The sequence below is a fragment of the Quercus robur genome, chromosome 3 (assembly GCF_932294415.1).
Source record: "Quercus robur chromosome 3, dhQueRobu3.1, whole genome shotgun sequence".
Lineage (NCBI taxonomy): Eukaryota > Viridiplantae > Streptophyta > Magnoliopsida > Fagales > Fagaceae > Quercus > Quercus robur.
In genome coordinates, this window is record NC_065536.1 from 10,900,177 (window position 1) to 11,044,355 (window position 144,179).

A 144,179-nucleotide genomic window follows, 5' to 3' on the forward strand; every position below is an offset into this window, starting at 1 on the left:
TCAGTGGGAGAACTAAATTATATTAATACAATTTTATGGATAATAAGTTGGTACCACCATATCTCCACTTTAATAAGTTGGCATCACCATTTCTCTGCCGATCTATTAATATATTTCAAGAATAATGAGTTCAAGGCTAGATTGTAAGTTGCACCCTTAATCCTTGGGGTAATTTCGGTTTTACTCATTATGTCATTCCGTCAATGCGCTGTGATGAGATTCTTGTTAAGTGCCAACTAAGATCAAAATGATGTTTGTTCATTCAAAAGTAAAAAAATAACTACGTGTGTTGAACTCTATTAAAGTCATCTCATATATTATTTGGTTTAAATTGTGACTTACACCCTTAAAGTTGGATAATTATGATATTAATCCCTAAATTTTCAAATTTTGGATCCATAAAACTTCATGGTTTTTAGTTGAGGTGGTACTTAACAAACGCTTTATCAAAGCGCATGGGTGGAAAGACTTAATTTCAAATGATATATATATATGCATGGATCCAATTATAAAATTTTGAGGGGCAAAAGTAAAATTACCCTAAATTTTAAGGGTGTATATTGAAATTTTGTCTAAGTTGAACTTGAATTTGACATGGTGTTTCCTTTCAACTAGATTTGTAAATAAAGATTTAAGTTGAAGCCCAACAATAATATCATATTTTTGAGGTGTTCTATTTGTTTGTTTTTTTTTATTTTTTTTATTTTTTATTTTTTTTAAGAGTGACCTATGTTTGTGATTTAAATAGATATTAAATGGATGATAGTTAATGTTTCTTTCAATTTTAACAATGAAGTATATACTTTTTTTTCTAAGATTGAAACTTTATACTTTATTAAGAAAAAGACAGTCATATCGGCTAAGATTACAATATTAATGTATGAAGAAACATCATCCATCCACACAAAAAAACCTGTAATTGTATTTGTGTGACACATTTAGCATGTCTAGTAAGATTGTGAGTTACATAATTACTTTATTGTCATACATATGAAGAGTTGATGTTTTTGAAGGTTTTCGTAAAGATTTTTGCATCTCCAATCAAGTGGCTGAATGATACAAAAGATTTTTCTTTATTTTGTAATGAGTTGATGATCACCTTTGAATCTCCCATTCTCCCTCAAGAAATACCTATGTAAGATCAATCTCTTGAGCGAAAATCATAGCTCTTACTGGAGGAATTATCTAATTAGATTTTCATGTTGTTGATAGTGATTTTGTTGTGGTTATATAATCTGTTTGGGCTAAATACTATTATTTTTATTGAATTAGTTAGTGCTAAATACGGAACCCTCCAATCTGCGATGTAATAGTGACTATGTGTGCCTACCAACAGATTCTACTATCAATTCTAAGTGTTTAAACTAAATAAATCATAAAAATTTCTACCCCGCCAAAGAAGCCAAAGATAACACACACACACACACACACACACACACACACACACATATATATATATATATATATATATATCAAAAGTAAATTTGTAACGTGAATAACACTTATCAATTGTAAGACACATGGTCGTTACTAAGATTTTGACAAATTTTCTCTTCAAACTAGACTTTCAAACTTCTTTATATATATTTTTTTATTAGATGTGAATTTTGAAAAATCAACTATTAGATTGAATTTTATTATTATATCTTCCATTGTTTCAAATTTCAAGAAGATTAATGATCAGATATTTAAATTTTAAGTTTTTATAATCTTAATATTTATGGATAAAAAATTCGTTTAAGGATCAAATAGTAATTAACATCCGATTTGAATAAAATTTAACGTACATATTAAAAAAAAAATAACAGTTAGATTTAAAAAAATATATAGCTATGTTAACTTTTTAGTGGGAATTTGAAGGAAGAGAAGTGTTATGTTCATATCATTTTCACGACACTTTTACAACAAATAATAGGTAATAAGTTGTTATTGATTCTAGTTTAAACCTAACAATCACTGAAATTACTTTTTTTGCCACCAATAACACCCATAACAACTAGTCACTTATGATTTTGTTATGACAGACTAGAAGTGTTGTGAAATTGGTTGAAGAAAAACTAGTCCTTAAGAATCTTTATAGATTTTTTACATGTGATTTCACAATGTAATTTCTAAAATTTTATTTATCCATTATGAAATAATGGAGTTAAATTATATATATGGGCAAAGTTTAGCTACAAAATTAGTTGTAACCTAATACTACAACCTTACTCAATATCATTAACATTATTATATATTTCAAAAATTTAATCGTTGGATTGCATGTTCTTTACACTCTTAATACACATATCAAATTTTGTGCCAATTAAATATTATTTACTATATAATCTGTGGGGTCCAATAATGGACGGGCCAGGCCCATTTGCTGATGAAGGGTCCAAAGGCCTAAGCCGAAAAAGGTCATGGCCAGAGCTCAAGAATAGTATGGCCCAATTGGCCCGGAGAAGCGGCCGAGGACAGTGCAGTCCTCGGCTGACCCAAGAACAAGGGCAGAAAGGTAAAGGGACGTGCTTGAAGGGAAATCTAAAATATCTAAGAAAGGCTTCCTTTGCCACCTTCCCCATGCATATCTCTGCGCCTAACAGAGCCTTATCCATTAACTTTATCAACAACTCTCAACGACTTAGGTCTGGGACTGATGGGACAAGTATCAGTCTTGGAAAGGTCGACCCTACACGTGGACGAAAGAAATTGAATGCATGCTAGTATAAAAGAAAAAATATGTAACCTAAAGGAGGGGTTCCGGAGGTGGATACACCTGAACCATATAGGAGCTCCTTAACAAAACCACCGCCGGGTAAACACGACTTAGCCTTTCGATCCCACTCTCTACAAATGATATTGTATGGGCCCATTTATGTGCGAACCCAACTCTGCTGCGGTTTAACACAAATCGTGTCCCTACATAATCTATAAGATTATATTTTACGCATAATTTTAAACTACAAAAACTTGCAATTCAAATAATTTATTGATGATATATCTATTGATCTTTAATTTTCTAGAAGTTTTGCAAGTATGAAGGATAGAAAATTGGTTGTAACCTAATACTACAACCTTACTCAATATCATTAACATTATTATATATTTCAAAAATTTAATTGTTGGATTGCATGTTCTTTACACTCTTAATACACATATCAAATTTTGTGCCAATTAAATATTATTTACTATATAATCTATAAGATTATATTTTACACATAATTTTAAACTACAAAAACTTGCAATTCAAACAATTTATTGATGATATATCTATTGATCTTTAATTTTCTAGAAGTTTTGCAAGTATGAAGGATAGAAATTTATTGATGATATATTTATTGATCTTTAATTTTCTAGAAGTTTTGCAAGTATGAAGGATAGAAGAAGAAAATGTAATTTAATGGTGGATTTTTCAAAATTCACTTCCAATAAAAAGATATTGAGTATGGTTGTAACCTAAAACTACAACCAATTTGATGACTAAACTTTATCATATATATATATATATATATGTGTGTGTGTGTGTGTGTGTGTGTGTGCATGTGTGCGTATGCGTATGCGCATGTATATATGTGAAAATGATAAAAATCAAAATTTAGTTATGCCTTGATAACGTAATAAATTGTAATATATTCATTCAAAAATTGATAAATAAAACTATATTCTTAGAATTTTAGAAGACCAAGCTCCATAGACTTGCCTTTCTAAAAAGTCTAGTAAACAAAAGTTTTAAAATAGACTACTTGAATCAATACCAATGAATACGGCGATAATGGTTACATTTTATAGTCAACTATTAGTGATTAGTCCATCCAAATCAACTACCAACAGGTCCCATTAACCAATTTTAATCAATGGACTAATAGCTCCAGGAAAAAATAAAAACGTTTTTCTCGTTGGCCAATCCACGTCACTTTGTACTGAAAATTCCAATAAGAAATCAATTGAGGGTATTTGAAAGCACACCATCATATCTCCATTCATCTATTTTTTTTTTCTTTTTTTTTGAGAGAAATTCAATTTATGGCATCTACTTCCAATTTATTCTTAAAAATATTCATAGAGTTTTTAGAAGTGATTTCACAATGTAATTTTTAAAATATTATTATCCATTACGAAATAACTGTTCATAATGAGTTAAATTTTATATATATATATATATATATTTATTTATTTATTTCAAAAGAGTATATATATTCATTTAGTCATGCCAATAAAATGTAATATATTCATTTCAAAAATTGATAAATAAAACTATTTATTTAGAATTTTAGATGACCAAGCTCCATTGACTTGCTTCTCTAAAAAGTCTAGTAAACAAAAGTTTTAAAATAGTCTACTTTTTTCTTTTTTTGGTTGAATAAAGAGTTAAAATAGTCTACTTGAATCAATACCAATGAATACGGCGATAATGGTCACATTTTATAGTCAACTATGAGTGTTTAGTCCATTCAAATCAACTACCGACAAGTCCCATTAACCAATTTTACTCAATGGACTAATAATTCCAGCAGAAAAAAAAAAAAAAAAAAAAAAAAAAAAGTTTTTCTCGAATTGGCCAATCCACCTTTTTTTTTTTTTTTTTTTTTTGACAAAAAAGCGGTAAATCCACTTTTGACTTTGTACTGAAAATTCCAATAAGAATAAATCAATCATTAGGATATGTGAAGCGCAATTGCTTGTTATTTAAGTTGGTACCACAATATCTCCACCGTTAATAAGTTGGCACCACCATATCTCCACTCATCTATGTATAAATTAATATTTTTTCATGAATAATAAGTTGAAGATTAGATTGTAATTTGCACCCTTAATATTTGGGGTAATATCAATTTTACTCATTTAAGTCATTTCGTCAATGTACTGTGATGCAGTGCTTGTTAAGTGCCAACTAAGCCCAAAATGATGTTTGTTCATTCAAACTTCAAAATCGCACTGTTTCTCTATTAAAGTCATCTCATATATTATTTTGCCTAAATTGCAATTTACACTATTAAAGTTTGAGATAATTTTAATTTTGTTTCCTAAATTTTCAAAATGCAGATCCAAAACTACATGGTTTTGAGTTAAGGTGGTGCTTAGTAGACACCTCATCATGATGCATGGATGGGAGGATCTAAATTATCAAATTTTAAAGGAAAAATTAAAATTACCATTGTAGGGTCCTTGGGCCCAGAAGTACATTATTTATTCATATGTTGGGCCTATGGCCCAAGCTGAGGACAAAGATCCGCCCGAGGATGAGATGTCTTCGTCAGAAGAAATTATACTGATGAATAAATGGTGGGGTTTAGTCCTAAAGGCTCCAGAAAGTTTGCCGAGGATGAAAACTTCCTCGGCCGAGCTTGGCCGAGGTCTTGGGAAATGGATTGACAGCAAAGATGGCAATCCCTGAAATTCGTTTGGGGTGGACAAGCACGGCAAAGATATGAGATAAGGATGAACTCCAAAATATCTGGGGAGAAAGCTGCTGCCTCCGCATTAAATGCACTGCAGCTAATCCCCTGGCCGCATTAATGTGAAAGTGATGCCTGAACAATGTATTTCAGCCTTACAGCTACTACTTAAAGACTTATGAGAAGGACTGATGGGACAAGTATCAACCCTAACCATCTAACATACAGGTGGTCGGTTGAGGTGAAGGGAGAAGAGAGTATAAAAGAAGAGGAGAAAGAACAAAAAAGGGGGATCGGAAATTAGAGAGAAAAAATACTGTAGCAATCCACAATCAAATCTGTAACACTTCTTCAGAACAATATATTAGAACTATTGTCCTCAAATTTCGCCGAGGACGTTTTTTCTTCATTTTATAATAGTCCATGTTTATCTTTTTGTCAACAAGCCTATCTATAACGCTGTTTGATTAACTAAAGCCAAGTGTTTTAACCCATTCCTCTACAAATTCATTGTTGTGGGCCTCTTGGGCCAAAGTCCGTCCAGGTGCTGGGCTAGGAACTCAAGTTCGGGTCCTTACAACCATAAATTTTAAGGGTTCATTTTGAATTTTACACTCTTAAAACTTGGGGTAATTTCAACTAGACTTCCAAATAAAGATTTAAGTAATAGGCTAATAGCTCAACAATAATACCATCTTTTTGTGGTGTTCCATGTCTATGATTTAAATAAATATTAAATTAATGATTGTCAATGTTTCTTTAAATATTAACTATGAAGTATATACTAATAATTCACTCATTTCAAAATGTATTGGATAAGATTTTAATCATAATAATAGAGTTACTCCAATAACTCTAGACTAGAAGATTTTAATCCTTATAACAACCTCCTTTTATATAATGGTATTCTTATGTATGCTTACTGTGGGGGTCAAAAAACAAACACTGTAGCTGAGTACAATGACTAAGTAATTGACATACACAATTTATTTATAAGAAATACAAGGTAGAATTTCCACAATGGGAGATCTAAACAACTGTTAAGAAGAAAGGAAGGATGACAAGATTATCCTTTGATATATAAACTACTCTCCTGAGATACAAAGAGTTGCATAGAAAGCTAAAAAAATATTATCTCTCTTCAACTGGAGCAATATTTTCTCTCTTGTTCTTTCCTAGACTTTTCTCTTAATATCTCTCTACCTCTTCTCTGTTGCACCCTCCTCCCCTTTTATAGACATTTTTCCTTCCCCTATCTCCCCAGCTGGCTTGCTTCTAGCTGGATTTTCAAGATACTTGTCACATTACTCCTCTATTCTGTTCCATTCCATCATGAAATAGGACTTTTGAGGGTGTCTGCATTGGTCAGGCTAATCTATATGTATTTAATGTGGAAATGACTAAGTAAAGAACCTTTCATTAATTCGGAGGTAACTGCCTTTATGATTCTTATCTTTTTAGGGTGTTTCCCAAGGCAAATATGATGGTGGTGGCATCTCAGTTCAAAAAAGGGAATCGGTTGCCTGTGGTCCCCTATGTATCCACCAAAGGACAAACTGTGCTTGTTACCTCGGGTAAGAGTTTCGGTAATGGTGGCTAACTTGGATCTCCATGGGACCTGTTTTGAGGAATTGCCCTTTATTCCTCAGGCGTTCTTGCTCCTGAAAGGATTGTGTAGAATAATTTCTCCCACAAACCCACTAGGCCACTACTAGTATTCATTCCTCCTCCATATAGACCCAAAGGAAGTGATACCTCATTCAATTGTTCCATCTCTCTTTGATTAAGTGAGATTCATAGGTGCGTATCTAACATCTACAACGTTAAGAGAGGAATATTGGACGTAATAAATTCATATAATAATTCCTTATACCAGTTCTTTTTTTTTTTTTTTTTTTTTAATTATAAATTTTCTTATAAATAAAATAGCCTATACGTAATTTTTTGTTTAAATTTCTAAGAACCTTTCTCATGTTGAACAAGAAGATAAGTGATTCCAAATTAAATGTCTTATATTCAAGAATAATCAACTACTTTTCTTGTTAAACTTGGCTAACATCTAATGAATTTTAATTTTGAAAGGTTTTGTAAAACATATAATACAATATGCATTACGTAAAAAGATAATGTGCTACATTCAAATCCTACAATACTCCATGCACCACAATGAATACGTAGGTATAATCACGTTATCTACAATATCCCCAAGTCAGGCTCGTTTTGCTAATAAAAACAAATATTCAGGAAAATCACACACCCAAAAATAAACGTGTAAATATATAAGCAAATTTACGTTAATCACACTCCAACGAACAAAGAGCCCAATAAAAATACAGAATAAAAAGCAAATAGTGGGTGCCAATTTGGAAGGACCAAGGTAATTGGATGTTTATCTTAAATTTTAGTTTTATTTATTGTGGTTTGCAAATAATTGGATTTCAATTCAGGGGCTGGCAATATATTATTTGGAATTGGAAGGAGTGATATAATTTGATCGTAGGAGCTATCAGTAGTATTGACTTGAATTTCTTTCCATACACAGTTGTGAAGGTGTTCATCTATTTCCTACTATATGGTGTCAATTTACTGAATTGAAAAAGGTTTTTTTTTTTTCTTTAAAATTTTTTTTTTCCTACATATCAATTATTTTCAGACGTGTTCTCTATGTCTAAGGAGCTTGATTAAATTGAAGGTCTCGAATCTAGCTTTTGTTCTCTATGTCTGTCTATGTCTATGGAGCTTGATTAAATCGGACAACTAACGCTCAAGATGGATGTATAAAAAATATAAAAGAAAAAGAATGATTATGTGGCCAATGACATAGCGGATTAAGTGGCACAACATGAGTATAACAATAATAAATGTTACGCTTCTGATTTTAGATATATATAGATATAGATATAGACATAGATTAGCATTTACTAGTTAAAAACTTGAAAATGTGTTGATTGATTCTAAATTCTATAATGCCCTCTAGGTGAGCAAAAAACCACTCATTATTCATTTCTTAATGAGAATTAGTAAGATAGAAAATTCCCTCTCAAACTCTAATACGTGGCATTCTAATGCCCATGGTTCCATGTCAACACCACATCTCATCTTGGTTTTCCTACTAAATCTTAAAAAAAAAAGAAAAAAGAAAAAAAGGAACTCTACATCATATTAAGGACTAATTATCAAAGAGAGCATAAAATAAGAAAATATAAATCATGTTATGAACTTATGATTGCTAGGTGGTGTTGAATTGACTAGCTTATTTTGTAAGTCTCACTAACAAACACTTCCAATAAATTGATGAAAATGTCATGTTTACTAGATTTTATACTAATATCTGCTTGACAAAAGTTAAGAGGAAGTATTTCTAGCCCTAATTTCTTTTCTTTGACAAGTTGTTAACCCATCAATTCTCATCCCCCTAATTTCAAGAAAAATTAGTGGTTATCACCCAAAATGATGATAACAACTAATTTTTCTTTAAGGGACGGCTCAAGTATAAAATTGGAGTCTAGTACTAAAGCTACAAATTTTTTAAATGCAGACTGATTCCTTCTGGCCATAAATAATCACGCTTTCTTTAGTCTCTTTATTCTCTCTAGGGCACCAAGGTGGTTGTCGCTATCCTTCTCTTTAGTAGCTGTGGCATCTTGTGCTTCTGCATCATTGTCGGCCTCATCTCTCTTACGAACCAAGCCTCCAAAAACAGCTGAAGGAACGTCTTTTTGGGCTATTTCAACCTTGTCATCATTATCTGAATCACTTTCTTCTGGTAGCTCAATGTCTTCATGATTTGCAGTAACTTTTATACCTCCTTCGGATTGTGATTCCACACCTGCACTGACAAGGCCAACTCTTCTGTTCTTATCTTTAGCAGCACCATTGTCAACCACAGGAGCTAACTGCCTTTCGAGAGCAGCCATTTCATCTTCAGCAACCCCAGCCTGTTTCAATTTGTCTCTTGCATCATCAAGGTTCAATCTCTGATCCTTTTGCATCAGATACTCCGGCAAGATAAAGTGTCTGCAAAAACGATCAAAGTGAGAATTAAAAATGATGAGTGTTTTTGTGTGTAAATTGAACATGTCCCTTGCCTCCCATCCTCTCTGTCCCCTTTCAACTTCCTCTTTAAACTAATAAGAATGTTTCAGTAAAAAGAAAAGAGGACTCTGGATGAATTAATTAAACCAAAGAAATGATGAGCTAAATCAGAAGATCTATCCATTTCCTAACACAATGCAGTAACTACCCCATTGAAAAGCTACTCCTAAGTCCACTGACATTAGTTATAGATTGTTGCTAGGAATTTCATCCAATTTATGACAAGTGGTAAGTGTGTCTCTAGAGAAAAATTCATTTTGTGGTATTGTTTGTGAATAGAAATATTAGTAAAACTAACACTATTTGAAGCCACTACTAGTGCAGGTAAAATGGGGTGGGGTGAAGGGAATTAACAATAATTGAATTAACTGGCAATAGCTTGCAGAAACACTTCTTTTAATTTGAAGCATTTCTCTGAAAGTGTCTTCATTTCCATGTTGAACCTCAAACTCATGCCACTTATTCCAGAAATCCACATCAGATCGTGGATCTGCAAATTGAGACGCAAATACATATATTGCACAAGCATGATCAATTTCTCCTAGACTCTTCTCAAGCTCAGCATACTTCAAGCACATGGTCTTCATCATCTTTAAAAACAAACAAGCTCAAATATTAGTTAGGTTCCACAATACCCTGCAACTACAATTGTTTTCTTTTCTTTCCTTTTCTCTTGAAGTGCGAACTTTAAAAGTGTTGGATGAAATCACCAGTATAGAATATTAGCATGGTTGTTAAAATTGGGATCATAAAATCTAAAATCCTTTTTCTTGATAGGTAGATAGTGGGGAAGACTGGAAGAGAGGGTTTGAACTTCGAACCACAGACATGGGGCACAACAAAGAATGCCATTATGATTGGGCTATCACTTGGAACCCCTACAAGCTAAAATCATTTATAAGATTCAAACCATCACAAAAATGGTATGTTTATAGGATCGTAAAATCAGGAGAATCAAGAATCATCAAGATTTTATGGACTAAAAATATGGGCCCAAAATAACCACACCAATGTTTAAATTGGTCCAAACTTAACTCTAAATGCCCAATAAACTTAAATAGACCCAAAGCAATAATATATAAGCCCAAAAACAATTGCCTGCTCTATCAATAACTACAAAACATGAAATATACAGTAACAAAAGGAACGAAACATTAAATGAGGAAGGGTTAGAATCACCTCTTCGTTTGACCTCCACTGACGGCTCTGCTGTGGCTCGCCTCATCAACTCTAATGCTCCTTTGAAATTTTGATGCCTCAATTCCATCTCTGCCCACTCACACCAAACACTAGCCAGATGATCCACAGCCTTGTAGTTGACTTGAACTGCTTTATCGAATATAACTCTGGCATTGACAAGATCACTGTGCTTCTCATAAAGCCTAGCAAAGTTAACCCACAATGTATGAGGTTTCCCCACAGCTTTCATAGGATCAATTGTCCTCACTGCCTCAGTGTAAGTCAAAATCTGCTTCTTGGGATCACCCTTCAATGCCACTGCTCCACATTATGAGGATCTGTCGTAACAACACACTATTAGCCAACTCCGGTCTCCTATTTCTAAGACAATCCCATCGAGCAATCCTCAAATCCACATCCTTATGATCATGTAACCAAAACCCATTAAGAATCTTCTTCTCAAGCTTAGCCATCGATAAATTCACATCTAACCGAACATCTTCATCCTCATCTTCATCATCCATTCTCTTCTCCTCAACACCGTTTTCTTTGCCACCCTCTCCCTCCTCCTCATCACTCGAACTCATACTCTCTATCTTAAATGTTAACATACTCTCTTCAACACTGAAGCTAATCTTTCCGATGCCTCTTGCCAAAGACTAGAATTAACTAAAAACTCAATGAATTCTTCAATATGAGAAGGGTCGTATTTCAAATACCTGCGATAAACCCTGAGCGAGGTTTCGATTGGGACGCCCTTCTGGCACTACGGTAATTTCCATCCAATAAAGGCATATTGTCGTAACTGCGTCTAAGAAATTGTAACTATCATTTTTCAATGGGGTGTATTTATTTTTAATTTAAAAAAATTCCAACACATAAATTTATTTCCATGATAATTATTCTTTATCACTTTATCAATAAGGTAAGATGCCAATTGGTTTTTTGGTGCAGCCGAAGTATAAATCTCATATCTCTTATTTGTTCACAACAAACCTTACAACTAATTGGAACCCAAACTATATAATTAGATGTAGGAACTACAATAGCTAAAATTCTAATTTGAAGAATCCGATGTGAATGCTCCTATCAAAACCCACGGAGTATAGGCCAAGCCCTAATGATCCTCCTTCCTCCCTCTAAGATTATGGGTCTGTTTGGGCTAGTTGTAAACATATAAAACAATTTATCTCATGCATTTTATTACATCATTGTTTTCAAACTAATCAACCACATGGATCAAACCCTATTTTTCAAGATACATATCTCAATCATTAAAAACTTAATGTGGCTTAATATTTTGATACAGTGTTATGATTTCTCCACTTAGGCTTACCATATTGTTTTGATCATTATGAGCATGTGTTTTACAATTAAGCATTTGTTCATCTAATAGTTCGAATTATGTTTCTACCCTTTAATGGTTAAAACTATCATTTTATCCTTAATTGGCGAACTGACTCCTTGTTGCAAATGAGGTGTATATAGGCTTAGGCTAGCTTTTGTTAGAAGAACTTATGTGAGAGGATTGAGATCAGGTGCAAGACTTAGGGTATTGCACTTGATGCAATTATTTTTAATACTTGAGATTGAAAGTTGTTTTCTGAAACTTTCAATCTCAACCATTGATTAAAAAAAAGTTAAGAAAAACTTTATGAAAGGTAAAAAGTAAAAGTTGAAAAAGTAAAAAATAAAAATAAAAATTTGTGAGACAAATGAGGTAAATTTCACTTGGTGCAATACCCTAAGTATTGTATCGGATCCTAATCCTATGGGGGAAACCTTGCTATCCTAGGATTAAGGAAGTAGCATGTCTAGCTACTGGCCAGAATTTATAAGAATATGGCATTCACCCAAAATGGTCCCCAATTCTTTTCCTAAAATATCATTAAATGTTAATGAAAAATATAAGAATTAAAGTAAATCACTCAATAAAAAAGCAATCTTGATGGTTTATGTTTAATCTAATAAATATTTAATTAAATCCTTTCCCCTAGATCTCTAAGAACTTTGTGTATGGGAAGATGTCAATTAAGTTATAAGGCCTTTGACTGCATATATTCTCCTAAATGTAATAAAAAGAACTAGCAAACTAGAAAGTCCAAACAAAATATTATCAGATGACGGTATTGCTTTCAAAATTGCAATATTTATCAAAAAATGAGCATTTTTTAACATGAAGGATACAATCTAGCATCACAAGCCCATTTAAATAGATTATCTACTCAAACAAGATTCAAGTCAATAAAGTTTTATATAAAATTTAACTCCCAAACTAGCATCACATGATTTGTTTTGTTGGAATGCCTCAATCCAAGTAGCTTTAAGACTTAAATACAAATATATAATTAGGTATACAACATCCTTGAATTACACAACTTTGGGGGGGAGGGGGGGGGTTGAATTGAAAAAAAAAAAAAACAAATAGCAAACCTTGCTCTTGCACTAACCTTGAGATTCCTTCAATTGAATCTGAAATTATAACAAATAAAAATGTGAAACATAACTTAATGAATGATGTGGATTATGATGGCTGTAAAAGAAAATGCATCTCTTAAAAATGTGTTGGCTCCTTGGAGATATATTTCTCATGCATATATGTATTTTTATCCAGAAAGAGGTTAAAAACTACTTACCCAATATGCTATTGAAGACAACTCTTTGGATTCGATATTGCCATGTTTAACTGGAATCTTAGTGCTTTTTAATATTTTGATGCCAATTAAACAAACATTTTGCAACATGAAAATCAAAATTATACTTTTTTAAGCAACATTGATATTCAAGCTTTACTATCTCCAATATTGGGTCGTCTTTATTCTTCTCCCCCATGCAAGCTCTTTACAACTCGTTAAAATACAAGTTGTAAAGAGCACATCATGCCCTCCTTTTAGCTTTTCTTCACAAATTGCAAAATTTTCTTCAAGGCAATTATAAATTGTTCCTTGATCGCTATCAAGTTCTGTGAAAGGAAGCGAGATTGGAAGTGAAGAGTGATGGAAAAAGGTAGAGGAAAGTTCATTGCCTTGCACTTCAACAAGAATACAGATAATTACATCCATTATCACCACCAAAAATTTTCTCATATTTTTCCTAGTCTTCAAATTTTCCCCTATAGAAATTTTCTATTTTAAATTTATGATTAGAATTATAACCATTTCTCAAACTCTAATGCCTTATGTTAGTTATATACAATTGAATTATTAGACACATTTGGAATAATGGTAATTTAATATATAACATGACTCACTGTTGAAATATTTTTGAACAAATAAATGTTATTATGTTAAGTGACTTCTTAAGCATTCTTAAGCTAAGTGACTTCCAGCTCAAATAATGCCTATTGGCTATAGTCATAAACTTCATAATAGTTATTATGTTAACACACGGTTTTTGACAAAAGTCAAGTAGGCTCATAAGAGTACAATTAGTTTCAAATGAACATGTGAGATGCAAAGGTAAAACGGTCATAATATATTAGATAAAACGCACCTTTTAGAGGAAAATATTGGCTTGAGAAGTGTGATAAGCAAGTGATACTTGAGTTTTTAGATTTCAATTCATCCTACTACTTATTAATGAAAAGACAACATATATGGTTAGAGTCATATGCATAATTTTCTACCCAAAACTTGCAATTGTAGAAAAGGGGAAAAAAAACTTATAAAAAATGGATTGCTGCAATTTATGATGAGACAATTAGCTTTAGGCCACTAGAATAAATAAACTTGGTTAAGTTAAAATATGTGACTTTGAATGAAAGTAAAGGCATTGATTTAATCTTTATGTAAGACAAAATGCAATATAGTACAATATTTTCCTAAACAAGGTCATCTCAAGTCTCAACTTGTAAGGCTGTCCACGTGAATATGAGCAGAGTAATCGCAACGTTTTTTATATTATGATAATTAAAATTGATCACTCAAACCAAAAATACTTGAAGTTCCACTTGTGAGAGATTGTGAAATTGGGTGAACTTTGAGTTTGGTTTGAGTCAAGATCCGGTACTTTCTCATGAACAACCCTTTTAACACCCACCAACCCTTTTAAGACCAAGCTGGTTGACTCCTGAACTTTCTTCCTAAACCCACCAATCTCCCTCTCTTTCTCATCAATCTTTTCCCTAAACCCACCAAGCTGGTGTGCCCTAAATTTCTATTCAAATTAAACACAGAACTTAAAACCCTAAATTCAAAAATTGAAAACAAAAAATATAAATATAATTACCTCTACCATTTTCCATCTCTTTCTCTTTGGCTCTCTGCATTTCGCTCTCTCTCTCTTTCTGTGTGAAACAACCAAAGATTTGAAATGTCAAGAGGTTGGAGACGAAAGGTTTGGAAGTGGAGGGTAAGGGCTAGCTTGAGATTGGAGAGATGGAGGGTGAGGCCTTGAGAGATGGAGGCTTGGAGGGTGAGGGCTGAGATCGGGCTTGATAGATGAAGGCTGATGTGCGATGGGAGAGGCTAGGGCTGAAAATGGTTTTAGCTTACTATTTATACAAAGCCTAAACCCGTGTTTTTAACCTGCGGCTATAGGCAAAATCTAAGGCCTTGTTTAAAAAACACGGCCACAGTTAAGGAAAAGAAAAAAAAAAAAAATACGGAGGTCCTTAGGCCGCGTTTTTTGCTCAAAAAAACGCAGCCTAAGAACCCGTCTATGGCCCCGTTTTCATAAAACGCGGCTTCCGTCTATCTTGGGCCGTGTTTTTAAAATGCGGCCACAGTTAAGGAAAAGAAAAAAAAAAAAAAAAAGTTTGCCAAAAAATAAAATACAGAGGTCCTTACTCCTTAGGCCGCGTTTTTTGCTCAAAAAAACGCGGCCTAAGAACCCGTCTATGGCCCCGCTTAAAAAACGCAGCCTAAGAACCCGTCTATGGCCCCGTTTTCATAAAACGCGGCTTCAGTCTATCTCGGGCCGCGTTTTTAAAATGCGGCCACAGTTAAGGAAAAAAAAAAAAAAAAAAAAGAAGTTTGCCAAAAAATAAAATACGGAGGTCCTTAGGCCGCGTTTTTTGCTCAAAAAAACGCGGCCTAAGAACCCGTCTATGGCTCCGCTTAAAAAACGCGGCCTAAGACCCCGTCTATGGCCCCGTTTTTATGAAACGCGGCTTCAGTCTATCTTGGGCCGCGTTTTTTATAGCCACGGCTTAAAAAACGCGGCCCAAGGCCCCCGCGTTTTGTAGTGTCCATGTGAATGGGTGAGATCGTGTTAAATATATCTTAAAATGCATAGTTCAACTATAGTCATTTGTCCCCTTAGATCAAGAGTTTTACATAGAGTAGCCACTTATTTTATTTAATTTGAAAAAAAAAAATGATAAAAGAAATGCCTCATTCCATTAATTGAATTGAATAATTACAACCGATCAAAAATAAAAAGAAAATTGCAAAGCTTCAATTCCTAGATACTGTTTAAAATTTACACGGATTTGACTTCCTAAAAAATTAAAATTATAAGGCCCAATCTAAGAACCATCATTAGAAATTAAGTTACAAAAAGAGAAAGGTGTTAGACACCCACCCACTCCAACCGATAAGTTTGTCTTTTAGATTACGGAGGTCATGGTCATGTCATGCAATCATTGTCCAAACATTTTAAAAACAAAAACAAAAGTTTAAATACGATAAAATATACTGAACGGTTAGAGTTAATTTTTTTTTTTATTTGAACATTTTATAAACACTAATTTTAATATATCATCACATCTCATATCATCCAATACAAACATGTAGTCATCATTAATGAACAAAGACTTAGATATAGTCTAGGGAAATTTTATAAACACTGCTTCAAGGTTCAGAATTCAGATCAACAAGACATGGACAACAACTCCTTAGCTCATACTAGTGGAACTCAAGGGTGAGAAGATAAGAATGCAAGATGGAACTAATGACTATTATTCACTGTGTTAATAAATGGCAGAATTTTTTTATTGGGACGGAAATTTCATATTTGAATAGATTATCGCAACTTGATGTATCTCTTACAGCAGCGGATCTCTATATTGGATCAACAGCCGGGGATAGTGAAGTTTGATGGGCTTTGATTACAAAGACTCAACAAAGATCGAGACGAAAAAATAAGGTGGTCGATGCACTTTTGAGGTTACACGGGAATTGGGCTGCAATTTCTAAGTTGAGATGAACACGGTTAGAAGAGATTCACAATGAAGCCCAAAATGAAAACAATCCAAGTGGTAGAAGTGCAATTCGAAAATCAAATCAAATTTGAGGAATGGAAATGAAAATGTTCAAACTTTTAAGCGAACCAAAATGAAAACAATCCTCCCTATAATAATCTGGTGTGTGTGGATAACCCTTGTTTGTTAAAAAAAATGAAAACAATCCAAGTGGTAGAAGTGTAATTTGAAAATAAAATCAAATTTGAGGAATAGAAATGAAAATGTTCAAACTTTTAAGCAAACCAAAAATTCTCCTGTAATAACATGGTGTTTACACACTTTTGTTAGTTTTTTTTTTTTTTTTTTTAAAATGAAAACAATCCAAGTAGTAGAAATGTAATTTCACCAAAAATTTGTTACCTGTACTTTAGACTATTTTGATTGACATGAATGTAGCATGGAGTTAGTCGAACCACATTAAATATTGTTGTCTCATGTGAATGTTCTATTTTATTGTTCTCGTGGATGCACTTCTGTTAACCACAAATCACAATAATTGATGTTAGAATTTCAGCATAACATTATTATATATTCTTAATACACTATTACAAATGATCAAGTGAACCTTTAGACATTTGTCATTTTTTTTTTTAATTGCCACATAATCTTATATGAAGCAAAACTTTTCCCATATTTTTAAGAAACAAGTACATGTGCTATTTATTTTATTTTATTTTATTGTTCTTGTGGATGCACTTTTGTTAACCCCAAATCACAGTAATTGACATTAGAATTTCCGTCCTTGCACAATATTATTATATTCTCTTAATACACTATTACATATGTGCTTTAAAAAAAAAAAAACAAAACAAAACAAAAACAAAAACAAAAACCAATGGATTTGGATGTGACCACGCAGGACCATGAAACTCAATGTGCCGACAGTACAGTTTAGATAAACCGAAAAAGGCCGCATTTTGCAAACTTAAGAGTTATAGAAATATTAGGATAAAATGGCGTCATTCCCCATCAAGTTGTTCACCCATCAATTCTCATCCCCCTCGTCTGGCCTCTTTTGTATCCTTCAATGATGTTATATCTCTAACAAATGGTGTCCTTCCCAAGCAAGGGGAGATTCTTTTACTATCTTGAAGTAATGGCCACCAAGGACAATTTGTTGTACGTATTGAATTACCAAAAAAAAAAAAAAAAAAAGTTCCTAAGTGTAATGACAATTTTTTTATGGCGTATTATATCTATGACTTGAATTCCATCTCTCCACTCCCACACTATTTACCTTAAAATAAATAAATAAATAACACGGATGTAATATGAAAAAAAAACAAGTAAACCAATATACATCCATTGTTTTTTGCGAATGTGTTTACTAGAAAATACTAGAAATAAGCATTAAGTATTATAATTTAAAATTTTTTTGTTACTACTATTTTATTATTCAAAAGCTGTCTTTATCTAGAATTTAAGTACCTTAATAATCTTGGCAGGCAATATATTGACTAGCTTTTTGTAAAGCCCACTTGACAAAAGTTTTGAACAATTCCACCTCTGATGGTTTTCCAAGGCAACATGTTGATTTAGGAAATGGTATATTTTATATCCTAGTAAACTACTCCGTACACCATATTATTACTTAAATCACCTTATCTATCAAAAATCCCATCTAGGACAGGTTTCCCCACACACACACAAAACACAAAATGTTGAGAAACATCATATATATATATATATATATATATAGGCTATTATTTTTTTTTTTTATAAGTATATATAAGCTATATTTATGAAAATCACAGTCTAGCAATAATAGAAAGAATGAGTCAAATTCTATCTCTATCCACAATTTTCAGTAATCTTGACAGATAATGTACGTTAAAGACCATATTAACTAACTTTTCTACAAGTCCACTTGACAAAATTTATTGTGAATGTAATGAAACCCCCGCTCAATTTTCATCCTCCCTCTTGGACTTATATCCATACCATCCAATGACAAGCTCTTTTCTATTTAGGAGATTCTTCCCTGTCCTCATCGGTGACCCTAAATGAGCTGAAATTTGTTAAGTATAGGAGATGGAAAATTGAGTTATGGGTACTTATATTGGTAATCAATATCCAAATTATTGATAGCATATAATTTCATGAGAAGCAGAGTTTTCTAGGGAAATTAGGCCTCTCATTTAAAGAGAGGACCTAATCAAAACAATTTGGTACTAATTTGCAGAATTGTTTCAGTTCCAATACAAAATCATAGAAACTCAAAAAATGTAAAACTTGATACGATATTAAGGTGCTTTAATGCCTGTGAGAGATAAAACGTCCATTTTTTTTACCACTATCTATAGCTAAATTGTAGTAAAAAGTTGCAGTACTAATAGCAAATTCTTCACAAGACCCTGACTTAGATGAATGACTAATTACTAATTAAATAAGCATTGTGGGGGCCGTTTTTGTTGTGGAGTAGGAAACTCTTGTACTCCCACTTCACTTTTTTACGTGCATCCCACATCGAAGAAATCTCCTTCCCCTCTCCGCCTTAATAACTGATAGTACTCATTTCTCTTCAGCTCACGCTTGTAAGGCAGAGGGGGGAAGGAGATTTCTTCGATGTGGGACGCACGTAAAAAAGTGAAGTGGGAGTACAAGAGTTTCCCACTCCACAACAAAAAGGGCCCCCACAAGCATACTTAGCAAAATGGATTGTTGATTTGTTTCACATGATTTATCGGCTAAAAACTCCACAACTGCACCAAAATGCTTGGGAGTGTAAATGCTCCCAAAGGAAAAACATGTGAACCCATGATAATCTTTGGATCTAATGCTCCAAATAATGGTATACTTGTATCCCTCCCTTCAGTGGGGTATAGGACCATCTTCCTTTTCACATATTGAAAATTGTGGTAGCAAAGATCCAGTTGTTTCTCTTTTCTATAGAATACTTCAAAGGTTCTCCATCTATTTTGTTGAGCCTTTTAGGTCCAAGCCCATATGGGCTCTGTAAGTGTTTATTTGGCCCATGTTCTTAAGCCTTTTTAGAGAGAGCACGTCGGAGAGAGCACAGCAGCAAAAACTTTTACCTTTCTCCTACCATGGCCATCAAAACCTATTGAAGCAAGTGTCTCAAAAGTGTTTGGGGTTTCTTTCAACTAGTTGTTTGGAATATTTCATTGTGGTGGATTTGGGTTTGTAAAGCTCCTAAAGACATAACCTTATATTTCTCCAAGTTTGTTGTGTAGAATCAAGTCATGCTATAAAAGTAAAAGAACATTGGAACTTCTTGTTTATAGTAGATTATTAGGAGCATGACCTGCAGATGTATGCTTAGTGCCGAACCACGTAATTCTTGAGTGTGCATTGTGTAGGCCTTCTAAGTGTTTGATAATTTGTCTTTTGGATTCCATTTTGCATATCTTGCTAGCTTAGGCTTAGTATTTGTTGTGTCTAACCTCCATTACCTTTGTGTTGGTAAATTCACACTTAGTTGACGATATTGGGAGAGACTTTGGTCTCACCATGAAGTGGGTAGTTTTTTCCAACAGTTAGGGTGAATGTGTCCAAGTCCTAATAAATTTCCACTATCAGCTGATCATGTCATGGACTACTTTAACTTTACATTTTTCTCAAATGGAGTCAAGAGTTAAAGATTTTTTTGCTTCCCCACACAATTCTGTATCTTTATTCTCCAATTTAAGACCTAGTGAGAGATTTTAGAACATCTTCTAGAAGTGCCTTGCAAAATCAAGAGGCACTGCCACCTCACGCATTTTAGTCGTTTCATACTCCTCCTAGACACTTGATGTTTACTGCAATAAACATCATAATGCAAGGAAGCCTCGAATTCAAAAGCAGATTGCCATATCCAATGAGCCTATTGGAAATATCGAAGATATCAAAATTGGTGAACTTTAAGATGCATCACAACTTGGGTCTGCCTAGTGGTATAATTCACGCATCATTAGTGATTTCACATAATTAAGACCACCAGTGAAACATTTAAGCCCATCCCAAAAGCATTTGGCACAGAAAGGAGAGGAAAAGATAACCTGGAAATCAGTTGGCATGCAAGTCAACTCATCCATATGCTGACTAATATGATCAAATTTCCTTGGTGAGAAAGTGTCCGGTACTGGATGACAGAACTTCATCTTTGATAAATGCATATGGCCCATCCCGTACAAGTTACAATCAATTTGACAAAAAGAAAAGCTTAGATCTTATAAAATGTAAATCAATAAAAAAATGAATTGAAGGTTGCATTTGCCATTAGCTTAAAAAGTCAGCTTTTTTTTACTATTAAGCTTATTTTTGTTATTTATGGGCCCCATTGCACTTTTTGGTACTATTTATAGGCCTCATGGTACTATTTCAGCTACCTTTTAACTTTATCTACAGTACTTTCAATAAAAAGTTTTCACTTTCAGCTAAATAAGTTGTTTCCAAACGGACTTGAAATATTAAAATATTGTACAATAATGAATCTCAATCGGGAGTCAGCCACAGCCCACAAGCATCACAATGGAACTCACCTAATACATGTCTAGTGAGGAACACAAAACCAAGATTCATTTGGGAACCACAATTTTATTTTTTATTGGACATCTCCCAAAAAAAAAAAAATCCTCAATGATTCAATCATAGGGATGCATTTACCCGAAACTGGAGAATAAAGGGAATATGCAATTCATGGGGCTGTAAACTTCTATCAAGAACAACACAAAAATTTTTACAAACAATACTTTTCTTAATCTAACTTGCAAAAGTCACAGCAAATACCAACCAATTGGTTGCAACTTTTGAAAGGAGGGCAGTGATTAATATACATCACTCTTAAAAGTCTACAACACAAACCTTAAGTGTACAACTATGCATTTTAAGTAAAGAATCTTTGTATTGTACAGAAGATGAAAATGCCATGAAAGAGCAGTGGCAAAGGAAAAAAGCTCCACTAAGTGAGCAAGAATCAATAAAGGGGTTGATGAAAAAAAAAAAAAGATTTCAAAAAACAACTGAGCATCAGTCAAAGGTTCAGGAAGTGTACCAAAAGAAGATTGGCAGCATGGGAGACAACATGTGGATAATAGCTATATCTTTGTCAAGGTGTTCAATAAACGTACTCTTAACTATTATATGAATATAAGAGAACTCTAAGAGAGATGGTATAATGTTTGGATACAGATCTATTTTCACAAAAAGCTCTTCAGATGAATGGTAAACATAAAATATCCTTGCTCAGACAAGGCTGCAACCACATTCATGATGTTGCTTTGAACCAGCATTACCTTTAAGCTGTAAGAGTTCAGACCAAAGCAAAAACATACAATTGATACCTACAGGATTGGCAATGAATTCCAGAAAGACCAATTACAAACAGCACAGAGGTTAGAACAAAACCTGTTGCAACCAAGCATGCCTTCAAAGCTTTCTCAAGAGCAAGAGATACAGCATGTGTATGCATCACCTATACAAATTAACAAGAAAAAGGATAAACTCAGAAATTTAAAATAGGAATCTTATCTAAAGCATAGATAAAGCAGAAAACCAGGTAACAAAAAGCACTGCACATTTTAACATTAGGACAGACAAACTTAATTTCACATTAGGATGGAAGAGGACATCACATGCAAAATGAAATTAAGAGATAAATAAAAAAAATATAGCACAAATTCACAATATCAACTATTAAAAAAAAAAAAAAATACACTTTATCCTGACTGATTAGGACCAGCTACATAAATCCAATTTTTATTCCATTGGCTAAATACAAAAAATGTTATCTACCATCCTAGTGTGGTTGAAGCGATATATCTGCCCCCAAGGCACATATAAATAGGGTAAAACCTCCAAAAAAATATGGGTAATTTAGTCAAGAATAATGATGTAGTAATAAAGAAAGAATGGAAGAGTAAATTTCAAACACTTTTCATATGCTTAACATACTACTATTTGCTATGCATGAATTATTGTGCTTTACATAACATGTGATCTCTGTTATTTCAAACTTTTTTTTTCTTGACAACGTAGGGACCCTTTCTAAAGAAGAACCCTTTGCACTCCCCTCTAGCACAATGCTGATTCACCACTAGAAAATGGAAAAGAATATAATTTTTTAGAAATATATTTTTCCAGTGTGCAATTGAAAAGAGAGAAAAATGAAAGATGGATTTGGAAAAGTAGGTGGGACTTAAATTTTGAGATTAAAGAAGAAAACGTGTGCCTTAATTTTCCGTCCATTTTCTCAACATAACCAAAAGGAGAAGAATATAACTTCATAAACTTTGTTATGCCTACTTCAACTACTGTATTCAAGGAACACTGACGAATCCAAGCTTTTGATATCATTCAATAAGATGCCAGAAAAACAGGAATGATTTTACCCCATGGACGTGCAAGCAAGTCTTCTGACCAGCCGGTGTAGAAACATATATTCTTATAACAGGAACCTCACTCACTTTCCCACCTTCAATAATTCAAGAATCCACTTAGAGAAGCAAATTAACACATTTTGTACATTTCTATGAATACCATTTTCCTAGCCCTATGTTTGGTTCCTTGGAAAAATGAATAACCACATTTTAACTTAAACAATTTTTCACCACAGCAAAGTGTGCAAGAGTCTTCAGGGGTTCTTAAATACTTTTTTTTAATTAAAAAAATTAAATAAAATTCTATTACCTAGTTATTATAAGCATTAGGAATTATTAAATTCTTCCCTACAATCTGTGCAGTTATAAATAGTTTAATATTACCCTCACCCAGTCCATACCATCTTTAACTTTTTCTCATAATTCTAAGTTCATATACTTTTTCTTTTTTAAATCTTTTTACTTCGACAATTTTAGAGTTATATACTAGAGAACCCAATTTTAATTTAACCCTAGACTAACCTAGAATTAGTATGCTTGCTCTGCAGGTAAGTGTGGGGACAACAAGTTTAAACCTTTTTTTTCCATAACATCTCTAACAATAAGTGTAAAATTCATCTTAAAAACAGAAGGGTAAAAATACAATTACACCACTAAAATTATAAAAATGAGCATTTGTAAAAAACACTACAAGGAGTTGTTATGGGTTCAAAATGAGCATTTGTAAAAAAACGCTATGAAGAGTTGCTAATGCAAAACAATGTCTTGAGTTTTAAAAACACAATGTTAACTCTTAAAATGACACTGTTTTGCATTTGTAACATTAGAAGTCGTTAACAGTTAACAATGGCCAGAACAGAAGAACTAAAATGATAAAATTTCAACTTGTTGATTGTATTTTTGCCCCCAAAAAAAAAAGAATATTCATAATATATATATATAGCAACTACGATGAAATCAAAATCAATATATCAGATTCTAAGAACCCAAAATTGTGAAATGAGTTTCACTTTCTTTTCAATTGAGAATTCCAGTCCTAATATCAAACAATAAAAAAAATTACAAAAAAGAAGAAGAAGAATTAAACGGCATCGTTGAGAGTGAAAGTAGAGTACCTTGGAAGGTACTATAAGAGATATGAAGGCCATGGATCGGCGGAGCCATGTAGTGGTCGATGGTGACGATCCTTACGCTGAAGGCATTTATATCTAACTCTGAATCTGCCATTGATTCTCTTTGAATTTACAGGAATGCCATGAGAACTTGCTTCCGGGAATGGAATAGAAGCCTAGAAGGAGGAAGGTTGGTTTTGAATTTGGGGGCTATCGAGGGAAAATGAAAATTCATTTCCATTTGTTAGGTCATAGGTGCAAGTTAGAGAGACAGGCAGTTATGATATTAACTTGAAAGCTTCTCTGGCAGTTATGTAGAGTTGTAACCCAGAGAATGTGAATAAAACAATTTTGTCCCCACTTCTTTTGTTAAATTCTCCATAGTCCACCTGTGGAGTGACCATCGTACCAAGGGTGTTAGTGTAATCTATCTTGTATAAAAAAAAAAAAAAAAAAATGTTAAAAACCCTTCTATATTTGAAAATGACAATTTAACCTCCTTTGATTGTTATTCTTTTTATATATATATATATATATATGGGATTATTATTCTTATTTTATTTCATTAAAAAAAAAAATTCTTATCATGTTATCCATGGAGAGAATTGCTATTTACCCAAATGGTTTGAACTGTATCACATGTTGTCCATGGAGGTTCAAACTTAAAACTTAACATATGCAAAGATTCTAACAATGGTCACGACCCTAGATTATCCCTTGTGGTTTACTTCCTTATTTGTAAAAGTGATTTAGTGAGGATAAACTGCTTAGCTCGTCAAGGGTGAAAAGCCCCTGGATTACCCAGTAATTGGTTTTGACGGGTGGAGTCAGTTACTTGTAGGAGTTTGATTAACAGTGAGGACACGTTTGATATACTGTAATGATTATTTTATAAGAATAGGAATAAGTATTACAAGGAATACATTAAATTGGAATATAATAAATATTACTATTCATTAGTTTGATGACCATTTAGAAATAGAATCCTGAATATGCATCCACAATTTAGTAGAGTATAAAAAGAAGAGGTAATTAAATCATTTTTAAGTTAAATTTCCTAAAATACACTTAATTTAGTGTGTTCAAAATAGAGCTAATAGTTAACAATAAGGAAAATTTATTTTCTTTTCTTTTGAAGATGTGGCAACTAATGACTTTTTAGGAATTTTTTTTAAAAAAAGTTATTACATAAGGTGAAGGAATAGATATTCAGTACTTTTGATAAGGAATAGTTATTTCTCATTTTGAAGAATAGCTATTCATAAGAAATAACTATTCATTGTAATAAAAATATAACCAAATTACCGAATAGTTATGCCATAGGAATATTTATTATATTATAGTGTTTATTACAGTCTACCAAACGTGCCCTGAGAATTGTTGTACAGTATGCTATGCGACATGCAACTAATTTGAGTGAAGTTCTCTTATGTCATAAAAAAAAAAAAGAAAAAAAAAAGTGATTTAGTGATTTGTATTATACTATGGTGATGGACATCAATGCAATATTAATAGAAGAGTGCATGCGTTATTTATTGTACACTTAAATATAATTGTATCAATCACTATAATTATTTCATTAAACTCAATAAAACTTGTATTATTACACACATAGATAAAATTATTACAATCACTATAAATCTAGAGCAAATGCCTCTACTTGTCTTCGTCTTCATAGATAAAATTTTCTGTCTCAGCACTTGCAAAGCAAAGTAGTATTAATTTCATTATTGTTATCCATCACATGCATTAATAGAGTCCTAGAAAATAAATTGGGCACTTAAGTGGGTTCAGTACCTCAGTCTAACACTAATCAACTACAAGGGGCATATCATCCTTTTACTTTTCCTTCAAATTGGTTGTAGAAAAAATAAAGTAAGAATTTTTTCTTTGGTCCCATTCGAAGGATCATTAGGTCTGTGAGGCACACAACAGGTGGTAGAACTCTTCCTTCCCTTAACCCTCACCCCTCGTGAAAGCGGGATTCAATCTCAAGTCTAATGTGTGATGACTGATGACAGGAAACTTTATCAACTGAAGTAGCGGACACTCACTTTGATTTATATGATTTAAGTTGTTTTATTTCATGAACAACATTAAACTTCTAAGACTCAAAAGCTGGAATTGTCTCTTTTCCTACATTCACTGCTACAAAAAACAGCATGGTTACTTTTAGCGACAGCAAGCATGGAATGGATCAAATCAACCTAAAGGACACATATTAGCATCATGATCATTTCCCTAAAAGGTGATCACAGTATAAAGCCATTCGATATGATTCATAAAAACGTAATCAACCAATCAATAAATAAAATTCCATAAACCAAAAACCCACAAAAGCATTTCCACAGAACACTCAAAACGCAAAATTTCAAAACCGAAGAAAACCTGAACTCCATACCAAATCCATTTCTGCACAATTCAACAATCCCATAGACTAAACCAATGCTATTCATAATCCAAATGCTCACTTAGTCAATAATAACCTTATCATTCTAATAATTTCTTCAAAATTATATCATAATCATCATCATCAACATCCACATTTCCCACAGCACACACACACGCACAATCATCATTTTCAAACCAAACACCAAAAAAATTCAAAATTTCATATTCCAAATAAAAACATTCGAACCCACAAGCCTCAAAATATCAAACCGGTCCTTCCCGAAATTGATGCACGCTGTGTGCACTGCCTTGAAATCCTTAAAATCAATCCCTAAATCCTCATCTTCAAGTGTAACCGTCTCTGAAGCATCGAGGCCCAGCTCTTTAACCATTCTGTCCTCATCCTTCCTCCTATGATCAAAGTAGTTCTGCCCCACCAACCTTTCCATGAGCTCAATCCACTCAGGCCATGGATGCACCACCTCCACCACCATCCCCTCCTTCTTCTTCACCTTCTCATTCGCAACCTCCAATCTCAAATCGGCATTACCACTGCCGCTATCAATCCCCAACCCTAGTTGCGATTGGGGATGAGGTGGGTGGTCAATTTGGGGGTTTCTGGATTGGCGCCAAGCGCGGATGCGTTGGAGGGTTTGGTCCTTTTGGGATAGGAGGGACTGCTGCTGTTTTTTGATCGTGTCAATTTGGTCGAAGACGAAGCTAAGGCGGGCGGAGAGAGAGGAGGGTTTTGGAGGAGGAGGAAGGTCTGAAGAAGAAGAAGAAGAAGAAGAAGAAGAAGAAAAGGGTTTAAGGAGAGAGAAAGGGAGAGGGGGTTTGGGGTTTTGGGAGGAGAGAGAAAGGCCTCTTAGGAGAAGGAGAGAAAATGGGGTTTGTGCCATTTTTGAGAGAGAGAGAGAGAGAGAGAGAGAGAGAGAGAGAGAGCAGAAATGAGGTTTAAGGGTTTTTGAGCTAAAGAGCTAAAACCCTCTGCATGAGCGAGAAAGAGGGAAGTGATGAGCAATGAGAAAAAAGCTTAAACCCTGTAGCTGTGGAGATAAATGATGCTGTATAACAGGTGCATGAGATATCTCACCTTTGTAACCCAAAATAATAATAATAATAAATCTTAACATATTTTTCTCATGTATCAACTTATGACATCTATATAAACGGATGAACTAGAAAGGATGGAGAGAGAAAGGAGCTCTGAAGAAAGTGACGCACTGGAGAGAAGCACCAAGAAATTCAAAGATAACCATTGTGAAGGGGACTACCAATCTGGGAACTCTGATTCAAATGCAAATGCAGGTAGGAGCTATAAAGACAAGCTGGTGGGGGATATTCCTGGGGCGTACGAACAAGCATTTGGTTTTGATGCTTTCATGGAGGATGAAGCAGACTCAGACTGTGAGGAGTCGAGCCTATGTGAAGGTATGGTTGCGATTTCTCTGTCTAAAGAAGAAAAGGTCAGAATCCGTGAGCCTTGGGGAAATGCTATCATTGTCAAAACGTTTGGGCGGAAAGTGGGTTTTCTTTTCCTGTCTACCAAACTGAGGACTATGTGGATGCTGACTGTAGAATGGATATCATTGATTTAGGCAATGATTTTTTTCTTATTAAGTTTGAGCTGCAGATGGACCTTAAGGTGGTATTGAAAAGGGGCCCTTGGTTTGTTGGCCAACAGTTTCTGGCCATTAGGAAATGGGAGCCGGAGTTTAAAGCTGAGGAAGCTTCTCTTTCCTCCGTAGCTGTTTGGATAAGGCTGCCTGGGCTACCTATTGAGTTTTACGAACCCACCATGCTAAAGAAAATTGGTCGAGCCATTGGACCGATTCTGCGTATAGACTCCTATACTGCAAATGGTGTTAGAGGCCGTTTTGCTAGACTCTGTGTACAGGTCAATATTGAACAACCTCTCATCAACACTGTTAAAATTGGTAAAATGGTTCAGCTTGTCCAGTATGAAGGGATCAACATGCTGTGCTTTGCATGCGGCCGTTTAGGTCATTGTAAGGAGTACTGTCCTGCGTTGATTCGAAACTCGAGTGAGACTACCATGAACTCCTCTCCGCAATCCCCACCGAGGAACCAAAGCTCCTCTGTTCCGCTGGAAAGTGATGATACTGGTGAACTACTGAAGGAACGTTCGGATCCAAGTGCTAGTTTGACGTCAGATCAAGTGGGCAAGATGTATGGTGAGTGGATGGTTGTGTCACGTAGGAAAAAACCTAACGGGAAGTACAACACCCATTCAAGCGGAACTAGAGTTGTTGAGACTAGGGGACAAGATGTTCCACCAAAATCAAGAGATCCCCAGGCAATCCCTCGAGACGTGGTCCCTGACAATAGAAAAGATATGAAGCGTAAGGCTTCTAAGTCTAGTGCTGGGATTGATAGACACAACGGAGGAAAAAACCAAGAAAACCAAGAAAAGACTAGTGCTAGTCAAGGTCTTCCCAAGGGCAAAAAGGGTTTTTCCTATAAAGCAGCTAATGCTTTAACTAAACCCAACCAGAGGAAAATAGTTGCTGACCGCATGAATAACCGTGGTTTGGGTTGGGAACAAAATGCTTGGCTTCCTAAGACCCCACTCAACACAAACAATATCTTTAACTTTAGTGCTGGGTCCTCTGAAAATGATGTCTCAAGACTTCCACTGGGCGAGATTTCTAAATGGGAAGATATTTCCAGTGGGGAAATCAACAATTGCAGGAATTCAACGGGACCCAACGGAGATCATGGGATGGTTCGACGCAGAGGAAATGGAGGCGTGGAAGAATATCTTCCCTTTAACGGAGGTCAGTGCACGGTTGGGCTACCTTCCGATGACGGACGAGGCATGGTTCACCACTCCGAACCCATATTGGCACTTCCTGACGGACCAGCCAAAGTTTCCTCCATTGATGTCCCAGTAGCAAGAGCATCTATTCGAGCAACCCCTCTGCGAAAAATCTCTGAGTGCCTTGGAGGAAATATTTCTGGAACCAGTGATAACGCAGAGGAAAATTCTGCTAGAGAGACCCATCGAAATGATCATCATGGGAAATTTGTTCAAGGTGAAACTTCTGCAGTTCTCAGTCCCTTCAATAGCACTCACCCTCAATATTTGCAGCAATCTGGATCCGTTGGGTATACTGAAGCATGCGGTGAATCTTTTCCCGAAAATTATTCGGGAGAAGAGAGAGTTGAAACAAACATGGAAGTTGAGGGAGACGGGTGAGGACCCTTCCCCGACTTATTTTGATGCCCGATCCAATCCAAATCCCATTATGGACATCTTAATATAGAACTGCAAAGGGACTATGAAGCCCAACTTTAAGAAGACTGCTCTTGACCTTATTGAATGGCATCAACCAACTATCTTTGTCATTACGGAAACCAGAATTGATGGGCCGAGAGCGGACTTCATTATCAAGGGCCTGCCTTTTGATGGGGCTTACTCGACTGAAACTATTGGTTTTGCTGGGGGTATATGGCTTCTTTGGCGCTCTGATCTTGTGGAAATGGACATCCTCTCTGCTACAGAACAGGAGATTCATGCCATTGTCCAGGTTAGATCCCTTTCTCAGTCTTGGCTTCTTAGTGCTGTTTATGGTAGCCCCCGGTTTCGGGAGCGTAGTTTGTTATGGAACAATTTAAAAATTCTTTCAGTTAGACATAATCTCCCGTGGGCGGTAATGGGGGACTTTAATGATGTTACTAGAAAGGAAGAAAAATCAGGGGGAAATGGGATCAATAGTAGAAGGGTTTTTGCTTATAATGAGTGTATGGATTTTTGCAATCTTATTGATTTAGGCTTCTCTGGTCCTAAATTCACCTGGTCAAATTGCCGAGATGTATCTGATTTAATTCAACAAAGGCTTGACAGAGTTTGGGTTAATTCTGGCTGGAAGTTATTATATCCGGATGCCATTGTGTCTCACTTGGCCCGTATCAGTTCGGACCATTGTCCTCTTCTCTTATCATTGCAGTCAAACCTTGGCCACAGGGGCCTTCGCCCGTTCCGCTTTCAACCTATATGGTTAAGTCATGATGGTTTTCCTGATATTGTGAGGGAAGCCTGGGAAGGGCATAGTCAAGACATTTGCAGTGCAGTTGCAAATTTTACTCTAAAAGCTAAGAATTGGAATAAAGAAGTTTTTGGAGATATTTTTTGGAGGAAAAGGAAGTTGACTGCAAGACTCCTTGGTGCAGAGAAAGCTCTTGCAAATAATCCTTCGCAAAGGTTGATTGACCTTCATAAGCATCTCTCTGGGGAAATGGAGAAGATTCTTGACTTGGAGGAGGAGCTATGGGGGATGAAAGCTAGGATTAACTGGCTGATTCAGGGTGAGCGGAACACCACCTTTTTCCATATTACTGCCCTGAATAGAAGAAGCCGGAATCGCATTGCAGGCATCAATGATCCTAATGGAAATTGGATTGTAGACATTGATAGAGTTAAGGAGATTTTCTTTATGGGATTCAAAAAACTATATTCTTCTGAACAGGTCTGGTGTGAGAGAACTTTACAGACTCCCTTACCTTTTGAAAATTCCCTTTCGGACTCTGAGGCTCTTAACTTGTCCTTGCCGCTCTCAGATGCTGAAATCCTGTTTGCCCTCAATTCTATGAAGGCTTTTAAAGCCCCTGGACCAGATGGCCTTCATGCTGGGTTCTTCCAGCGTTTTTGGTTAGTTGTGGGGAACTCTGTTAAACTAGAAGTGAAGAAAATTTTTCAGACTAAGAAAGTTCCTCCTTGGCTCAACAGAACTCTTATTGCCTTGATTCCTAAAAAACTGGGGCCTGAAACAATCAGTCACTTTAGACCCATTAGCCTCTGCAATACTTTGTATAAAGTGGTGTCCAAAATTCTTGTCCTGAGATTGAAGCATCTCATGCCTAGGCTAGTTTCTCCCTCACAATCTGCCTTTGTTGCGGGTAGAAGAGGTACAAATAACGTCATTGTGGCCCAAGAACTTATATTTGCAATGGAAAGGATGAAAGGGCAAACTGGCAACATGATTATCAAGATTGATCTTGAAAAAGCCTACAATCGTTTGGAATGGGGCTTTGTGAGAAAAATGCTTACTAGTCTTAATTTTCATATGGACATGGTGGAGTTGATTTTGAGTTGCATTTCCAGTACTTCTGTTTCTCTTCTTTTTAATGGTGAACAACTTGATGAATTCCAGCCTTCGCGTGGGCTGCGGCAAGGGGATCCTTTATCTCCCTACATATTTATACTTTGCATGGAATTTTTAAGCTCTTTGATTAATAGAAAGTGTGATGATGGTGTTTGGGGTAGGGTTAAAGCCTCAAGGAATGGACCGGGTTTCTCGCATATATTTTTTGCGGACGATCTTCTGTTATTTGCCAAAGCTACTCAAGAAAATTGTGAAGCCATCTCTGAGGTTTTGGAAGAGTTTTGCTCGGAAACAGGCCTTAAAATCAGCTGTGAGAAGTCGAAAGTTTTTTTCTCTCCAGCTGTGTCAGATGAGGAAAGGGTGGAGTTTACGAACCAGCTGGGTATCAATCAGACAAATAACCTGGGTAACTATCTTGGGTTTCCCCTTAGACACAAAAGCAGGAATAGGAATGAGTTCCAATTTGTTATTGATAAAGTTCAAGCTAAACTGGCTGGTTGGAAATCTAATTGTCTTTCACCTGCTGGTAGACTTGTTCTCCTTAAGGCTGCGGTCACCCCCATTGTTGAACACTACATGCAATGTTGCAAATTACCTGCCAGAGTTAGTGAAAGAGTTGATAAGCTCACCCGAGACTTCCTCTAGGGCTCAAATGATGAACGACAGAAACTTCATATGGTGGGGTGGGATAAAGTGACCAATCCTACTTGTTTTGGGGGTCTTGGCTTATTCCAAGTCAAAGCTAGAAATGATGCCATCCTCGCAAAACTTTGCTGGCGTATTGCTTCAAATCCGGATGAGGCATGGTCTCAAATGCTTTGTAGAAAATATTTAACTCCAGCTAGATTGTGTGGAAGGGGTAGAAAGTATCCTGCTTCTCGTACTTGGAAGGCTTGCAAGGTTGGGGGTGTAATCTTTAATAAAGGCTTGAAATGGGCTATCTCTAACGGTGAAGGGGTGAATGGTTGGCACGATTTCTGGCTGCCGTCGGGCCCTCTAAGATGTCAGATCCAAGGACCATTGACTGAAGGGGAAGAAAATTGTACTGTGAAGGAATTTCTAGCTGATGAGAGAAGCTTTTCTTTTGTCCTCCCTGAGCGGATTATCCAGGAAATAAGAGGCATTCCCAGTGCTTTAAATGCTTCCCGTGATGACATTCTGATTTGGGCTTACTCCAAAGACGGTAATTTTTCCTTAAGCTCAGCTTATTTAATTACAAAAGATCTAAACCCTCTGAATTTTGGTACTTCTAAACTTTGGGTTTGGAAAGCAAAAACCACTCCTCGCATCAAACTTTTCTTGTGGCTGTGCTATCATGGCAACATCCCTACTAAAGGGGTCCTAGGTTCAAGAGGCTTTAATATTGACACTACCTGTGAACTGTGTGGTTGTAACTCTGAAACTATTATCCATCTTTTACGTGATTGTGGTGTAGCGAGAAATATTTGGAGGAAATTGGGTATCAATGATACAGACCAGGAGTTTTATAATACTCCTCTTGTTGAGTGGTTGAGGGGAAATTGTGAATCATCTATTTCTTTTGATCAATATCGGGTTCCTTGGAGGTTCTTATTTCCTCAAGCTATTTGGATCATCTGGCTACACCGCAACAACTTTGTTTTCAGGAATAAGAGAATCAATGAGCATTTACATTTGCAGTGTATTAAGAAAGGTGTTGAGTTTTATGCTATTGTTCCCGATAATTCAAACAAGCCGCCCAGAACTCAAATTCAAGTCAAATGGACCAAGCCCAATCCGGGTTGGGTGAAACTTAATACTGATGGGGCTGCTGGAGGAATCCCCGGTAAGGCTAGTGGGGGTGGGGTGCTACGCTGTAGTAGAGGGAATTGGATTGCTGGTTTTTCTAGAAATCTTGGTGCAGTATCCAGCACTATGGCGGAGCTTTGGGCTCTTAAAGATGGTCTTTTACTAGTTAAACAACTTAATCTAGGGAATATTAACATTGAGCTGGATGCTGAATTTATTGTTCATTTACTTTCTAACCTAAACATTGTGAATCTGATGCTTGAACCCCTCCTAAATGACTGCAGGACCCTGATCAACTTGATGCCTAACTGCACTGTGACCCATATTTTTCGGGAAGCTAATAGATGTGCAGATATTATGGCTAAAATGGGAGCTGAGTTAGTTTCTGACTTCCAAATTTTGTATAAACCACCGCCTGTGGTGGATAATGCGCTAGCTTTTGATAAAGCTGAGCTATTTTGTAATAGATTGATTGTGTAATGCTATTTCCCTTCTGTTGTTTACCAAAAAAAAAAAAAAAAAACTTATGACATCTATTACTTTCTTAAAAAAAAAAAAAAAAAAAAAAAAAAAAAAAAAAAAAAACTTATGATGTCTATTTTTGATAATTGTGTTCATTATTATCAGACCAAGACACCAATTAATTTTTAGTGTAGGCAGAGATTGAATCACAGATCTTTTATTCAACTATCTTTATTTTATCAGTTCAGTTAATTGGAACTCACAAAACCTTATCATTTTGTTTGGTTGGAAACGAGGAAAAAGAAAAGAAAATGCTTTTCTTGTATGTGTTTGGAAATAGGGAGGGAAAAAGAAAATAAAAAAGAAGAATTACTTTTTTTGGTTTGCAAGTAAGAGATATGGAAAGAAAAATATTTGTTTTTTATTTATTTAACTTTTTATACGCTTATGAAGTAAAAATAAGAATACAAACTAATGGGAAAAATTTTAATTTTGAAGCACTTATAAGTCAAACTTTGTTGCTGCAAATTTTTTTTTTTTTTTTTTTTTTTTAAATGGTGTTTCTCTCAATTTTCACCCAAATTAGGCGGAAACAGGAAACCAAAGTGTGGGCCCAAGTGATTCAATTTCTTCCTTATTTTTCTTCTCTCTTGCCAGCAAAACAAAGGAAATGTTTCTCTTTCCTTCATTTCTCTTCTCTTCCCTTCTATTCTCCCTTTTCCAAACAAAGTGTAAAAGCTTCTAAGGGGATGATTGGGGTGACAATCTTCTAGAGTTTTTAGAGTAAATATGCCATAAAATGTTTTAAATCATATCCATCTATTTTGAAATAAATGGTTGTGTAAGGACCAAATTTGAATCCCTAGCCCAACAGATAGATGGACTGAGGCCCAAAAAGCCCAAAACAATGAATTTGTAGAAAGTGGGTTGGAAAGACCGGGCTCTAATGAATTAGATAGACACAAAAGTAGATTTAGATGACATGGAGATGTAAATAGACTGATTTATAATAAAGAAAATCGTCCTCGGCAAAGTCCGAGAAGATCTGTTCTTATATATTTCTTTCAGGTTTGATTAAAAAGTCTGTTCTTGATAATACAATAATTTTCTCTTTCTTTTCCGATCCCTTTGTCTCATTGCCTCCCTCTTCTTTTATACTGTCTCCCCATCTCATCTCCACCTTCCACATGCATGCCCAATGGTTGGTGTTGATATTTGTCTCATTAGCACCACCCATAAGTCTTCATGTAGCAGCTGTAAGGCTGATAATCATTGTTCAAGTATCACCTCCACATTAATGCAGCTAAAGAGTTAGCTGCAGTGCATTTAATGCGGTGGTAGGAGCTTTCTCTTTAGATATTTTAGGACTTCTCCCTTTCCTATGTCTTTACCATGCCTATCTATACCGACCGAACTTCCTGGAATGTTCTCCTGAACAATGGATCACTCCTCTTGACCTCGGCCTTTATTTGCCGAGAAGGCATTCATCCTCGGACCATCCTCCTGGGCCATTATGACCAAAACCAACTTCTTTATTTACTAACACAGTCTCCTCTGTCAAAGATTTTTCCTTCTCGGACATCTCTTAGTCCTCAACTTGGGCCATAGTCTCAATATACAAATAGATAATGGACCCCTGGGCCCAATGTCCCTACAGGTTGAATTTTGCCCAGTTAATAATTTACAGAAATATTAAAGTGGTGATAGTTAATATTTCTTTGAATTTTGATGATAAGATAGATATTAATCCACTCATTTCAATATGTAATGAATAAGATTTTAATCGTCATACTAGAGTTACTATAAGAATTTTAAAGAATTATAGTTTCTCTCCAAACCCTTCAAACTCTCCCCATATTTTTTATTGGATGTGAATTTTAGCAAATCCATCAATAGCTATATCATCAATCAAGTGTTTAAATTTCAAGTTTTTATAGTCCTAAATTATGCATAAAAAAATATGTTTACTAATTGAATAGTAATTAATATAATAGCAAAAAAAAAAAAAAATAGTAATTAATGTCTAATTTGAACAAAATTTGACATGCATGTAAACATGTAATCAAATAGCTATATTTTCAATTTATATAATCATGTTAATTTTTTTTAGTCGGACTTTGGAGAGAAACTTCGTTCTTTATAGAATCTTAATATGGATTACAACATCTTGTCATATAATGGTATTGGTAGTTTGGTACCTATGTGCACTCATGTGAGACTGTGAGAGGATTGTGTAGAATAGTTTGTCCTACATACCCAATAAAATTCATATCTTCTCCATCTACACCCAAAGGAGGTGATATCTCATTCAATTGTCATATTTCTTTTAGACTAAGTGAGATTCATTGGTGTGTATCACACATCTTGATGTTGAGAGGAATGTTGGATTTAATAAATTCATAATTTTCATTCTGTATACCGGTCCTATTTTTCAAATTAGAATTCTTATATATCAAAGCCCAAATGTAATTTTTTTTTTTTTTTTGGTAAATATTTCTAAGAGCCTTTTACTTGTTGAACAAGATGATAAATGATTCCAGTTTCCAACTCATAAAAGTCTTATATTCAAGAATAATTAACTGAGTTTTCTTGTTAAGCTTAACTAACATTTTAGTGAATTTAAAATTTGAAGGTTTTGGTTCGTTTCTAACAAGAATAATGACTTTAATTTTAGGTCTCAAATTTTGTCAAGGCTAGGCTTGTTTGTACTAAGAGAGAGAGAGTGACCTACATGAACAGAGCTTAAACCGTCTCTAGGGCCATACTAGACAAGCTAAATGATAGGGCCTCATGGCATACTTGTTTTTCGACCCGCACTTTCTTTCTAATGATTGTTGTGTTCACTTTGAAATACTTTACTATTTAGTCCCAAAAAAACCACGAACTACTTGAAAATAAGAATGCAAAGCTGCAAACCACTACATAAATCCCATCAAAATTACAAAAATGAGTCATTTTTCAAAAAATATTTTCTATAAAACCATTTCATCAGAAAGACTTTGGTTAACACAACTGAAGCTCTAACCAGGCTAGGGCATGACAAATACACCTCTATCATGACAACAAAGCATAACTCAACCGACAAAGTTTGGTATCCTACCATATCAAGTTGGTTCATTATCTCAAGGTTCAATCTTGCTCTTTCTATAAAATACTCTATACACCTAAATCTTCCTTGTCCAGGACCACAGGAAAACCATTTTGTTAGTACTTTGTGACGAGATGAAGGAATTTTTCGCCTCAGCACAGCTTCGGCTACTGCTTCAATTGTGTACATATTAAGCTTAACTTCACCATGCATCAATCGCCATACATTCAAGACAATTCTACCACTAACATGAACACCTGGCATGAGTTCGACCCCATTCATCCTTGATAATGGCATCTTCTAGTATGACAGGATCAGTATTTAACTGTTCAGGAATTAAGTTATCAAAAATTCCTTTCTCAGGAATATCTAAATCTCCAGCAGCTATCTTGGTTTCAGATGGTGTTCGAGATATGTTATTGAGTAAACCTATACCAAGATGTGAAGCCCTTTCTGCCAAAAAACCAAGAGAACCACCTTGAATATCCCAATATCTGGGTCAGATGAGCAGACAATCTTCATAAAGTGACTCAATAAGTACTTCTCAGAGAAAACCAACATCTTGCAGGCAGATATTCCATCTACAGTCCTGCAAATAAATGAAGATTATAAAAAGCAATTAAAAAATAGCCATCTTCCATAAAAGAGAAAATAATGAAGGCATCAAACAATGTTTATGGCATAGGCCACAAAGTAGCCCAAACAAATGTAACATTCCAAGAGGCAGCAACATACATAGTCAGGTGCACAACACAACATTTAAACAGGTTATTCCAATTTTATGCTATAAAATGAATATAAGGAAAAAAATATGTAAAAATAGTCCACCTAAATTTAACTCAAAAACCAAAAGCAATCAACTAGTAAAAATTACAAGTGTGTACACACACATAGCACCATCCATGTTATTTAAGGAACATTCAAGCAGGGTGATACATAAGAAAGTAACAATAGCTGTGATGGCTGTATGGGTTCTCCTCATTCTTATTGATTGCCCACTTTTCTGCTTCTTTTACAGATGGATGATAATTTTATTAGGCCAGAGAAAAAGAATTAAAAGGAGAGGAAGGAAAAAAGATCTTCATCAAAGTAATAGGACGGAAGATACAAAACGGAAGCAGCCCCCTAGACTTCAAAATAAAGAGAAGCAACAAACAAAACACACTTTATCGTGGTGCTAGAAGTTATCTTCTTATCTTATTCCAACATTAAAAAATAATAATAATAACAATCTTCTTTCGCTATATTTCAGTCCATTGCAATAAACATGAAGATGTTTGGCTAAAATGCACCAACACCCATCCAACTTTCACCAATATTTAGGGAAAACTTTTATTTTTGTCAAGGGTATGGGCATGGGTATTACCCTTAAGTGCCTTTAGTGGCCCTGTGACATTCACATGGTCACCCCCCATTCTCAATTTGACTTGAGTGCAACAAAATAAAACTCTCTATTTGCACCTCAGTCAGCTTTTGGGTAAAATTGACTGAAAATTTAGTTCAGTGAGCTTAATTTTATTCTTTAATTATTAAGTTAGCTATACACCCAGTATACTGTAAACCCACGATCTTACCCTTCACCCATTCTTACACGAGAAGGGAGTGACATTGAGCTAGAGTTCATTGGCACTAGTGAAAATTTGAGGGCTATAAATGCATTTTAATCAAAAGGTTTGTTATTATTCCATTCTCTTGTGTTCACATTTCCAGCACAATAGATAGAACATATGAGTTGATTTTTCAACTTGCAGACCAGACCTATCAACAAATGTCCACATTACAAAAATTTAAAACATCAAGTCACACACAACACACACACACACACACACACACACACACACACACACACACACACACACACACAAAAAAAAAAATCAACGGACAGAAAAATTACATGAAATCTCAATTTGATTATCAGCAACCATACCTCTTAAAAGCTTCAGTTTTACTACGCAAAAGCACATAAACTTTAGGAATGGAATCCGTATCATTCTGAATAGCGAGAGCTATGACATTGATGGCATCAAATCGAGGATCAGGTCTGAGATCTCTAGATTCTGCTTGAACCTATTCCCATTATAAAACTGTAAGGGAGAATTTATAGACAAATGATTTTATCCAAAAGTAATAACAAGCATAAATAAAGCTCTAATTATCTGGTTATAGAAAGCAACAAAAGTGGGAAAAAATGATTCTTAATCATATGAATGAACGCACAATATAAGTCTCAGGATATACCAAGACATACCACAATGGATTCATAATCCAATACGTTTCCTAAGGAAAGAGAGAGACCGTGACTAATTTTTCAAGCAGATATTAAAAATTTCCTTATTCCAGTGATACACACAAGTTATACCAATTAAGATAGCGTTTGGATAGCCGAGTGTTTATGCGTTTCGGCATTTTTTTTTTTTTTAAAAGACCAGAGCCTCCCATGAACAGTGCAAAATAGGCAAATGAACAGTAACTTTTTATTATTTTTTTATTGTTTTCAATTTTTAGTTTTCAGCAAAATAAGCAGTATCCAAACACACCCTAAAAAAAAAAAAAAAAAAAAAACTAATTTATAAATTTTTGACAATACATAATTTGGTGTCTATTTGGGAACAACTTATCTAACTTTTTTCTGATTTTTTTTTGCTGAAAGTGTGTACTTCAAAAAAGTGAAAAAATTAAGGTTTAAAAAAAGCTAAACCTGATATGAAATTACAAATTTTATTTTTTTTATTTTTTTTATAGGTAATAAGACTTTTATTGAAAAAATTGAACACCATGTTCATGATGGTGAACACTCTGAACAAAAAATAGATACAATATAATCAAGAACTAAAGGAAATATAGACTAAAAAATCAGATAAAGAAATACAATTCATACACCCCCAAATACGAGCCCAAAGAAATAGAGTACCAAAGAGGAGAGATTTTAGATGATCTAATGTTCTCTCCTTGTCTTCAAACGTGCGGGTATTGCGTTCTTGCCAAACTAACCACATTAAATTTGAAACTACAAATTTAAAATTAGAGGTAGTGAATTCATCACTAAACAACTTCAAAAGGAAAAGGAAATGTACTATTATAATCCTAAAAAAGACCAAGAGCCAAAGCTTTTCTCTCTAACTCTCCCTAATCTTGAAATACTATCAAGTTGACTTGATAGTATTGATATTGGCAAAGGTAAGATGGTGCTATACTTTCGTACCAAAACTAAACTGATTTAGGATAATGTCATATTATTGTTTGAATGACCAATTTCCAAGTGCTAAGAGCATGAGAAAGTATGAACTCCCTACTTAAAAAGAACACCCTTCAAATGCAAAGTATATCATAATCGAATTGTAAATATTTGTGTACAGAAATATGGAAGAGTATTTTGAATAATAATGTAAAACATTAAGCATACAAACCGATGGGAATGTACACCAAAAAACATAAAACAAAAAAAACCATGGGAATTTAGGTTTGAGATAACATATCTTTTGAATATAGGGGCCATTTGGTACGTGTTTTGAGCAACAATTTTTAGTTTTTAAACAACATTACACGTATTTCCACGCACTTTTTCATCCACATATATTTCTAAAAAATACAAACTACTAGAACAACATTACCAAACACCCCCTAATTTAGAAAAGTACATCTAGTTTTGCAAAAATATCAAACATAAACTAAAAATAAAAAAGTAGCCTAATACCTCTATACTTAACAATGTCAATTGTTGTCCACCACCAACGCTTGCAGGGTCTTGAAACCCACTTTGACTAAGAGGAGTAGGCTTTGTTTTCCCATCCGGTCCTGAAATCTGAGACATGTCGTGCAAGGAATCAGAGCATGATTTTTCTTTTGCAATACCTCCTCCCCCCTGGATTATTGCCGTCACCCCATCACCAAATGCACTCCTTTCTGCATTAAGGTTTCTGGGGTTTTCATGATACAAACGATCCAAAATAGGCTCCACAAGAGATCCAGAACTAGATTCAGGCATATCCTTGTCGAAACTATCAAGGAAAAAGCTTTGTGCCTTCTCACAATCATTAGGCAAAGAACATTGAGAACCAATCAAACTGCTAGCTGAACCAGCAAAGTGTCATAGAATTGATAAGAAGTTTCTCATTTGCAAATGCAAATATTATTCTTCCCACAAATTAACATGAGTAGCTTGCAAACATCCACCATAAACTATAACCTGAGTTACAATATCTTCCTAAAGTTTAAATCGAGCAAGCAACCCCCTAATCTTACTCAAACTTCGAAAAGCGCCTTACAATTCCATTTATCATCGAATTAAGAGCAATTTAATGAACCTAAGAAAGAGAAAAAGCTGAAGAGAGCTTTGGTTGTATCTTGTATCTTTTTCTTTTCTCTTTTTTTGTGGGGGAGGGGAGGGGTTGATACATTTGTTCAATAATCTGCTCCTACTTTGATGACAACTATAACAACAACTGGCTATTTGGAATTTTGAGTGATGTCAGGAGGTTGGTTGCTGAGTTCTAAATTTTAGGGAGGACAAATGAAACTCAAGATGATAGTTTAGGAATCATAGAAATTACACAAATAATACTAAAGCAAATTACCTTTCAGAGGTGATGGCTCCATTGATTCTACATTGCTCCCTCGAGAAGAACCTAAAAATCCAAAACCAAAAGATAGCAAATCGGGAATTTCAAATAAATAATAACAGAAAGCCAATGCATTTACTTAAAGTCTTAAATGGATAAACAAATAAAAAATCAATAAATTTACTAGCTCTAAAGCACCTTTGTCATCATAGGATAGCCATCTATATACACTATCTATAGGAGGAGGTGATAATACTAGTGTTAAGAGGTACAAGTAAGAGCCATCATTTTGACAATGAGTAGGGATGCCCATGACAAATTGATTAGAATCAGAGCCACTAATTCTAGCATGACTGTCCATGACTTCTTTCGCTTCTCGACAATTTCCCTCAAAGAAAGGGGAAATATCATCCATAACTGTCCCTATTAAGAATATATAAGTTGGCCAAATATACTATAAAACATGCACTACAAGATGAGGTAAATCACCATCAACCCCCCCCCCTCCCCCCCCCCCCCCCCCCCCTCTCACCCCCCAAAAAAAAACACAAAAAATAGAACTAAATTAAGTCGTGTTTATAGAAACAAAATTAACAAATGGAGCTTTGTTCTAAACCTAAGGGCCAGTAAAAAAAATTGGAGGATATTGCATGCTATCAAGAAACTTTGCAACCTGATGATCCATCAAAATTATCCTCCGCCGGATTAGAGATGACAAGTGTAAATGAAGCATTTTCAAATGCCATATCTGTCCAATCTGCAATGGGGGGTTTCTTGCAAAAGGTCATGCCAGTTAGTTCAGTACATTTTGCCTGAGTGTTGACAACTACAGATTCTGAGCTGCCAAACCCAGATAAAACAAAATCCCCTAATTGTTTTCCACCACGGCAATTCTGATTTTGCAGATCCATTGAGTCAGTTATGGCATTTGTGCCTGCAAGATTCTCAAAAGATTTATCATGTACCCACCCCAAAGATGGTTCATCTTTATGGCCACTTCCATACATGGAACAATCTGCACCAGATATTCAACCAGACCCGTTTGCAAACAGCTTGAAGCAGCAGCATCTATTTGTCGAAATCTCTCAATAGCCATGGCAGTTACACCAGACTCTTTAACATTGTAAATTTGAGAATGGCCCATGGAAGTTGCAGAATCTATAGTCTTGGGCTTAGAAATCCATTCTTGTGTATGCACTTGAGGACCTGTTGCTGTGAAATCCACAGGAGTGGTGTTGGCTCCTATTCTGACCTCATCACCAACTTTTTCATGAGAACCAAAATGGCCGTCTTTGAACCTACTAGCCTGTGACAACAACTCACTGCTGTACAAAAGAGGCAGTTTTCCATACAAGGAAGAATTGGAATGTGCTGCTTTAACCTCATAAGTCTCACAGAAATTTGTTTGTCGGCCTGCAAGAGATTTCTTCAAATTGAGAGACTCAATAGGGATTTTGTCAAGTTCATCATTAAATCTTCTTGGGCAGAGAAAAAAACCTTCTCTTTGCTCCCCTTCCAAAAGCATCTTTTTAGTTCTTCCAGACCCACCTTTATGTGGTTCGACTAGGTGGTATCTCTTTCTCCTCATCAAATCTCGCACAGAGCATCCAATCAAAGTGCTTGATTCCTTTAGATCATTAACATCTGTATCAACATTTTTCATAGAACTATCTGCACAATCTTCTGCCTCATTTCCAGCCAAAAAACTTGTACCTACAGGATCTTTAGTTTCACAAACACAGGCATCAATCACGTGGAGACCAACAGGCTCCAAATCATTCTTCTCCTTTTGCACCTTGGAAAATGGTAATGAACCCCATTTAGATTGCTTTCTTTTGTGCTTAATGGTGAGCCTAGCACCAAAATCCTGCAACGACTGGCACTCTGAAGACCCTTCAATTTCATTCTTCATCTCTGTTTTGAATGAATTTCCTGTTGATTCAGCACAAGGAATTGAGATTAGATCATCCGCAGAGCCATCTACTTGTGGAATCATTTTCTCTGATGAACTAATAGAAGAATGATTCTGATTAGAGCAATGAGAGGCTCTCTCCTTTAGGCCGTCAAAGTCAATCAAGTCATCAATTGAATCAAGAATGTCTTGACACTCCTTCTGAGACTCGCTCTCATAATCCATATTAACCTTCTCCAGTACCTTATCAATGGTTGTTGCAGGCAACAAAGGACTCAGAATGGTTTCACGAACAAGTTCATCATCAGAATTTATATCTTCAGCAGCCTGAGATGTGGCAAGCCACCGTAGAAGACTGAGGGCTTCCTTATCTGCAACCTGAATGCAACACATGGATTTTAAGAACACATGAGAGATGTCTAGTAAATAATGTACACCATTGAGGTACAATTACATGAGTTCTAAATATCTCAGTTTGAGAGAGAGAGAGAGAGAGAGATGGTTTAAGAAAACACTTAGAAGAAACCAAAAGGCATTCAAGACAATATTGCAGCTTCCATGTCCAATACCATAAAATAGCAAAGGAACCCATCATGTCACATGGTCAAAAGAAAACTTATGCTTAAAAGTGAAAACACCCAACATCCAGGAGGATAAACATGCAACCTCATGATGAATTACCTTTGGATCTAATGATTCAATAATTGCTGATGACCTCATTTCATCAATAGATAATGGCTTAATACTTGTATCCCTCCCTTCAGTGAGTATCGGGCCATCTTCTTCACATATTGAAACTTGTGGTGACAAAGATCCAATTATTTCTTTTTCTTTAGTATTCTTCCAAGGTTCTCCATCTATGTTGTCAGGGTTAACATGTCCAAGTCCAATCAAACTTCCTTCATCAGTTGATGATGTCATTGACTGCATTAACTTCACATTTTTCCCAAATGGAGTCAAAGTAAAAGAGTTTTCTGCTTCACCACACAATTCAATAAGTTTGTTCTCAAATTCAAGACCTAGTGAGAAAGTTTTAAGAACATCTTGTGGAGGTGGTTTGCCAGGATGAGGAGGCATTATCACCTCATGCATTCCAGTCCTTTCATACTCCTAGAACACCAAGGAGAAATTCATCAAATGACCAAACAATATAAAATGTCAAAAGACTCTTAAAAGGCAGAAAATGGATATGACTAAAACAGACCTCCCATATTGGCACAAGTGATTGAACCATTTTCACTTTTGAACGGGTTTGTGAGAGGGATGAATAATTTTTAAACTGCTGGTTAAGAACGTCTGCAAAACCCAAAAGAACAATTCTCACATTAACCTATAAAGAGAATCATAAAAAGCTTATGTGATATAACTACAAAGTCAAACAAACCATCTATGGAAGCATCCCCCTCAAGTTCACAGACACTTTGACGTTTATTGCAATAAATATCATAGTGTGAGGAAGCCTCAAACTCACTAGGAAATTGCCATATCCAATCAGCTGGAATTGTCGATGATATCCAAATCGGTGAAATTAAAGATGCATCACAACTTGGGTCTGCCTAATGGTAAATTCACACATCATTAATGATTATCACATAATTATGGCAGACAAACATTTACGTTCATGCCAAAAGCATTTGACACGGAAAAGAGAGGAAAAGATAACTTGGAAATCAGTAGGCATGCAGGTCAACTTATCCATATGCTGTTTATGCAGACCAATATGATCAAATTTCCTTGGTGAGAAAGTGTCTGGTATGGGATGACGGAACTTCATCTTTGATAAATCCATATGGCCCATCCCGTACAAGTTATAATCAATCTGACCAAAAGAAAATCTTAGATCTCAGAAAATGTAAAACAATAAAGAAATTGAATTGAAGTATGCAAACATTGCACAAGAATGAATATTAGTTGAGTCAGAAAAATGCATCACAATGGGACCCACCTTATAAATGTCTTATGAGTAGCACAAAAATAGTGGGTCCCAAGAGTGCACATGTTGCCAACCCACTGGCACCTCATTGCCAATTGCCTAGTGGGTGACTATGTTGCATTCCTCATCATAAAATAACCATATTATAAGTATCTTACAAACTAAGAATCATTTGGGAACCACAGTTTTCAATTTTATTGGACACCCCCCAAAAACAAAATAAATCAATGATTCAAACATAGGGAAGCATTTACCAGAAACTGGAGAATAAAGGGAATATGCGATTCATAGGGCTGTAAACTTCCATCAAGAACTGTACCACCCTGAAAAGCAAGTATTACTATTTTAAAAAGCAGGCATTCTAACACATCTGCAAAAAGAAAATAAAACGATGAATCTAAATAAAATTCACCTTTAATCAAAATTTAGAGGCCATAAAAAAAAAAGCTCAATCAAACATAGGTGACATTGTCCGTGCAATGTCTACAAACAGTAAAATAAGTGATGCATTTGTATGCTGAACGCTGAACACTGAACAGATATATTGTCAGAGATTGCCTAACTAAAAAACGTGGACGCTTGGGTGACAAAAACTTCTACAAACAATACTTTCTCTTAATCTAACTTGCAAAAGTCATAGCAAATTCCAACCAATTGGTCGCAACATTTGAAAGGAGGGCAATGATTAATATACATCACTCTTAAAATTCTAGGAGAGAGAGAAATTATTTTTGAAAGTACTCCAAATCATGCACATTGACCGTAAAGGATTGCATCCTATATGCTTGATGAAAAATCATCTACAACACAAACCTTAAATGTATAAAAAAAACTTCATTTTCCCATGTTTAGTAGCAACTTTAAATGAGTTGAAAAAGAATCTCCTAATTTCTTTTATTTAGCTTGCTGTGAGATACAGTTGTTTTCCAAAAAAATTTAGTTGAAACAATTTCTAAAAATAAGTCATACATTTTTGTTGACCAAAGATAGTTTTCCTTTTACTCATTTTTTCTAATGCTACCAAACATTGAAAAACAAGGAAAAATGTCTTTATACAAAGTTTTTCATCGAAACAAACTGAGCTTATAAGTAAAGGAATCTTATAAAGTACATAAGAAGAAAATATCATGATAGAACTTATCAAAAAAAGAAATTGACAAGAAATACCCGTGGCAAAGGAAAAAAGCTCCACTAAGTGAGCAAGCATAGATAAAGTAGTTATTCAAAAAAAAAAAACCATACAAACCACAAAAGGATTCCAAAAAACAACTGAGCATCAGTCAAAGGTTCAAGAAGTGTACCAAAAGAAGTTTGGCAGCACGGGAGACGTCATGCGGATAATAGCTATATCTTTATCAAGGTGTTCAATAAACATACTCTTAGATTATTATATGAATATAAGAGAACTCTAAGAAAGATAGTATAATGTTTGGATACAGATGTATTTTCACAAAAAGCTCTTCAGATGAACGGTAACCATAAAATTTCCTTGCTCGTACAAGGCTGCAACCATGTACATGCTGTCACTTTGAACCAGCATTACCTTTAAGCTGTAAGAGTTCAAAACAAAGCAAAAACATATGATACCTGCAGGATCAGCAACGCAAAGGAAAAATTGCAGAAACACCAATTAACAAACAACACAGAGGTTAGAACAAAACCTGTTGCAACCAAGCATACCTTCAAAGCTTTCTCAAGCGCAAGAGATACAGCATGTGTGTATGCATCACCTATGCATATTAACAAGAAAAAGGATAAATTCAGAAATTTAAAATAGGAATCATATCTAAAGCATATATAGAGCAGAAAACCAGACAGCAAAAATCACAGCACATCTTAACACCAGGACAGACAAACTTAATTTCACATTAGGATGGAAGAAGATATCGCATCCAAAATGAAATTAAGAGATAAATAAAAAAATATAGCACAAATTCACAGTATCAACTAAAAAAAAAAGTGATCCTGACTAACTAGGAGCGGCTAGATAAATCCAATTTTTATTCCATTGGCTTAATTCAAAAATATTATCTACCTTCCTCGTGTGGTTGAAGTGATATATCGCACAAGGCACATATAAATAGAGTAAAACCTGCAAAAAATATGGATAATTTAGTCAAGGATAAGAATGTACTAATAAAGAAAGAAAGGAAGAGTAAATTTCAAACACTTTTCATATGCTTAAAGTACTTTATACATGAAATATTGCTTTACATAGCATGCAATATCTGTTATTTCAAACATTTTTTTCTTGATAATGTAGGGAACCTTTCTAAAGAAGAACCCTTTGGACTCGCCTTTAGCACAATGTTGATTCACCACCAGAAAATGGAAAAGAAGATAATTTTTTAGAAATATATTTTTCCAGTGTGCAATTGAAAAGAGATAGAAAAATGAAGGATGGATTTGGAATACCCTTTTAAGTCCCACTAAATTTCACTTCAAAGTAGGCGGGACTTAAATTTTAATATTAAAGAAGAAAACGAGAGTCCTAATTTTCCCTCCATTTTCTCAACATAACCAAAAGGAGAAAAATATAGCTTCATAAACTTTGATATGCCTGATTATACGACTGCGTTCAAGGAAAATTGACGAATCCAAGCTTTTGATAACATTCAATAAAAAGCCAGAAAAACAGGAATGATCTTACCCCATGGATGTGCAAGCAAGTCTTCTGACCAGCCGGCGTAGAACCATATATTCTTATAACAGGAACCTCATTCACTTTGCCACCTTCAAGAATTCAAAAAACCACTTAACACATAATGTACATTTCTATGAATACCATTTTCCTAGCTCTATGTTTGGTTCCCTGGAAAAATGAATAACTACATTTTAACTTAAAACATTTTTTCACCACAGCAAAGTGTACAAGAGACATCACAGATTCTCAGACTCTTTTTTTTTAATATATAAAAATAATTAAGAGAAATTCTATCATATCTAGTAATTATAAGCATCGGGACTGATTAAATTCTTCCCTACAATCTGTGCAATTATAAATAGTTTAATATTACCCTTACCTAGTCCTCACTATCCTTAATTTTTCCTCATAATCCTAAATTCATGAACTTTTTTCTTTTTTAAATCTTTTTACTTCGACAATTTTAGAGTTATCATATTTTCTATTTTGTCCGTTTGTTTCTAACTATTTAACAAGGACTTTTTATAATAGTAAGTGTTAAAGTTGTTGAGTGATTGGAAGAAAGAAAAGGGAAAGGTGGAGGCAAGAATTTAACTTAGTTTGGCCTCACCCTTGACGACTACATCTTGTTTAATATAAATTTCAAAATTTTGGGGGGCTATAGGCCCCCCTCCCCACCCTATTATATAGCTTCGCCCTTGTATAAAGCTAATAATTGAGGGGCGAACAAAATTTTAATATTGATCTCGCTTGTAATTCTGAGACATATAGTCTCGTTCTCCTTGAGTAAACAATGCTTGAAAAACAACCTATCTCTCATGCACTTCTCTAGACCCTAAACTATAGTGTAGTCTTCTTTTGCATCTTTGACCTATTCACCTAACTCCTAAATCTCCTCTCCTTAATGTTTCTTATGATACCCTCATTTCTTGCCTCCATGCTAACACCTTCCTCATTTTGACTATTGTCCACATTAGCATTTTTTATCCATAACTTAATAGTAGGGACCATTTTGACACAAAGCTAAAGGTTAGGATCCAAATTCGTAATTTACCCTAATTATTATTAATTTTTTGAGTTATGTTTACTAATCACGGTTTGACATTCAGTTCATTCTTTTCCACTTCAGTCTATTTTGGTATAATTTGGTCCATGTTGGTCCATTTCGATCCATTTGGTCCACTTTGGTCTATTCAATCCAATTCGGTCTAATTTAGTCCATTTCGGTCTACTTTGGTCCAATTTAGTCAATTTCAATTCACTTTGGTCCATTTTGATCAACTTTAGTCTATTTCAACTGACTTTGGTCCATTTTGGTTTACTTAAGAATACTATTTTTAGATTTATTCTAGAAGTTATTGTAATTTACCTATCTTCTTGGAATTGAATAACAAGGATAAGGTTAGGAAGACAAAACTTGATGGGATAAAAAAAAGAGGGAATGGGTGCTTCACCAAATGGTCTAAAATGTGTCACTTGTTGTCCATGGAGATTCAAATTGATGGCTTAGCATATACAGTATGCTAAGATTCTAACAACATTCACCACTCAAGATTGTTCCTTGTAGCTTATTTCCTTATTTTGTAGAAGTGATATAGTGATTTGTATTATACTATGGGGACAGACTTGAATGCTATATTAATAATAGTGTGCATGCTTATGTTATTTCTTGTACACTTAAATACAATTGTATATTTGTATTAATCACTATAAATATTTCATTACACTTAATAAGGCTTGTATTATTACACAAATCTATATATCTATATCTATATATATATATAATAATAATAATAATAATAATAATAATAATAATAGGTGAAGCTGAGAGAAACTCAAACTAGAATTCCAAATTAGAGTTCCAATTTTGTGCTATGTGTCCTAAATTGTTTATTCTTAAAGAGTTTTATTTCTTAATTTTAGAATCAAATGTGAGACCACATCATAAATATTCATCCAAGTAAGTTATTAATTACAAAAATCAAAGAGTCTAGAATAAATGAATCTTAAAAAAAAAAAAGTGTTTCATAATAATTAAAAAAAAATGGACAATTTACATTTTATACCAAATAATATCCTTACAAAATTTTTTAAAGAGTTAACAAAATATAAAAATGACTATCAATAGTATTTAAATTATACACATAGAAATTATATTATGCATCTTATTATATATTTTTAAGTGTATCCATACATATGCATGAGATTACAAGTTAGTAGATATAATTATTACAATCACTATAAATAAATCTAGAATAAGTGCCTCCAATTGTGCTCATCATCACTTGCATAAGTGCACTCCAAATTTCTCACAAACCAATTCGTCCTTCTTGAGGTGGCGAAATACCCAATAACTAGTCCAATTATCAATCCACAAGCATATCCTATCACAACCACTTTCCAATCAAATCCTTCTGCTATTAATGATTCTTGCCTTGTTTCATAAGTTGGTGGCTCAATATTTCCACATTTCTTTGACTACGGGAGTCACATAATCCCAAGTTTCCCTAAAAAGTGGAAACTGAAGCCTTTTCTGCCAAAAAACAATAGAGCAGTCTTGAAAATCCCAACCCATTATTATATCTGGGTTAGATGAACAGACAATCTTCATAAAGTGACTTAACAAGTACTTCTCCTTAGAGAAAACCAACATCTTGCAGCCAGACATTCCATCTAAAGTCCTATAAATAAATGAAGATTATGAAAAGCAATTAGAAATAGTGATCTTCCTAACAGAGAAAATAATGAAGGCATTAAACAATGTTTATGGCATAGGCCTCAAAGTTGTCCAAACCAACTGTAACATTCCAAGAGCCAGCAACATACATAGTCAGGTTCACAACACAACATTTGAACAAGTTTTTCCAATTTTATATTGCAAAATGCTATGAATATAAGGGATTAAAAAATGTGTAAGAATAGCTCGCCCCCCTAAATGTAACTCAAAAACCAAAAGCGACCAACTAGTAAAAATCACAAGCATACACACACACAGACACACACAGTACCATGCATGTTATATAAGCAACATTCAAGCAGGGTGATACATAAGAAAATATCATTGCCCACTTTTTCAAATAGATAATAATTTTAATAAGCCAAAGAAAAGGAATTGAAAGGAGAGGAAGAAAATAGATCTTCATCAAAAGAACAAGAGGGCAGATACCAAATTGTAGCAACCCCCTAGCCTTCAAATTAAAGAGAAGCAACAAACAAAACACACTTTGTTGTGGTGTTAGAAGTTATCTTCTTATCTCTTTCTAACATTCATAAAAAAAAAAAAAAATAAAAAATAAAAAAAAAATTCTTCTTTCACCAATATTTAAGGAAAACTTTTATTTTCCTCATGGGCAAGGGCATGGGTATGGGCATTACCTTTAAGTGCCTTTAGTGGCCATGTGACATTCACATGGTCACCCCCCATTCTCAATTTCACCTGATAGTAACAAAATAAAAGTGACATTCACATATGAGTAGATTTTTCCACTTCTAGGCTAGACCCCTCAGCAATTGCGCCCACATTACAAAATATTTTAGAACTTCCAGTCATACTCAACACAAAACTAGCAGTGGAAAGCAAAATTACATGAAATCTAAATCTGATTATCAGCAACCATACCTCTTAAAAGCTCCAATTTTACTACACAAAAGCACATAAACTTCAAGAATGGAATCCATATCATTCTGAATAGCTAGAGCTATGACATTGGTAGCATCAAATTGAGGACCAAGTTTGAGATCTCCTCTAGATTCTGCTTGAATTATAAAATTGTAAGAGAGAATTTATTGACAGATCATTTGATCCAAAAGTAATGACAAGCATAAATAAAGTTCGAATTCTAATTATCTAATTCTAGAAAGCAACAAAAGTGGGAAAAAATGATTTTTAATCATATGAATAATCACTAATCTTCTCCTACAATATAAGTCTCAGTATACCAAGACATACCACAATGGATTCATAATCCAATGCATTCCCCAAGGAAAGAGAGAGACCTTGATTAATTTTATAAGCAGGTATTGAAAATTTTCTTATCCCAGTGATATACATCAGTTAACCAATTATAAAAAATAAAAAATAAAAACAACTAATTCTTAAATATTTGACAGTACATAATTTGATAAGAAACTACTAGTTTAAATTAGAGGTAGTGAATTCATCACCAAACAACTTCAGGAGGAAAAGAAAATTTACTGCCATATTCCTAGAAAAGACCAAGAAGCCAAAGATTTTCTCTTTAATTCTCCTTGATCTTGAAATACTATCAAGTTGACTTGACAGTATTGACATTGGCAAAGGTAAGATGGTGCTATACCTATACAAACTAAACTGATTCCAGATAAACTCAAATATTTATTGTCATAACAACTGAATTTCCAAGTGCTAAGTATGAGAAAGTACAAATTCCTTACTTAAAAAGAACAACCTTCAAATGCAAAGTATATCAAAATCATATTGTAAATATTTATGGGTACAGAAATATGGAAGAGTATTTTGAATAATCATGGAAAACATTATGCATACAAACCCGTAGGAATGTTCTCCAAAAAACATAAAGCAAAAAACAAAAATAGCCATGGGAATTTAGGTTTGAGATAACATATCTTTTGAAAATAATTTTAAAAGTATATCTAATTTTACAAAAATATCGAACATAAAAAAAAGTAGTTTGATACCTTTATACTTAACCATGTCAATTGTTGTCCACCACAAATGCTTGCAAGGTCCTGTAACCCACTTTGACTAAGTGGAGTAGGCTTTGATTTCTTGTGAGGTCCTGAAATCTGAGACATGTCTTGTGAGGAATCAGTGCAATACCTCCTGCCATCATCACCAAATGCACTCCTTTTTGCATTAAGGTTTCTGTGGTTTTCATGATACAAATGCTCCAAAATAGGCTTTACATGAGATCCAGAAACAGATTCGGGCATATCATTGTTGGAATCATCAGGAAAAAGCTTTGTGTCTTCTCACAATGATCAAGCAAAGAACTTTGTGAACTAATCAAACTTCTAGCTGAACCAGCAAAGTGTCATAGAATAGATAAGAAGTTTCTCATTTGCAAATGCAAATGTTATTCTTCCCAAAAAATAATATGGGTAGCTTGCAAACATTCACCCTAAGTTACAATATCTTCCTAAAGTTTAGAACTGAGCAAGCAAACCCCTAATCTCACTGAAACTTTGGAAAGCGCCTTACCATTTATAATTATCATTGAATTTACAGCAAATTAATGAACCTGAGAAGGAGAAAAAGCTGGAGAGTGAAGAGAGCTTTGGTTGTATCTTTTTTTTTTTGGCCCCGACGGGTGGGGAGTGGTACATAATTTGCTCCTACTTTGATGAAAATTAGAATAACAAGTGGATATTTGGAATTTTGAGTGATGTTAGAAGGTTGGTTGCTTAGTTTACAGGGGACATATGAAACTCAATAGATAGTTTAGAAATCATATAAATCACATAAATAATACATCCTTTCAAAAGTTATGGCTTCACTAATGCTAAATTGTTCCCCCGAGAAGCACCTGAAAATCCAAAACCAAAAGGTAACACATTGGAAATTTTGAAGAATTAAATAATAGGAAGTGAATGCATTTAATTAAAGTCTTTAATAGATAGATTAAAAAAAAATACTAGTTCTAGGAAACCTTTGTCATCACAGGATAGTCATCTGTTACACTATCTATAGAAGGAGGTGATAATATTGGTGTTAAGAGGTACAAGTAGGTGCCATCATTTTAACAGTGAATAAGAATGCCCAAGACAAAATGATCAGAATCAGAGCCACTAATTCTAGCATGGCTGTCCATGACTTTCACTTCTTGACAATCCCCATCAAAGAATGGGAGAATATCATCCATAACTGTCCCTAATAAGAAAAAGAAAAAAGTTGGTTAGACATATTATAAAACATGCACTACAAGATGAGATCAATCAGCACCAACCCTACCCCCTCCCCCCAAAAAAAAACATAAAAAGTAGAAAATCTTCTTCTTCTTCTTCTTTTTTTCCTTTCTACCAAAGCATTAGTAAGAAAAGAATTTGGAGAAATTGCATGCAATCCAAAATTAAAAGGTACAACTTGATGATCTGTCAAAATTAAAATGGTAAGTGTAACTGAAGCAATTTCAGATGCCCCATCTGTCTAGTTTGCAATGGGGGGTTCCTTGCAAAAGGTTATGCCAATTAGTTTTGTACATTTTTCTTGAGTGTTGGCAACTACGGATTCTGAGCTGCCAAGCCCAGATAAAACAAAATCCCCTACTTGTTTTCCACAAACACAATTCTGATTTTGCAGATCCATTGAGTCAGTTTTGGAATTTGTGCCCACAAGATTCTCAGGCCATCAAAGTCAATCAAGTCAGTAATTGAATCAAGAAAGTCTTGATGCTCCTTCTGAGCCTTGCTCTCATAATCCATATTAGCCTTCCCTAGCACCTTCTCAATGGTAGGCAACAAAGGACTTATAATTTATATCTTCAACAACTTGAGATGTGGCTAGCAACCATAGAAGATTGAGGGCTTTCCTATTTGCAGCCTCAATACAACACATGGATTATAAGAACACATGACAGATGTCTAGCAAATTAGCGAAGGATCCATCATATTGCATGATCAAAAGAAAACTTATGCTTAAAAGTGAAAAGACCCAACATCCAAGAGGATAAACATGCAACCTCATGATAAATTACCTTTGGATCTAATGTTTCAATAATTGCTGATGACCGCATTTACTCAACCTCAAGACAATGGTTCAATACTTGTATTTCTCCCTTCAGTGAGTATTGGACCATCTTCTTCACATATTGAAACTTGTGGTGACAAAGATTTAATTATTTCTTTTCCTTTAGCATTCTTCAAAGGTTCTCCATCTATATTATTAGGGGTAACATGTCCAAGTCCAAACAAATTTCCCTTCTCAGTTGATGATGTCATTGACTGCTTTAACTTTACATTTTTTTCTCAAATGGAGTCCAAGTCAAAGAGTTTTCTGCTTCACCACAAAATTCAATAAGTTTGTTCTCAAATTCAAGACATAGTGAGAGAGTTTTAAGAACATCCTGTGGAGGTGGTTGCCAGGCTTAGGAGGCATTATCGCCTCATGCATTCGAGTCCTTTCATATTCCTAGAACACCAAGGAGAAATTCATCAAATGAATAACTAGCAAGATAAAATGTCAACACACTCATAAGCAGTGAATGGATGTGACCAAAACAAACCTCCCATATTGGCACAATTGATTGAACTATTTTTACTTTTGAATGGGTTTGTGAGCAAGGTTATCAAAATCGGGATCCTACGTAGGATCGTTGAAGGTAGGTGGGATCATAGATCGTAGGATCAGGATCTATAAAAATCTCTGCAAATCGTAATGGAACAATTGTCACATTGAGCTATAAAAATCTTAAAAATTTATGTCATATAACTGCAAAGTCAAACAAATCATCTAAGGAACATCCCCTCAAGTTCATAGACACTTTGACATTTATTGCAATAAACATCCTGATGTGAGGAAACCTCAAATTCACTAGGAAATTACTATATCAAAACAGCTAGAATTGTCTACAATATCCAAATTAGTGAACTTAAAGACGCATTACAACTTGGGTCTACCAAATGGTAAATTAACACATCATTGATGATTATCACATAATTATGAGCATCAAAAAAATATTTACGACCATCCCAAAAGCATTTGGCATAGAAAAGAGAGAAAAGATAACTTGGAAGTCAGTAGGCATGCAAATCAACTTATCCATATAGTATTTATGTGTGGACCAATATGATCAAATTTCCTTGGTGTGAAATTGTCTAGTACTGGCCATAATAGTAAGCAAATAAGCTAGTGTCAGAGTTCGAGTCCTAGTAACAATATATTTCAGTATTTTTTTTTTCTTCAAAAAACTTTTTTTTTTTAAATTTCAACTAACCAAATATGTTTTTTGATTTAAAAAATACAAGAAAATTGTTTTTTATTTCTATTCCTAAAAACAAAATTTTGAAAATAGAAAACAAAAACTATTACCAAATATATCCTAACATTAGAAAAATCAACGTGGATAACATTGCCTAATTGAGCGCTACTTACTACGCATGGAAGATTACTCATCATGCTCTTTTGTTTGTGTTTAATGATATTGAAGTTTAGCAAAAAAGGCAAAATTTAGATACAGTACCTTAGGTACAGTACTTCAAGTACCCCTTTTAAAATTAGAATAGCTATCCACTTACTTAACAGTGATAATGTCGTTTGCTTCTCCGTTTATTTCTTTTCCTTTTTTTTTTTTTTTGGCGAAACTACACTGTTGGTCCCCCAAGTTTACTCTGTGTGCGCAATTGGTCCCTTAAGTTTCAAGTGAGCAGTCTCTTAAGTTTTCAAAATGAGCCATGTAAGTCCTTTTGTTAACTTCTGTTAGTAATGTTACTTATGTGTTTAACAGAATAATGACATGTCATCTATACTATTATTTAAGGGGCTTCCCCTGTTTGGATTCCTCATTTTTTTAGTTCAAAAATGCCCTTAGACCCCTATGTTTAAGTAGAGATAAAACTACAGGACAATATGGTAAAAATGCAACTCTAACTCCCACCAAAACATTGTCTAAAAAATAGGACCACTTTCCTGTTAATTTTCAAATTACTTTATCCACTTATAAATTATATTTTCAAAATAAAAATTATATATATATAAAATAAATAAATAAAACAGTTTTTTTTTCTACAAAATATGACCACTAAAAAAAAAGCCTCATCGCACGCACTTTGCGCGTGTGGTGAAGCTAGTTTTTTTTTAATGATGCGGTACTTTTTTATTAAAAAATTACAAAAATGTATTTACAAGTAAAAAAAAAATGACCCGTTCTAATTCAAGTAAAACCCACGATAGCGATATTGAACCGTTCCAAGCCGGTCATTATCTTTCAAAGCAAAGACAAAGAGCTCGATATCGATCATGGAGGAGATGAAGAAGAAGATGAGAATGACTACAGTGTTTGCAACAACTGAATGATACAATTGTTTTCGGTGGCCGGAGACAGAGGAGTTTTCGACTTGGCGGGTTGGTTGGATCTCACTTTGACTTTCGGCAAAGCTGCGGAGTAGAGGTGTCGTGGCGGTGGTGGCGGTAGTGACTGGATTCTATGGATAGCAATATGGTTCTTGTGCTGTTATGCTTTTCAGAGACTTTTTGAAGATTGTTGGAGTTTCAAAGGGCATATGTATGCATAAGAGAGAAAGCAGGGGTTTAGATATGGAGGCTGGGACACAAAGAAAATGAAGAGAATAAAAGTTGCAGAGAGAAAGAATGTGTTACGTCAGAGGCTATATGTGTCTGTGGCAAAGATCAATGGAAGCTCTTGGTGTCTTTGAGAAGTTGAGAAGTCAGGGTCTCAAGGATAACGATTGTTGAGTTTGATAGGTTCTTTTGAATGGTATAGGAATATGTTAATTTCTAGTATTGTTTAGATATCTGATTAGCTAAGCTGTTTAAATTCAGTTGTTTTGGCAATTTCTACCAGTGGTATTGGGGCCATTTTTGCATATAAACTTTAGTAATACCTTGTCTTGTTCTAATTGTATTTAGACGAAGAGAGTGTAATTATAGAATTAATTGGAACGGGTCAGATTTCTTTTATGTGTAAATTTATTTTTTTAATTTTTTAATAAAAAGAAATGTCATGTCATTAAAAAAAATGACAAATCATTATTCTCTTAGCCATATAAGCAATATTACTAACGGAAGTTAACAGAAGGACTTATATGGTTGATTTTGAAAACTTAAGGAACCAATTATGCTCATTTGAAACTTGAGGGAACAATTGCGCACACAGGGTAAAATTGAAGGACCAATAGTGTAGTTTCGCATTTTTTTTTTTCCCTGTTTCAAACTAAAGCATTCTGACTCTTGGACTCCCGCCAGACACTCTTTGCTCCTACCGTTCTCTCTCTCCCTCTCTGTTTTTCTCTTTCTCTCTTTCTTTCCTTCTTTCTCACTCAGTTTAGATGAAATAGGCGAATCCAGCTCTCTGAATTCTCTATCTTGCTCTGTTTTCACAGATTGGTTGGCTAGCACTAAGAAAATTCGTTGGTATGTATTGGCTGAATCTCATTATAGGTTTTCAATTCTAGTTGCTGGGTTTGTGTTATTTTAAGGTTTGGTATAGTTTTTCTTTGTTGATTATGATCTATGTATCAATTTTTGTTATTTGGTTTGTGTTATTATTGCTTTGGTTTGTTTTGATTTGGGTTTTCAATTATAGTTGCTGAGTTTGAGTTATTTTGAGGTTTGGAATAGTTTTCCTTTGGCTATTTCTTATGAAGGTTTCAATTTTGGTTAATGGGTTTGTCTTAGTATTGCTTTGGTTAATTTTAATTTGGGGTTTCAATTATAGTTTCTGGGTAAGAGCAACCTTAAACAATTTACATTGACCAGAATTTTTTATATATACAGTGAGGTAAACCAGAGGAACATAGCTTTAGCAATATTGCCACACTTTGGTCCAAACATGATATACCTGTTAATGTAAAATTCAAGATTCCAGAGTGATATTCTGTATCAACTAACGAAGGGAATATAATATATATAAGCCGCAAAGGATTTCTGCACTCTGCACTGGTTTCTCTACACTGGGTATTGCTGGATTTCTGCACTGGATAGCTGCTGCCTGCAGCGTGTGGGCTGCTGTTTTCTTAATGCAATTGCATCAATTGCACTCATTGAATAGGCTTGCTTGTGTATTTGATGGTGAAAGTGGTAATAAATACATGTGTATATAATATTACAGATTGCGTCATTCATTTCTTTTGAGCTGAATATTGCCAATTGTTGTACGTGTACAATTTTTGTGTGTGGATTATTTAATTAGTGTACTTGAAAATCTTAGGGTCTTCTTGGTTTTGGATGAGGGCTGTACTTATTGGATCATAAATGAATGTAGCCAATTGCTTTACTAGTTATATGCTTTGCCTTCAAGATCATATCTCCACTTCATGCAAGACCCGCTTGGAAAAATAGTACCTACTTTGGTATTTTGGATGTTAGAAACTTGAAAGAAAGCATTGATTTTTTCATTCATCAAGTAAAATTTGCACCGATATATTTCTTAGCTTAACAACATGTCCAGCCAATACTAAACTAACAATATCATTTCACATCACAGAAAATTATTCTCACATACACAAATATGCACTTCCACACAAATGTACTGCACATCTATACACAATAGCTCTTAGTTCCCACTATTTTCTTTAAGTGCAGGCAAATGAAGACTGGTGGACTCTTTTTATAAAGGATGAGGCAACCTGTGGTACACATAGAGCCAAAACTCACAATAAATTCAAATAAAATGGTGTAAATGCCCCACTTATAACTCAAAAAAAAGAAAAAAGAAAAAAGAAAAAAAAAGAACTTAGTTTTGATAATAAAATGAAGTAAACAGTGTTTTATTAAATTGTGAACTCACATTACAAATATCACATGGCATATTGCAAAAGAGAGTACACTAAAGTAAACATAGAATTCACTAATTAAATACAATGCTTATCGTGCAATTTTTAAATAACTTGCAATTGAACAAAATAATTTGAATGTATTCAACATCTTAAGTCCTACTGCCTATTCAATCTAACACGTCTTTCTGCATTTTGAAATGGTTGAGCTGCAAATCACTTTATGTCTCAAGACGCTTGAAATGGTTGAGCTGCAAATCACTTTATGTCTCCATGTTGTATACATCTTTCGTCCAAACAATGCATATATTTTTGGATATTATAATTGTTTCTTTCAGTTCTCCTACTGGGCTTAACACTGATGCATCTTGATACTAAGATATTCTTTCCAATCAGTGAGGAGATATAACAAGATCAGTCCGATTAATAAACTCGATCAACTCATTTTGGTGAATGAGAATAGATTTTCTGGGCAGGCTTTAATAGACCAGGAATGAATGGTCAATCCTTGAGATGCATCCCTCATAAATCCTGAAGTGGCAAACTTTGCCAATCTGTCTGCCTATGCACAAGTTAGAACCAAGGCAAAATGAGAAATATTAACAAAAATAGTCAAAAGATGGTAAAATTTCATTTCTAAATAATCAAACAAAGTGAATAACTATACACACAATATTTCAAGAATAATAAGTGCCAACAAAAATTTTGAACCATGTTTTGAACTTTAGCTTGTAAACAATTAAACCTCCAGATGGAAAAGAACATATAATTGTGAATCTTGAGATCCATTGTCGTTCTTTAATTTTTGGTCAGAGGATGAATTAGATTTATTCAGCCAACTCAATTGGAGATTTCATACAAAACCAAAAGAGGCAGGAGGTTTGGGTTTGCAATCTACTAAAGGTAGAAACACTGCTCTCCTAGCCAAGCTCAATTGGAGATTTCATACAAAGAGGAATGCACCATGGGCTAAGGTTCTCAAGTTTAAATATTGCACTAGACAAAGAATTAATTCTAGGAATGAAGCGAAACTCCCTATGTCTCTGGTTTGGAAAGGGATGAAAAGGGGTGAGGAAGTCTTCAAAAAAGGAGTAAAATGGATTCCATGCCTTGAAAGCTGTCTAAATTTCTAGTCTGATTGTTGGTCTAACATTGGTCCTATGAGGCCTCATATCCAAGGCCCACTTCCGCAAGACTCTAACTTGCAAGTCAAAGATGTGCTCTCCCCAGTCAGATGGGATTGGTCTAATATTCCTTTTGAGCTACCCCCTGAAGTTAAAGCTGACATTCAAGCTGTCCCCATTCCTATTGTGACTAGGTGCAATGATAAAATGGCTTGGAAGTTCTCCCATAGAGAGGATTTTGATATGAGGAGTGCCTATAGCCTTGCCATTAACTCTTCTGGCAATGAGTCTTTCTCTGGTTCTTGGATTTGGAAGCTTCCATCCCTGCCTAGAATTCAAATGTTTATTTGGAAGTGCATGCAAAAGAGCATAGGTGTGAAGGAATGCTTAGCAAACAGAGGTATCCCTCTAGAAACCACCTACCCTCTATGCCACTCAGAAGCTGAATCTATCTTACATGCCCTTCGGGATTGTAGCTTGGTTAAACCCATATGGTACCAGATGGGAACACACTGCTTGTACTCCAATTTTTTCACCCAAGACATCAGAGAATGGTTAATCACTAATTGTAGGCTCAAGTCTTCCTAGAATGGCATGGGCATCCCCTGGTATGTGCTCTTTTCTTTTACTCTCTGGTTGGTTTGGAAGCAACGAAACCATATTGTCTTTACTAACAAGGGAGTAAACCCGAATTTATGCAAATCTATTGCCTTACATGCCTCGGAATTTTTCTTGTGTGCTTCTCAACTGAGGCGGCACAATCGGATGGTTATTAAACAAATCAGATGGGAGAAGCCAGATCAGGGGTGGTGGAAACTCAACACTGATGGGTCTTGGGTTGCAACTTTGGGATCGGCAGCAGGGGGTGGTTTGATTAGATATAGCAGGAGCAATTAGGTGACCTACTTTACAAGAAAACTAGGGAATGCTAATAGCTTCACTGCGGAAGTTTGGGCTCTCCGTCATGGCTTGATGTTGTGCGTTCAAAAGAAGATTCCAGTTGTTATTGTCGAGATGGATGCAAAGGCTTTGGTTGATGCGTTGAACAATCCTTCTTACCAAAACTCAGTGATCTCTCCTATCTTTGAAGACTGCAAAAATCTGATTATGCAAATCCCTCAAGTTCGTATTAAACATGTATATCGTGAGGCAAATAAATGCGTCGACTGTCTAGCTAATTCTAGCCATTCTCAATCTTTAGATTTTATTATTCACTCTATTCCTCCCGTGAGCTTAATCCCCTCTATTGAGGCTGATTGTCATGGTACTTGGTGTAACAGGCGTCCTGAATTTTCCTTTCCTTGTTAGTTGAATATTACTTCCAGCTTACCAAAAAAAAAAAAAAAAAGCAAGTGGACAGGTGTTTTAATTTTAAAACGAGTAGCTTAGGGCTTGTTTGGATGCTTTTTTTTATCACTCAATTTCCGTTATTCATCACTTTAAAATACCTTACCTGTTTGGCACTATCACTCACTTGCCATCACTCAATATTTTTCACTCAATACACTATTTGTGGGCCTCATATTTGTACTCGGTGTAGCTTTTTTTTTTCCCCAATACTCAAACTCATCGAACCTAGTAAAAAAAAAAAAAAAAACCCAAACTCACTGAACCCAGTGGAAGAAGAAGAAAAAGAAAAAAAAAACCCCAAAAACCCTTACCCAGTGAAAGAAGAAGGAAAAAAAAAACCAAGAAACCCGAACCTCGTGAAAGAAGAAGAAGAAAAAGAAAGAAAGAACTAAAGACCGAAAATTAGAGGTGATGAAGAACAAAAAAAAAAAACCCAGAAACCTAAACCCAGTGAAAAAAAAAAAAAAAAAAAAAAAAAAACGGAGACCAATGAAAAGAAAGAAAGAAAGAACCCAGCCAAAGGAGACTGGTGAAAGAAGAAGAAAAAAAAGAAAAAAGAAAAAGAAAGAAAGAACCCAGCCAATGGAGATAGTGGAGAAGAAAGAAAAAAAAATGGTCAAAAGTTGTAGTTGACCCTGACAGTGGGTCCCTCCATGTGTGTTTAATTACAAAAATGTTATTGAAAATAGAGTTATGGAAATTGAAAATAGCTAAAATGTGTTTTCAGTTTCCATAACTCAAAAATCAGAGAATTGAGTGATGAAAACAAAAAACTGGAAACAGAGTTATGTGGTGCCAAACGGACTTCTCAGCTATAGGTCCCACCATTTTTGAGTTATGAGTTATGGAAACAGGGTTATGAGTTATGAAAATCACTCATCCAAACAGCCTCTTAATTACTGTATTTAAGTTTTGCCTTGGCAAAAAATACTACACATTTTTCTTCTATTTTCTATCTACAAGTTTCAATACATTCATTGTGGCAGACAATGGAATGAACACTGTTGAAAACCATTTATTTTATTTGAAATTACACATCCATAGCTAGTGGTCAAAAAACACATCACCTCATCTTCTATCTCTTTTACACGAGTGACGAGCCTCACAAGGAAGAGTATCATAATACTTTTTTTTTTTGGTTCTCGCACAGTGTATCCTCAAGGCTTTCAACTAGAGACTAATCACTGTTCGCGCTGGGTGGACCCACGAAAGGGTAAAGTGTTGGCCCAAGAAATTCTTTTCAAAGTGCAGGTAGCAGGACTCTTTCAATCCCATAACTAAATATAAGAGTAGTTCTAGTACTATAAAAATTACCACAATTTTTGTCATATCTTACTTGTTAGAGCAAGAACGAAACCGGAAATCAAATCTTGGGGGAACAGTTTAATGTAACTCATCTACTTTCATTATATTCATTATCCTACAATGAAGTAATTAATACCGATTTCACTAAAGTAAAACCATTAATTAATTATTTATTTATTTTTAAGATGCTTTGTTATTTTCATATGTCACAAATATACTTTACTAGAAATTAATCCATAACAAAAAAAAAAAAAAACCAAATAAATATGCCCCACGAACCAAAACAAAAAATATAAATAAAGTTTAAAGTAAACAAATATTTCTTAAAGAAAAGGTTAACAAACAAAAAATAGTGAAAAAAACATGTTATTTACAGTTAGTGGATTACAACCATTACCCATTATCTTGGTTTTAGAAAAAAATTATTTTTATTATACAACCTTTGCAAAACTTATCACGTGCTATCTCAGTTATAAATCAAATCACAATTAAAAAATTTTCTTATTTCTTATTTGAGCCTACTTGAAGTCTAGAAATCAAATCAAATCACAATTAAACCATCTGTTGTTGCGTCCCTTACTCCCTTAGCTGTTGGATCGAAGAAGTTCACCGTTGTTGCATCCATACACTGCTCGATCTTGGTAGCCCAACAAGTTCGACACTCATTGTCAGGAGCTCAAGTCTCAACACTCAAGCTTACAGCTGCTGCATCTTTCACTATCTATCTCTCACGTTTAGTTTAGTTTTTTCTTTTTTTTTTTTGGAATTTGATGGAATGATTTGGTATGTAAGATTCATATTGATTTTGTTTCAAATATTTTTAAGGGCTAGGCTAATTTTTTGGTAAAATTTGTTGATTGGGCTAAGTTTTCTTTAACTTTTTATTATTGATTTTGTTGTTGAGTTAACATTTTTGGGCTTTCTAATTTGTTTTTTGAATTTTAGATCAGTAATTTTCTTATGGGCCTTTTCTTTTCTTTTTTCATGAGCCTTTTCTTTGGTTTAAAGGGACAAGTTTTTTTTTTTTTTTTTTTTGAAGGGACGGGGCAAGTTTAATTTTATTGAGTCAAATTGCTAAAAATTAGGTGGCTATATATATACTATTGATTTTTTTTTTCAAAATTTAGGGAGGCCATTGCCCCCAAGCCAATGAATGGCTTTGTTCCTACGTTAGAATGTGATTGGTTGCTTGTCAGCCCCACAATTTTTTCTCCACTATTCACAGTTTGCGTCTGCCATTTGATCAGTTGTGGCACAAATTGTGCCAGTTTACGTGGTCTTAGAATTTTTCAAAAATGTAAACCCACTTTTCTTTGATAAATTCTCCTCCCAAATATCAATCCCATATAGATAAGGCAAATATGTAATTCAACCACCATGGTAACTCACCCAAAAACAAGATAATGGAAACATAAAAAGACAAAAATTTGGTGATGAAGTTGAAAATCAACGAAGAACCTTTTCGAATGGGAAAAAAACCACTCTTAAGAATCCAAACTTAGAAAAAAGAGTTAAAATTAGTCGGGGCATACAAAATTTTGGTAACTCTTTATGCAAATTCAACAAATGCTCTGCTTACCTATTTACCTTCCCATCATAGTAGGCACATAACTTTGAAATTCTTCTACATGAACATTCTCCAGCTTGTTCGATCTCGTTAAGTACAGAATTCAACAGGTGCTCCGATGCATCTAAGAAATGGACCTCAATTACTCTTGGGGAAAAAAAAATTATTCGTGATAGTTAACTCGTCGTCGTAAAATCTATTTTAAAAATAAAATATTAGTAATTAAATATACTTAAACATCATGTACTAATGTTGTTTACAATTATATAAAGAATGTGGCCCAATTGTGCCTGATTTAAAAATGAAACTATATTTTAGTTTCATCGGGGTCTTTGCTAACTACATTAAAATCAATGATTTATATATGCTCCTTAAAAGTCATTTAAAATGACCCACACAAAGATATACTTTGTCCACTGGGACCATTGGAGTGTGAAGCGAAAGCAATGGAAGGAGTAACTTTTGCTTTGGATATGGGCTTTCGTGACGTCATGTTTGAGTGTGACTCGAAGGTTGTCTCCGATTCTATAAATAGGTATTGTGAGTCACCAGCTACTATCGGCAATATTATTGATGGGATCAGGCACAAGCTCAAGGATTTTCGGCAGGTCTTGGTATCTCAAGTGAGAAGACAGGGCAATTGCCCCACACACCTCTTAGCTTAGCATGCTAGGAGTGTTGTTAGTTTTGTAACTTGGATAGAGGAAAATCCTACTTTCATTGAGTTAACTTCGATTCAAGATGTAATATTTTTATCTTCTTCTTAATAAAAGTTACACATTTCTTATATTAAAAAAAAGAAAAAAGAAAGAAAGAAACAAGTTATGTATGGACCAAACCATAATTAGTCATTAGAGATAAGCTTATATGCGTTGGTGTAAACACTGCCATCTAATTAGTCATTAGATAAGATTAGAGATTCTATGGATTCCAATTAGCTCAATTGGTAAAAACTCATTTTAAGGACTTAAGACTCTTGAAAAAGAAAACCATGGACAATATGTACAGGGTAAAAGAAGGAAGAGGCTTAAGTCCAATGCGTCTTGTGCATTGACCCAATAAGATGCTGGCATGTGGTAATTGTTGGATATATAGAAGCATCCTATCAAGTCCAGTGCAGAGAACACTGAATTCAGCCGAACCCATTAAAAAAAAAAACATAAAGTATATAGTTATTTGTTAGATCGAAACGATCATAATTTGGCCACTATGCAACTACAATCATTATAATCGCAAAAAAATTGATAATTCCCTCAAATAGTCTACTTCAATTCATCTAAACATCTTCAAAAATAAATAAATAAATAAATAAAAATCATCTAAAACTGTGCAAACTCAACACAAAAGTTCTTCCAAAAATAAGAATCTGACCTTCTAGAAACAGATGTTTGTTATTATGAGAATATAACAAAGTGCAAAAATATAACAAAACTACCATAAGAGTTATTTTATTACATTCAACCAAGCTTATCTTTCTGGGGGGAAATAAAGCTTATCTTATTGCAGAAATACAGCTAATACAGAAAATATAAATCCACATTACGTGCCTCTAGGCCCTCTAAGAGTCTACTCAAATTATCTTTGCCTTCGCAGGTTCACTCTAAAAGTTCTCACAAACCAATTTGGCCTCTTCGATATGATGACATGCCCGGTAACCAGTCCAATTACAAACCCACAAGCATATCCTATCACTACCACTTTCCAATTGAACCACTCTCCAAAAGATGACTCCTTGCTTGGTTCAAAAGTTGGAATTTCACTATGTCCACATTTCTTTGACAACGGAGGGCCACACAATCCCAAGTTCCCCTCAAAAGAGGAATTATCAAATGTCCAAAATTGTTCACCTTGGGGAATCAGACCCATAAGTTGGTTATTAGAGAGGTTCAAATATGCAAGAAATGTGAGACTCAAAAGTTGATGAGGGATTTCCCCTGAGAGCTTGTTTCGAGAGAGATCTAATGACTCAAGCTTGGTTAGATTTCCCCAGGATGATGGGATATGACCAGTGAAACTGTTGCTTGATAAGTTGAGTACAATTAAATCCTTGAGCATTCCCATTGTATCCGGGATTTCTCCATTAAAGCTATTATTGGAGAGATCAATAGCTGTGAAGATGGTCAAGATCTTTACCAAAAATATTTCTAACCCCTTATTCACCATTGTTATTGAGTCTTCATAATAATTTGATTGACTTCCCATGTATTCTGGTTTTGCTTTATCTTTGGCAGGAACCATTTGCATTGCATTCCAAGTTCTAAAGTATTCTGAAGGTAGCCTACCAGAGAAATTGTTATGAGAGAGGTCGATGACATGCAACTTGGAAAAGCCAAACCTGGTATGAGGATTCCATATAGGGCCATGGAATCGATTTGCATGCAAGACAAGAATCCGTAATTCTGGCAAAGACTGTAACCAAAAGGGGAATGCATCATTCATGTTGTTATTTCCAAGATTTAGGACCTCCAGCATTTGACATTGCACTAAGGATCGTGGAATCTTCCCCTGTATTTGGTTTTGACTGAAGTCCAATGTCATCAAGCTGCATCCTTTTATGAATGATTTAGGCATGCTACCTTGAAAGCAATTTTTCCTCATATTCAATACTGAAAGAGAGCTGCTTAAGTGACCTAAACATTGTGGAATGTGACCATTCAACTGGTTGTTAGATATATCAAGGACTTGGAGGGAACTCACGTTGCAAATCATTTGAGGGATTTTTCCGGTTAGATTATTGTTTGAGGCAAAAAAATAGACAAGAGATTCAGGAAGAGCTTTTAGTGGCTGTTCAAAACTGCTAAGATGGTTAAAAGAGAGATTCAGGAATTGCAATGTCCCTTTTCCAACATTCCAAAACCATTCGGGTATTTTACCTTCAATTTTGTTGTTGGAAAGGTCTAATCTATTCAGTTCATTTTGGGCTTTTAGGAAATCAGGGAATTCACGCAAATTGCAAGAAGACAAATACAAATATGAAATTTTGGGGTGGGTTGAATTGATATTTTCTTTTGAAACCAACAAATTGTTACCTGAAAGATCGAGATATTGAAGCTCTTTAACCTGGAAGAATATGTTTAACTCCATCTTGTCCTTTAGGTTGATCGAAGAAAGATATAGGTCTCGTAGCTTAGTGAAATTGGAAATTGACCTTGGAACCGGTCCATCCAATTTGTTTCCACTCAATGCCAGGGCATTTAATTGTGATGAAGAGATATTTTGGAATTGGAGAGGGCCAGTAAGCTGATTTTGATCTAGATATAGTACAGACAATGAAGGCATTGTATACAAAACAGAGGGGATAGCTCCTGTGAGTGAGTTTTGAGACAAGTCAAGGGAAGACAAATGAGTAAGTCTACTTATTTCCGATGGGATTGACCCTTTCAATTGATTTCCTGATATATCTATTCTAGTGAGTTTGGAAATATTTGTTAGTGAAACTGGGAACCTGCCTTCAAAATTGTTATTTGAAAGGAGTAATTCTTCTAGTTGTGTAAGATTTCCCAGTGAATATGGTACTTTCCCAGAGAAAAGGCTAGAGCGAAGATCTAGAGAAGTGAGTTTTGCAAGATTTCCTAATGTGGATGGAAGCTGGCCATGAAAATTGCTCCCATAGAGAGAAAGAGAAGTAAGTTGTGATAGGTTCCCAATAAAAGGGGGAATTTCCCCTGAAAATTTACTTGAATCAAGTTCCAAATAATTCAAGGAGTTGAGATTGCCGATTGAATCGGGCAGTTTCCCAGAAAAAATTGTTGAGCCAAGATATAAAGCATTCAAGGACTCAAGCTTTCCGATTGAACTGGGTAATTCCCCAAGAAAATTTGCCCCAAAAAGATCCAAATGACTCAAGGATTTAAGGTTGCCGATTGAATTGGGCAATTCCCCAGAAAAATTTGCCCAAGAAAGATCCAAATGACTCAAGGATTTAAGGTTGCCGATTGAATTGGGCAATTCCCCAGAAAAATTTGCCCTAGAAAGACCCAAATGACTCAAGGATTTAAGGTTGCCGATTGAATTGGGCAATTCCCCAGAAAAAATTGCCCCAGAAAGATCCAAATGGCTCAAGGATTTAAGGTTGCTGATTGAATTAAGCAATTCCCCAGAAAAATTTGCCCCAGAAAGATCCAAATAGCTCAAGGATTTAAGGTTGCCGATTGAATTGGGCAATACCCCAAGAAAAATTGCCCTAGAAAGATCCAAATGGTTCAACTGTTCTAGGTTGCCAATTGAATTGGGTAATTCCCTGGAAAAATAGGTTTCAGAAAGATCCAAAAAGTTCAAGGACTTAAGGTTCCCGATTGCATCGAGCAATTCCCCAGAAAAATTCGTGTAGGAAAGATGCAACTGCTTTAGGGAACTACCAGATCGAAAATTGGGAAGAAAACCAGTGAGAATGAAGTTATCTGACACATCAATGGCTTGTATCTTGGGCAGTAGGAAAATATCTGAGGGAAATTCGCCAAGCAAAATGCAGTCAGACAGAGAAAGAGATGTCAAGGAAGACAAATTTGCAAGGGATTGAGGCAGTGACGATGAGATGTTCACATCGTCTAGATGAAGTTCTCTCAAATATGTCATGTTCTGGACAAGTGCTTCTAGATCATTTCTTCTGAGCTTCAAATATTTATAATCATAATCAGCAAAATGATTGAAAGAGAGATCAAGTGAAACCAAATTGGAGAGCCATGAAACTTCCGACGGGATTCGGCCATGTAAGAAGGAACGAGAGAGATTAAGATGGGTCAACCTCACAAGCTGCCCAAACTCAGATGGGATTGTGGTGAAGGAAGAGAAGTTGTTGCGGGCAAGGTTGAGTTTTCGAAGATGACGCAACCTGAAGAGGCTGCTGTTAGACTTGAGAGGCCCACAAAGCCAGCTGTTGCTGAGGTCTAAGCCAATGACGTGGCCGTTGTGTGCATCGCATGTGACCCCATCCCAGCTGGAACAACAATCACTGTCTGCCTTCCAAGACTTCATCTTTGGATATGAACCATCATAGTAAGACTTCATCTCTGCATATGAACCATTAAGGTATTCATAGTAATCATCAGGATAGGTTCTCTTCTCAACAAATTCTTTCCTCAGTTGCAGCAAAGCAGAGCTCTGTTCAGGGAGGCAACGATGGTGAGAGGAAGTATTAGAAATAGTTTGAGAACGTGAAGTGAAGAACAAACAAGAGGCAATAAGGAATAAGGGCAGGTATTGATTCATTTTCCACATGTTTTCAGCAGAGGAAGTAAATGGAAAATTGGGTGGCTTAAGTGTTATGAGCAGATAAAGAACTAAGTGAGGATATTTATAAACTAGGTTTCATTTATAGACACACAACAATTTGAAAGGACTAAAGGTAATTGGATATTTTTATTATTTTTTGTGGTCTAAATCGAATTGGATTTTTAGGGCTTTAAATATATTGATTTGAAAGGTCTGAAATAATTGAATCTATGAGTCATCAGTATTGACTAGAATTGCTTTCCATACACAGTTGTGATAACATATTAAAAGGTTCTTTATATTTAGAAGGCTTTCGATTGAAAAGTTCCTTTTTGTAACCATAAAAATATAAAGAGTACAATCCTTTTTATAAACAGAAAAACGAATTCCCTCTAACATTTAATATTTAGTTGATTTTTTGTAACTAAATTCCTTCCTTTGTGTTACATTCCGGTCACTAAATTATAATTTTAAACTAATAAATTTTGATTTTTAAAAATTCTACTATCTATGATTCTATATAGCCTTTTGATCTCGATTTTTGCTTGTTAGCTTCTTGCAATCCGACTATGATTTTAAATTATAATGCTACATAAACAAACAAACAAAAATTTCTTTCAATGGCCAGACTTTGTAATTTGGTTATAGTTCTCTTACTCAAATAAAATTATATCTTTTATCTCAAAAAAAAAAAAAATTTCTTTCAATGGCATTCCAAATCAATGCCCATGATTTCATGTGCAACCACATCTCAGAATGGTTATTCTACCAAATAAGAAAAATTAAAGGAACTGTACATCATACTAAGATTATGACGTGTGAGACACGGGATAAATATCAAAGAGTCTGTAAAATAAGAAAATATAGAACACGTCATGAATCATGATAGCTAGATTCTATTGACTTGACTAGCTTTTCTTCTGCGTTTAAAATACAATAATGTCTCCTAACAAACAAGACAAAAATGTCCCTGACAAACAAATATTATAAATTTGTAAAGGATAACGTTAACAAGTGCTTTTTAGGTAAATTGTAAATAAATTATATGAAAAAAAATTTGAAAATTTTTTTTATTGAAAATATAAAAAATTTTCAACAAAATTAATTGGGCAAATTATAATTTATCCACCTGTAATTTGGTTGAAATTTAAGTCGCCTAACTACAATTTGAAATTTAACACTTTACCCATCTGAGGTTTGATTGAAATTTAAGTTGCCTACTTGTGGTTTAAAATCCTATGATACAAGTGTTTCATTGGACTCTTTTTTAGCTTATTTGATTTTGTATTTTTATGCTTTTTGTATTTTTGGAAGAGAGAGACATAAAAGTGGAAGCAAAATTATATGTTTAGCCTCTTTTTTTTTTTACAGACATGGGTTATGGAAATCTAATTGAATTAACCTCACGTGGATAAAATGTAAAATTTCATGTGTAATTACATCATTTGTTGTGTCTATATTACTATATATGTTGATTTGAACCTCATCTTTCACTTCTCTCACCATATCCCTAAAAAATAATAATAATAATAATTAAAAATAATGTACTCTGAAGAATAAAAAGAACCAATAACATTGTAGGTTAGCTACAACCTTCTATCCTTTTCCCCTCAAAAGAAAAGAAGAATAAGAAGTGAGGATTATTTGTAACAGATTTTTGAGTGTTAAACATTAACAAATGTTACTAATATTAATAAGTATTCTCGGTGTAATGGACCTAAGCATTACAAATGCCAAATAAAAATATTTCTCAAAAGGCTTAAGAATTGTTGTTTTTATTTAAAAGTAATTTTAGCGGTGGCATTTTTTGATTGTTGAGGTGACAAAATATCCTATAAAAAAACTCTTTACTCGTAACTCTACAAATTTAGTAATTGAAGGGGTTTGCAATAGTTACATATTAGAGTCAAGATTTTTTTTTTTTTGTTTTTTGTTTTTTTTTTGTTTTGTTTTTTGCATTAAAATTTTGAAAGCCATACTTCTCCAATTATCTGTTTCAAATATGATTTTTATTTTGTAAAAGTGTTTTATACTTTTATAGCTCATTTAGCACTTTTATGTAACTCTTAATTTTGTAGTTCGCTCTCTCTATCATGATTTATTTTTTTCCAATAAGAAGTCTTAAAATTTAAAAGCCATACTTTTAAACACAATTATCTATTGAAAATAGGTTATTTATTTATTTATTTTTTTTTTATAGGTTGCCAAGAGTTTTATAACTCAATTGACACTTCTTTGCATTACAAGACTCTTCGCAAGTTTTTCATTGCATTACAGGTTGCTCACTTTTTCAAGATCATATTAGAGCATAATCCTTTCATATCTGGTTCTAAGGTATTTTAAGAATTTCAAATTAATCTGCATGTTGTTATAAGATGCATTACAAAAGCATGTAGTAAAGAAATATTTTAGAAAATGCAAACAATTAACAAAAGAAATAAATAGAATGACAAAGTTTAGCTATAAAATTGGTTATAGTCTAAGGCTACAACCTTACTCAATATCATTAACATTACTACATATTTTGAAAATCTAACTGTTAGATTGCATGTTCTTTACATTTTTAATACACATGTCAAATTTTGTACCAATCAAATATTATTTACTATAAGATTTAAAAGATTATATTTTTATGCATAATTTTAAATTACAAAAACTTGCAATTTAAACAATTTATTGATGATATAGTTATTAATCTTTAATTTTCTAGAAATTTTGCAAGTATGGAATATATAAGAAAAAAAACGTAATTCAATAGTGGATTTGTCAAAATTCACCTTCAATAAAAAGATATTGAACAAATTTTGTAGTCTTAAACTACAACACTATTTCACAAGATTTGTAAAAACCGTTTATAATTCCACGCACTCACACCGATTCACTAATACATTAATAACACCATAATTAAAAGAGAGGAAGCCTGTAGCAAACATTTTAGACTCCTATAACAGAATTTTCCGCATGCTCCGCTGTATCTGTAACAGATTTTTTGGGAACCAAAGGCTATATAGTTTGGGACAACACCGTTTGGTGTTCTTTGCTTGACAATCACTAAACAAAACGTCAGCGTTTAGTTTAGTGTCAGCACGTGTGCCACTCTGAGCTTTAGTGTTGGTATGTTGGTGCTGATCTGAAGGCTTATTTCTGTTTGGACTCGTTAATACGATGTCGTTGGCTTCATCTACTTTAACATTTCCAACTTGGACTGAAATATTTTATTCATTTATTTTAGATATGCACTTCAATATCTAATGTGAAAATAAGTATATATATTACGGTTTGAGGAATTTGTACGAGAAATATGAGAGAAGGGTTTGTGGTATTTATAGGATTGAAAAAGATCATGTAATGTGGCATTGTTTAAGAAGCTTCACATGTACATATTGAACGTTTCCAGATTTTTTCCTTATAAAATGAATTTAGTGCCTGCAGGTAAGCCGTAGGTGATTATTTTTTATTGGCACATGTGTTTTATAACTAAAATAGTGAGTTGAACCCACAATTCTTACTTATCGTTGGAGTGAGTTATGATTCAAACACTTTAGTTTTGTGTCTCACATTGGTTAGAGATGAATTAAGTTATTTATACTACTATTTAAAGGGTTTCTCCTGTTTAGGATCCTCAATTTAGATGCCTAGAATATCCTCAAATCCATCTCTTTGTAAAACTTAAATAATAGGATTTGACATGTAACATTACTAATTTAAAAACTCCTAAATTTTAGCTAAATTTAAAAATTAAATTTTTTTTTTTGTTTGTCACACCTCCACATTTCTCTCTCACATTAATAGTCAAGTACAAATACAACTTCTTTTTTTAAAAATAAAATAAAATAAAAACGCTCATAGGACCTCAAATTTTTTTACAAATTCTTTGTTGAAGGAGAATTACCACCGCTTGAGTTTCAGTTCATCAAACTTTCAAACATTGCTTCTACCATTGGCGCCAATGGGCAAAAGCCAATGTTATTCCTCACGGTGATGATGAATGGGCAAAATGAATGGGTGTACAAGTTTTGTTTCTGAGAGATGGACGTGGATTGATTGAGGGGTGTATAAATTTTGTTTCTGAGAGATGGACATGGATTGATTGAGGAATCGTAATTCAATGGCAATCACCAATCTCATTCTTTGTTCCTAGAGAGCTCTAGGACTCTCTCTTATCCCATCGGCAAAGTGATGGGTTTATTTATTTCTTTCTTTGATTCTATTAATAATTTATGTCTCAAGATGAGTTCATTGGTGTGTGGCGATTTTTTTAATTGTTGTGCATAAGATGAAACATGATATACCAAAGTTGTTCATGTATGATGTAACATCTTATGGATTTTTTTAATTGTTGTGCATAAGATGTAACATGTAAGTATTTTGTAATGTGTAAGTGTGTAACCTATGTAACATGTAAGTTCACGTATCTAATGAATTTTGAAGGCACAATTTTACTGTCAACTTGTTATAGGAGAAAAAAATTCTTTTCAATTAGAGCTCATTGGTCTTCTCAAAAAAAGAAAAGAAAAGAGCTCATTGGCAAAGAGTTTGGCCCTTACGAAATAAATATCTCTTGTTATAAAGTTTATTATTTTGTTACATTGATTCAATATTTTGGGGGGGGCTTACTTAAGTAGGGGAGGGAGATGCAACTCAAATTTTCCTCTGTTTTAGCAGTGGATATAGGTATCTCATTTGAATTGGATTGGGGCTTAAATCCTGTCTCATGTTTAATTAGGATGAGCTTTAGTTCATTGCTGTGCGCTTTGTTGGTTTTAGCAGCTCTAGCTATTGGCTATGTGCCTACTGCTGCAGAGGGTTGTGTGATGTCTATTTGATATAGGCTTCTAAGTTCTAACTGATGTCTGTTTGTATTTCGTTGTACTGTTTGTTAGCTTGATATTGTTAGATCAAATGAATAAATTCACTATCTCCTAAAAACTTAACCTTTCGGGAGAATCGGTAATTAGAAAAAAAAAAAAAAAAAAAAAAATCTCATCGACCTAACTTGATAAAGTCGAGTTGAAAAAACCTTCTATTCAACACAAACTTACCATGCACACCCGTACCCTCAAATTTTGTGAGTTAAAAATAATTGATGTGTTTTATTTGCAGGATAGTCATATAATTTAATCGTAGGAGCTATCAGTAGTATTGATTTGAATTTCTTTCCATATGCAGTTATGAAGGTGTTCATCTGTTTCTTATTATATGGTGTCAATTTATTGAATTGAAAGGTTTTTTTTTAAATATTTTTTTCCTACATATCAATTATTCTCAGATGTGTTTGTTCTCTATGTCTAAGGAGCTTGATTAAATTGAAGGTCTCAAATCTAGCTTTTGTTCTCCATGTCTGTCTATGTCTATGGAGCTTGATTAAATTGTATAGCTAACTTGAAAATGTGTTGATTGATTCTAAATTCTATAATGCCTTCTAGATGAGCAAAAATCCACTCATTATTCATTTCTTAATGAGAATTAGTAAGAAAAAAAATTCTCTCTCAAACTCCAATACGTGGCATTCTAATCTCATGGTTCCATGTCAACACCACATCTCATCTTGGTTTTCCTACATTCTTTTTAAAAAAAGAAAAGAAAAAAAGAACTCTACATCATATTAAGGACTAATTATCAAAGAGAGCATAAAATAAGAAAACATAAATCATGTTACGATAGCTAGGTGGTGTTGAATTGACTAACTTTTTTTGTACGTCTCACTAACAAACACTTATAATAAATAGCTAGGTAGTGTTGAATTGACTAACTTTTTTTGTACGTCTCACTAACAAACACTTATAATAAATTGATGAAAATGTCATGTTTACTAGATTTTATACTAAAATATGCTTGACAAGAGTTAAGAGGAAGTATTTCTAGCCCTAATTTCTTTTCTTTGACAAGTTCTTCACCCATCAATTCTCATCCCCCTTGTCCAGCCTCGTTCATATCCTTCAATGATGTTATATCTCTAACAAATGGCGTCCTTCCCATGCAGTGGGAGATTCTTTTACTATCTTGAAGTAATGACCAGCAAGGACAATTTGTTGTATGTATTGAATTACAAAAAAAAAAAAAAAAAAAAGTTCCAAGTGTAAGGACATTTTTTATGGCATTTTATATCTATGGTTTGAATTCCACCTCTCCTCTTCCACAAGTAAACCAATATACACCCATTGTTTTTTGCCTATAAGTTTACTAGAAAATACTAAAAGTAAGCATTAAATATTATAATTTGAAAAAAAAAATTTGTTACTACTATTATATTATTCAAAAGCTATCTCTATCTAGAATTTTTAGTGCCTTAGTAATCTTGGCAAACAATATATTGACTAGCTTTTTGTAAAGCCCTCCTGACAAAAGTTTTGAGGATGATGTAACTCTGCATCATTTTCATGGTAAGATCCTGCCCAATCAATCTTCTTCCTCTCTCTTGTTCTTATCCATACTTCCATAGACCATACTTCCCATGACAAGCTCCGTTTCCTTTTCTTTATCAGGGAATCTTTTGCTATCTTGGCATTTGGAGGGAGAGGGACTAATGAATTTGTCACCTTGAAGTGTAGGATACGGAAAATTGACTTAGGCCTTTTTATCTTATTTTTTATTTTTATTTATTGTGGTTTGCAAATAATTGGATTTCAATTCGGAGGCTGTCAATATATTATTTGGAAGGAGCGATATAATTTAATCGTAGGAGCTATTAGTCATATTGACTTGAATTTCTTTCCATACACAGTTGTGAAGGTGTTCATCTGTTTCTTATTCTATGGTGTCAATTTATTGAATTGAAAGGTTTTTTTTTTTTTTTAATATTTTTTTTCCTACATATCGATTATTTCCAGATGTGTTTGTTCTTTGTCTAAGGAGTTTGATTAAATTGAAGGTCTCAAATCTAGCTTTTGTTCTCCACATTTGAAAATACCTTCTATGTGAGCAAAAAACCACTCATTATTCATTTCTTAATAATGAGAATTAGTAAGAAAAAAAAAATTCTCTCTCAAACCCTAATACGTGGCATTCTAATGCCCATGGTTCCATGTCAACACCACATCTCATCTTGGTTTTCCTACTAAATTAATAAAATAAAATAAAAAGAACTCTGCATCATACGCATTAAGGACGACTAATTATCAAAGAGAACGTAAAACAAGAAAATACAAATCATGTTATGATAGCTCGGTGGTGTTGAATTGACTAGCTTTTTTTGTACGTCTCACTAACAAACACTTATAATAAATTGACGAAAATGTCATGTTTACTAGATTTTATACTAAGAGGAAGTATTTCTAGCCCTAATTTCTTTTCTTTGACAAGTTACACGCCCATCAATTCTCATCCCCCTCGTCTAGCCTCATTCATATCCTTCAATGTTGTCATATCTCTAACAAATGGCGTCCTTCCCAAGCAATGGGTGATTCTTTTACTATCTTGAAGTAATGGCCAGCAAGGACAATTTGTTGCATTTATTGAATTACATTAAAAAAAAAAAAAAAAAATTCCCAAGTGTAATGGCATTTTTCTATGGCATTTTATATCTATGTTTTGAATTTCACCTCTCCTCTCTCACACTATTTGCCTTAAAAAAATAAAAAAATAAAACGGATGTAATACGAAAAAAACAAATATACACCCATTGTTTTCTGCCAACAAGTTTACTAGAAAATACTAAAAGCAAGCATTAAGTATTATAATTTGGAAAAAAAAAAATTTACTACTATTTTATTATTCAAAAGATATCTCTATCTAGAATTTTCAGTGCCTTAATAATCTTGGCAGGCAATATATATTGACTAGCTTTTTGTAAAGCCCTCCTGACAAAAGTTTTGAGGATGATGTAACTCTGCATCATTTTCATGGTAAGATCCTCCCCAATCAATCTTCTTCCTTTCTCTTGTTCTTATCCATACTTCCATAGACCATACTTCCTATGACAAGCTCCATTTCCTTTTCTTTATTAGGGAATCTTTTGCTATCTTGGCATTTGGAGGGACTAATGAATTTGTCACCTTGAAGTGTAGGATACGGAAAATTGACTTAGGCCTTTTTATTTGATAAACTCCTGTACCAATTTCCTAATTCTTGTTAGCATATAATTGCAAGAGAATCAGGACATTAAATGGATATGGTCTCTTGTATTTTATAAGAGGACATTACCAAATTCTTGTTAGCAAATAAATAGTGCAAGAGAGGACTATTCAAACGAAGATGGTTCCTTATATTGTATAAGTCGACCTAGTCATGAATCACTAAATGTCATTGTATTTGCAATTAGACATTCGAGACAATGCGAAATTTGTTACCACATTAAAGGTCATTATCATTTTTGGCAAATCGAAGTAATGAATGTAAACTTCTTTATTTTATTTTATTTAATAATTTAATAGTTATAACAATCAAAGAGGAGGCATTTGAACTATGGTTATAGGACCTTGACAATGAAGGTAGGCATTAGGAATATCAAATAAAATATTTTTACAAAAGACTTGAACAATCTCATTTTTATTCAAAGTGAGACTAGTGGTGAAGATTATTGTAGGTGACAAAAACCATATCAACAAACCCCTCTAGTAATGAATTTGCAAAATTAGTAATTAAAGGAGACTGCTGTAGTTAGAGTCGAGTTTTTTTTGCACTAATGAAGCCTAAAATTTTTAAAGCCATACTTTTACACTCAATTATCATTTCAAGTAAGTTCTACTTTGGCAACTTGCTCCCTTTGTTAAGATCACATTAGAGAGCAGCTAAACTTTAGGAAATGGTATGTTTTATAATACAACCATCTTTATGATTTTTAGTTTCGAACAATTTCGCTTCTGCTGGTTTTCCAAGGCAGCATGTTGATTTAGGAAATGGTTTTCTTTATATCCTAGTAAAGTACTCCATACACCGTAATTATGACTTAAATCACCTTATCTACTAAAATCCCATCTAGACAGGTTTCTCACACACAACACAACACAAAATGTTGAGGAGCATAATATATAAGCTATTATTTACAAAAATCTCAATCTAGAAATAATAGAAAGAATGAGTCAAATTCTATCTCTATCTACAATTTTTAGTGCCTTAATCTTGACAAATAATGTGTTGACGTTAAAGACCATATTAACTAGATTTTTTGCAAGTCCTCTTGACAAAAGTTTTTGTGAATGTAATAAAACCCCCACTCAATTTTCATCCTCCCTCTTGGCCTTATATGCATACATCTAATGACAAGCTCTTTTCTCTTTAGGGGATTATTCCCTGTCATAATCTGTGACCCTAAACGAGTTGAAATTTGTTAAGTATAGGAGAAGGAAAATGGAGTCATGGGTACCAATTTCCAACTTATTGATAGAATATAATTACATAAGAAGCAGAGCTTTCAATGGAAAAATGGCCCAAATGGCCCTCTCATTTAGTGAGAGGACATAATCAAAACAATTTGGTACTAACTTGCAAAATAGTTTTAGTTCCAATGGTACAAAATCATAGAAACTCAAAGAATGTAGAACTTGTTAGATATTAAGGTGCTTTAATGCTTGTTTGAGATATAACATCCATTTTTTTTACCACTATCTATAGCTAAATTGTAGTAAAAAGTTGTATTTATAGCAATTTCTGTGATAAGATAACTCATTCTGTTATTATACATTCATATGTAGCTATTAAAAAAGTCATGCTATCTATTGCAAGATTTAACCAATTTCAGAGTTTGGAGAGATGCAAAATTTATTTGGCCACAATATGAAAAAAGCCAATTCTTCACAAGACACTAACTTAGATGAATGACAAATTACTAATTAAATAAGCATACTTAGCTAAATGGATTGTTGATTTGTTTCACATGATTTATCAACTAAACCCTCCACAACTGCACCAAAATGATTGGGAGTGTAAATGCTCCTAGAGGAAAAGCATGCGAACTCGTGATTAGGGGTGTTCACCAAACAGCACAAACCGTAAAAACTGCCTGCAAAATGGTATAACCGCACCGCAAGTAATAGTGCACCGCACCGCATGGTGCAGTGCGGTTTGTGGTTTTGTAATAAGAAAACCGCATTGCACCACACCATCTCTATATATTAACATATTTATTTATTTTTAATATTAAATATATTATTAATAGCTTAGTTTTCATAAAAAGAAAAGTTTGATAACCCTAGCAAGTGTTGACTAGGAAAGCCAACCCAAAATAAAGAAAAACTAGTTCAATAATTTAAAACTTGGCCCAAAACAGAGAGAAAAATCAGTTTTGGGCTCGGTAGAAAAAGCCAAAAATTTGAAAAAATACCGACTTCAAGCCGTTCAAACCGCATCTTATACACTGTACCGCACATGTGCTTGCAAAAATGAAGTGTAGTGCGGTTATGGTTTTGGCTAAACTCTAAACCGTACCGCACCACGCCTAAGGTGCAATGCAGTTATGGTTTTAGTTAAACCGCATCGCAAAGTGTGGTGCTAAAAATAGCTCAAAACCACACTGCATTGCACCGCGAACACCCCTACTAGTGATAATCTTTGGATTTACTGCTCCAAATAATGGTATACTTGTATCCCTCCCTACAATGGGGTATTGGACCATCTTCCAATGCCCATGGTTCCATGTCAAAACCACATCTCATCTTGGTTTTCCTACTAAATTTTTTTTATTTTAAAAAAAAAAAAAAACTCTCTACATTATATTAAGATTATGCCGTGTGATACAAGGACTAATTATCAAAGAGAGCGTAAAATAAGAAAATATAAATCATGATAGCTAGGTTGTGTTGAATTAAGTGGCTTTTTTTGTACGTCTCACTAACAAACACTTATAATTAATTGATGAAAATGTCATGCTTACTAGATTTTATACTAAAATCTTCTTGACAAAAGTTAAGAGGAACTATTTCTAGCCCTGATTTCTTTTCTTTGACAAGTTGTTCACCCATCAATTCTCATCCCCTCATCTAGCCTCATTCATATCCTTCAATGATGTTATCTCTCTAACAAATGGCGTCCTTCCCAAGCAATGGGAGATTCTTTTACTATCTTGAAGTAATGGCCAGCAAGGACAATTTGTTGCATTTATTGAATTACCAAAAAAAAAAAAAAAAAAGTGTAATGACATCTTTTATGGCATTTTATATCCATGGTTTGAATTCCACCTTTCCTCTCTCACACTGTTTACCTTTAAAAATAATAATAATAAAAAATGGATGTAATATGAAAAAACAAGTAAACCAATATACACCAATATACACCCATTGTTTTTTTGCCAACAAGTTTACTAAAAAATACTAAAAGTAAGCATTAAGTATTATAATTTGAAATTTTTTTTGTTACTACTATTTTATTATCCAAAAGTTATCTCTATCTAGAATTTTCAGTGCCTGAATAATCTTGGCAGACAATATATTGACTAGCTTTTTGTAAAGCCCTCTTGACCAAAGTTTTGAGGATGATGCAACTCTGCACCATTTTTATGGTAACATCCTCCCCAATCAATCTTCTTCCTCTCTCTTGTTCTTATATATAATTCCATTGACCATACTTCCCATGCAAGCTCCTTTTCCTTTTCTTTATAAGGAGAATCTTTTGCTATCTTGGCATTTGGAGGGACCAATGAATGGACTGGAATTGTTTACTTGAAATGTAGGAGACGGAAAAATTGACTATGCCTTTTATTTGATAAACTCCCATACCAATTTCCAAATTTTTGTTAGCAGATAATTGCAAGAAAATCAGGGCATTAAACAGAGATGGTTCCTCGTATTCTATAAGAGGACATTTCCGAATTCTTGTTAGCAGAAAATTAGTGCAAGAGAAGACTATTCAAACGAAGATCGTTCCTCACATTGTATAGGTCAACCTAGTCGTGAATCACTAAAAGTCGTATTTGCAACTAGACATTCGAAACAATGCAAAAAATTTACCACATTAAAGGTCATTATCATTTGGTAAATCGAAGCAATGAATGTAGACTTCTTTATTTAATTTTATTTTATTTAATAATTTGATAGTTATAACAATCAAAGAGGAGAGGTTTGAACTATGGTTACAGGACCTTGACAATGAAGATAGGCATAGGAATATCAAATAAAATGTTTTTACAAAAGACTTAGAAGAATCACTCTTTTTTTTTTTTTTTCCAAAGTGAGATTAGTGGTGAATATTCTTGTAGGTGACAAATACCATATCAACAAACCCTTCTAGTAATGAATTTGCAAATTTAGTAAGTAAAGGGGATTGATGTAATTAGAGTCGAGATTTTTTGCACTAATGAAGCCTAAAAATTTTAAAGCCATACTTTTATATTCAAATATGATTTCAAGGAAGTTCTACTTTGGCAAATTGCTCACTTTGTTAAGATCATATTAGAGTAGCTAAATTTTTAGGAAATGGTATGTTTTATAACACAACCATTGTTATGATATTTAGTCTCGAACAATTCCACCTCTGATGGTTTTCCAAGGCAACATGTTGATTTAGGAAATGGTATATTTTATATCCTAGTAAAGTACTCCATACACCATAATTATTACTTAAATCACATTATCTACAAAAATCCTTTCTAGGGCAGGTTACTACACACACAACACAAAATGTTGAGAAACATCATAAGCTATTAATTATGAAAATCTCAATCCAGCAATAATAAGAATGAGTCAAATTCTATCTCTATCTACAATTTTTAGTGCCTTAATCTTGACAGATAATGTATTGACATTAAAGACCATATTAACTAACTTTTCTGCGTTTACCAAAAAAAAAAACTTTTCTACTAGTCCACTTGACAAATTTTTTTGTGTGTGTAATGAAACCCCCACTCAATTTTCATCCTCCCTCTTGGCCTTATATGCATACTATCCAATGACAAGCTCTTTCTCTTTAAGAGATTCTTCCCTGTCCTCATCAGTGACCCTAAATGTGTTGAAATTTGTTAAGTATAGGAGATGGAAAATTGAGTCATGGGTACTTATATCGGTAACCAATATCTAAATTATTGATAGCATATAATTTCATGAGAAGCAGAGTTTTCTAGGGAAATTGGCCCTCTCATTTAAAGAGAGGACCTAATCAAAACAATTTGATACTAATTTGCAGAATAGTTTTAGTTCCAATGGTACAAAATAATAGAAACTCAGAGAATGTAGAACTTGTTACGATATTAAGGTGCTTTAATGCTTGTGAGAGATAGAATGCCCATTTTTTTTACCACTATCTATAGCCAATTGTAGTAAAAAGTGTTGTACCTTTAGCAATTTTGGTCATAAGATAACTCATTCTGTTATTATACATTCATATGTAGATATTGAAAAAGTCAAGCAGTCTATTACAAGATTTAACCAATTTCAAAGTTTGGAGAGAGGCAAAATTTATTTGGCCACAATATGAAAGAAGCCAATTCTTCACAAGACCCTGACTTAGATGAATGACTAATTACTAATTAAATAAGCATACTTAGAAAATGGATTGTTGATTTGTTTCACATGATTTATCAGCTAAAACCTCCACAACTGCATCAAAATGCTTGGGAGTGTAAATGCTCCCAGAGGAAAAACATGTGAACTTGTGATAATCTTTGGATCTAATGCTCCAGATAATGGTATACTTGTATCCCTCCCTTCAGTGGGGTATAGGACCATCTTCCTTTTCACATGTTGAAAATTATGGTAGCAAAGATCCAATTGTTTCTTTTTTCTTTAGAAGGTTCTCCATCTATTCTGTTGAGCCTTTTAGGTCTAGGCCCATATGGGCTCTGTTAGTGTTTATTTGGCCCATGTTCTTAAGCCTTTTTAGGGAGAGCACAACAGCAAGACATGGAGAGGGTAAAATACACAAAAGAGAAAGACACAAGGGTTTGGATGTGAGTTTTACCTTTCTCCTACCATGGCCATCGAAACCTATTGAAGCAAGTGTCTCAAAGGTGTTTGGGGTTTCTTTCAACTAGTTGTTTGGAAGATTTCATTGTGGTGGATTTGGGTTTGTAAAACTCCTAAAGAGGTAACCTTAAATTTCTCCAAGTTCATTGTGTAGACTCAAGTCGTTCCATAAAAGTTGAGTAGAAGACCATTGAAACTTGTTGTTTATAGTGGATTATTAGGAGCTTGACCTGCGGATGTATGCTTAGCGCCGAACCGCATAATTCTTGAGTGTGCATTGTGTAGGCCTTCTAAGTGTTTGATAATTTGTCTTTTGGATTCCATTTTGCATATCTTGCTAGCTTAGGCTCCATATTTGTTGTGTCTAACCTCCATTACCTTTATGTTGGTAAATTCACACTTTGTTGACAATATTGGGAGAGACTTTGGTCTCACCATGAAGCGGGTAGTTTTTCCCAACAGTTAGGGTGAATGTGTCCAAGTCCAAATAAATTTCCCCTATCAGCTGATCATGTCATGGACTGCTTTAACTTTACGTTTTTCTCAAATGGAGTCAAGAGTTAAAGAGTTTTTTGCTTCCCCACACAATTCCGTATCTTTATTCTCAAATTCAAGACCTAGTGAGAGATTTTAGAACATCTTCTAGAAGTGCCTTGCCAAAATTAGGAGGCACTGCCACCTCACGCATTCTAGTCGTTTCATACTCCTCCTAGACACTATGATGTTTATTGCAATAAACATCATAATGCGAGGAAGCCTCGAATTCGAAAGCAGATTGCCATATCCAATGAGCCTATTGGAATATCGAAGATATCAAAATTGGTGAACTTTAAGATGCAACACAACTTGGGTCTGCCTAGTGGTATAATTCACGCATCATTATTGATTTCACATGATTAAGACCACCAGCGAAACATTTAAGCCCATCCCAAAAGCATTTGGCATAGGAAGGAGAGGAAAAGATAACCTGGAAATCAATTGGCATGCAAGTCAACTCATCCATATGCTGACTAATATGATCAGATTTCCTTGGTGAGAAAGTGTCTGGTACTGGATGACAAAACTTCATCTTTGATAAATGCACATGGCCCATCCTGTACAAGTTACAATCAATTTGACAAAAAGAAAAGCTTAGATCTTATAAAATGTAAATCAATAAATAAATGAATTGAAGGTTGCATTTTCCATTAGCTTAAAAAACTAGTTTTTTTACTATTTAGCTTATTTTTGCTATTCATGGGTCCCATTGCACTTTTTGGTACAATTTATGGGCCTCACGGTACTATTTCAGCTACCTTTTAACTTTATCTACAGTACTTTCAACAAAAAGTTTTCACTTTCAGCTAAATAAGTTGTTCCCAAACGGACTTGAAGTGTTCAAATATTGCAACAATAATGAATCTCAATTAGGAGTCAGCCACAAGCATCACAATGGAACTCACCTCATACATGTCTAGTAAGGAACACAAAACCAAGATTCATTTGGGAACCACAGTTTTATTCTTTATTGGACATCTCCCAAAAAAAAAAATCCTCAATGATTCAATCATAGGGATGCATTTACCCGAAACTGGAGAGTAAAGGGAATATGCAATTCATGGGGCTGTAAACTTCTATGAAGAACAGCACAAAAACTTCTACAAACAATACTTTTCTTAATCTAACTTGCAAAAGTCACAGCAAATACCAACCAATTGGTTGCAATTTTTGAAAGGAGGGCAGTGATTAATATACATCACTCTTTTTTTTTAGATAAGTATTAATATACATCACTCTTAAAAGTCTACAACAAAAACCTTAAGTGTACAACTATGCATTTTAAGTAAAGAATCTCTGTATCATACAGAAGATGAAAATGCCATGATAGAATGGTATAATGTTTGGATACAGATGTATTTTCACAAAAAGCTCTTCAGATAAATGGTAACCATAAAATTTCCTTGCTCGTACAAGGCTGTAACCATGTACATGCTGTCACTTTGAACCAGCATTACCTTTAAGCCGTAAGAGTTCAAACCAAAGCAAAAACATATGATGCCTGCAGGATCAGCAATGCAAAGGACAAATTGCAGAAACACCAATTAACAAACAACACAGAGGTTAGAACAAAACCTGTTGCAACCAAGCATACCTTCAAAGCTTTCTCAAGAGCAAGAGATACAGCATGTGTGTATGCATCACCTATGCATATTAACAAGAAAAAGGATAAACTCAGAAATTTAAAATAGGAATCATATCTAAAGCATATATAGAGCAGAAAACCAAACAGCAAAAATCACAGCACATTTTAACATCAGGACAGACAAACTTAATTTCACATTAGGATGGAAGAAGATATCACATCCAAAATGAAATTAAGAGATAAATAAAAAATTATAGCACAAATTCACAATATCAACTAAAAAAAAAATTGACCCTGACTAACTAGGAGCGGCTACATAAATCCAATTTTTATTCCATTGGCTTAATTCAAAAAATATTATCTACCTTCCTCGTGTGGTTGAAGCAATATATCCGCACAAGGCACATATAAATAGGGTAAAACCTGCAAAAAATATGGATAATTTAGTCAAGAATAACAATGTACTAATAACGAAAGAAAGGAAGAGTAAATTTCAAACACTTTTCATATACTTAAAGTACTCTATACATGAATTATTGCTTTACATAGCATGCAATATCTGTTATTTCAAACATTTTTTTCTTGATAACGTAGGGAACCTTTCTAAAGAAGAACCCTTTGGACTCGCCTTAAGCACAATGTTGATTCACCACCAGAAAATGGAAAAGAAGATAATTTTTTAGAAATATATTTTTCCAGTGTGCAATTGAAAAGAGAGAAAAATGAAAGATGGATTTGGAATATCCTTTAAGTCCCACCAAATTTCTCTTCAAAGTAGGCGGGACTTAAATTTTGAGACTAAAGAAGAAAACATGCGTTCCAATTTTCCCTCCATTTTCTCAACATAACCAAAAGGCGAAAAATATAACTTCATAAACTTTGATATGCCCATTTCAACCACTGCACTCAAGGAACATTGACGAATCCAAGCATTTAATAACATTCAACAAGACACCAGAAAAACAGGAATGATCTTACCCCATGGACGTGCAAGCAAGTCTTCTGACCAGCTGGTGTAGAACCATATATTCTTATAACAGGAACCTCACTCACTTTCCCACCTTCAAGAATTCAAGAATCCACTTAGAGAAGCAAATTAACACATATTGTACACTTCAATGAATACCATACGTTTCTTTCTTATTAATGAAATAAGAAAGAAACATACAGGGTGTTCATGATGATGAACACAGAAAAGCATAAACAGTAAACAAAAGAAATCATAAAAACAAAAAAATAAAAGGTAAAAATACAATTACACCCCTAAAATTAAATTTTGTGATATATAATTCCGTTTAAGTTGTCATTTTAGGGTGCCTAACAGTGTTTTGGGTTTAAAATGAGCATTTGTAAAAACGCTACGAGGAGTTGCTGAACCCGTCTTGAGTTTTAAAAACACGTTTTGCATTTGTAACAGTTAACAATGAACAGAGGAACTAAAATGATAGTTATGTAAAAGTTGAAAAAATTTCAACTTGGTAATTGTATTTTTGCCCCAAAAAAAAAAATGTAAAAATTCATAATATATATTTCGAAAATTGTGAAATGAGTTTCACTTTCTTTTCAATTTAGAATTCTATTCCTAAAGTCAAACATTCAAACAAATTACAGTAAAATAGAAGAATTAAACGGCGTCGTTTGAGAGTGAAAGTAGAGAGTACCTTGGAAGGTACTGTAAGAGATATCAAGGCCATGGGTCGGCGGAGCCATGTAGTGATCGATGGAGACGATCCGAACACTGAAGGCGTTTGAATCCGACTGCGAATCTGCCATTGATTGCCTTCGAATTTACGGGAATGCCGTGAAATTTTGCTTCTGGGAACGAAAATAGGAAGAATGAGGGAAGGTTTTGAATTTGGGGGTTTCGAGGGAAGTTGAAAATTTATAAGCAACTTTGAAAGCTTCTGTGGCACACTATTGCAGTTGTAATCCCAGACAATGTCAATATAGCAATTTGCTCCCCACTTCTTTTGTTAAATTCTGGATGGTCCACTTATCCAAAAAAAAAAAAAATTCTGGATAGTCCACTGTTACCTTGTTAGAATATTTTGTTTAGTAATAAATTACACTAACATCTCATGATATTTTAGAAACTGTCAAAAGAATCCCCTTCTATATTTGAAAATGACACTTTAAGTCTTTAACCTTGTGTGATTATTATTCTTATTTGATTTCTTCAAAAAAAATTTAATTTCTTATTATATAATCAATTTGGTTAGTAATTTTTTTTTTTAGTTTATTCTGGAGGAGAATTTAATTTGAAAAATACTATTTTTAGATTATTCTAGTAGTTGTTATAAAGCCAGGGGCGGAACCAGAAATTTTTGTTTAAAGGTCAAGTTGTGGCACTAATATATATATCAAGACACCCCCCCCCCCCACACACACACATATATATATACACACGCTTTTTTATTATATATACACATATATATACACACACTTTTTTATTTAATAAGTTACATATATACACACACTCAACCAAAAAGAAGAATAGTACTTTCAATCAAAATTATGTTTGATGGCCATCTTTTATAAAATAAAATTCATTTTTACCATTTTCATAGTAAAACTTTTAAAAAGTTTCATTTTTGATACAAATTATCAAATTTTACACTAAAGTAAGTAAAAAAATCTTTCAATTGAACTAATGAAATTTTCAAAAATGTGAATGATCCAAAACTTGGAGGAATAAGTTAAACTTCGAACATATTTGAAGTTATCTTACTCTAACCCATTATGTGGCAACTAAAGAGACATTTCATGTGTAGTTTTAGTAGCAATATTTTTTTTAATAAATCAATAACTTGTTAATCGCCACATAACAAGTTGAAAAAGATAGATTCAAACATGGTTGGTACCAAAATTTATCACATTTTTAACAGATATAAGGACACATTTTACAATAAAAAATAGTATTTGAGAAAAATAAAGTTATATTTCGATAACTATTAGACCAAATTTTTTTTTAAGAGCATTATTGGACTAATTCAAATATTTGAGGGGACTAACTCTTATTTTTGTAGACTAAATTTTGAAAACATTAAAATAACTATATATATATATATATAAATTTCAAAATTTTGGCTATTATATAGCTTCGCCCCTGTATAAAGCTAATAATTGAGGGGCGAACAAAATTTTAATATTGATCTCGCTTGTAATTCCACATATAGTCTCGTTCTCCTTGAGTAAACAGTGCCTAAAAAACAACCTATCTCTCATGCACTTCTCTATACCCTAAACTATAGAGTAGTCTTCTTTTGCATCTTTGACCTATTCACCTAACTCCTAAATCTCCTTTCCCTAAAGTTTCTTATGATACCCTCATTTCTTGCCTCCATGCTAACACCTTCCTCATTTTGGCTATTGTCCACATTATCATTTTTTATCCATAACTTAATGGTATGGACCATTTTGACACAAAGCTAAAGATTAGGATCCAAATTCGTAATTTACCCTAATTATTATTAATTTTGTGAGTTATGTTTACTAATCACGGTTTGACATTCAGTTCATTATTTTCCACTTTGGTCTATTTTGGTATAATTTGGTCCATTTCGATCCATTTGGTCCACTTTGGTCTATTCAATCCAATTCGGTCTAATTTAGTCCATTTCGGTCTATTTTGGTCTAATTTAGTCAATTTCAGTTCACTTTGGTCCATTTTGGTTCATTTCGATCAACTTTAGTCTATTTCAACTGACTTTGGTCCATTTTGGTGTACTTAAGAATACTGTTTTTAGATTTATTCTAGAAGTTATTGTAATTTACCTATCTTCTTGGAATTGAATAACAAGGATAAGGTTAGGATGACAAGACCTGATGGGATAAAAAAAAGAGGGAATGGGTGCTTCACCAAATGGTCTAAAATGTGTCACTTGTTGTCCATGGAGATTCAAATTGATGGCCTAGCATATACAGTATGCTAAGCTTCTAACAACGTTCACCACTCAAGATTGTTCCTTGTAGCTTATTTCCTTATTTGTAGAAGTGATATAGTGATTTGTATTATACTATGGTGACAGACTTGAATGCTATATTAATAATAGTGTGCATGCTTATGTTATTTATTGTACACTTAAATATAATTGTATATTTGTATTAATCATTATAAATATTTCATTACACTCAATAAGGCTTGTATTATTACACAAACCTATATATATAATAGTAGGTGAAGCTGAGAGAAACTCAAACTAGAATTCCAAATTAGAGTTCCAATTTTGTGCCATGTGTCATAAATTATTTATTCTTAAAGAGTTTTATTTCTTAATTTTAGAATCAAATGTGGGACCACATCATAAATTTTCATCAAAGTAAGTTATTAATTACAAAAATCAAAGAGTCTAGAATAAATGAATCTTAAAAAAAAAAGTGTTTCATAATAATTTTTTTTTTTTTAAATGGACAATTTACATTTTATACCAAATAATATCCTTACAAAATTTTTTAAAGAGTTAACAAAATATAAAAATGACTATCAATAGTATTTAAATTATATATATAGGAATTATATTATGCATCTTATTGTATATCTTTAAGTGTATCAATGCATATACATGGGATTACAAACTAGTAGATATAATTATTACAATCATTGTAAATAAATCTAGAATAAGTGCCTCCAATTGTGCTCATCATCACTTGCATAAGTGCACTCCAAATTTCTCACAAACCAATTTGTCCTTCTTGAGGTGGCGAAATACCCAATAACTAGTCCAATTATCAATCCACAAGCATATCCTATCACAACCACTTTCCAATCAAATCCTTCTACTATTATGGTTTGTTTGGATTGAGGGGGAGGGAGGGGAAGTAAAGTAAAGTAGAGTAGATTTAGCACAAAATTAATTTATTTTTAACTAATTCTACTCTACTCCTCCTCTTTCCCCCCTCTATCCAAACATGCCATTAATGATTCTTGCCTTGTTTCATAAGTTGGTGGCTCAATATTTCCACATTTCTCTGACAACGGGAGTCACATAATCCCAAGTTTCCCTAAAAAGTGGAAATTGAAGCCTTTTCTACCAAAAAACCAAGAGAGCCACCATGAATATCCTAACCCATTATTATATCTGGGTTAGATGAACAGACAATCTTCATAAAGTGACTCAACAAGTACTTCTCCTCAGAGAAAACCAACATCTTGCAGCCAAATATTCCATCTAGAGTCCTGTAAATAAATGAAGATTATGAAAAGCAATTAGAAATAGTGATCTTCCATAACAGAGAAAATAATGAAGGCATCAAACAATGTTTATGGCATAGGCCTCAAAGTTGTCCAAGCCAACTGTAACATTCCAAGAGCCAGCAACATACATAGTTAGGTTCACAACACAACGTTTGAACATGTTATTCCAATTTTATATTGCAAAATGTTATGAATATAAGGGATTAAAAAATGTGTAAGAATAGCCCGCCCCCCTAAATGTAACTCAAAAACCAAAAGTGACCAACTAGTAAAAATCACAAGCATACACACACACAGAGAGTACCATGCATGTTATATAAGCAACATTCAAGCAAGGTGATACATAAGAAAATAGCATTGCCCACTTTTACAAATAGATAATAATTTTAGTGAGCCAAAGAAAAGGAATTGAAAGGAGAGGAAGAAAATATATCTTCATCAAAAGAACAAGAGGGAAGATACCAAACTGAAGCAACCCCCTAGCCTTCAAATTAAAGAGAAGCAACAAACAAAACACACTTTGTTGTGGTGTTAGAAGTTATCTTCTTATCTCTTTCCAACATTTATAAATAAAAAAATAATAAAAAAAAAATCTTCTTTCACCAATATTTAGGGAAAACTTTTATTTTCCTCATGGGCAAGGGCATGGGTATGGGCATTACCCTTAATTGCCTTTAGTGGCCATGTGACATTCACATGGTCACCTCCCATTCTCAATTTCACCTGATAGTAACAAAATAAAAGTGACATTCGCATATGAGTAGATTTTTCCACTTCTAGGCTAGACCCATCAGCAATTGCGCCCACATTACAAAATATTTTAGAACTTCAAGTCATACTCAACAAAACTAGTAGTGGAAAGAAAAATTATATGAAATCTAAATCTGATTATCAGCAACCATACCTCTTAAAAGCTTCAATTTTACTACACAAAAGCACATAAACTTCAGGAATGGAATCCATATCATTTTGAATAGTGAGAGCTATGACATTGGCAGCATCAAATTGAGGATCAGGTCTGAGATCTCCTCTAGATTCTGCTTGAATTATAAAATTGTAAGAGAGAATTTATTGACAGATCATTTGATCCAAAAGTAATGACAAGCATAAATAAAGTTTGAATTCTAATTATCTAATTCTAGAAAGCAACAAAAGTGGGAAGAAATGATTTTTAATCATATGAATAATCACTAATCTCCTCCTACAATATAAGTCTTAGTATACCAAGACATACCACAATGGATTCATAATCCAATGCATTCCCCAAGGAAAGAGAGAGACCTTGATTAATTTTATAAGCACGTATTGAAAATTTTCTTATCCCAGTGATATACATAAGTTAACCAATTATAAAAAATAAAAACAACTAATTCTTAAATATTTTGACAGTACATAAGATAAGAAACTACTAGTTTAAATTAGAGGTAGTAAATTCATCACCAAACAACTTTAGGAGGAAAAGAAAATTTATTGTCATATTCCTAGAAAAGACCAAGAAGCCAAAGATTTTCTCTCTAATTCTCCCTGATCTTGAAATACTATCAAGTTGACTTGACAGTATTGACATTGGCAAAGGTAAGATGGTGCTATACCTATATAAACTAAACTGATTCCGGATAAACTCAAATATTTATTGTCATAACAACTGAATTTCCAAGTGCTAAGTATGAGAAAGTACAAACTCCTTACTTAAAAAGAACAACCTTCAAATGCAAAATATATCAAAATCATATTGTAAATATTTATGGGTACAAAAATATGGAAGAGTATTTTGAATAAGCATGGAAAACATTATGCATACAAACCCATAGGAATGTTCTCCAAAAAACATAAAGCAAAAAAAAAAAAAAATAGCCATTGGAATTTAGGTTTGAGATAACATATCTTTTGAAAATAATTTTAAAAAGTAATCTAATTTTGCAAAAATATCGAACATAAAAAAAAGTAGTCTGATACATTTATACTTAACCATGTCAATTGTTGTCCACCACAAACGCCTGCAGGGTCCTGTAACCCACTTTGACTAAGTGGAGTAGGCTTTGATTTCCTATGAGGTCCTGAAATCTGAGACATGTCTTGTGAGGAATCAATGCATGATATTTATTTTTGCAATACCTCCTCCACCATCACCAAATGCACTCCTTTTTGCATTAAGGTTCCTGGGGTTTTCATGATACAAATGCTCCAAAATAGGCTTTACATGAGATCCAGAACCAGATTCGGGCATATCATTGTTGGAATCATCAGGAAAAAAGCTTTGTGTCTTCTCACAATGATCAAGCAAAGAACTTTGTGAACTAATCAAACTTCTAGCTGAACCAGCAAAGTGTCATAGAATAGATAAGAAGTTTCTCATTTGCAAATGCAAATGTTATTCTTCCCAAAAAATAATATGGGTAGCTTGCAAACATTCACCCTAAAGTTACAATAGCTTCCTAAAGTTTAGAATTGAGCAAGCAAACCCCTAATCTCACTAAAACTTCGGAAAGCGCCTTACCATTTATAATTATCATTGAATTAACAACAAATTAATGAACTTGAGAAGGAGAAAAAGTTGAAGAGTGAAGAGAGCTTTGGTTGTATCTTTTTTTTTTTGGCCCCGGGGGGTGGCGAGTGGTACATAATTTGCTCCTACTTTGATGAAAATTAGAATAGCAACTGGATATTTGGAATTTTGAGTGATGTTAGGAGGTTGGTTGCTTAGTTTATAGGGCACATATGAAACTTAATAGATAGTTTAGAAATCATATAAATCACATAAATCACATAAATAATACATCCTTTCAAAAGTTATGGCTTCACTAATGCTACATTGTTCCCACGAGAAGCACTTGAAAATCCAAAACCAAAAGGTAACACATTGGAAATTTTGAAGAATAAATAATAGGAAGTGAATGCATTTAATTAAAGTCTTTAGCAGATAGATTAAAAAAAAAATACTAGTTCTAGGAAACCTTTGTCATCACAGGATAGTCATCTGCTACACTATCTATAGAAGGAGGTGATAATATTGGTGTTAAGAGGTACAAGTAAGAGCCATCGTTTTGACAGTGAGTAAGAATGCCCAGGACAAAATGATCGGAATCAGAGCCACTAATTCTAGCGTGACTGTCAATGACTTTCACTTCTTAACAATCCCCATCAAAGAAAGCGAGAATATCATCCATAACTATCCCTAATAAGAAAAAGAAAAAAGTTGGTCAGACATATTATAAAATATGCACTACAAGATGAGATCAATCAGCACCAACCCCCCCATTAAAAAAAAAAAAATACTAGTTCTAGGAAACCTTTGTCATCACAGGATAGTCATTTGCTACACTATCTATAGAAGGAGGTGATAATATTGGTGTTAAGAGGTACAAGTAAGAGCCATCGTTTTGACAGTGAGTAAGAATGCCCAGGACAAAATGATCGGAATCAGAGCCACTAATTCTAGCGTGACTGTCAATGACTTTCGCTTCTTAACAATCCCCATCAAAGAAAGGGAGAATATCATCCATAACTGTCCCTAATAAGAAAAAGAAAAAAGTTGGTCAGACATATTATAAAATATGCACTACAAGATGAGATCAATCAGCACCAACCCCCCCCCCCCCCCCAAAAAAAGTAGAAAATCTTCTTCTTCTTTTTTTCCTTTCTATACCAAAGCATCAGTAAGAAAAGAATTTGGAGAAATTGCATGCAATCCAAAATTAAAAGGTGCAACCTGATGATCTGTCAAAATTAAAAGGGTAAGTGTAACTGAAGCAATTTCAAATGCCCCATTTGTTTAGTCTGCAATGGGGGGTTCCTTGCAAAAGGTCATGCCAATTAGTTTGTACATTTTTCTTGAGTGTTGACAACTATGGATTCTGAGCTGCCAAGCCCAGATAAAACAAAATCCCAAACTTGTTTTCCAGGAACAAAATTCTTATTTTGCGTATCCATTGAGTCAGTTTTGGAATTTGTGCCCGCAAGATTCTCAAGCCATCAAAGTCAATCAAGTCAGCAATTGAATCAAGAAAGTCTTGATGCTCCTTCTGAGCCTTGCTCTCATAATCCATATTAGCCTTCCCTAGCACCTTCTCAATGGCAGGCAACAAAGGACTCATAATTTATATCTTCAACAACTTGAGATGTGGCTAGCAACCACAGAAGATTGAGGGTTTCCTTATTTGCAGCCTGAATACAACACATGGATTATAAGAACACATGACAGACGTCTAGCAAATTAGCAAAGGATCCATCATATCACATGATCAAAAGAAAACTTATGCTTAAAAGTGAAAAGGCCCAACATCCAAGAGGATAAACATGCAACCTCATGATAAATTACCTTTGGATCTAATGTTTTAGTAATTGCTGATGACCGCATTTACTCAACCTCAAGACCATGGTTCAATACTTGTATTTCTCCCTTCAGTGAGTATTGGACCATCTTCTTCACATATTGAAACTTGTTGTGACAAAGATTTAATTATTTCTTTTTCTTTAGCATTCTTCAAAGGTTCTTCATCTATATTATTAGGGGTAACATGTCCAAATCCAAACAAATTTCCCTCCTCAGTTGATGATGTCATTGCCTGCTTTAACTTTACTTTTTTTTTTTCCTTAAATGGAGTCCAAGTCAAAGAGTTTTCTGCTTCACCACAAAATTCAATAAGTTTGTTCTCAAATTCAAGACTTAGTGAGAGAGTTTTAAGAACATCATGTAGAGGTGGTTTGCCAGGATTAGGGGGCATTGCCACCTCATGCATTTGAGTCCTTTCATATTCCTAGAACACCAAGGAGAAATTCATCAAATGAATAACCAGCAAGATAAAATGTCAACACACTCATAAAAAGTAGTGAATGGATGTGACCAAAACAAACCTCCCGTATTGGCACAATGGACTGAACTATTTTCACTTTTGAATGGGTTTGTGAGCAAGATTGTCAAAATTGAGATCCTACGTGGGATTGTAGAAGGTAGGTGGGATCGTAGAACGTAGGATCGGATTGTGAATCGTAAGATCCTACATATTTTCAAATTTAAAGCAAAAAACACATTGATAATGGCTTTGAATATTGAATTATCACGTAAATTATAAATTCATCCATAAAAAAACTTAGATTTGCATCATATGATGTAATTTGCATGTCATACATCGCTAAGTCTATACTAACGAAACAAATATATTTAAGTTTTGACCCAATGTATCTAAAAAGTTCGATAAATATTTAATTAACAACCAAAAACCAAAATATTTATCAAAACATATATATGGAAAATATTTCTAAGTTCTAAGTTCCAAATTTGAAATCCAAAATAAGTTAGCAAATGGAAACTAGCTAACTACAATATGAAATCCAAAAGCAAGATGAATATTAAGGTGAAGTGAACATTTAATTATTCCCATTTTAAGGTTCTTATAACCACCGTCCTAAATTCCTAATTATCATCATCCATTTCATCATCTATGTAGACATTATATATTTGTATGCTAGAGTTGTAAAAAACAACAAGATACAATTTCTCACTCAACTATTCAAGTTATACCACTCAGCAATAATTAAAGAGCATGCTCAAAAAAATCAATCAATCAATATACAAATACAAGCATAACTGATAAAATTATATAAAAAAATATTTTAGTAATATTAGAACACAAAATTAGTATTGTAAGGACCTGGTTAGAGTCCTTAGCCCAAAGGTTGGTGGACTCAAGCCCAACAAGCCCAAAACAATGAATTTATAGAGAGTGGGTTGGAAAAACTAGGCTTTAATGAATTAGACAAACACCAAAATAGATTCGAATGGCAAGAGAATGAAAATAAACGAGTTTATACTCAAAGAAAATCGTCCTCGACAAAGTCCGAGAAGATCAGTTCTTATATATTTCTCTCAGACTAGATTACAGGATTAGTTCTTGATGCTACTGTCTTTTCCATTTTGTTTCTCGATCCACTTTTTCTCAGGGGTTCCTCACGTTATATACCCCCCTTTGATTGATCTTGGCCCTCCATTTGTTGATCATCTGGCTATTACTTGAGTGTTTGTCCCATCGGTCACCCTCTCTGGCCTTCTGTGAGTCGGAATAGCCTAGGCAACACTGTTCAGGGGTCCTCTCCACATAAATGCAGTCAGAAAGTTAGTTGTAGAGCATTCAATGCGGTGGGAGCAGTTTTTCCTAAGACACCCCTGAGCCTCCATCCCTTTTGTACATCTACAATACACATCCCTATTAGTGGGGCCTCCTGGAAGGCCGTTCTGATCGATAGGGTATGCCTTTGATTTGTGCTTTGTTCATCCAAGGAGGTACTCCTCCTCGGACTACCTTCCCAGCCTTTCTGCTTGCATGTTACTCATGGGATTCTGAGTTTAACACCCTTACTACTATTTATTCGTCCTCGGGCCATCCAAAGTCCTTGGCCAAGGCCCAAGGCCCAATATACAATCTTGGGTTCTTATCCCTACAAGTATATTGATCAAACAAATTTAACAATATTATAGATTAAAATGCAACAAAGCCAAGTCAAATTCTTCATTTAGAAATGATGAAGCATTCTTTCAATTTGATTACAAGTGAATTAGAAATTAGAAAATATTTGCTTAGGTTGACATAATTTTATAAAATGAAAGATAAAAAGTCATACCATCACAACATGAAAAAATAAAAACCCTTAAAGCTTCATCAAAACAAAAAATTTACTCCATAAAAAAATTATGTTTTTGGTAGGATTGGTAGGATCCCATACGATCTTACACGATCCTATGTATGATCCTACCATTTTTACGATCCTAGTGCGATTTTAAACATTTTGGTGAGGTGGAATCATAAAATTGTGCGATCCTACAATCCAGATCGCGATTTTGACAACCAAGTTTGTGAGAGGGATGAATTTTTAAACTGCTTGTTAAGAATCTCTGCAAACCGTAATGGAACAATTGTCACATTGAGCTATAAAAATCTTAAAAATTTATGTCATATAACTGCAAAATCAAACAAACCATATAAGGAACATCCCCTCAAGTTCATAGACACTTTGACGTTTATTGCAATAAACATCCTAATGTGAGGAAACCTCAAATTCACTAGGAAATTGCTATATCAAATCAGCTAGAATTGTCTACAATATCCAAATTGGTGAACTTAAAGACGCATTACAACTTGGGTCTACCAAATGGTAAATTAACACATCATTGATGATTATCACATAATTATGAGCATCAAAAAAAAAATATTTACGACCATCCCAAAAGCATTTGGCATAGAAAAGAGAGAAAAGATAACCTGGAAGTCAGTAGGCATGCAAATCAACTTATCCATGTAGTGTTTATGTGTGGACAAATATGATCAGATTTCCTTGGTGTGAAATTGTCTAGTACTAGACGACGTCAATTTCTAGCCAACTCTACTCTACCCCCTCCCTTCACCTCCCTCTAAATTGGTCGTGATAGTAAGCAGATGAGCTAGTGTTAGAGTTCGAGTCCTAGTAACAATATATTTCAATATTTTCTTTTTTTTTCTTCAAAAAACTTTTTTTTTTTTTTTAATTTCAACTAACCAAACATGTTTTTTTTTTTTTTTTTAAAGATACAAGAAAATTGTTTTTTTTTTTTTTTAATTTCTATTCCTAAAAACAATTTTTTGAAAATAGAAAACAAAAACTATTACCAAAAATATCCTAACAGTAGAAAAATCAACGTGGATAACATTGCCTAATTGAGCGCTACTTACTACACATTTTTTTCTATTTTCTATCCACAAGTTTCAATACATTCCTTCTTAAAAAAAAAGTTTCAATACATTCATTGTGGCAGACAATGGAATGAACACTGCTGAAAACCATTTATTTTATTTGAAATTACACGTCCATAGCTAGTGGTCAAAAAACACATCACCTCATCTTCTATCTCTTTTACACGAGCCTCACGAGGAAGAGTATCATAATACTTGATTAATACTCTTTCAATCCCATAACTAAAGTTGTAAAAATATAAAAGTAGTTCTAGTACCACATAAATTACTACAATTTTTGTCATATCTTACGTGTTACAGCAAGAACGGAACCAGAAATCGAATCTTGGGGGAAAAGTTTAATGTAAGCTCATCTACTTTCATTATATTCATTATGCTACAATGAAGTAATTAATACCGATTTCACGGAAGTAAAACCATTAATTAATTAATTATTTATTTTTGAGATGCTTTGTTATTTTCATATGTTACAAATATACTTTACTAGATATTAATCCATAGCCAAAAAAAACCAAATAAATATGCCCCACGAACCAAAACAAAAAATATAAATAAAGTTTAAAGTAAACAAATATTTCTTAAAGAAAAGGTTAACAAACAAAAAATAGTGAAAAAACATGATATTTACAGTTAGTGGATTACAACCATTACCCATTATCTTGGTTTTAGAAAAAAAATTATTTTTTTTATACAACCTTTGCAAAACTTATCACGTGCTATCTCAGTTATAAATCAAATCACAATTAAAAAGTTTTCTTTTTTCTTATTTGAACCTGCTTGAAGTCTAGAAATCAAATCAAATCACAATTAAACCATCTGTTGTTGCGTCCCTTACTCCCTTAGCTGTTGGATCTAAGAAGTTCACCATTGTTGCATCCATACACTGCTCGATCTTAGTAGCCCAACAAGTTCAACACTCAAGCTTACAGCTGCTGCATCTTTCACTATCTATCTCTCACGTTTAGGTTTTTCCTTTGTTTTGGAATTTGATGGAATGATTTGGTATGTAAGATTCATATTGATTTTGTTTCAAATATTTTTAAGGGCTGGGCTAATTTTTTGGTAAAATTTGTTAATTGGGCTAAGTTTTCTTTAACTTTTTATTATTGATTTTGTTGTTGAGTTAATATTTTTGGGCTTTCTAATTTGTTTTTTGAATTTTAGATTAGTAATTTTTTATGGGCCTTTTCTTTTCTTTTCTTTTCTTTTTTATGAGCCTTTTCTTTGGTTTAAAGGGAAAGTTTTTTTTTTTGAGGGATGGGGCAAGTTTAATTTTATTGAGTCAAATTGCTAAAGATTAGGTAGCTATATATATACTACTGATTTTTTTTTTTCAAAATTTAGGGAGGTCATTGCCCCTAAGCTAATGAATGGCTTCGTTCCTGTGTTAGACTGTGATTGGCTATTTGTCACTTTCACATTGCCCCATAATTTTTTCTCCACTGTTTACAGTCCGTCCTCTGATTAGTTGTAGCACAAGTTGTACAATTTTACGTGATCTTATAATTTTTCAAAAATGTAAAAACCACTGTTCTTTGATAAATTCTCCTCCCAAATATCAATCCCATATAGATAAGGCAAATATGTAATTCAACCACCATCGTAACTCACCCAAAAACAAGATAATGAAAACATAAAAAGACGCAAAAATTTGGTGATGAAGTTGAAAATCAACTAAGAACCTTTTCAAATGGGAAAAAAAAACCACTCTTAAGAATCCAAACTTTAGAAAAAAGAGTTAAAATTAGTCGGGGCATCCAAAATTTTGGTAACTCTTTATGCAAATTCAACAAATGCTCTGCTTACCTTCCCCATCATAGTAGGCACATAACTTTGAAATTCTTCTACATGAACATTCTCCAGCTTGTTCGATCTTGTTAAGTATAGAATTCAACAGGTGCTCCAATGCATCTAAGAAGTGGACCTCAATTACTCTTGGGGGAAAAAAAATTTATTCGTGATACTTAACTTGTCGTCGTAAATTCTATTTTAAAAATAAAATATTAGTAATTAAATATACTTAAACATCATGTACTAATGTTGGTTTACAATTATATAAAGAATGTGGCCCAATTGTGCCTGATTTAAAAATGAAACTATATTTTAGTTTCATCAGGGTCTTTGCTAACTACATTAAAATCAATGATTTATATATGCTCCTTAAAAGTCATTTAAAATGACCCACACAAAGATATACTTTGTCCACTGGGACCGTTGGAGTGTGAAGCGAAAGCAATGGAAGGAGTGACTTTTGCTTGGGATATGGGTTTTCGTGATGTCATGTTTGTGTGTGACTCGAGGGTTGTCTTCGATTCTATAAATAGGTATTGTGAGTCACCAGCTACTATCGGCAATATTATTGATGGGATCAGGCACAAGCTCAAGGATTTTCGGCAGGTCTTGGTATCTCATATGAGAAGACAGGGCAATTGCCCTGCACACCTCTTAGCTCAGCATGCTAGCAGTGTTGTTAGTTTTGTAACTTGGATAGAGGAAAATCCTACTTTCATTGAGTTAGCTTTGATTCAAGATGTAATATTTTTATCTTATTCTTAATAAAAGTTACGCATTTCTTATATGATAAAAAATGACCCACACAAAGATACAAGTTATGTATGGACCAAACCATAAAGCATTGGCAATGCTTATATGCATTGGTGTAAACACTGCCATCTAATTAGTCAATAGATAAGATTAGAAATTCTATGTGTTCCAATTAGCTCAACTAGTAAAAACTCATTTTAAGGACTTAGACTCTTGAAGAAGAAAACCATGGACAATATGTGCAGGGTAAAAGAAGGAAGAGGCTTAAGTCCAATGCATCTTGTGTATTGACCCAATAAGATGCTAGCATGTGGTAATTGTTGGACATATAGCAGCATCCTATCAAATCCAGTGCAAAGAACACTGAATTCAAGCCGAACCCATTAAAAAAAAAAAAACATAGAGTATATAGTTATTTGTTAGATCAAAACGATCATAATTTGGCCACTATGCAACTACAATCATTATAATCGCAAAAAAATTGATAATTCCCTCAAATAGTCTACTTCAATTCATCTAAACATCTTTAAAAATAAATAAATAAATAAATAAAAATCATCTAAAATTGTGCAAACTCAACACAAAAGTTCTCACAAAAATAAGAATCTGGCCTTCTGGAAACATATGTTTGTTATTATGAGAATATAACAAAATGCAAAAATATAACAAAACTACCGTAAGAGTTATTTTATTACATTCAGCCAAGCTTATCTTTCTGGGGGGAAATAAAGCTTATCTTATTGCAGAAATACAGCTAATACAGAAAATATAAATCCACATTAAGTGCCTCTAGGCCCTCTAAGAGTCTACTCAAATTATCTTTGCCTTCGCAGGTTCACTCTAAAAGTTCTCACAAACCAATTTGGCCTCTTCCATATGATGACATGCCCGGTAACCAGTCCAATTACAAACCCACAAGCGTATCCTATCACTACCACTTTCCAAGTGAACCACTCTCCAAAAGATGACTCCTTGCTTGGTTCAAAAGTTGGAATTTCACTATGTCCACATTTCTTTGACAACGGAGGGCCACACAATCCCAAGTTCCCCTCAAAAGAGGAATTATCAAATGTCCAAAATTGTTCACCTTGGGGAATCAGACCCATAAGTTGGTTATTAGAGAGGTTCAAATATGCAAGAAATGTGAGACTCAAAAGTTGATGAGGGATTTCCCCTGAGAGCTTGTTTCGAGAGAGATCTAATGACTCAAGCTTGGTTAGATTTCCCCAGGATGATGGGATATGACCAGTGAAACTGTTGCTTGATAAGTTGAGTACAATTAAATCCTTGAGCATTCCCATTGTATCTGGGATTTCTCCATTAAAGCTATTATTGGAGAGACCAATAGCTGTGAAGATGGTCAAGATCTTTACCAAAAATATTTCTAACCCCTTATTCACCACTGTTATTGAGTCTTCATAATAATTTGATTGACTTCCCATGTATTCTGGTTGTGCTTTGGCAGGAACCATTTGCATTGCATTCCAAGTTCTAAAGTATTCTGAAGGTAGCCTTCCAGAGAAATTGTTGTGAGAGAGGTCAATGACATGCAACTTGGAAAAGCCAAACCTGTTATGAGGATTCCAAATGGGGCCATGGAATCGATTTGCATGCAAGACAAGAATCCGTAATTCTGGCAAAGACTGTAACCAAAAGGGGAATGCATCATTCATGTTGTTATTTCCAAGATTTAGGACCTCCAACATTCGACATTGCACTAAGGATCGTGGAATCTTCCCCTGTATTTGGTTGTGACTGAAGTCCAACGTCATCAACGTACATCCTTTTATGAATGTTTTGGGCATGCTTCCTTGAAAGCAATTGTTCCTCATATTCAATACTAAAAGAAAGTTGCTGAAGTGACCTAAACATTGAGGAATGTGACCACTCAACCGGTTGTTAGATATATCAAGGACTTGGAGGGAATTCACGTTGCAAATCATTTGAGGGATTTTCCCGGTTAGATTATTGTTTGAGGCAAAAAAATATGATGTAGACAATGGGGGAATTGGGAGTGACCCTTGCAACATGTTGGAACGTAAATCTAAAATGTAAATAGATTTCCAAGGAAGAACTTTTAGCGGTTGTTCAAAACCGCTGAGAAGGTTAAAAGAAAGATTCAAGTATTGTAGTGTCCCTTTTCCAACATTACAAAACCATTTGGGTATTTTACCTTCAATTTTGTTGTTGGAAAGGTCTAATGTATCCAATTCATTTTGGGCTTTTAGGAAATCAGGGAATTCACGCAAATTGCAAGAAGACAAATACAATTCTGAAAATTTGTGGTGGGTTGAATTGATATTTCCTTTTGAAACCAACAAATTGTTACCTGAAAGATCGAGATATTGAAGCTCTTTAACCTGGAAGAATATGTTTAACTCCATCTTGTCCTTTAGGTTGATCGAAGAAAGATATAGCTCTCGTAGCTTAGTGAAATTGGAAATTGACCTTGGAATTGGTCCATCCAATTTGTTTCTACTCAATCTCAGGACATTTAATTGTGATGAAGAGATATTTTGGAATTGGAGAGGGCCAGTAAGCTGATTTTGATCTAGATATAGTACAGACAATGAAGGCATTGTATACAAAACAGAGGGGATAGCCCCTGTGAGTGAGTTTTGAGACAAGGCAAGGGAAGACAAATTAGTAAGTCTACTTATTTCCGATGGGATTGACCCTTTCAATTGGTTTCCTGATATATCTATCTGAGTGAGTTTGGAAATATTTGTTAGTGAAACTGGGAACCTGCCTTCAAAATTGTTATTTGAAAGGAGTAATTCTTCTAGTTGTGTAAGATTTCCCAGTGAAGATGGTACTTTCCCAGAGAAAAGGCTATAGCGAAGATCTAGAGAAGTGAGTTTTGCAAGATTTCCTAATGTGGATGGAAGCTGGCCATGAAAATTGCTCCCCTGGAGAGAAAGAGAAGTAAGCTGTGATAGGTTCCCAATAGAAGAGGGAATTTCCCCTGAAAATTTACTTGTACCAAGTTCCAAATAATTCAAGGAGTTGAGATTGCCGATTGAATCGGGCAGTTTCCCAGAAAAATTCGTTGAGGAAAGATGCAATTGCTTTAGGTAACTACCAGATCGAAAATTGGGAAGAAAACCAGTGAGATTCTTGTTACCTGACACATCAATGGATTGTATCTTGGGCAGTAGGAAAATATCTGAGGGAAATTCGCCAAGCAAAATGCACTGAGACAGAGAAAGAGAAGTCAAGGAAGACAAATTTGCGAGGGATTGAGGTAGTGACCATGGAAGGTCCAGGTAGTCTAGATGAAGTTCTCTCAAATATGTCACGTTCTGGACAAATGCTACCAACAGAGTACTCAAAATAATTGAAAGAGAGATCAAGTGAAACCAAATGACTCAAGGATTTAAGGTTGCCGATTGAATCGGGCAATTCCCCAGAAAAATTTGCCCCAGAAAGATCCAAATGGCTCAAGGATTTAAGGTTGCAGATTAAATTAAGCAATTCCCCAGAAAAATTTGCCCCAGAAAGATCCAAATAGCTCAAGGATTTAAGGTTGCCGATTGAATTGGGCAATACCCCAAAAAAAATTGCCCCAGAAAGATCCAAATGGCTCAAGTGTTCTAGGTTGCCGATTGAATTGGGTAATTCCCTGGAAAAATAGGTTCCAGAAAGATCCAAAAAGTTCAAGGACTTAAGGTTCCCGATTGCATCGAGCAATTCCCCAGAAAAATTCGTGTAGGAAAGACGCAATTGCTTTAGGGAACTACCAGATCGAGAATTGGGAAGAAAACCAGTGAGATTGTTGTTACCTGACACATCAACGGCTTGTATCTTGGGCAGTAGGAAAATATCTGAGGGAAATTCGCCAAGCAAAATGCAGTCAGACAGAGAAAGAGATGTCAAGGAAGACAAATTTGCCAGGGATTGAGGCAGTGACGATGAGATGTTCACATAGTCTAGATGAAGTTCTCTCAAATATGTCATGCTATAACCGTAATATTGAGAGATTAAACGATAATAAAAGATAAAAAAGGACTTCAAAATTTATAGTTTCGAAAAATGCATGCCACCATTCATCATAATTAACTTCAATGACATGATGTTGGGAGATTCTTATATATTGCTGTTTATGGACATTTATGCTGGGAGGTGATGTAGGCTCCCTATGGACATTTATCTTTTTGGAACTATAGAGAGTCTATTCAGTCTAGAAAACAAAATAAGTTACAAAATAAATTGTACTTGAGTTCAATTAATTTTTACTCACTACACTATCATACAATCACATACTAACATGACATTCTTTTTTAAACTAGAAAATGCCGTATGGTGTTTTATAATAAGTTTTGATAGAATTAAATTCTAAAAAATAATAACCGGTTATGAATTATATATCTATAATTCTCTTACTCCTATCTAATTCATACTAACTATTTTTTAGAAGAATATATTAACTATTCTATAAATACTTTAAAAAAAAAAAAAAAAAAAACTATTCTATAAATAAGTTTTTACTTTGGCTTGTGTGATTCAATTGTCATCAATGGTTCTTATACAAGATTTAATCATTTATATCTTATTATTTAACTTGCTTTTATTTTCTATCAATTTTTCATGACAGAAGGTAACTTAAGGTTATCTATCCATTATCAATATAATTAAAGTTTAAAAATCATGGTTCTCGACTTCTCATAAGTAGATATCTCACCTAATTGTTTTTCATTATTACTTTTTATTTTTATAGATATAATAGAATTTAAATTTATAGTGTCCGCTTTATGATAATTGTTTTTTATCATCAAGTCAAGACACTAATTAATTTTGATGTAATGAAATTTGAACCACAAATCTATTATTCACCTGACAAGAAATTTTATCTGTTGAGTTAATTAAATCTCACACTTTTAACTAATTCTAAGGTATACTTCTTTTTATGATAGTTTTACAATTGAATTTTGATTAATAGTTCTTGATACACAATTTTTGTTCAATTTATGAAACATTTAGATATATTATCTTTTAATATATATATTCTATAAATTCATGATTAAAATCGTGCCATGCACGCTGAAAATTTTTTTCCAACGTAGTGAACTAGAATTCAATTCATAAAAATAGAGAGAACGTGAATAACACTGCATAAAAGTAGTCATTTTGATCACCAGTATGAGAAGACAATAGTAGAACAATGAACCAACGTGGATAACATTGCCAAAAAGTAATTCTAAACAAAGTTTGATAGTCGATATTATAGTCAATTTGATTACTACCTAGCATTTTCCTTTTCCACTTTCTATCTGCAACTATTTCAATGCATTCATTCATTGTGGCAGACCATGACCGAATTACACTGAAATGTGAAAACCATTTATTCTACTTTAATTTACACGTGAATCTTGTGGTCAAAAAGCTTTTTTTTTTTTTTTTTTCCTAATTCGAAAAATTGTAAACCTTTAATCTTTGGAAAATTAGATAGAGATCGAAGCAAAGCAACACTGTTTCACAATTGATCAAGGAAAGAAGGTGAAAGAAAAAGAGAGAAACTGTTTAAAGGAAAATTCTGAGAAGAGAAACAGAGAGCTTTACAGAGAGATTGTAAAAACTGAATATTATTCTATAGTTCCACGCACTCACACTGATTCACTAATACATCATTAACACCATAATTAAAACCCTGTAGCAAACTTTAGTCTCCTATAACGTAATTTTCCGCAGGCTCCGCTGTATCTGCAACAAACTTTTTGGGAACCAAAGGCTATATAGTTTGGGACGACACCGTTTGGTGTTCTTTTGCTTGATAATCACTAAACAAAACGTCAGCGTTTAGTTTTGTGTCAGCGCGTCTGCCACTCTAAACTTTAATGTTGGCACGTTAGTGCTGATCTGAAGGAGATAAGACAATAATGTGTCTTGATAGTCAATTTCAATCAATGTGTTAATAAGTAGTGTTGAAGGATTAGCTTTTCTATTCAAAGTCTCCTTGACAAAGTTAAGTGGATTTATTTCTATTTTCTAACCTTAATTTTGTTTTCTTTGACAACGTGTCTACTAATCAATCCTCACCCCCCATCTGGCCTCATTCAACACACCTTTAATGACATGGTGTTGGGAGTTTCTTTTTACTTATCTTAATTAATCTCATCATTTCATTTAAAAATAATATATAATATTTTTTTTAAGAAGAAAAAAAATATATATAGTAAAGTGTGTGAAATAAGTAGATAATATCAGAAGTAAATAACACTACACAAAAATAATTCTGTTTTTTGGTCATCATCTATAGCTAAAATTAGTCAAATGCTATCTCTATCTAAAATTGCAGTGCCTTAGTTTTGGACCTTTCGGCAGACAATATATTGACTATAAATATCATAATGCATGACTAACTTTTCTAACAAAGTCTCCTTGACAAAAGTTTTGAGGATGTAATGTGAACTCGCTTAATTTTCTTAGAAACTTCTTCCCATATCAATTGAACTTGCTAACAAAAATATTAACAAATAATAAAATAATAGAAGGGCATTTTCAAACCAATGCTCTAAGGATATCTATTAATAAACCATTTAAGAATATATATATATATATATATATATATTTTTTTTTTTTTTTACCGTTATTTCCATTTTCCATAATTTTTTTTTCTAAAATGGTTGATTAATGAATACTCTAAGAGAACATGTTAAATGGATTATAATATAAGTTACTGTATATCACGTTTCTCCTATCTTTCAAAGACAATAATATGTCCTTATGGTCACTTTCAACCAATTGATTAAAATGTTGTGTCTACTAGCTTTTATAGTCAAGGTCTCCTAGACAAAAGTGAAGAATCAATTGATTAAAATATTGTGTCAACTAGCGTTTATATATCGTCAAAGTCTCCTAGACAAAAGTGAAGAGGATGTAATTTTCTAACCCTAATTATGGTTTCTTTGACTGGTTGTCCACTAATTGTAAAACATGTAACACATTCTATGCTTTAGGTATGAAGATACTGTGGTATAGGTTCAAGTCCAATTAACCAGCTTCTCAAAAAAAAAAAAAAAAAGTCCCATTAACCAATTTTTAATTTTTAATCAATGGACTAATAACTCCAAGGAAAAAAAAAAAGGCGAAAATGCATCTCGCCTATCTTGAAAAACGCGTCTCGTTTTTGTTCCTGCCGTTACATCAAAGACAAAAAATGCACACGTGGCAAATGGAGTGCACTATTGGCACATTAAAAGCTGACGTGACCATTAAAAAAAATGTTATTTGGCATTAAAACATGCCACATCAGCATCTAAATTTAAAAAAATTAATTTATTAATTTTAACTAAATAAAAAAAAAATCAAAACAGAAATAAAAATAAAAATTCATATGAATTAAGATCTCAAAATTGAAAACCAAAAATCATGAATAACTCAAAAAATAAGATCACAAAATTAAACATAAGATCCACATCAGAATAAACATGAACAAGGAATTAAATAAGAAAAAGATCAATATTCCAAGCTCAAAACAATCTTTCCCAAACTATTAACATGAATCTAAGCATATAGAACAACACATGAACCCCTTAGCAAAAGCAATAAAATATCAAACCCCAATTGAGCTGAAATTCAGAAATCAAAGCAAAAGAGAGGGTGAGACACGATGAGAGTTGAGAGAGCTGGAGAGAGGAGAGAGAGGTAGACCCACCACAACGCCACCATCACCAGACCACCCCCACAACCAAGCAACAACCCACACCACAAAACATCGAGGAGGAGATACGGTTGCATCGGCACTTTGGTTGACGACGTTTTCTACGTGATTGGCGGACTCAAAGTTGACGGCACCGCGGTCGAGACCAAACCTCCATGAGTTGCGGCGAATGTGGAGGCTCACGTGTACGCCAACTTGATGGATTTATATGATGTGGAGGCATGCGCATGGTTCCGAAGCCGAGCCGTCCCAGGTGAAGGCTGCATTGTTGCGGCATGTTCCGACGTTGGACACGTCTACGTCCTCGTGAGCCACGTTGCAGAGCTCTCGTTTAGAGAACAAAGTGGTTTTGGTTCAAGTAAAGGGTCGTATCGACGACTTGTCGCAATGGAGTGGGAGGAGTTTGCGAGGTTTGAGAGAAGGGCTTGTGTTGGTGCACGATTCTGTTGGTGGAGTGTGGAGTAGAGGACCAGATCTGCTTAAGGTTATACGACGTGCCGCTTGGATTTGAGGTTTGTGTTTGGTTTCTCAGAAAGTATAAGAAAATTTGGGTTTTGAGATTTGAGTTTGGGGGCCGAAAATCTGGGTTTGAATTTAGTGTTTGGGGGGCGAAAATCTGGATTTGATTTTTTGTGTTTGATGTTTTGGTGGTGTGGGGTGGGTTTGAATTTAAATTTTTGAATCTAGGTTTGAATTTGGGTTTGAATTTAATTTTTTGGGTTTTAAATTTGCTGGGTTTGTGTTCTTGTTCAAATATTTAATGTGTTCATGTTTAATTCATCAATTTTATCTGGGTTTGTCAAGAATGTTGGCATGAATTCTAATTTTGGGTTTCGGCTCTGAGGTTTGAATTTTCTGGGTTTTAAATTTTGTTTTCATGTTTAATTTCTTGTTCATGGTTAATTTGATGTGGATATATAGTTTAATTTTATGTTCTTATTTTCTGGGTTCGTAATTTTTGGATTTTAATTTTGTGTTCTTAGATTTGGGTATGTGTTCTTGCTATTCTTGTTCAAGACACACTTAGATCTCAATTCATGTAATTTTTCGTTTTTATTTCTGTTTTTAATTTTTTTTATTTAGTTAAAATTAATAAAAAAAATTTAATGACGTGGCATTTTTTAATGCCAAATAACATTTTTTATTATTATTTTAATAGCCACATCAACTTTTAGTGTGCCAACAGTGCACTCCGTTTGCCACGTGTGCATTTTCCATCTCTGATGTAACGGCAGGGACAAAAACGAGACATGTTTTTTAGGATAGAAAGTAAAAGTGATGAAAATAAAAGATAGGGACCAAAGTGAGAATCGCATAAAAATATAGAGACGAAAATGTGGTTTTCGCAACCAAAAAAAAAAAAAAATCCTTTTTCTCAGTGGCCAATCCACTTCGTACTGAAAATTCCAAAAGGGGCAGGGCAGGATCCACTAGCTAGGACAATAAGTATAAATCAATGGTGAGAGTCTGTGAAGCATAATTGGCAATGGCTTGTCATTTAATGTTTATATAGCAATTAACCCCTAGACCGTCTGTCACGGCAACATAATTATCAGTGGGAGAACAAAATTATATTAATACATTTTTATGAATAATAAGTTGGTACTTGGTACCACCGCATTTTCACTCTTAATAAGTTGGCATCAGCATATTTCTACCGATCTATATATAAAATTACCCCAAATTTTAAAGGTGTATATTAAAATTTTGTAAATAAAGATTTAAGTGGAAGCCCAATAGTAATAGCATATTTTTGTGGTGTTATGTGTCTTTGTTTTTTTTTTTTTTTTTTTTTAATTATTATTATTTCTTTTATGGTGAGAATCCTATATCTGTGATTTAAATAAATATTAAATGGATGATAATTAATGTTTCTTCAAATTTTAACAATGAAGTATATACTTTTCTTTTCTTTTTTGAGATTGAAACTGTATACTTTATTAAGAAAAAATAGTCATATCAGCTAAAATTACAACATTAAAATATGGAGAAATACCATCTATTCACATAGAAAAACTTGTGAGTTTGTGACATGTTTATCATAACAAGCAAGATTGTGATCTACATCATTACTTTATCATCATACATATGAAAAGCCGATGTTTTTGAAGGTTTTCGTAAGGATTTTTGCATCTCCAGTTAGGTGGCTGAATGATGCAAAATAATTTTCTTTATTTCATAATGAGTTGATGATCACCTTTGAATCTCCATCAAGAAATACTGACGTAAGACAAATCTCTTGAGCGAAAATCATAATTCTTATAGGAGGAATTATCTAATTGGATTTTCATTTTATTGATCGTGATTTGGTGATGATTATATTATCTGTTAGGGCTAAATACTATTATTGAGTACCAACATATTCTACTATAAATTCTAAGAGCATTCTCATCAGTTGTTTAAAAAAAAAAGTCATTTTGACACACCAAAAGCCTACTTTATTATTTTATCACATCATTTTACAATATCCCATTTATTAGATGTTTTATCCTTCAATTCTATACATTAAAATAATATTTACTACACATTAAAATAATATATTAACTCCTCCCTATTATCATCAACAACAATGACGACATAACCACCATTGTCGCAGCAACGGCCACCAACAACCACTGTTGCAACAACACCAACTGACACCACGGGCACAAACCCACATCCACCAACGCCACCTTAAAAAAAAAAAAAAAAAAAAAAAAAAAAAAAAAAAAAAAAAAAAAAAAAAAAAAAAATTCCATAACCCACCACATTCACAAACCAATATACCAAATCCACCAAATCAAACAAACCTACATCCACTGGCACAAACCTGCATCTTTGAACCAGACAGAGATCGACGTGGCGTGATGTGGTGGTCAAACAAACCGGTGTGGCGTGGTGGTGGTCAATGGCGTGGCGGTCAGTGGTGTGGCGTGGTGAGATTGGCGATGAGAGAACCAGACATAGAGAGAGAGATGTGTTGTAGACGGAGAGAGAGATATCTGATGGGAGGAGAGAGAAAAGTAATTAAATAAGCCAAAATATTTTTGGCATTGATGTCCGTACCGTCTCTTATTTGAGACGGTACTGCAGCATGTTGCAAAATTTTAACACATTTGGAACACCTCATAAGGCTTGCAGTGGTGTTTGGTGTGTCAAATGCTAAATATTTGGCATTTGACACACCTGATGGTAGTGCTCTAAGTGTTTAAACTAAATAAATCATAAAATTTCTTACCCCGCCAAAAACTTCTACAAACAATACCTTCTCTTAATCTAACTTGCAAAAGTCATAGCAAATTCCAACCAATTGGTCGCAACATTTGAAAGGAGGGCAGTGATTAATATACATCACTCTTAAAATTCTAGGAGAGAGAGAGAGAAATTATTTTTGAAAGTACTCCAAATCATGCACATTGACCATAAAGGATTGCATCCTATATGCTTGATGAAAAATCATCTACAACACAAACCTTAAATGTATAAAAAAAACTTCATTTTCCCATGTTTAGTAGCAACTTTAAATGAGTTGAAAAAGTATCTCCTAATTTCTTTTATTTAACTTGCTGTGAGATACAGTTGTTTTCCAAAAAAATTTAGTTAAAAACAATTTCTAAAAATAAGTCATACCTTTTTGTTGACCAAAGATAGTTTTCCTTTTACTTATTTTTTCTAATGCTACCAAACACTGAAAAACAAGGAAAAATGTCTTTAAACAAAGTTTTTCATCGAAATAAACTGAGCTTATAAGTAAAGGAATCTTATAAAGTACATAAGAAAAAAAATACCATGATAGAACTTATCAAAAAAAGAAATTGACAAGAAATACCTGTTACAAAGGAAAAATGCTCCACTAACTGAGCAAGCATAGATAAAGTAGTTTTTAAAAAAAAAAAAAAACCATACAAACCACAAAAGGATTCCAAAAAACAACTGAGCATTAGTCAAAGGTTCAAGAAGTGTACCAAAAGAAGTTTGGCAGCACGGGAGACGTCATGCGGATAATAGCTATATCTTTGTCAAGGTGTTCAATAAACATACTCTTAGATTATTATATGAATATAAGAGAACTCAAAGAAAGATAGTATAATGTTTGGATACAGATGTATTTTCACAAAAAGCTCTTCAGATGAATGGTAACCATAAAATTTCCTTGCTCGTACAAGGCTGCAACCATGTACATGCTGTCGCTTTGAACCAGCATTACCTTTAAGCTGTAAGAGTTCAAACCAAAGCAAAAACATATGATACCTGCAGGATCAGCAACGCAAAGGAAAAATTGCAGAAACACCAATTAACAAACAACACAGAGGTTAGAACAAAACCTGTTGCAACCAAGCATACCTTCAAAGCTTTCTCAAGCGCAAGAGATACAGCATGTGTGTATGCATCACCTATGCATATTAGCAAGAAAAAGGATAAATTCAGAAATTTAAAATAGGAATCATATCTAAAGCATATATAGAGCAGAAAACCAGACTGCAAAAATCACAGCACATCTTAACACCAGGACAGACAAACTTAATTTCACATTAGGATGGAAGAAGATATCGCATCCAAAATGAAATTAAGAGATAAATAAAAAAATATAGCCCAAATTCACAGTATCAACTAAAAAAAAATGATCCTGACTAACTAGGAGCGGCTACATAAATCCAATTTTTATTCCATTGGCTTAATTCAAAAAATATTATCTACCTTCCTCGTGTGGTTGAAGTGATATATCTGCACAAGGCACATATAAATAGGGTAAAACCTGCAAAAAATGTGGATAATTTAGTCAAGAATTACAATGTACTAATAAAGAAAGAAAGGAAGAGTAAATTTCAAACACTTTTCATATGCTTAAAGTACTTTATACATGAAATATTGCTTTACATAGCATGCAATATCTGTTATTTCAAACATTTTTTTCTTGATAATGTATGGAACCTTTCTAAAGAGGAACCCTTTGGACTCGCCTTTAGCACAATGTTGATTCACCACCAGAATGGAAAAGAAGATAATTTTTTAGAAATATATTTTTCCAGTGTGCAATTGAAAAGAGAGAGAAAAATGAAAGATGGATTTGGAATATCCTTTAAGTCCCACTAAATTTCACTTCAAAGTAGGTGGGACTTAAATTTTGATATTAAAGAAGAAAACGCGAGACCTAATTTTCCCTCCATTTTCTCAACATAACCAAAAGGAGAAAAATATAGCTACATAAACTTTGATATGCCTGATTATACTACTGCTATCAAGGAAAATTGACGAATCCAAGCTTTTGATAACGTTCAATAAAAAGCCAGAAAAACAGGAATGATCTTACCCCATGGATGTGCAAGCAAGTCTTCTGACCAGCCGGCGTAGAACCATATATTCTTATAACAGGAACCTCATTCACTTTGCCACCTTCAAGAATTCAAAAAACCACTTAACACATAATGTACATTTCTATGAATACCATTTTCCTAGCTCTATGTTTGGTTCCCTAGAAAAATGAATAACTACATTTTAACTTAAACATTTTTTCACCACAGCAGTGTACAAGAGACATCACAGATTCTCAGACTCTTTTTTTTAATATATAAAAATAATTAAGAGAAATTCTATCATATCTAGTAATTATAAGCATCGGGACTGATTAAATTCTTCCCTACAATCTGTGCAATTATAAATAGTTTCATATTACCGTTACCTAGTCCTCACTATCCTTAATTTTTCCTCATAATCCTAAATTCATGAACTTTTTTCTTTTTTAAATCTTTTTACTTCGACAATTTTAGAGTTATCATATTTTCTATTTTGTCCGTTTGTTTCTAACTATTTAACAAGGACTTTTTATAATAGCAAGTGTTAAAGTTGTTGAGTGATTGGAAGAAAGAAAAGGGAAAGGTGGAGACAAGAATTTAACTTAGTTTGGCCTCACCCTTGACGACTACATCTTGTTTATTCAACTTAACAAAATGATGAACCTAATGTAAAGCTTATAGACTAGAGAACCCAATTTTAGGTTAAACCTAGACTAAGAATTTTTACGCTTGCTGTACGAGTAAATGCAGGGACAATAAATTTAAACCCTTTTTTTTCCATAAAATCCCTAATAGTAAGTATAAGTATAAACTCATCTTAAAAACAAAAAAGTAAAAATACAATTACACCCCTAGATCCCATCAAACACGTTTTGCATTTGTAACAGTTAACAATGAACAGAGGAACTAAAATTATAGTTTTGAAAAAGTTGACAAAATTTCAACTTGATAATTGTATTTTTGCCCCAAAAAAATGTAAAAAATCATAATATATATTTCGAAAATTTTGAAATGAGTTTCACTTTCTTTTCAATTGAGAATTCTATTTCTAATATCAAACATTTACACAATTTTACAAAAAACAAGAAAAAAAGAAAGTAAACGGCGTCGTTTGAGAGTGAAAGTAGAGAGTACCTTGGAAGGAACTGTAAGAGATATCAAGGCCATGGGTCGGCGGAGCCATGTAGTGATCGATGGAGACGATCCGAACACTGAAGGCGTTTGAATCCGACTGCGAATCTGCCATTGATTGTCTTCGAATTTACGGGAATGTCATGAAATTTTGCTTCTGGGAATGGAATAGGAAGAATGAGGGAAGGTTTTGAATTTGGGGGTTTCGAGGGAAATTGAAAATCTATAAAGTAACTTTTTTGACTGAAGAACTTGAAAGCTTCTGTGGCACACTTTGCAGATTTGTAACCCAGAGAATGTCAATATAGCAATTTTCTCCCCACTTCTTTCGTTAAATTATGGATAGTCCACCGTTAGAATTTCCTTTTTTAATAACAAATTACACTAACATCTCATGAGATTTTAAGAAATGTCAAAACAACCGCTGCTATATTTCAAAATGACACTTCAACCTCGTGTGATTATTATTCTTATTCTAAAGGAGAATTTAATATGGAAAAAACAAATTACAATTTTTAGATTATTCTAGAAGTTGTTATAAACTAATAATTTTTTAAAAAATAGTTGTAGGGCCACGATTTTGGGCCCAGGCCCAATAGGTAGGTGGTTCTGGCCCAATGAGCCCTAGAAAATGAATTTGTAGAGAGCGGGTTACAAAACTAGGCCCTAACGAAGTGAGTGTTAGTTAACTTTGGGCTATACAACAATTGAACGTAAGAATATCTCCTTCGTGTCTGCTGGATATTCGGTCCAAGGAGACGTATGGGTGCACCTCTATTCCTGATCAAAGACTATGGTCTTTCTCTCTTTCTTATGCTCTTTCTTCCTCCTTTTTCCGATCCCCTCTTCATGGGGATTCCCTTCTCTTATATAGCCTCCTTGAAGCCATCAGAACCTTACACTTGTTGATCATCTGGACCTTCACTTGAGTGTCCATCCCATCGGACATCTTCCCTATCTTTCTATGAGTTGTAGTGGCTAAGGTAACACTGTTCGCCTGTCCTCTCAACATTAATACGGCCAGAAAAATAGCTTCCCTGCATTTAATGCGGCAGCTGTAATCTCTCATTTGACATCCTATATTCTCTTCCATCTCCCGAGCTTGTGGGACTCATCCCTGTTACCAATATTCGTTGGAGTGATTCTTTATTGCTGATAGGATGCATGTTTGAACCATACTTGGCACGTCCGAGGAGACATTCCTCCTCGGACCGCCTTTTAAATAAGTTTGGACCCATAAGAATTGGGCCAGGAGCCCTTTTGGCGCCCCGCTTTCTCCTCAGACGTGGTTGGACTCTATATGGGGCTCAAGGCCCATTGTCTGATCTAGGGACTTTACCCCTACAATAGCCCCTCAAAATTCCGGTTCTTTCTCTCTTATCCGAGGAGAAAAGGCGGGATTTTGACATTTATGGGGTCATTTATTGTGAATTCTTGTTTCACCCGTGTGGAGGTACGCCCCCACGTGCCTCATTACTGCTAATGGCACTTCGTAACCCACGAGGCGCTAATTATTGCGCTTGGCGGCTTTATGTCCTTCTAATCCAACGGTGGGGCGCCAGATTAATGGCTGATATTTTTTTTCATTTCTCTGGGCGGGAGTAAGCCCGCTCAGTTCTCCCTAGTATATAAGATTTCCAAGGGAATTGACTCCCATTTTTTGAAAAAGCACTCAAGCATCCCAAAGCACTCCAGCACCTTCCTTTGCAAAGCGTTCAAAACTCCACAGACATTCCCTTGAAGATTCTTGGCGAGTTCTTTACAACCTCGAGAAACTTAGGATTTTCGCTCCCGTAAGTGCTCATTCCCATTCCGTTGCCTTTCCCGGCTTTATTCCTTGAGTAAACCTTCTTCGCGTCGCCTAGGGTTATTGGGATGGGTAAGCTTGAGAAACTGGTAGACTCACCGGCCGGTATGGAAGGCTTCAGGGCCAAATACCGTATCCCGCCGGGAGTAGGTCTAGAATATTGCTCCTTGGAAGAGGTCTTAATCAAGAGAAAGATAGGGCAAGTCACCATTCCGATGATAGCCTTCATAGAGGGAGGAATGACGATCCCTATGGGGAGGATAACCAGGGATTATCGATAGGGTCATAGGCTGGCCCCCCACCAGTGTGCTACGAACATGTTCCGAATCCTGGGGTGCGTAGACGCTCTGAACGAACAGATGAACCTCGGCCTCTCATGGCACGACGTAGTTCATCTATACGAATGTCATAGCCTCAACGAGTCGTACTACCTGAAATCCAAGTCCGACGAGGTGAGGCTCATATCCTACCTTCCCAAGTCCAACAAAGGCTTGAAGGACGACCTTTTGATCGTCTCCGAAGCATGGCACGACAGTCTTCACTGCCCAGTTAGGGCAGGAACACCAAGTGGGGCACTGTAGGGTCAGACCCCTTAGAGGGGATCTTAGTCTCGAGTCTTTTTCTCTTTATTTCAGTTTTAGCTTTGGTTATTTGCCTCCTCGGACTAATGTAGCCCTTCCTTTCGGTTTTGCAGACAAGGAACGGACAACTCCTCGGTTGAGTTTGGTCAACGTCCAGGCTCTCAACTTCCTCCTAAGGTCTGAGATCTTTGTGAGCGAGGACGGCCAACTGCGTGCTGCTCCTCTTATTTTGGACTACGAGCCCCTTTCACGTGCTTTAGTGGACGCCGGTCAAGCCATCAGGGCTGGAAGTCCCCGATTAGCTTGCATCGACGTCTCTATACCAGGCTTTCTTGCTCGGAGAGACTTACCTCCCGTCCAATTACCTGCTCAGTGCGTTCTTCCTGAGGTGGTTGCCCTAGGAGAAGGAGCTGATTCCTCGCACTCATTTCTTGAGGATCAAATTGACCAATTCCGCTTTGCCGAGGAAGGAGAGGTATCGGCCAGGCCAGTAGAGCTCTCGGACTCTGACTCTGACATAGGCCGTTCCTCGGCGGCCCTCACCCTTGGCTTGGTAATTGCACAAGCTGACATTAGTCAAAAGGTCGAAAAAGAAGGCATGGACTTGAAGCCAAGGTCTGGTCTTAGGGGCCTTCTGTCCAATAGAAATAAGGGGCAATCTTCCAGGGATGCCCCCAAGGAGCAGGCTACATCCAAGCATCCTTCTCTTCTTCCCTCCACAACTGACCCAATGCTACAACCTCTTCCCAATTTGAGGCGAAAGAGGCCAGTGGAAGAGCTGGAGGAAGGTGAGGTAGACCCCAAGAAGGCCAAGCAGCAGAAGAAGGGCAAAGAGCCTAAAGAAAAAAGTACAAAATCCGTTGACAGCCTAGACGAGGCGACTATAAGGAGGGAGCAGCGGACCTGGTCCCCACGCCTAGAGTTGGATGGCGCCCCTATCTCGTGGGACGCGACTCTATGGGAGTCCCAACGAGGACAGGCGTCCTATCTGGCTGAGGCTTTGCAGCAGCCCCTTCTCCTGCCCCGTGACATGAAGGGGCTTCAGGAGACTCGGCAGCCAGATCTCTTTATGTCGCTAAAGAGAGATATGGCCATGGTGAATCGAGACTCTTCCCTACTCAGCTTCTTCATACTGCACCTGTCTATTTATTATTTTCTTTTAATCAATTTTCCATTACTCCCATGCAGGTCACTCAACAAATTTTTGTGGCCGAGGAGTGGGCCAAGAAGGCTCGTGAAGACCTGCATACTGAGGTTCAGTCTCGCATCGCTGCGGAGAAGGCTACTGGCGCCCTCAGGCTGGAAAAGGATCGCCTAAATAACGAAGTAAAGGATGCGCAAAAGGCTCGCGCCAGCGCCGAGGCCGGACTCAAGACCACCACCTAGCAGGCTGAGGAAATGCGCAAACAGCTTCATATGTCCGAGATAAACCTCGCGACCGAGAAGCAAATGGTCTCAGACCTCAAGGCTGAGCTATCAAAGGCGAAAGAGGCAGCCCGCCTTGCCAGGGAGGCGGCCGAGGCTGCGGTGTTAACCTCTTACGAACGCGGAGTGGCGGACACCGAGGCCAGGCTGACCGAGGAGATGGCTATAGTGTGCAGGGACTACATTGCTATGTCCTGGGGGGTAGCCTTAGACCGGGCGACTGTGCCTGCGGACTCCGACCTTAGGAAGATTGAGAATATCTTCTTCCCTAAAGATATTCGCAAGATTTCGGGTTCGAATCCTCCTGAGGAGCCTATCTTTGCCAAGACCATTACTTCGGATTCCCTCGTTCCTGAAGCCGAGGAGGTGCAGCCCCTTGCAAAAGACAAGTCGCCTAAGGACACCCTCACACTAAGGAATGTGGTCACGCAAGCCAAGGAGGCCGTTCCTGAGCCCAAGGCAGGAGGTGATCAACCTAAGATGGAGGTCCTTGCCAAGAGTTCTGCCTAGGATAAGGCCTAGGACGTTAGTGTAGGATTTTACTTGTAGTTGCCTTCCTTTACTTTACCCAAATTAGTGTAGGACCTTTTTGTCTTTGTCTCCTTATTTTATCAACGCTTGTAAGATAACGCATTTTGGAGCTTGATGAATGATATTACTTCTCCTTTGAATCTTGTATGATTGCTTCATTTTCTGCCTTTGTTTTGAATGAGTTTCTGTTATGCTACTAACTGCTGAGAACCAAACGTTATTCGAAATTTAAGTAACACGGTTAAGCATGAATGAAAGGCTGAGAAAAATGATAGTTAACACTTAGATAAACTGTACTCTGGTTAATTTCCCCCAAGCCATTGGTCCAAGGAGCCAGGCAGGACTTAAGCTTTGTTTAACCCTTAGAAGAGATTGCGTAGTAGTTAATTTCTCCCAAGCCTGTGGTCTGAGGAGCCAGGCAGGACTTAGGTTCTGTTTAACATTTAGAAGAGATTGCATTCTAGTTAATTTTCCCCAAGCCTGTGGTCCTAGGAGTAAGGCAGGACTTAGGTTCTGTTTAACACTTAGACGAAGTTGCATTCTAGTTAATTTCCCCCAAGCCTGTGGTCCGATGAGCCAGGCAGGACTTAGGTTCTGTTTAACACTTAGAAGAGATTGCATTCTAGTTAATTTCCCCAAAGCCTGTGGTCCGATGAGCCAGGCAAAACTTAGGTTCTGTTTAACACTTAGACAAAGTTGCATTCCAGTTAATTTCCCCTAAGCCTGTGGTCCGAGGAGCTAGGCAGGACTTAGGTTCTATTTAACACTTAGACGAAGTTGCATTCCAGTTAATTTCCCCTAAGCCTGTGGTCCGAGAAGCCAGACAGGACTTAGGTTCTGTTTAACACTTAGACGAAGTTGCATTCCAGTTAATTTCCCCTAAGCCTGTGGTTCGAGGAGCCAAGCAGGACTTAGGTTCTGTTTAACACTTAGGAGAGATTGCAGTCTAGTTAATTTCCCCCAAGCTTGTGGTCCGATGAGCCAGGTAGGACTTAGGTTCTGTTTAACACTTAGAAGAGATTGCATTATAGTTAATTTCCCCCAAGCCTGTGGTTCGAGGAGCCAGGCAGAACTTAGGTTCTGTTTAACACTTAGAAGAAGTTGTATCCCAGTTAATTTCCTCTAAGCCTATGGTCCGATGAGTCAGGCAGGACATAGGTTCTGTTTAACATTTTGAAGGAGTAGTTGCACAGTAGTGTGGTGCCAAGAATTACGTCTTTTATTAATAACAGTACCTTTTTAGGTTATTTACATTCCAAGGGCGTGGCACTATACGTTCATCCAGATCTTCCAAAAAGTAGGCCCCTATGCCGGCCACAGAGGTGATACGATATGGGCTTTCCCAATTTGGTCTGAGTTTTCCCCACACGGGATTTCTTGCAGTGCCCAAGACCTTCCTCAATACTAGATCCCCGGGTGCCAGGGGCCTTAGCTTCACCTTGGCATCGTAACCTTGCTTGAGCTTTTGCTAGTAGTGGCAAGTTGAACCATTGCGCTCTCCCTTCTTTCCTCGATGAGGTCCAAGCTCTTTTCCAGCAGTTCCTCGTTAGCATTGGGGCAGAATGCGCTGGTCCTCTGTGTTGGGAAATTTATCTCTAAAGGAATAACTGCCTCGGCCCCATAGGCCATTGAAAAGGGGGTTTCCCCTGTGGATCTGCGTGGCGTGGTGCGGTACGTCCACAAGACATGGGGCAATTCTTCTACCCATCTTCCCTTCGCGTCATCTAACCTCTTTTTCAACCTATTCACTATGGTTTTATTGATGGCTTCAGCCTGCCCATTGCCCTGCGGGTAAGCCGGCGTGGAGTACCTATTGGCAATCCCTAACTCGCGACAATATCACTTGAAAGCTTTACTATCAAATTGGAGGCCGTTGTCCAAGATCAGGGTGTGAGGGATTCCAAACCTAGTGACGATATTTTTCCAAACAAATTTCTTGGCGTCAACGTCTCTAATGTTTGCCAGTGGCTCAGCTTCGACCCATTTTGTGAAATAATCTGTGCCGACAAGAAGAAATCTTTTGTTCCTCGCTGCTTTAGGAAATGGTCCTAGGATGTCTAGGCCCCACTGTGCGAACGCCAAGGGCTGGACAGCGGGTTATGGGTTCCACCTGACTGATGTATATTCGGGGCGAACCTTTGGCACTGGTCGCACTTCTTCACATACTCTTGCGCCTCTTTCTGCATGCTCGACCACCAATAACCTTGCGTTATGGCCCTATGGGATAGGGCCTACCTCCTGTATGACTTCCGCAAATCCCTTCGTGTAATTCCTCCAGGATGAGTTCAGTGGTATCCGGGTGTACGCATAGCAAGTACGGTCCTAAGAATGAGCATTTATACAGTTTGGAGTCCTCGGACAGCCAGAATCGGAAAGCCTTTCTTCTAATCTTGTCGGCCTCGTTCTTATCTTCTGGTAAGGTGTCGTGCTTTAAGAATAGTACTAGAGGATCCATCCAGCTAGGTCCTGCCCTGATGCTGTGAACCCGTACTGAGTTGGTTCTCGCCATCTTTGGGCTGTAGAGATCTTCTACGAGAATAACCCGAGGAAGTGGCTGAGCTGAGGAGGTGGCGAGCGTTGCAAGAGAGTCAACATGGGTGTTCTCGCTCTTGGACACGTGCACTAGATTGAGGAAAGGTTTTGAATTTGGGGGTTTCGAGGGAAATTGAAAATTTATAAGTAACTTGAAAGCTTCTGTGGCACACTATTGCAGTTGTCATATAGCAATTCGCTCCCCACTTCTTTTGTTAAATTCTGGATGGTCCAGTTATCAAAAAAAAAAAAATTTCTGGATAGTCCATTGTTACTTTGTTAGAATATTTTGTTTAGTAATAAATTACACTAACATCTTATGATATTTTAGGAAATGTCAAAAGAATCCCCTTCTATATTTGAAAATGACACTTTAAGTCTTTAACCTTGTGTGATTATTATTCTTATTTGATTTCTTCAAAAAAAAAAATTTCATATTATATAATCAATTTGGTTAGTAAGTTTTTTTTTATAGATTATTTTGGAGGAGAATTTAATTTGAAAAATACTATTTTTAGATTTTCTAGAAGTTGTTATAAAGCCAAGGGTGGACCCAGGAATTTTTGTTTAGGGGTCAAGTTGTGGCACTAATATATATATCAAGACATCCCTCCACACACACATATATATATACACACATGCTTTTTTATTATATATACACATATATATACACACACTTTTTTATTTGATAAGTTATATATATACACACACTCAACAAAAAAAAAAAAAAAAAAACTTAGTACTTTCAATCAAAATTATGTTTGGTGGCCCTCTTTCATAAAATAAAATTCATTTTTACCATTTTCATAGTAAAACTCTTAAAAAATTTCATTTTTAATACAAATTATCAAATTTTATACTAAAGTAAGTAAAAAAATCTTTCAATTGAACTAATGAAATTTTCAAAAATTTTCAAAAACATGAATGATCCAAAACTTGGAGGAATAAGTTAAACTTCTAACATATTTGAAGTTATCTTGCTCTAACCCATTATGTGGCAACTAAAGAGACATTTCATGTGTAGTTTTAGTGGCAATATTTTTTTTAATGAATCAATAACTTGTTAATCGCCACATAATAGGTTGAAAAAGATCGATTCAAACATAGTTGGTACCAAAATTTATCACATTTTACAATAAAAAAATAGTATTTGAGAAAAATAAAGTTATATTTCGATAACTATTAGACCAAATTTTTTTTTTTAAGAGCACCATTGGACTAATTCAAATATTTGAGGGGGCTAACTCTTATTTTTGTAGACTAAATTTTGAAAACATTAAAATAACTATATATACATTTCAAAATTTTGGGGGGCCATAGCCCCCCCCCCCCCCCCCCCCAACCCTATTATATAGCTTCGCCCCTGTATAAAGCTAATAATTGAGGGGCGAACAAAATTTTAATATTGATCTCGCTTGTAATTCTGAGACATAGAGGCTCGTTCTCCTTGAGTCAATGGTGCCCAAAAAACAACCTATCTCTCATGCACTTCTCTATACCCTAAACTATAGAGTAGTCTTCTTTTGCATCTTTGACCTATTCACCTAACTCCTAAATCTCCTCTCCTTAATGTTTCTTATGATACCCTCATTTCTTGCCTCCATGCTAACACCTTCCTTATTTTGGCTATTGTCCACATTAGCATTTTTTATCCATTACTTAATGGTATGGACCATTTTGACACAAAGCTAAAGGTTAGGATCCAAATTCGTAATTTACCCTAATTATTATTAATTTTGTGAGTTATGTTTACTAATCATGGTTTGACATTCAGTTCATTCTTTTCCACTTCGGTCTCTTTTGGTATAATTTGGTCCATTTCAATCCATTTGGTCCACTTTGGTCTATTCAATCCAATTCGGTCTAATTTAGTCAATTTCAGTCTACTTTGGTCCAATTTAGTCAATTTCAATTCACTTTGGTCCATTTTGGTTCATTTCGATCAACTTTAGTCTATTTCAACTGACTTTGGTCCATTTTGGTGTACTTAAGAATACTATTTTTAGATTTATTCTAGAAGTTATTGTAATTTACCTATCTTCTTGGAATTGAATAACAAGGATAAGGTTAGGAAGACAAGACCTGATGGGATAAAAAAAAGAGGGAATGGGTGCTTCACCAAATGGTCTAAAATGTGTCACTTGTTGTCCATGGAGATTCAAATTGATGGCTTAGCATATACAGTATGCTAAGATTCTAACAACATTCACCACTCAAGATTGTTCCTTGTAGCTTATTTCCTTATTTGTAGAAGTGATAAAGTGATTTGTATTATACTATGGTGACAGACTTGAATGCTATATTAATAATAGTGTGCGTGTTATGTTATTTACTGTACACTTAAATATAATCGTATATTTGTATTAATCACTATAAATATTTCATTACATTCAATAAGGCTTGTATTATTACACAAATCTATATATATAATAATAGGTGAAACTGAGAGAAACTCAAAATAGAATTCCAAATTAGAGTTCCAATTTTGTGCCATGTGTCCTAAATTATTTATTCTTAAAGAGTTTTATTTCTTAATTTTAGAATCAAATGTGGGACCACATCATAAATATTCATCAAAGTAAGTTATTAATTAGAAAAATCAAAGAGTCTAGAATAAATGAATCTTAAAAAAAAAAAAGTGTTTCATAATAATAATTTTTTTTTTAAATGGACAATTTACATTTTATACCAAATAATATCCTTACAAAATTTTTTAAAGAGTTAACAAAATATAAAAATGACTATCAATAGTATTTAAATTATATATATAGGAATTATATTATGCATCTTATTGTATATCTTTAAGTGTATCAATGCATATACATGGGATTATAAGCTAGTAGATATAATTATTACAATCACTGTAAATAAATCTAGAATAAGTGCCTCCAATTGTGCTCATCATCACCTGCATAAGTGCACTCCAAATTTCTCACAAACCAATTTGTCCTTCTTGAGGTGGCGAAATACCCAATAACTAGTCCAATTATCAATCCACAAGCATATCCTATCACAACCACTTTCCAATCAAATCCTTCTACTATTATGGTCCGTTTGGATTGAGGGAGAGGGAGGGGAAGTAAAGTAGAGTAGAGTAGATTTAGCATAAAATTAGTTTATTTTTAACCAATTCTACTCTACTCCCCTCTACTCCCCCTTTTTCCCCCCTCTATCCAAACAGGCCATTAATGATTCTTACCTTGTTTCATAAGTTGGTGGCTCAATATTTCCACATTTCTTTGACAATGGGAGTCACATAATCCCAAGTTTCCCTGAAAAGTGGAAACTGAAGCCTTTTCTGCCAAAAAACCAAGAGAGCCACCTTGAATATCCCAACCCATTATTATATCTGGGTTAGATGAACATACAATCTTTATAAAGTGACTCAACAAGTACTTCTCCTCAGAGAAAACCAACATCTTGCAACCAGATATTTCATCTAGAGTCCTATAAATAAATGAAGATTATGAAAAGCAATTAGAAATAGTGATCTTCCATAACAGAGAAAATAATGAAGGCATCAAACAATGTTTATGGCATAGGCCTCAAAGTTGTCCAAACCAACTGTAACATTCCAAGAGCTAGCAACATACATAGTCAGGTTCACAACACAACGTTTGAACAGGCTATTCCAATTTTATATTGCAAAATATTATGAATATAAGGGATTAAAAAATGTGTAAGAATAGCCCGCCCCCCTAAATGTAACTCAAAAACCAAAAGTGACCAACTAGTAAAAATCACAAGCATACATGCACACACAGAGTACCATGCATGTTATATAAGCAACATTCAAGCAAGGTGATACATAAGAAAATAGCATTGCCCACTTTTACAAATAGATAATAATTTTAGTGAGCCAAAGAAAAGGAATTGAAAGCAGAGGAAGAAAATAGATCTTCATCAAAAGAACAAGAGGGAAGATACCAAACTGAAGCAACCCCCTAGCCTTCAAATTAAAAAGAAGCAACAAACAAAACACACTTTGTTGTGGTGTTAGAAGTTATCTTCTTATCTCTTTCCAACATTTATATAAAAAAAAAAAAAAAATTCTTCTTTCACCAATATTTAGGGAAAACTTTTATTTTCCTCATGGGCAAGGGCATGGGTATGGGCATTACCCTTAAGTGCCTTTAGTGACCATGTGACATTCACATGGTCACCCCCCATTCTCAATTTCACCTGATAGTAACAAAATAAAAGTGACATTCGCATATGAGTAGATTTTTCCACTTCTAGGCTAGATCCATCAGCAATTGCGCCCACATTACAAAATATTTTAGAACTTCAAGTCATACTCAACACAAAACTAGTAGTGGAAAGAAAAATTACATGAAATCTAAATCTGATTATCAGCAACCATACCCCTTAAAAGCTTCAATTTTACTATGCAAAAGCACATAAACTTCAGGAATGGAATCCATATCATTCTGAATAGCGAGAGCTATGACATTGGCAGCATCAAATTGAGGATCAGGTCTGAGATCTCCTCTGGATTCTGCTTGAATTATAAAATTGTAAGAGAGAATTTATTGACAGATCATTTGATCCAAAAGCAATGACAAGCATAAATAAAGTTTGAATTCTAATTTTCTAATTATAGAAAGCAACAAAAGTGGGAAGAAATGATTTTTAATCATATGAATAATCACTAATCTCCTCCTACAATATAAGTCTCAGTATACCAAGACATACCACAATGGATTCATAATCCAATGCATTCCCCAAGGAAAGAGAGAGACCTTGATTAATTTTATAAGCAGGTATTGAAAATTTTCTTATCCCAGTGATATACATAAGTTAACCAATTATAAAAAAATAAAAACAACTAATTCTTAAATATTTGACAGTACATAATTTGATAAGAAACTACTAGTTTAAATTAGAGGTAGTGAATTCATCACCAAACAACTTCAGGAGGAAAAGAAAATTTACTGTCATATTCCTAGAAAAGACCAAGAAGCCAAAGATTTTCTCTCTAATTCTCCCTGATCTTGAAATACTATCAAGTTGACTTGACAGTATTGACATTGGCAAAGGTAAGATGGTTCTATACCTATACAAACTAAACTGATTCCAGATAAACTCAAATATTTATCGTCATAACAACTGAATTTCCAAGTGCTAAGTATGAGAAAGTACAAACTCCTTACTTAAAAAGAACAACCTTCAAATGCAAAGTATATCAAAATCATATTGCAAATATTTATGGGTACAGAAATATGGAAGAGTATTTTGAATAATCATGGAAAACATTATGCATACAAACCCATAGGAATGTTCTCCAAAAAACATAAAGCAAGAAACAAAAATAGCCATGGGAATTTAGGTTTGAGATAACATATCTTTTGAAAATAATTTTAAAAAGTACATCTAATTTTGCAAAAATATCAAACATAAAAAAAAAAAAAAAAAAGTAGTCTGATTCCTTTATACTTAACCATGTCAATTGTTGTCCACCACAAACGCTTGTAGGGTCCTGTAACCCACTTTGACTAAGTGGAGTAGGCTTTGATTTCCTGTGAAGTCCTGAAATCTGAGACAGGTCTTGAAATTTGAGACATGTCTTGTGAGGAATCAATGCATGATATTTATTTTTGCAATACCTCCTCCACCATCACCAAATGCACTCCTTTTTGCATTAAGGTTTTTGGGGTTTTCATGATACAAATTCTCCAAAATAGGCTTTATATGAGATCCAGAACCAGATTCGGGCATATCATTGGTGGAATCATCAAGAAAAAAGCTTTGTGTCTTCTCACAATGATCAAGCAAAGAACTTTGTGAACTAATCAAACTTTTAGCTGAACCAGCAAAGTGTCATAGAATAGATAAGAAGTTTCTCATTTGCAAATGCAAATGTTATTTTTCCCAAAAAATCATATGGTAGCTTGCAAACATTCACCCTAAAGTTACAATATCTTCCTAAAGTTTAGAATTGAGCAAGCAAACCCCTAATCTCACTGAAACTTCGGAAAGCGCCTTACCATTTATAATTATCATTGAATTAACAACAAATTAATGAACCTGATAAGGAGAAAAAGCTGAAGAGTGAAGACAGCTTTGGTTGTATCTTTTTTTTTTGGCCTCGGGGGGTGGCGAGTGGTACATAATTTATTCTTACTTTGATGAAAAGTAGAACAGCAACTGGATATTTGGACTTTTGAGTGATGTTAGGAGGTTGGTTGCTTAGTTCACAGGGGACATATGAAACTCAATAGATAGTTTAGAAATCATATAAATCACATAAATAATACATCCTTTCAAAAGTTATGGCTTCACTAATGCTACATTGTTCCCACGAGAAGCACTTGAAAATCCAAAACCAAAAGGTAACACATTGGAAATTTTGAAGAATAAATAATAGGAAGTGAATGCATTTAATTAAAGTCTTTAGCAGATAGATTAAAAAAAAAATCTAGTTCTAGGAAACCTTTGTCATCACTGGATAGTCATCTGTTACACTATCTATAGAAGGAGGTGATAATATTGGTGTTAAGAGGTACAAGTAAGAACCATCATTTTGACAGTGAGTAAGAATGCCCAAGACAAAATGATCAGAATCAGAGCCACTAATTCTAGCGTGACTGTCCATGACTTTCGCTTCTTGACAATCCCCATCAAAGAAAGGGAGAATATCTTCCATAACTGTCCCTAATAAGAAAAAGAAAAAAGTTGGTCAGACATATTATAAAACATGCACTACAAGATGAGATCAATCAGCACCAACCCTCCCAACCCCCTCCCCCGCCCCCGCCCCCAAAAAAAAACATAAAAAGTAGATAATCTTCTTCTTCTTCTTCTTTTCCTTTCTACCAAAGCATTAATAAGAAAAGAATTTGGAGAAATTGCATGCAATCCAAAATTAAAAGGTGCAACCTGATGATCTGTCTAAATTAAAATGGTAAGTGTAACTGAAGCAATTTCAAACTCCCCATCTATTTAGTCTACAATGGGGGGTTCCTTGCAAAAGGTCATGCCAATTAGTTTTGTACATTTTTCTTGAGTGTTGACAACTACGGATTCCGAGCTGCCAAGCCCAGATAAAACAAAATCCCCTAATTGTTTTCCATGAACACAATTCTTATTTTGCAGATCCATTGAGTCAGTTTTGGAATTTGTGCCCGCAAGATTCTCAGGCCATCAAAGTCAATCAAGTCAGCAATTGAATCAAGAAAGTCTTGATGCTCCTTTTGAGCCTTGCTCTCATAATCCATATTGGCCTTCCCTAGCACCTTTCTCAATGGCAGGCAACAAAAGACTCATAATTTATATCTTCAACAGCTTGAGATGTGGCTAGCAACCATAGAAGATTGAGGGCTTCCTTATCTGCAGCCTGAATACAACACATGGATTATAAGAACACATGACAGATGTCTAGCAAATTAGCAAAGGATCCATCATATCGCATGATCAAAAGAAAAATTTTGCTTAAAAGTGAAAAGGCCCAACATCCAAGAGGATAAACATGCAACCTCATGATAAATTACCTTTGGATCTAATGTTTCAGTAATTGCTGATGACCGCATTTACTCAACCTCAAGACAATGGTTCAATACTTGTATTTCTCCCTTCAGTGAGTATTGGACCATCTTCACATATTGAAACTTTTGGTGAAAAAGATTTAATTATTTCTTTTTCTTTAGCATTCTTCAAAGGTTCTTCATCTATATTATTAGGGGTAACATGTCCAAGTCCAAACAAATTTCCCTCCTCAGTTGATGATGTCATTGACTGCTTTAACTTTACATTTTTTTTTCTCAAATGGAGTCCAAGTCAAAGAGTTTTCTTCTTCACCACAAAATTCAATAAGTTTGTTCTCAAATTCAAGATTTAGTGAGAGAGTCTTAAGAACATCCTGTGGAGGTGGTTTGCCAGGATTAGGAGGCATTTTCACCTCATGCATTTGAGTCCTTTCATATTCCTAGAACACCAAGGAGAAATTCATCAAATGAATAACCAACAAGATAAAATGTCAACACACTCATAAAAGCAGTGAATGGATGTGACCAAAACAAACCTCCCATATTGGCATAATGGACTGAACTATTTTCACTTTTGAATGGGTTTGTGAGCAAGGTTGCCAAAATCGGGATCCTACATAGGATCGTTGAAGGTAGGTGCGATCGTAGATCGTAGGATCGGATTGTGAATCATAAGATTCTACATATTTTCAAATTTAAAGCAAAAAACACATTGATAATGGCTTTGTATATTGAATAATCACGAAAATTATAAATTCATCCATAAAAAAAACTTAGATTTACATCATATGATGTAATTTGCATGTCATACATCACTAAGTCTATACTAACGAAACAAATATATTTAAGTTTTGACCCAATGTATCTAAAAAGTTCAATAAATATTTAATTAGCAACCAAAAACCAAAATATTTATCAAAACATATATATGGAAAATATTTCTAAGTTCGAAGTTCCAAATTTGAAATCCAAAATAAGTTAGCAAATGGAAACTAGCTAACTACAATATGAAATCCAAAAGCAAGATGAATATTAAGGTGAAGTGAGCATTTAATTATTCCCATTTTAAGGTTCTTATAACCACCGTCCTAAATTCCTAATCATCATTATCCATTTCATCATCTATGTAGACATTATATATTTGTATGCTAGAGTTGTAAAAAACATCAAGATACAATTTCTCACTCAACTATTCAAGTTATACCACTCAGCAATAATTAAAGAGCATGCTCAAAAAAATCAATCAATCAATATACAAATACAAGCATAATTGATAAAATTATATAAAAAAAATATTTTAGTAATATTAGAACACAAAATTAGTATTGTAAGGACCTGGTTAGAGTCCTTAGCCCAAAGGTTGATGGACTTAAGCCCAACAAGCCCAAAACAATGAATTTATAGAGAGTGGGTTGGAAAAACTAGGCTTTAATGAATTAGACAAACACCAAAATAGATTCGGATGGCAAGAGAATGAAAATAAACGAGTTTATACTCAAAGAAAATTGTCCTCGACAAAGTCTGAGGAGATCAGTTTTTATATATTTCTCTCAGACTGGATTACAGGATTAGTTCTTGATGGTATCGTCTTTTCCCTTCTGTTTCTTGATCCACTTTTTCTCAGGGGTTCCTCATGTTATATACCCCACTTTGATTGATCTTGGCCCTCCATTTGTTGATCATTTAGGCTATTACTTGAGTGTTTGTCCCATCAGTCACCCTCTCTGGCCTTTTGTGAGTCGGAATAGCCTAGGCAGCACTGTTCAGGGGTCCTCTCCACATAAATGCGGTCAGAAAGTTAGCTGCAGAGCATTCAATGCAGTGGCAGCAGCTTTTCCTTAGACATCCCTGAGCCTCCATCCCTTTTGTTCGTATACAATACGTGTCCCTATCAGTGGGGCCTCCTGGAAAGCCACTCTGATCGATAGGGTATGCCTTTGATCTGTGCTTTGTTCATCTAAGGAGGTACTCCTCCTCGGACCACCTTCCCAGCTCTTATCCCTACGAGTATATTGATCAAACAAATTTAACAATATTATAGCTTAAAATGCAACAAAGCCAAGTCAAATTCTTCATTTAGAAATGATGAAGCATTCTTTCATTTTGATTACAAGTGAATTAGAAATTAGAAAACATTTGCTTAGGTTGATATAATTTTATAAAATGAAAGATAAAAAGTCATACCATCACAACATGAAAAAATAAAAACCCTTAAAGCTTCATCAAAACAAAAAATTTACCCCATAAAAAAAATTATGTTTTTGGTAGGATCGGTAGGATCCCATACGATCCTACGTACGATTCTACCATTTTTACGATCCTAGTGCGATTTTAAACGTTTTGGTGAGGTGGAATTGTAAAATCGTGCGATCCTACGATCCAGATCACGATTTTGGCAACCAAGTTTGTGAGAGGGATGAATAATTTTTAAACTGCTTGTTAAGAACCTCTGCAAACCGTAATGGAACAATTGTCACATTGAGCTATAAAAATCTTAAAAATTTATGTCATATAACTGCAAAGTCAAACAAACCATCTAAGGAACATCCCCTCAAGTTCATAGACACTTTGAGGTTTATTGCAATAAACATCTTGATGTGAGGAAACCTCAAATTCACTAGGAATTTGCTATATCAAATCAGCTAGAATTGTCTACAATATCCAAATTGGTGAACTTAAAGACGCATTACAACTCGGGTCTACCAAATGGTAAATTAACACATCATTGATGATTATCACATAATTATGAGCATCAAAAAAATATTTATGACCATCCCAAAAGCATTTGGCATAGAAAAGAGAGAAAAGATAACTTGGAAGTCAGTAGGCATGCAAATCAACTTATCCATATAGTGTTTATGTGTGGACAAATATGATCAGATTTCCTTGGTGTGAAATTGTCTAGTACTAGACGACGTCAATTTCCGGCCAACTCTACTCTACCCCCCTCCCTTCACCTCCATCTAAACTGGTCATAATAGTAAGCAGATGAGCTAGTGTTAGAGTTCGAGTCCTAGTAACAATATATTTCAGTATTTTATTTTATTTTTTCAAAAAACTTATTTATTTATTTTTTTAAATTTCAACTAACCAAACATGTTTTTTGATTTTAAAAATACAAGAAAATTGTTTTTTTTTTTTTTAAATTTCTATTCCTAATAACAATTTTTTGAAAATAAAAAATAATTTTTTAAAAATAGAAAACAAAAACTATTACCAAAAATATCCTAACAGTAGAAAAATCAACGTGGATAACATTGCCTAATTGGGCGCTACTTACTACGCATTTTTTTCTATTTTCTATCTACAAGTTTCAATACATTCCTTCTTAAAAAAAAAGTTTCAATATTCATTGTGGCAGACAATGGAATGAACACTGCTGAAAACCATTTATTTTATTTGAAATTACACGTCCATAGCTAGTGGTCAAAAAACACATCACCTCATCTTCTATCTCTTTTACACGTGCCTCACGAGGAAGAGTATTGTAGGGTCGCAATTCAGGGTCCAGGCCCAACAGGTATAGGGTTCTGGCCCAAGGAGCCCGAAATAATGAATTTATAGAGAGTGGGTCACAGAACTAGGCCCTAACGAAGTGCATACTAGTTAACATTGGGCCATACAAAAATTGAAAATAAGAAAATCTCCTTCATGTCCATTAGATATACGGTCCGAGGAGATGTGGAGGATGTATCTTTGTCCCTGCTCAAAGGCTATGGTTCTCACCCTGTTCTTCTGTTCTAAGTTCCTGTTTTTTTGTCCCCTTCTTTATGGGGACTCCTTTCTCTTATATAGCCCCCTTGAAATCATCAAGGCCTTATATTTGTTGATCATCTGGACCTTCACTTAAGTGCCTGTCCCATCGGACATCTCCCCCATCTTTCTGTGAGTTGTGGTAGCCAAGGCAACACTGTTCGCAAGTCTTCTCCACATTTATGCGGCCAAAAAAGTAGCTGCCATGAATTTAATGTGGCAGTTGTAGTCTCTCCCTTGGCATCCTACACTTTCTTCCCTCTTACGGGCTTGTGGGACTCATCCTTGTTACTAATACTTGTAGGAGTGGATCCTTATAGCAGGCAGAGTGCATGTTTGAGCCATATTTGGTACGTCCGAGGAGACATTTCTCCTCGGACCGCCATTTAAATAATTTTGGGCCCATAAGAATTGGGCCAGAAGCCTTTTTGGCACCCATACCTTCTCCTCGGACGTGGTCGAACTTTTATATGGGACCTAAGGCCCATTGTATGATCTTGGGCCTTTGCCCCTACAATAGCCCCTCAAAATTTCAGTTTTTCTCTATTATCCGAGGAGAAAATGCGGGATTTTGATACTCATGGGATTACTTATTATAATTCCTTGACTCGCGCGTGTAGAGGTACAGTCTCACGTGCCTCATTACTGCTACCTGCATTTCGTAACTCACAAGGCGCTATTAATTGCGCTAGGCGGCTTTATGTCCCCCGCATCCAACGGTGAGGCGCCTAATCGAAGGTTGACATTTCCCCAATCCTTTAGGCGGGAGTAAGCTCGTTCAGTTCCTCCTTACTATATAAGACTTCTGAGGGGAATTATTCCCCTTTTTAGAAAAAGCACTCAAACGTCTCAGAGCACTCTAGTATTTCCTCTCGCAAAACATTCGAAACTCCATAGCCACTCCCGTGAGGATTTCCGACGAGTTTTTAGCAAGCTTGAGAGGTTTAGGATCTTCGCTCCCGTAAGTATTCACTTCCCGCACTCCTTAGCTTTTCCCCTCCGTTGCCTTTCCCGGCTTCCTTCCCTAAGTAAACCTTCTTCGTGTTGTCTAGGGTTAGTGGGATGGGTAAGTTTGAGAAATTGGTAGATTCTCCGACTGGTATGGAGGGTTTTAGGGCCAAATACTGTATCCTGCCGGGAGTAGGTCTAGAGTATTGCTCCTCGGCCCAAATCTTTGTCAAGAGAAGGACAGGGCAGGTTGCCATTCCAATGATAGCTTTCATAGAAGGAGGAATGACGATCCCCATGGGGAGGATAACTAGGGATTATCTGCGCAGTCATAGGCTAGCCCCCCACCAGTGTGCCGCGAACATGTTCCGGATCCTGGGATGTGTAGACGCTCTGAACGAACAGATGAACCTCGGCCTCTCATGGCACGATGTAGTTCACTTGTACAAATGCCATTGCCTCAATGAGTCGTATTACCTGAAATCCAAGTCCGACGAGGTGAGGCTGATATCCTGCCTTCCCAAGTCCAACAAAGGCTTGGAGGACGACCATTTGATCGTTTCTAGAGCATGGCACGACGGTCTTCACTGCCCAGTTAGGGCAAGAACACCAGGTGGGGCACTGTAGGGTCAGATCCCTCGGCGAGGATCTTAGTCTTAAGCTTTCCTCTCACTTATTTCAGTTTTGGTTTTGGTTATTTGCCCTCTCGGATTGACATAACCCTCCTTTTGGGTATTTTGTAGACAAAGAACAAACAACTCCGATGATAAGTCTGGTCAACGTCCAAGCCCTCAACTTCCTCCCAAGGTCCGAGATCTTTGTGAGCGAGGACGAGCAACTGCGTGCCACTCCCCTTATCTTGAACTACGAGCCCTCTTTTCGTGCTTTCGTGGACGCGGGTCAAGCCATAAGGGCTGGAAGTCCTCGATTAGCCCGCATCGACGTTTCTATACCAGGCTTTCTTGCTCAGAGAGACCTACCATCAGCCCAATTGCCCGTTCAGCGCGTCGTCCAAGAGGTAGCTGTCCCATGAAAAGGAGTTGATTCCTTGCACTTATCTCTTGAGGTTGAAATTGACTAATTCCGCTTCGCTGAGGATGGAGAGGTATCAACCAGACCTGTAGAGCTCTCAGACTCCAGATCGGACGCAGATCGTTTCTCGGCGACTCCCACTCCTGGCTTGGTAATTGCTTAGATTGACACCAGCCAAGAGGAACAATAGGAACAAGGGGCAATCCTCCAAGGATGCCCCTAAGGAGCAAGTTCCAGCTAAAATACCTCCTCCTCCTCCTCCCTCTTCCATTGACCCCGCGCTACAACCACTTCCCAATTTGAGGTGGAAGAGGCCGGTGGAAGAATTGGAGGAAGGTGAGGTCGGCCCTCAGAAGGCCAAATAACAGAAGAAGGGAAAAGAGCCAAAGGACAAGAGGACGAAGTCCATTGACAGCTGAGAGGAAGCGGCCATTAGGAGGGAGCAACGCACTTGGTCCCCTCGCTTAGAGTTGGATGGCGCCCCTATTCCATGGGACGCCACTCTTTGGGAGTCCCAGCGGGGGCAGGCATCCTACCTCGCTGAAGCCCTACAGCAGCCCCTCTTCCTGCCTCGTGATATGGAAGGACTCCGAGCCACCAGGAAGCCCGACCTCTTCATGTCGTTGAAAAGAGACCTCGCCATGGTAAAATGAGGATCCTTGTCTGCTCGGACTCCTTATTCCCTTCTCATCTATCTGTCATTTTTGTCTTAATGATTTCTCTGTTACTTCTGTGCAGGTGACTCAATAGATCTTCGTCGCTGAGGAGTGGGCGAAGCACTCTCGGGAGGAGCTGAACGCTGAGGTTCAGGCCCGCGGAGAAGGCTGCGGGTGCTCTCATACTGGACAAAGATCGCTTGAACAAGGAGGTCAAAGAGGCACTCAAAGCCCAGGCCAGTGCCGAGGTGGGGCTGAAGACCACAACGAAGCAGGCCGAGGATATACGCCAGCAGCTTCATACAGCAGAGATAAACCTTGCGACCGAGAGGCAAACGGTCTCGGACCTGAAGGCTCAACTGCTGCAGGCAAAGGAGGCATCTTGTTTGGCTAGGGAGGCGGCTGAAGCTGCGGTGGTAGCCTTCTACGAGCGCGGTGTGAGGGATACTGAAGCCAGGCTGACTGAGGAGGTGGTCGTGGTTTGCGGGGACTATGTCATCGAGTCCTGGGGAGTAGCCTTAGACCGGGCAGCGGTTCCTACGGACTTCGACCTTAGGAGGATTGAGAATATCTTCTTCCCTAAGGATATTCGTGAGATTCCTACTTTTGATCCCCCTCAAGAGCACCCTTTCGTTCTGAATACTGTCCTCGACCCCACCACACTTGAAGGGAGAGGTGGGGACAAGGAGGTGCAGCCACCACCTAAGGACACGTCACTCGAGGACTCCCTTACTATAAAGGACGTGGTCACACAGGCCAAAGAAATCGGACCCAAACCTACAGTAGAAGATGACCGCCTCGCAGCTGAAGACCCTATAAAGGCTTAGGGCAATAGTGTAGGACTTCTTTTGCAATTGTTTTGTTTTGTTTTCATTTCCTTAATCTTTATTAGTGTTTGTAAGATGGCGTCTCTTAGAGCTTAATGAATAATATAATTTCCCTTTTTGGACTTCGTTTTTCTGCTTCTATTTCTGTCTCCATTATGAACGAATTTAATCGTGCTACTAGACCTCCGGGGATAACCCGTTACTTGTAGTTTAAGAAGTTTGGCTAAGTATGATGAATATGAGGAGAGTGACCAATTTCTCCAAGGCCTGTGGTCTGAGGTGTTAAGCAGAACTTGGGCTCCATTTTGCACTTAGATAAGCACCAAGTAGTGGTTAATTTCCCCCTGGCCTGTGGTTTGTGGAGCCACGCAGGACCTGGGTTCTATTTAACACTTAGATAAAAACCACGTAGTTGTTAATTTCCCCCTAACTCGTGGTCCGAGGAACATGCAGGACATGGGTTTTGTTTAACACTTAAATAAAAATGCAGTGGTTAATTTCCCCCTGACCTGTGGTCCGAGGAGCCACGCCGGACATAGGTTCTGTTTAACACTTAGATAAAAATTTCGTAGTTGTTAATTTCCCCCTAGCCTATGGTCCGAGGAGCCACGCCGGACATAGTTTCTGTTTAACACTTAGATAAAAATTGCGTAGTTGTTAATTTCCCCCTAGCCTATGGTCCGAGGAGCCATGCAGGACAAGGGTTCTGTTTAACACTTAGATAAAAATGTAGTGGTTAATTTCTCCCTAGCTTGTGGTCCGAGAAGCTAGGCAGGACTTGGGTTCTGTTTAACACTTAGATAAGACCGCTTAGTAGTTAATTTCCCCTAGCCTGTGGTCCGAGGAGCCATGCAGGACAAGGGTTTTGTTTAACGCTTAGATAAAAATGCAGTGGGTAATTTCCTCCTGGCCTGTGGTCTGAGGAGCCACGCAGGACATAGGTTCTGTTTAACACTTAGATAAAAAACTATGTAGTTGTTAATTTTCCCCTAGCCTGTGGTCTGAAGAGCTATGCAGGACATGGGTTCTGTTTAACACTTAGATAAGATCGCGTAGTAGTTAATTTCCCCCTAGCCTGTGGTCCGAGGAGCCATGCAGGACAAGTGTTCTGTTTAACACTTAGATAAAAATGCAGTGATTAATTTCCCCCTAACCTGTGGTCTGAGAAGCCAGGCAGGACTTGGGTTCTGTTTAACACTTAGATGAAAATGCACAGTGGTATGGCGCCAAAAATGACAAACTTTCATTAATAATAGTACATTTTGAGGTTATTTACATTCCAAGGACGTGGTACTACATGTTCATACAAATCTTCTAAAAAGTAGGCCCCTATGCCGGCCACCGAGGTGATACGATATGGGCCTTCCCAATTTGGTCCGAGCTTTCCCCACGCGGGATTTCTTGCAGTGCCCAGGACTTTCCTCAATACCAGATCCCCAGGTGCCAGGGGTCTTAGCTTCACCTTGGCATCATAACCTTGCTTGAGCTTATGCTGGTAGCAGGCGAGCTGGATCATTGCTCTCTCCCTTCTTTCCTCGATAAGGTCTAAGCTTTTTTCCAGCAGCCTGTTGTTAGCATTGGGGCAGAATGTGCTGGTCTTCAGTGTTGGGAAATTTGTCTCTAGAGGAATGACGGCCTCAGCTCCATAGATCATTGAAAAGGGGGTCTCCCCTGTGGACCTGTGTGGCGTGGTGCGGTAGGTCCACAAAACATGGGGCAGTTCTTCTACCCACCTCCCTTTCGCGTCATCTAATCTCTTTTTCAACCCATTTACTATGACTTTGTTGACGGCTTCAGCCTGTCCATTCCCCTGTGGGTAAGCCGGTGTGGAGTACCTATTCGCAATTGCCAACTCGCTACAATACCTTCTGAAAGCTTTACTATCAAACTGGAGACCGTTGTCTGAGATTAGGGTGTGAGGGACTCCGAACCTGGTGACGATGTTCTTCCAAATAAATTTCTTGGCATAAACGTCTCTAATGTTTGCTAGCGGCTCAGCTTCGACCCATTTTGTGAAATAATCCGTGCCGACGAGAAGAAACCTTTTGTTCCCCACTGCTTTAGGAAATGGTCCTAGGATGTCCAGGCCTCACTGCTCAAATGGCTAAGGGTTGGATAGCGGATTAAGAGTCCTGCCTGGTTGATGTATATTTGGGGCGAACCTTTGGCATTGATCACACTTCTTCACATATTCTTGCGCCTCTTTCTGCATGCTCGGCCACCAATAACCTTGCGTTATGGCCCTATGGGACAAGGACCTACCCCCTGTATGGCTCCCACAAATTCCTTCGTGCAATTCCTCCAGGATAACCTCAGTGGCATCTGGGTGTACACATAGCAAGTACGGTCCTGAAAATGAGCGCTTATACAGTTTGGACTCCTCAAACAGCCAGAATCGAGAAGCCTTTCTTCTAATCTTGTCGGCCTCGTTCTTATCTTCGGGTAAGATGTCGTTCTTTAAAAACAGTACTAGAGGATTCATCCAGCTAAGCCCTGCCTTGACGCTGTGAACATGCACCAACTTGGTTCTTACCATCGATGGCCTGTATAGATCTTTTATGAGTATGACCTGAGGGAAGGGTTGCGCCGAGGAGGTGGCGAGCGTTGCAAGGGAGTCAACATGGGTGTTTCCGCTCCTGGATATGTGCATTAGGCTGAAATAGTTGAAACGCGCCTGCAAGCACTAGACTTGGACTAGGTACTCTTGCATTCTTTCATCCCTCACCTCCAATTCCCCATTTACTTTTCCCACGATAAGTCTTGAGTCCGAGAACATGTTTATGGATTTCCTGCCCAGTTTTTGGATCATAGACATTCCTTCCAACAATGCCTCATACTCTGCCGCGTTATTTGTGGCAGAGAAGCCCAGCCTTAACGATTTTTCGATGGTAATCCCCTCGGGGGAAATCAGGATGAGCCCCACCCTTGAGCCCCTCTAGTTGGCCACGCCGTCAACGTATGCTTTCCAACAAGTGGGCTCTTGCTGAGAGACTACACCGATCAGCTTTTCATCTGAGTTTAGTGGCCCTCCTCCTTCTCCTGATGAGGGTTCAGCAAACTCAGCTACCAGATCCGCGAGGACTTGGCTCTTTACAGCGGTGTGAGGCATGTACCTAATGTCGAAGGCACCAAGAATCGTTCCCAACTTTGCTATTCTACCCGTGGAATTGGCACTCCGGAGTATTGATTTGAGCGGGAGTTGGGTTAGTTCAACAACGGTATGTGCCTGGAAGTAGTAGGGGAGCTTTTGCGTGGCTTGTACGATTGCCAGGACAACTTTTTTGAAGGGGAGGTAATGGATTTCTGCCTCATGCAACGATTTGTTTACGTAGTAGATAGGTTGTTGTGTGCCGTTGTCCTCCCGGATTAGCACTAGGCTCACTGCGTGAGGGGCCATAGCAATATAGGCAAATAGAACCTCGTCAGCTTCAGGACTGGACATGATTGGTGGCTGAGACAGATACTCCTTAAGCTGTTGGAAGGCTAAGGCGCATTCTTCAGTCCACTCAAACCCTTTCTATTTGTTTAATAAGAGGAAGAAAGGCCTGCACCTGTTCGCCGAGAGGGAGATAAAACGGTTTAAGGCGGCAATCATGCCGGTGAGTTTTTGGACCTCTTTGGGATTCCGAGGAGGTTGCAGGCTATGGATAGCTCTAATTTGGTCGGGGATGACTTCAATACCTCTGTGGGTCACCATGTAACCTAAGAATTTCCCTGACCCCACTCAGAATGAACACTTGGACGCGTTCAAGCGCAGCCTGTACTTTCTCAGAATTTCAAAGATATCGCCGAGGTCTCTGACGTGGTTGGATACTAACTTGCTCTTCACCACCATGTCGTCTATATAGACTTCAATGCTCTTACCCATCTGTAGTTCAAACATCCTGGTCATCATCCTCTGGTAGGTCGACCTGGCATTCTTCAAGCGAAAGGGCATTACCTTATAGTGGTAGTTTCCGACGGGGGTGACAAAAGCCGTTTTTTCTTGGTTGTCGGCAGCTAGGGGTATTTGATGGTAGCCTTGGAAGGCGTCCAAAAAACTTATTTGAGGGTGTCCCACGGTCGAATCCACCAATCGGTCTATCTGAGGCATAGGGAAAGGATCCTTCGGGCAGGCCTTGTTCAAGTCTGTGAAGTCCATACAGACCCGCCATTTCCCACACTTCTTCTTCACCACGACTGTGTTGGCCAGCCACTCGGGGTAAAATACCTCTTTGATAGCCCCCGCTTTCTTCAATTTCATCACCTCCTCTCTCACTGCATTCGCATGCTCTTTTGATGGTCGCCGAGGAGGTTGCTTCTTAAGTGTCACAGCCGGGTTGACATTATGGTGGTGGCAAATGAAATTTGGATCAACCCCCGGAGCCTTGTAGGCGTCCCATGCAAACATGTCCACATTCTGTTTAAGAAAGTCAATCAGCGTTTCCTTCTCTTGGGGCGACAGTTCTGAGCCGACCTGAAAAAATCTTTCCAGGTTGGAGCCCACAAGAACTTTTTCCAAATCCTCACAACTCGCTTCCTCAGCGGGTTCCCCACTACCCGAGGCCAGGGCCGGGGTTGTTAATTGCTATAAGCCATTCTTGGCTGAGATAGAGGGCTCAATACTCAGTTGTCGCGAGATGGCGGACACCATGCATTGCCGGGCCATGGCTTGGTCCCCTATTACTTCTTTCACCCGACCCTCCAACGGATACTTCACCTTTTGGTGTAAGGTTGATGACATAGCCCCTAGGACGTGAAGCCACGGTCTGACTACAATGGCGGTGTAGAGGAAGTAAGCATCTACCACTATGAAGTCCACCTCCACTATGTCCGAGCCTGTTTGTATAGGCAGCCTAATCAGGCCTTTCGGAGTGACGGTTTTCCCTTCGAAACTCACTAAAGGGGAGTCGTATGCTGTCAGGTCCTCTGGTTTCAACTTCAGCCCCTTGTACAAGTCGAGGTACATTACTTCCACGGCGCTGCCCTGATCGAGTAGCACACTCTTCACATCATATCCCCCAATCCTGAGCGTGACGACTAGAGCATCGTCGTGGGGTTGGAGGGTTCCCAATTTATCCTCATCCGAGAATCCGATTAGGGGCATGGCCATCCCTTTAGCTCTCTTGGACTCCCGTTCGTTAGCTTTAACGGGGAGTCGGGCCACCGATATCACTCTGAAAGTATGGGAGCCGGTTCTTCCTGGTACGGCAAGAATGGCATTTATCGTGCCAATGGGTGGCCTCAATGTGCTTTGCCTTGTTTCAACGTTCGACTGGTCCTGCCATCCAACAGGATGATGCAAAAGGTGTCTCAGCTTTCCTTCTCGGACCAGCCGGTCCAAGTGGTTTTTCAGATTCCTGCAATCATCGGTGGTGTGGCCCGACTCTTGGTGATATTCGTAATACAGATTCTGGTTACGTTTCGCGGGGTCGCCTGCCATCCTACTTGGCCATTGAAAGAACGGTTCGTTCTTCACTTTCTCTAGGATCTTATGTAATGGTTCTCGGAACACAACATGGATTGCCTGTGCCCCTGTGGGTCCAGATTGCTCTGAGTAATCCCTTCTCGGCCGGTTACTATTGTTAAAGCGGTCTGACTTGAAGTCCCTCATCTCTTGAGGGACAACCTTTGCTTTGCCCTTTCCCTTCTGTTGGTCCTCTTCGACTCTCTTGTACTTGTCGATTTGGTCCATGAGTTGGCGCACGCTGATAACCGGTTTCCCAGTCAGGGATTTTCTTAAACCATGCTCTGTTGGCAGGCCTCTCTTGAATGTGATAATGGCGACGTCATCGTAATTTTCCTCTATCTCGTTATACATTTCCCAATATCTGTCTGAGTAGGCCTTTAGGGTTTCTCCTTCTCGCATGGAAAAGGACAGGAGGGAGTCTAGGGGCCGAGGAACCCTGCTGCTAGTTATGAAGCGAGAATCGAAAGCCTGTGTCAGCTACTTAAAAGAGTTTATGGAGTTTGGCTTGAGGCCATCAAACCATCTTATCGCCATAGGTCCCAAACTAGATGGAAACACTTTGCACATTAATGCCTCGTCCTTGGAATGGACGGCCATCCTCTAGTTAAACAAGCTTACATGCTCTACTGGGTCCGTCTGACAAAAGTGGGTTGGTGGAATCGCCGAGGAAGCTCAGCCCCCTCTATCTTCCGCGTGAAGGGTGACTGGGAGATGCGGTCCAGGGCCTTACTCATGGCGTCGTTTGCTAGGCCCTTATAAGATGGGCTTTTGTGGTCGCGTTTGTGAGGTTGCTCTTCCTCATAGGAGAAGGTTTCACTTGGCGGGGTTCTCGATCTCCGCTTGTACTCATTGTCCTCCTCATCGCTAGTGTCCGGACTGGGGGAAGGACGCCTTCATTGCGCTCGGCGTAACCTTTTCTTTAAGTCGTCGATTTCTTGCTGTAGAGCCCTATGATCGTCCTGCTTTTGGGATGCGTGACCTTTCCCTTTCGAGCGACTTCTGCTCGTGTGGGAGGTATTTACACTACCCTCTCGTCGCTTGTCTTGAACTCTCTCCCGTTCGAGGTTCAAAAAGTTGTCCTGTCGTTGGGAGTCTGCGTGTCTCGTTTGGCGCAGACCTGATCCTTCCATCTCTAACGGTCTCACTTGCTAAGGCTCAAGTTCTCCCCACAAACGGCGCCAATTGTAGGGTCGCAATTCGGGGTCCAGGCCCAACAGGTATGGGGTTCTGGCCCAAGAAGCCTGAAACAATGAATTTATAGAGGGTATGTCACAGAACTAGGCCCTAATGAAGTGCATACTAGTTAACATTGGGCCATACAACAATTGAAAATAAGAAAATCTCCTTCATGTCCATTAGATATATGGTCCGAGGAGACGTGGAGGATGTATCTCTGTCCCTGCTCAAAGACTATGGTTCTCACCCTGTTCTTCTGTTCTAAGTTCCTGTTTTTTCGTTCCCTTCTTCATGGGGACTCCCCTCTCTTATATAGCCCTCTTGAAGTCATCAAGGCCTTACA

At 35.6% G+C, this 144,179-nt stretch overlaps 3 protein-coding genes and 1 pseudogene across 3 annotated transcripts; all 4 read right to left on the bottom strand.

The window, feature by feature from the left end:
• Positions 1–8,566: 8,566 nt before the first annotated feature.
• LOC126719228 (uncharacterized) lies at positions 8,567–11,239 on the bottom strand. The gene is given in 6 exon segments (XM_050421807.1): positions 8,567–9,505; positions 9,917–10,063; positions 10,302–10,351; positions 10,518–10,964; positions 10,967–10,990; positions 10,993–11,239. Coding segments are annotated over 6 exon segments (1,479 nt in total). The 3' UTR covers positions 8,567–8,941.
• A 10,738-nt stretch (positions 11,240–21,977) lies between these two features.
• On the bottom strand, positions 21,978–24,565 carry LOC126719229 (DNA polymerase zeta catalytic subunit-like). The gene is made up of 4 exons (XM_050421808.1): positions 24,272–24,565; positions 23,169–23,251; positions 22,122–22,252; positions 21,978–22,080 (listed from the first exon to the last, which is right to left on the bottom strand). The coding sequence occupies exons 1-4, from the start codon at positions 24,381–24,383 to the stop codon at positions 21,978–21,980; spliced, it is 429 nt and encodes a 142-aa protein (XP_050277765.1). The 5' UTR covers positions 24,384–24,565.
• Positions 24,566–36,898: 12,333 nt separating this feature from the next.
• LOC126719231 (DNA polymerase zeta catalytic subunit-like) lies at positions 36,899–115,988 on the bottom strand (annotated as a pseudogene).
• Positions 82,716–88,095, bottom strand: LOC126717026 (DNA polymerase zeta catalytic subunit-like). The gene is made up of 6 exons (XM_050418179.1): positions 87,771–88,095; positions 87,088–87,170; positions 86,475–86,532; positions 86,119–86,168; positions 84,955–85,081; positions 82,716–83,025 (listed from the first exon to the last, which is right to left on the bottom strand). Exons 1-5 carry the CDS (start codon positions 87,880–87,882, stop codon positions 85,007–85,009), a joined length of 378 nt encoding a protein of 125 aa, XP_050274136.1. The 5' UTR covers positions 87,883–88,095; the 3' UTR covers positions 82,716–83,025; positions 84,955–85,006.
• Positions 115,989–144,179: the final 28,191 nt, after the last annotated feature.

Coding starts and splice junctions, on each gene's coding strand:
- LOC126717026 (XM_050418179.1), bottom strand. CDS start 87,882: ATGGCAGATTCGCAGTCGGATTCAAACGCCTTCAGTGTTCGGATCGTC. Junction 86,169..86,474: donor GCTTCAACCACACGAGGAAG/GTAGATAATATT, acceptor TAATATGCATAG/GTGATGCATACACACATGCT. Junction 85,082..86,118: donor CTCTTGAGAAAGCTTTGAAG/GTATGCTTGGTT, acceptor TAACTTGTACAG/GATGGGCCATGTGCATTTAT.
- LOC126719229 (XM_050421808.1), bottom strand. CDS start 24,383: ATGGCAGATTCAGAGTTAGATATAAATGCCTTCAGCGTAAGGATCGTC. Junction 23,252..24,271: donor CTCTTATAGTACCTTCCAAG/GTACTCTACTTT, acceptor GAATTATTGAAG/GTGGGAAAGTGAGTGAGGTT. Junction 22,253..23,168: donor CTTGCTTGCACGTCCATGGG/GTAAAATCATTC, acceptor TAATTTGTATAG/GTGATGCATACACATGCTGT.